General features: G+C 38.9%; 1 protein-coding gene across 2 annotated transcripts; it reads left to right on the forward strand.

The window, feature by feature from the left end:
* The first annotated feature begins 39354 nt into the window (after nt 1–39354).
* On the forward strand, nt 39355–99754 carry OLFM3 (olfactomedin 3). Of its 2 annotated transcripts, none has more exons than XM_030494787.1 (6): nt 39355–39852; nt 83984–84130; nt 86589–86744; nt 91950–92169; nt 96784–96890; nt 98413–99754. In XM_030494787.1, the coding sequence occupies exons 1-6, from the start codon at nt 39784–39786 to the stop codon at nt 99088–99090; spliced, it is 1377 nt and encodes a 458-aa protein (XP_030350647.1). In that variant the 5' UTR covers nt 39355–39783; the 3' UTR covers nt 99091–99754. The 2 variants fall into 2 exon arrangements, with proteins under 2 accessions (XP_030350647.1, XP_030350648.1); XM_030494788.2 differs by lacking the exon at nt 39355–39852 and adding an exon at nt 79182–83812.
* Nucleotides 99755–144179: the final 44425 nt, after the last annotated feature.

Consider the following 144179-nt stretch of genomic DNA (forward strand, 5'->3'; position numbering starts at 1 on the left):
GCCAGCCTTATGAAGTTTAACCAAGCCAAGTGTAAGGTCCTACACCTGGGTTGGGGCAATCCCAGGCACTGCTACAGGCTGGGCAGAGAAGAGATTCAGAGCAGCCCTGCAGAAAAGGACTTGGGGGTGTTGGTTGACGAAAAGCTTAACATGAGCCGGCAGTGTGCGCTTGCAGCCCAGAAAGCCAACCGTATTCTGGGCTGCATCAAAAGAAGCGTGACCAGCAGGTCGAAGGAGGTGATCCTGCCCTTCTACTCTGCTCTCATGAGACCTCACTTGGAGTACTGTGTACAGTTCTGGTGTCCTCAACATAAAAAGGACATGGAGCTGTTGGAGTGAGTCCAGAGGAGGGCCACGAGGATGATAAGAGGGCTGGAGCATCTCCCGTATGAAGACAGGCTGAGAGAGTTGGGGCTGTTCAGCCTGGAGAAGAGAAGGCTGCGTGGTGACCTCATAGCAGCCTTCCAGTATCTGAAGGGGGTCTACAAGGATGCTGGGGAGGGACTCTTCCTTAGGGACTGTAGTGGTAGGACAAGGGGTAATGGGTTCAAACTTAAACAGGGGAAGTTTAGACTAGATATAAGGAAGAAGTTCTTTACAGTGAGGGTGGTGAAGCACTGGAATGGGTTGCCCAGGGAGGTTGTGAATGCTCCATCCCTGGCGGTGTTCAAGGCCAGGTTGGACAGAGCCTTGAACCACGTGGTTTAGTGCGAGGTGTCCCTGCCCATGGCAGGGGGGTTGGAACTAGATGATCTTAAGGTCCTTTCCAACCCTTACGATTCTATGATTCTATGATTCTATTACTTATTATGCATATAATGCTTAAATAGGTACAAGGCCTTAAATATGTACTTAATTCATACCCTTTGATATGGAGAGCATGAAATTGAGATGGATAGAAAGACACCTGTTTGTACCAAATATAAAAACAGGAACATGATTTTATGTATGTGAACTATGCATCACCACACAACTAGATTTATTTGTCTTCCCTTGCCCTTTCACTATATAAAATTTTACACATCTTGCTGTCAATAGCATTGCTGGACCATTTTCTGTCATTCATTCCTGCTATCAGATTAAGATATGGTTAAGATTGTCTAAGTTCTTTGGCTAAATACCCATTAATTCTTAGATCAGCAGTTGCTGTGAAACTTCCCCAAATAGAAATGGCTGATCATTCCAAATAGAAGCACGCTTACTGCAAGACATGAAATTCTTTTCTTCACGAAAAAGGGATTTAATCAGTTGTGTAGCTATACTCACAGGCCTAAACATATTCTTAGTATTGAAATATAGCACAAATACACATTTTGCTTGAGAAACAGAAAAATTTTAAGTTTAAAGACAAAGTCATCATTTAATTTATTTCTGAAGTTTACTCCCAAAAATATCTTAGAGCTCAATGGGCCTCAATTTTTGAATGCAAACAGGGAATTGAAGGTGAAACTAAGAACCCAGAAGACAATGTTGGTAGGATTTTGAAAGATATACATCTGCCCTTGCAATATGCTCTAGTAGATCTTGTTAATTGTACCTACTATTTAGGAATGCTGCTGGATTTCATACTGCCATAATGTTTTGCATAGTTTCAATTAATTACTACTAAGTTATCCTTTCTAACACTCCTGTTGGTTTGGAGACAGTCCTATCCTGGTGACTGACAATCCTTGTTTACTCATACCTCTGACATTTTTCATCTGCATTACAGAAGTTCAACAAATCAAAATAAGGCACAAATAACCCTTAGGAAATTCTATCCAGGAAAACTGTCATCCTCCTCCTCTGTCAGACAGGCTTATTCTGAATCTTTTTATATACTCTACATGAAATTTTTATACATCATAGACTCACTAACTTCAAAGTCTAGTCATGTCTTCAGACTATTCAAAAGCCTGAACAAATACATCAATGAATCAGTTGCTTGTGGCTGAAGGCTGTGCTAGACCTCTCTAACCCTCAGCCACCATAAACAAAGAAGGAGATCCATCTTCCTCAGGAGACATGTTAAACCTGTGGTACCGTGGTACCCGCTGCTACAAAGCCATATATGATATGGATGATTAGAAAGCTGCCCCCCACCAATTCTCTTGTTTAACACACAACAGTATGCATACCTACAAAAAAAATCCCTTGCTCTGAAAAAAGAAGCCCAAAAAGCAAAATCCTTAAAGAAACCCCTTTGTATTACAGAGGCTTTTCTCCCCTGTAGAAAAGTAATGAAAGAATAAACTACCTGTGGCAGAACTTCATTGTGTTGTTTCATGAGTGATTTATGGAAGTGATCGCAAATACTGTAGAGATGAAGCATTCAGAATGTGGGAAAACGGAAAATATTGTGAGGAAACTCAGTCAGTGTTTTGTTTCAAGGCCTAGGAAATTACTAACAGGAAACACACATCTAATTAACCCATGTTTCCGTATATAAAATAATAAGGTCTGGGTACAAGAAGAAAAATAAATTCATGAAATCATAGAATCACAGACTGGTTAGGGTTGGAAGGGACCTTAAGATCATCTAGTTCCAATTCCCCTGCCATGGGGAGGGACACCTCACACCAGACCATGTCGCCCAAGGCTCTGTCCAACCAGAACACTGCCAGGGACGGAGCACTTACCACTTCTTTGGGCAACCTGTGCCAGCACCTCACCGCCCTCACAGTAAAGAACTTCTCCCTTAGATCTAACCTGAACTTCCCCTGTTTCAGTTTGAACCCATCACCCCTTGTCCTATCGCTACAGTCCCTGATAGAGTCCCTCTCCAGCATCCTTGTAGCCCCCTTCAGACACTGGAAGCTGCTCTGAGGTCTCCACACAGCTTCTCTTCCCCAGGCAAAATCAGAAATGCTTATGAAACTAAATGTGGTGTCTTCAGTTTCAAACACTATCTTTCTCAATTCCATTACCTATCCAGGGATGTGTAGATCCAGCTCTAAGTTTCTGCCAGAGGGTATTACATAGCTCTGGTTTGTTTCATTTTGCTATATGCTACTGAAAATAAAAGACTAAAATAGCCTGTACTTTCTCAAGCACCCAGGACAATTTTTCCTTGTTTCATAAAGTTAAATATAGTCTTTGGGAACTGACAGAGAAGGTAACAGTTCTCACCCCAACCATCAAGCATGAAGAAGAGCTAATAATGAGCCTCATTCACTGATACCTTTAAAGATGTATATGGAGTGAATTTTTAACATATATGTTATACGGGGTTAGAAAAGAGTTTAAATTTCACTGCTACCTGTCTGCAGGAAAAAGATCATTTATCATGGCTAAGTGATTTGATTAAGAAATTTATTTACAGTCATTTAAAGTATGATATCCATCAGAAGCTGCTATGGGATATCAGTATTTCAGAAGTATCTCTGTATGTCAAGTGAAGGCAAAACTGTAGTAGCTAACAGTGTTCTGGAAGTATTAGAAACTAATATATATTCAAGTTGCAAAATGATGGGAAAAATTGAAATAAAATACAAACATTTCCATTTTAAACTAACTTGACTAATGTATTTTAGCATTGCTCTGATACAGGGACAGCATTTAGGATACTACTGAACACACTGAGCGTGAGAATAGCCCTGATTGCCCAACACTCTCTTTTTTGTGCACTGGGCAGGAGCTTTGTATTTCATACATTATTCACAACTTGCTGCAGTCATTCAGCAAGGTCAGTACATGCTCCACCATCCAGTAATGGAAAAAGATGACATATGTTTGAGGAATAAGACAGTAAAAAACATGAGCTGTTCTCTGTATCAATTTCAAAGCCTCGAGTTGCTTTTGAAGCCTGGTTTTGTGTTTGGTTAAAATAGATGCTCAGTAACAACCCTCAAATGACAGGTGGATTTAGTGGGTTGATCTGACTGATGAGGGTTACCAGCTCCAGGCAGTTAATAACAAAAATGACCAAATATATTCCAGTTATAAATCAAGATTCACTTACATACCAGGCTGTAACTTCACAACATGGTATATGTTTGTTTATACTTTAATACACTTTTATCTGTTTTCCCTCTTCAATGTCTTTTTTTACTGCAGGGCTCATTCTAAACTAAAGCACTCTTTCCTTATTCTCCTAACAATTTAGATTTATGCATATTCTTCTCTGAGATCACCAAAGCATTTTCTAGGATCTTCCTAAGTTCAACAGAATTCCAATCTGCCTCTCCCAGTTTCTTCCAAGTCTCACTTTCTGCCACAGTAACACAAATACAATCTTCTTTTACCTGTCACCACAACTCAACTTTGACTTAGATGGAAAATCCTCGGGGGTGAAAGGATAACCTGATCTCACTGGCAGTTTCAGAGTGAGGATTCTGCTACCAAAGGAACCATCATTTTCTAATATAGTTTCACTGTGATGAGAAATAACAAGAGAAAGATAGCTGCTGCACAAATGACCAATGCATGGATGGAACAAGAAATGTTTGTATTTCCTCACTTCTAATATTAATAGATATTGTTAAAGAATCTTTTTAATGATTCTTTAAGAAACTACACAGCATAAAAGAGGACAGAGACTCTTATACGGTTTAACTAGCACGTTTAGCACAGATCGTGTGTCACTATTTAATAATAAACTATTTGAGCTTATCTGAGGTTTCAGCGGAAGGCTGAAATGAATCATAAGTACAATAAAAGCATTCTGCAGGCTATACCAGAAGGGATTTTTATTCCCAGGTTTATGGGATTATCACATAAGCCATCTCCTAACTGGTAAGCAAACTTTTAAAATAAATGAAAGAAGAAGTTTACTCAAGAGTTAGTGTTACAATAATGACGAGCAAGAAAAATAAACCGCATCCTCCACTTCTGCTGTCTCACATCTTTTCCTTCTGGGTGCACATCCGATGAATGTAATTTTACAGAACACTGTGCTAACTGAATTCCTCTAGGACTGATTCAGAGGTGGTATATTAATGTTTTGCAATTTGTAGGAAGAGTACAAAAGAACTGAGACATCTTAGACTGATTCAGAGAAGTAAGTTTTATGTGTGACCTAACATTGGCTATTACTCCGAACTAACTTTTTCACAGGAAATATACATACTAGTTGCATATTTTAAGTTTTAAAATGAAACAAAACTTTGATTGCAAGCGTACTACCACCACTAAGAAATCACTTTGGTGTGTACTGTTGTAATGTGCTTGCTCTGCCTAGCTGAATCGGGGGAGGCTGGGGGAGTTATATGTTAATTCTTTATCCCAAATACAGACCACCTCTCCAAAAGTTTGGTGGATTAGATAAATATGGTTTGGTGAACTAAAGTGATCATCTTCAAGCAGCAAGTCCATGATTTCTTTAGAAAAGAGAGGAGAAAGAGGAGATGTAAATGTAAATGACTGTAGGTTAAAAACACTGATGTCTGCAAAAGTAATGTCTACATTTAGTTCTTCCATCAGTGCTGCCAACATTTTATTACATTGGGGAAATATCTTCAGAAAATTTCCACAACTAACCAAATAAATGGTATATCATAGAATGGTTTGGGTTGGAAAGAACCTTAAGCTCATCCAGTTCTAACCCACTGCCATGGGCAGGGACACCTTCCACTAGACCAGGTTGCTCCAAGCCCTGTCCAACCTGGCCTTGAACACTGCCAGGGATGGGGCAGCCACAGCTTCTCTGGGCAACCTGTGCCAGAAGTAGCCTTTCCTGACAGTTACACATGGAATGAAGAGGTCCAAGACAAATTCCTAGCAATTGGCTCACTGGCTCTTTCATGCACCAGAATCACCAGGAGTTGGCAAAAAGACCTCACTTTTGCATTTCAACATCAATTTCAGATCATAATACCAGATACCATTATTATGCCACACAAACATCTGACTCCAAACAGTAAAACCCCATTCCCTGGAATTTCCCTTCAACTCTTTAGCAATTTTTTAGTTAGAATAATAAAATCAGCTTTGCTTTTCTGGGATTCCAACTTCAGTGCAACCAGAAGTCTAAATAAGCATTTCATTTATATAAAATGCTTCATAAAACATAACAAAATCCAGCACAGTTTACTATGGCTAGCCCTCTCTGATTCATATAATTTGAATATTTGCAATAAAAGGGGCTCATTTAGTAAAAATATATTTTAAATGCATCACTGACTCCAGTGTCACAATATTCCAGACTAAACAAACCCCAGCACACACATGTATTAACACATGGCCAGATATAACACAACACAATACAGTGGGAAATATACTTGTCAAAAATAGTTTATTGTAAGCTGATACATTTGGCTTTGGCACTTTGTTGGTTTTCACCCTAAATTACTTGACATTTCAAGGCATTTAGCAACTCATATTCCTTACCAACATCATCATTCCTCTAAAAGGAATAAAGCCATGATTGTAAAAGGTGCTTCGAGTGAGCAGGTCACTGACCCAAGTCACATGAGTGAGCCCTCAGGAAGCAGGAAAAATAAGGTGTGTATCTTTCCTATTTTGACATCTTTCCCTTTTTGATAAAGTATTCTTTAAGACCACATAGATTTGGGGAAGTTTATAATCAGACTAAAAGATGGAAATTCCCAATCAGAACACAATGACAATGCCTGATTGTGTTTGCAATAAAATGTTCGTTCCATACCCTGAGATATTAGTCCCAGGATATAAAGAACACTATCCACCCAGATTGTCAGATTTGCCTGCAATAAAGCTCACTGTCAAGTAAGTAATGCGCTCACATTTGTGATTTCAGGGTAGCTGTAGGATTGAAGAATTTGTGGGCTAGGTAAAGCAATGGTGAATTTGTTGCCTCCTTATGGCTTTGTCTTTTTTGGCTTTTGGTTGGTAGTATTGAGATATTTATTCCTTTTTTTTAGGCTAAAAATGAAACAAGACATTTGGGAAAGCTGCTGTTCAAAGGACAGTAATAAAAACCACAGTGTGAGGTAGCCTAGCTGAGAAACAGAGAAATGACCAATAATTATGGGGGGCAGGTAAGAAAACTGAACACTGGTATATAAAAATAATGCTCTAAGGATTAGTCATAGGAAGTGCTGAGGTGAAGAGCTAAAAATGTATTTGCTGTTCTTAGACTCAAAATCTGTGTCTGAAGGTGATATCGAAGCTGGTTTTGCTCTACATCTCATTTAGCAATCATCAAGGAATATAAAATTATCTCATTTTAAAATGTGACAGAGTCAGGACAGTCCATGGTTTAAAGCAGCTTTCAGTTGGATACAGATGAACAAGTCTAAGCAGGTAAAAAATATTCCTACTTCCTTGCAGAACAGCCCCTTCCCCATATATATACCACACCTTTCTATGTAAATATCTTTACAATGTGCTTTAGGAGATGTCTGTATTAGAAATATACAGAGGTCAATCACCTGGTTCTGAACTTTATCTCTGTATCCATAAATACGTCCTTGTTTCACGGGAAGCCCTTTTTGAATGGATCCAGGCAGTGCTTTTGCTAGCTATGAAACATATACAAGAATTGTTCCTAATATTATTCATCTAGGGTGTAAAGTAGCTATTTGCCTGTAAGGAAATAAGAGGCTGATTCACATGCCAACAGATATGGTGCCTCAGATCCTCAGAAAGTCATACACCAGCAAGTTAAAGCCCCAGTGTGGTCCAAAACTTCAGTAGTGTAAGGCACTAAGTAGTACAAGCCTATAGAAAGTAAAAATGAAACACTTAGAATCATACAATCCCAGACTGGTTTGGGTTGGAAAGGGCCTTAAGATCACCTAGTTCCAAAGCCCCTGCCATGGGCAGGGACACCTCACACTGGACCATGTTGCCCATGGCTCTGTCCAACCTGGCCTTGAACACTGCCAGGGATGGAGCACTGAGATCATGAAAGGTATGAAATATGAAGAAAGAGAAGACAAAATGTCATTCTTTTCTTGTGACCTAATGAACAAAAAGGTCCAGAATTCAAATTACAATGAGAAGTTAGCAGCACTCACGTGATTCTCAGGGCCTGAGTTTTCTCTTTTGCCCTCCCCAGTCAGCTCACCAGAACAGCCTCTTTTGACAGTGGTAGAAAGGACAGGAAATACTTTCTTCATCAGGAGTGAAGCTCTTTCTCTACTTGAATCCAGGGAATTCTTGTAGGCCTCCCATGAGGTGTACCTCTAACTACTACAGAGAATCCTCTGACAATCTCTGCTCCACCCAGACACTGCCATGAACTGAGCATGTACTACTTTTAAAGAACAAGTACCTACAAGTTTTACATTAAAAAAGCTTAATTGTGGGGAAACAATTTTGTTTTTAATGGACTATATTTGCTAGCTATGAAAATAAATGAAGGAAAAGAAGCTACAATGCTGTAGCAAGAGTAGAGGCCTGTTGCACCCATAAAGTAGAAATATAATAAGCAGGTTACAATTACTATTCACTTTTCTTCAATTCAGACATAAGTATTTTAAATTAACATACACATACACTGTCATAGTGTAGAAGCATTTTGAAACACAGCTAAGTGTAATACAAACAACAAAAGGGGCAACAAATATAGAAACACCAACAGTGTGAGGGGGTAAATAGGGAAGAATGGCTTTACCTGCAATAGTTCCATCTTCCCTTAGTGAAGAGCTCTACAGCCTGGTCATCTCAGCCTCAGTGACTAAGACTAAGGACGATCAGCACTAACTACACAGCTCTATGGTACACCATTTATTTAGGATAAGCTTGTTAATATGAATTGACTGCTTTGGAGTGGTGATAATGATTAATAATGTCTAAGAACTAACCACTGGCAATATTCATTGTTACTAAATGTCAGTCTAGTATAGTTCTGTTCTGAAGCTTCAAACTGGCCTGATTTATCAGATTCTAAATACTCTCCTTGCTTCAATCTCTCACTCTCATATTCTTTCACTTGCAACTGAGCAGATAAGAAAAACATTGCTGCAAAATAAACTGTGAAAATGTTGAAGTTGCAGGCTTGGAAATCAATTTTTACCTCACCAAAGTTTACAAGTCTGCATCTCAAGAATTCAGAAGGAAAATACTGGTGTTTTTTACCGCCAGTTCTGTCAAGTCTCAAGCTGCCATTAAGACAACTTTACTGAGTTCTGATCTTCTACCTGCAATATCAGCATCAACTGAACAGAGTGCAGCAGTGTCTCTTCTGCTCTGGGACTCCACACAACTGTAGCAGCCACAGCCCAGAGCCACATTACCGTGCATCCCACTGGAGTTGCCCAGAGGTGCTTTGTTGGAAGGCACACACCCTTCCCATCAAACAATCTTATCTCCTTCCTTCCTTCTTTCGGCATTTCTCTATCACACTCCAGGGCACCTCTATCTCCCTTCACACCTTCCCCCAAAATGCAGAGTCTAAAGCACTGGATTCACAATATTCAAGCATCTGTGCTGTTATTCCACACAGGTATTGCCTTATGGCAATAAGGAGAAATTTTACATAATAGTCCATTTTGTTTCAGGAAGTATCAATAACATTGTGGGAACAGTTTTGGGTTTGTTGGGGTATTTTTTGTACCAGGCAAATACAAGGAATTTAAAAAGAGGAAAAAGATTATTACTGATAAAAGTGTGCTAATTTAATCTCTAAAGGTCAGGTTAAACCTCCAGGATACAGGATATCTGCTGTCCTACATCAGCTTGCTTTGCTGCTGAAATTCAGAGCATTTACCATGAAGAAAAAGAGAATGTGTGTGCAACTGCAGCAACATAGAGAAGCTTCCTTGGAGAAGACTTGTTCTGTGCTGCACCACCAGTACACACTTACTGTAAAACTCTGGAAATAATTAGGAAATATTGCCCTAAGCAATACTTCAGCTCTCCATTTCTGTGACCCCCAGCTCTCCATTTCATGAGCATGTTCCTTCAACATACAGCAAGCATAATCCTTTCAACAGCAATTACTCCATTTGCTCCATTGGTAGCAAAAAAGAGCAGGGGCAAGCTCACTCATTGCTCCTATCTTGGGCTGCATGGTACAGCTTTGTGGCTCAGTCACACTGTTCTGACAAGCATGGCCTCTGGATACCTCCAGTATAGTGCCAGAGCAACATATGGAGTAGAAAAGAGTTCAAGGACATAAGGCTTTAAAATAGTTTGTGCTATTGCTTATGTAATTTCCTGATACTGTTTACCCTTGTGTGCAAATGATATTTTAATGATGGTGTTATGAATAGTAAGTCATTAGAAACAGAAAGAATAAATTAATCACAGAATCATAGAATGGTTTGGGTTGGAAAGGACCTTAAGATCATCTAGTTCCAACCCCCTGCCATGGGCAGGGACACCTTCCACTAGACCATGTCGCTCAAGGCTGCATCCAGCCTGGCCTTGAACACTGCCAGGGATGGGGCAGCCACAGCTTCTCTGGGCAACCTGTGCCAGCGCCTCACCACCCTCAAAGGGAAGAGCTTCTGCCTTATATCCAACCTGAACTTCCCCTCTTTCAGTTTGAACCCATCACCCCTTGTCCTGTTGCTACATTTCCTGATGAAGAGTCCCTCTCCAGCATCCTTGTAGCTCTCTTCAGACACTGGAAGCTGCTCTGAGGTGTCCACGCAGCTTCTCTTCTCCAGGCTGAACAGTCCCAATGTTCTCAGCCTGTCTTCATGTGGGAGGTGCTCCAGCCCCTGATCATCCTTGTGGCCAACTCTGGACTTGCTCCAACAGTTCCGTGTTCTTCTTATGTTGAAAAAGCAAAGGCAAGAAGATTTCAGTGGAGAAAAAGCAGAGTTTTGCTTATTGATGCTTTTCTCTTCTAGGTGCAGGATGTTGCCATCTCACTTGATCCATTTTTAAATGGCCCCCAAAACACTGAAGAAAAAAAACATAGAAAAGCCTTACACTGGAAGTGTAGTGGACTAGTTGAAGAGATTAGATTTATTTCTTGCACCTGCTCTTCTCTAAAATGTCTCTTGCATGTAATATACTCATCAATGCTGTTTCCAGAATGCTATTGTTTTAGTTTTGACAAATCTGCAAATAAATTCTGCTTAATCCTAATGTCAATACAGAGTTCAGCAGTTTCTGCATTCCATATTCCTTTAGAATTAGGCTTCCTATTTGAAGCAGAGGAAAAATTGTTAAAGAGAATGCCTGTTTCCTGCTTTTAGATGTCGTCCTCTCCATGCAAGCCAGCAGCAATAAAGCAACAAAACCCAAACTCAAACAGGCATAAGAAACTGTGGTTCCAATTAAAATTGTATCAGAGTGGCATTGAGAGTGAGATAACACTGAGAGTCCAAGGATAGAGGAGGTTAGCTTATACATAATTAATTTTATAATCTTCCATGGCATTTCACTGAAATGTGTTATTTTCTCACATACATACAGAAAGATGACAAGCTGCTTTTTCAAGTGGTTTTATGTGCATGTGCTCTGCATTCCCTGTTTCAATAAGAAATACAATGGAATGACAATATTTTCACCACTTTTTAAGATCTTTCCTAGCACTCTGAGCTTTGGTTACTTCGACACATGCTGTTTAAATGGCACATTTATGATCAATCAGAATGTTCAATCACAAGAATCTAAAAATACCAAATGGCATTTTTTTCCTTCACAAAGAAATCACAGGAAGCTGGCTCTTCGAAAGTCATTCAGTGTGATCCTTTCTGTTTGATGTCACAGAAGTTTTCAGTGTTTGGGTTTAATTCAAAGTCCCAGGGTGTGGCATATGAACGGCACAGACTCAAAGCATCTTCATGCAGCGAATCACTTTATTGCCTATTGCTCTAGCTTTTATACCATTCTAGCAAAAGATATTTTTAGCCTATTGCTCTACCTTTTATACCAAGCTAGTTTTAGCACATCATATGTAGTTCCCAGTTTACAGTTTTGTTTTTTCCAACATTCTTCGTCGTTTCACAAACAGTCCCAAAATAACCAGTTCCTTATCTTTCTGTTTTCCTGCTCCTGTCCAGCTGGGTTGCTCTGCTTAATCACACAGTGTACTTTGTTGCTTCTTTAACTCTTTCTTCTCCAGCCAAGCTGTTACTTCTCTTTGGTAATAATCAAATAGTTTCCATCCTCTCCCACACCGGGGTAAGAATGCAACCCTTTTGATTAATGTAACAGATCTGCATTTTTTATTTTACTAAATATAAACTCAAATTCGTTAAAGGTGTTCCTCAAAATGTAGAATTAGATAATTCCGTAGTACTGTGGAGTGTTAAAAATAGTGTGTGTGTTGAGAACCATAAGGGAATCAACACTTATAGTGAGACAGATTTTTATGAGGAGCACTTCAACAAATTCACGCACTCCTAGACTTTGTTGCCTTCTATTTCCTTTATACTCTCTGAGAAAATACTAATTATCAAGATGCTTTAAAACAAGAAAACTTTCCCTGAGGAGAAGCTATATCATGAAGTAGTTTTACTGAGGCTGCAAATGGCAAAATGCATATTTAACTGCAATAATACTCCAGTCAGAAGATTCTCTGCATATGGTTATCAAAAGCAAAATCTTGCTACAAATCCAAGGAGCAAAGCCCGTGCCTCACTGAATGCTGTGAACGATATCAATAGGAAAATCGTGCTGACCTTGACCACGTAAAAATATCCAGTGCTGTATGTCACTGCTGACTAGTAGGGTGATGTTGACCTACATCAACATTTGATTACCTTTGGCACTGTTTTTCAGCTAAGTCAAAGTAACAATCAGTCATTACTAATTTCTTTACTGTGCCTGTTTAAAATAGAGCCATCCAGGTGAAAATAAGACAAAGAAAGAAGAAACAAAATAAACAACAAAATGTACTTAAATTTAGACTGAAGAGATACATTAAATATTCATCACAGAGTATTTATTTATAATAGCACACTTTTCTATTCTCAGCTGCTGTGATCTTTTGTTATGCAAAATGTGAAGTTACATAAGGTTTTTATTAAAATCTTTACCAAGTAGCTATTTTCAATACTCCGTATAGCAAATACTAGAAGGTATAGGTAGTATAAATTATTTCAAAGACATATATATACATATATATATAGTTTCAGGCTCACTTAGTAAATTACCTCCTCCTAAGGCATAACATTTTGGATTCTGAAGCATCTTTAACTGGTTTAGTAAATTACCAAATGACTTCATACCTGGCACGACAATTGCATTACTGCCAGACTGCCAAGTAAGTGATGTGCTTCAGGAAGCCAGAAGTCAATGTCCTCAGAAGCATATAGGCATTTAAGCAAAAGGGGGAGTCTAATGGGCATGATCATACTCTGAGACTAATGGTTTCCTCAGCGTTCACTCCAGTGTCAACAGTGGAAAACTGTGGTCTGGAGACTTTTCCTTCTTCACTGAGCTTGCCATCAAATACTTATTCTAGACTCAAAGAAGAAGGCTCAAGGAGCAAACTAAATAACAGTGAGTATGGAAAATATTCACCAGACATACAATCCTAACCTAACCCCCCAAAATACGCAACACACACCTTCAACAGCCAATTACCAGCTCCCCTGTTCGTTTAGCATAGCTTTAGCCCCTTCGGTGTTGAAACTATTTTTGTCCTACTGCATTTAGGCCTGCTTATTTGAGAGATATATAGCTCCCGTGCAAAAGAGTGAACTTCATCTATAAACAACACTTTATAAGCTTTTTAAAGCCTATGTACAGAAGAAAAAGGAACAAATACTTACAGTGAAAAATGATATTTTGCAAATGGAAGAGACAATTTGAAATTAACATTATTACATCCATAAATAGTCAAGGAATTGCAATACTAAAGCTTTATAAAGCTTCCGTGATTGATGAAGAAAACCATTACAACACTACTATAAACACAGAAACATAATTGGAAGAGAATTTTTCTCTTTTTTCTTTTATTATCTAAAATTAATTTCATAAGCAAATAGAATGTATTCAGAATGGAAATAGAGGAAATTTAAAACTAACTTTGAGTACCAAAGATTTTCAGTCTTTGTTAATGAAAGAGGAAAGAAAGCAGGAGACAAGAAGAGGAGACAGGAAGAGGAAAAGAATGGGTTTATGTTACAATAAATAAGCTTTTAGGCACAATAATTTAAGATGATAGCTGTTGAATTTAAATATAGGCAGCAACATAGGCTTGGACCCCTGTGATCAGCTTCCAGATTATATGGTAGGGTGAAAGAGATATCAAAAACAATGGTCAAAGAGAGAAAAATCAATTCCCCTATAAGGACAGGGCCATGAGGATGACCAGAGGCTGAAGCACCTCCCACATGAAGACAGGCTGAGAACACTGGGGCTGTTCAGCCTGGAGAAGAGAAGCTGCGTGGACACCTCAGAGCAGCTTCCAGTGTCTGAAGGGGGCTACAAGGATGCTGGAGAAGGACTCTTCATCAGGAAATGCAGCGATAGGACAAGGGGTGATGGGTTCAAACTGAAAGAGGGGAAGTTCAGGTTGGGTATAAGGAAGAAGTTCTTCCCTTTGAGGGTGCTGAGGCGCTGGCACAGGTTGCCCAGAGAAGCTGTAGCTGCCCCATCCCTGGCAGTGTTCAAGGCCAGGTTGGATGGGGTTTGGAGCAACCTGGTCTAGTGGAAGGTGTCCCTGCCTATGGCAGGGGGTTGGAACTAGATGATCTTAAGGTCCTTTCCAACCCAAACCATTCTCTGATTCTATGATTCTATGACAGACCTATTACTTAGAAAACTTTCTTTAAAAGCCCTAGAAAGAACGAAACAATAATTCTTAAATTGATGGATAATAAAAATCAACATTTCAGTACATACAATATAGCACTTTACAAAATGTAACTGTCTTGAAACTCAGTCTTCGTTTTAGTCTAGTCTTGAAATTTGCTATTGAGTAGTTCCTTTTCTCCTTTCATGGCTACAAAAGCATTTTATTTGTGAGCCACAGTTTATGTTATTGTAAGAGTGCCAAGAAGCTTCTTCAGTTGGCTTTTCCTCTTATGATACCACATGAAAAGTAAATTTCAACAGTCCTCTAATTAGACTTGAAGTCGGCTGTGGAGGATCAAGCAACTCTAATAAAGCAGTTTTACCTCTTATCAGACTGAAGAGTATTTATTCCAAATAGATTTCAGAGAAAATTACCTTGTCTTTACCAGGTATTCCCTTCTCTCAAATTTACCACAGCTGCTGTGCTTGCTCAGCAATGTCACTGGAGTTGAACGAGAGATAAAAATGGTAGGCAACAGAAAGGGAAAATGATTGGCTACGCTAGGTAGCTCTCAACTGCTACTACAGGACACAAGCTGTAGGAGACTTTTCTCTTCTATGAACAATGAGAAGTCTCTGAAATAAATGAAATGTCTCTGATTCTTCTTGAGCACTCCAACTGATAACCAAAGAGCAGTAATATTAGCATCTGAAATAATTCATTTGGAAAAATATAAGAAAGTAAGAATGGCTAAATGTATCTATTTCAGCACAATTTTAAATGCTGTACTATTCACCCCAGGCTCATTCAACTCCTTTATTCTTCAAAAAAGTTGAAGGATAAGAGTGGAAGAAAGTACATCTTCAAAATACCATGGAGCCTTCAGATACTGAGTGGTTAAAATGACATCCTTATAATACACGCTGGGAAACTGGCAATATAGAACTTTCAAATCTGGGCAAAAAGATGTCAGGAAACCATAGTCAGAGCTGTCTAAATGAAGGGATGTGCCAAGTATCTGCTTATCCTGGGTCTGAACTGGAATACTGTGCCCTACTTGGAGCAGCACATTTTAAGATATGTATCTCAGATCCAAAATAAAATGCAAAAAACCCCATCATTGCTGAGGAAGTTGGATTATGACAAAATCATTAGCAAAACCATAAAGAACAAAGACACAGACTAATCAATATGAAATTATCTGCAGCACAAACAACAGATCCTACATCTGGAAATCACAGAATAAATGCCAGGTGATGAGAGGAACCACTTATTCTGGAAAGCAGTGATTTTGAAAAGAATCTGGGGTTCATGATGAATAATCAGCTGTATAAACCATCATGCCCTGTGCCAAATGGACTAACACAGTGCCAGTATCTGCAAAAAAAAGTCTCACGTAGGACTAGGCAAGACTTATTCCTCCACTTACAAGCAGCAGAGGCATGTATGTACATCAAGAGAAGTGTTTGTGAGAGAAAAGAGGTGTGGAGATGAGAATTTATCACATGGCTTCTGTCTCTAAAAAGGGCCAGTCCAAAAGTGCCCTTTACCATAATCTAATTTTCTTTTATTATAAATGGTAACAGGAGAGTACGTAGGAAGATCTGTATTCAGAGTTGTTTCTAGTCCAATTCACAATAAATCGATATTGTAAAGCAAAGTATAGTCTTGCTGTATGTAAAACTCTACAGTATATTCTTCAAAAAGGTGCATAAGGGAAGGAATAAAATTGCTCCGTCAAGCAGAAAGATTCAAAAGCTTAACAACTATCTAATGGCAATGATCCCTGGATTTTCAAATACAAGGTCAAATCCAAATTTAGCCTTTCATCCTCTTCCTAAACTTCACTTTCTATGAATTCCAACCCTTGTTCAGTAAAACACAAAACTTTGAAGCTCTGGATTAATGTCAGTACCACAATACTCCAACTTGCTAGAAAAGCAGGAAACGTAGTAATGATACCAAGGAGCCACAGAATGTTGATGACTCATTCTCTAGGGAGGCAAAAACAGTTCTTCTAGGGAGACAAACCTGGGTGCCCTGTTCCTGTTTCGTTAACATCCTTGAGAAGCTTCATTTGCATGATAGTTGCCAACTTCAGTCAAGGGTATTTGGGTTTCCTCTCCACATCAGATGAGCAGGTTTTCCTCATCATCCTACACAAACTGAAACACGAGTACACCTAGCAGCTTTTTAATTCATTAACTGTATTTTGAGATAGCTACAAGGCTCATTTAGTATCCACATTCTCTTGTGGCATACTACAGTTACAATCTCTAATCTTTACTACAGTACTGCAGTTGTTACAGGATGCTGGTTGAGAGCGTAAGTGTCCTTCGAGTCTTTCTAAACAGGTCCTGAAACCATACCTATGTCTACAATTTCAAGCACTGGAATTGACACTCCCTTCAAACATGCTCACTTCTAGTCGTATTCCTATCAAGCACAAAAACCCAACTGAATACAATAAAAACAGTGATGTATGATTTTATCCCATCCATCTTCTTTTGTTTGATCCATGGTACATCTATGATTTCATTTCTTCCTTTCAAAGTTCAAAAATTATTTTGATAATTGTAAACAGTGGTGGGATGAAAGTAGGAATGTAAAACAATTTGCACCCCAGAAAGTTTTCCCAGTTGAGATGATCAGTAGTCAATATTTAAATTACAGATATATTGCATATACAAAACTAATTAAATGAGCAACACAGAATTAAGTTCACAATGAAATAATGAGAAACAGAGGTAAAAAAATCAAACCAAGAGGAATAGAAGAACATTTAATAAAAAGAACATTCTTAGTTTGAAAAAGTACTGTAATTCATGATTTTGGTATATCAGAAGCCAAATGAGAAGGAAAACACTGAAGCTTGAAGAAACTTGAAATGCTTGGATAAAGCAATGAGGCAGGGAGATACAGAAGGGGCCTGGACTGAGAAATGCAGGGATGGTTGACAGACTTTATACACTATAGTATATATAGGGATTATCTAGGGTGACCTCAGGTTTTCCTGAGCTCCACAACGTTGTTCCAGGCAAAGAAGCAATAAGCTGCATGATAGTATGCATCCTGTGGAGGTCACTGTAAAGCATATAGTGCCCCAGTCTTGCATAAGCTGGAAATATCACTTCCCTAACACATGAGCTGCTCCAGAGCTAGCACAGAGAACACCCCTCAAGCAAACAGCCTGGCCTCAGGCCTGGCCTTGTATGTATACAAGCTGCAACTGTAAATGGCTCAACAAGGATCCCAGGAGATGGTGGGATGGGAAACTGGAGCAGATAGGGAACATGGAGCCAAAGAAAAACTAGAACTCTGGCAGTAGCAAGTGGAAGAAATGTGGTGAGCCAAGAAGACTGAGCCCAGGAACGGACACAACTTAGACAGCAGTCAAGGAGAGAGAATAAATCTAGGGAATAACTGCACGTCTGGAACAATGGATTACACCCGTCAGTAGAGCCTATATGTGAGAATGTGCAAGTCTCTTAAAACAGATTGTCATATGGCTAACAACTGCATGCTTTGTATATTCTGGGTATCTAAATGACCTGTCTTGAGAGCTGCAGAAGTGATGAATCCCCACAGTTGCACCTGAAATTAACGGAAGTTATGTTTTAAGCATACTAAGTGCTCATGTAACAAGAAGTCTGAAAAATAAGACGCTAGACATTCAAATTAGGCACTTCTGGTGAGTGCAACCTTTTTACTTTCAAATGTCTGTATTCTCTTTTTGCATTTCAACAACAATGAGGTTACAGTACTGCCTCACTCTGCAAGCACATTGTGGAAATGTATTTTTTACAGCACTCATTTTATTATGAACATCATTTAGAAGCTCTTAAACACAGCATTTTTTTAATTTATTTAAGTAGCGAGCATCTTTGGGGAAAAAACAGATCTCAGAATTGCTAGAGAAAATATTACATAGATGCTCAGTGAGTACTGTCCACCTTGCACCTTGAAAAGGGAATGCGCTCTGCAGCCAGGTAAAGGAGCATAATGGGCAGGTATATCATACACACAGTTCAGTTTATGCCACTTTTGTTAAAGTGGTGAGGTAACAATACTGACACTTCTCAGCTTCTGAATACTAAATAGTTGCAGTTTTAGTCTTCTTTTAGTGTAATTTCTGGGGTGTTTCTGCACAAATAATTCATATTACAGACTGCTTCTTCCTTATGATAAATGATACAGGTCACTCCAAGAAAGGCTCTCTTCACATGCATCTCTGATACATAGAGATACAGCCCTCTAAAGCGCTTCCAACCTCCATCATTTCCTGTGATACACTGCAATATTTAAAAATAATGTATTCAAGGAGGTACTGCCAACAGAAATGATGATTAAGAACACTGAATAACAAGAAACACCAAAATTTTCCTGTATCCTGGAAGAGAAAAATCAGACACACTACTATACTTCTGAAGAGACTGGGAAACCTTTTTTAATCTATTAAACTGTAGGAATAACAATCTTGTGAGTTATCGATTTCTGAATGGGTCATAACAAGCAATGAATCAAATGACTTGTTGCTTTTCATGTCTCTAATTGTTATGAATTAGTGGGGTTAGACACCCAGTTAGAAAGCCAGAGCCTGTTTTGCATCAATGAACTGTTTGCAGAGGAAAAAGTACACGAAGGACTATGTACTTCATTTTAGAACTTGCCCTAAACAAAACAAACTGGAAACAACCAACCCACCACACATCTATCACACGAAGATATTAAGGTAGTTTCCCACAAGACAAATTTTCTACCACCATCTACCCCTATACACAACTCTGTGCAAACATCCGTTATCAAGAAAGTGGTGTAACTGCACAAAAGCAAAATTGAGAAAGCAGAAAAATATATATATATTTCTAAGGCATTGGTTATTCCATGCAAACTTCAAAGAAGTCTCAGAGACTCTACCACACAGTGCATCAGAATGTGAAAGAATACTATTGACAGGAGTAAATGGAAGGAGAATAATTTTTGTAGCAGGTAGAATTTTGAAATGACTGCATGATCAGTAGTCAGTATCAGGAGTATTAGTATATAGTAGTATGAGTATTAGTCTATAGTAGTATCAGTATTAGTAGTATCAGTAGCACAGTATTAGTATATAGTAGCAGACGGTCTCAGTCAGATCAGTAGTACCATAGAATCATAGAATGTTTTGGGTTGGAAAGAACCTTACAATCACCTAGTTCCAACCCCCTCTCATGGGTATTTTCATCATGGGTGCATTTTAACTTGAACTACTGTGTGGCAACCAAGCTAAAGAACTGTATTGCACTCAGATTCTGCAACATAATATTTGTAAACAGTTTTCAGCACTTGCTCACATCTACTTAAATCAGCGTGCAGGCTTCTACTTGCTTCTTGGCACCCTTCAGTTGACCTCTTAGGCATAACTGCAATCACTCTAAGCAACAAATATAAAGAGCAATTTCAACACCTTAATATTCACTCACGGGCATTCTGTAGAGAGTTTAGCTAGCAAGCACACAGTATGCTCTTTTAGGAACCAAGCCTTAATGTTGAAACACAAAAATGATGAACCAGTTTACACAGCTTACTTCATTATTTGTATTCTTTCTCTAATTGCATTCAGTGTAGCAACCATATATTGGGAACTGAATTTCTTCTGCAAGATCAATTCAAGACAACTGAGTATTTGACTAGAGAAAAATCAAGGCCATAGTCAGGAATTATTTGCATTGTATAGCAGGTGCATTTTCATAAGAATTAAATAAAAGATCATTAGTCAGAAGTAAAAGCGTACTTAACACTACTAGAAAAAGTAGACATTAATTTATGTGAGATCTCAGCATTTAATGATATATTTGATCAATGGATAGTTGGGGAAGGGGGGACTGTTGCACTGCCTCATTTTAAGTACTTGAATTAGGAACACAGTTTAGCAGGCTAGCCTCCAAAGTTCATGTATGTATTTATCCAACACAAAAAACCTGCCACAGAGCACTATACCAAAAAAGACAGACTGGCACAGGTTGTTATTCCTTGTGCTGATTTCTACAAGCTTGCGTTTAATACAAGCCAACTTCTGATAACCCACTATATAGGCTTTAAATCAAATCTGCAGATGTCTGGATTCCTTAAAGTGACATTACACCATATTGTTCACTGAAGTCCTGTGCAGGTTCCTCTTTCCATCAGTAGGTTTTTTTTTCTATCAGCTGCTGTATAGCTGGTCTGCTTGAAGTCTGACTAGAAACTGATATTGTCTTCACTGCCTTGGGAATGGTTCATGAACATCAAGCAAAAAACAGTGCTATAAGGTCTACTTACATGAGCTACTGCTAGGTAGAAAATTAACACAATAATGATTGGCTCTCAGGGGCAGTCAACTATAGTGGCAGGTTGGGTATCTTTTATAGCTAGGTAGTTTAACGTGCTGCAGGATACTGATGTCTAAGTTTTAACCAAGGGAAGACACTTTGAATATATATGTTGGATGATGTGAATATGTTTTTCTCACCCTTGGCAAAAATAAGAATATTGTTATTGTGGGAGGACTCTTAAAAGGATTCATAAAATATAAAGTTTTCATTAGAGAGGACAATCAAACATTTCTTCTCTGTGGTTTCCTTCTGGCTGTCAGGAATTTCAAGCATTTGAGAGTCACTATGAGAACCAACACTATCCTGCAGGAAAGGCAGTTATAGTGTGCTAATCACACCACCTCCCTCCTTTAGTGCCTCTTGATCCTTTCAGAGATACCTTTCAATTACCTGGGTTTTTTTACTTTTTTTCCTAGGAAAGGCATTCTTGTGACTGTTGCTGGAATAATTCAGTTGAAGGAAGAGTACCTGAACTCAAAAGCCATTCTTTCAGTTGAAAAGAAAGCAGCTGGTACACAGTAACTAGGTAACCAAGAATTTATGAACATTCATTTCAATGATTCCATAATTTTGGGTAACATAAAACATACTGCTTCAAAGCAAGCTGTCACTGTAATCTCTTCCTTATTTCAACCTAAAAATGTTACTACCTGAATCACTTCTGTTTAGGCATTATTTTCACATTCTCACTCTATGCATACTTACGATATGCTTCAGGTATAACATTTCTTTGCAGACAAGCAGAAATGTGTATTTTTTTTTCCATAAAAGTATACTGAAGTCACTTTTAAGCTTCTCAAAAATTCATCTTAGACCTGCCTTATATCTGGACCTCTGATTAAAATTGGTCTTGCACTTTGGAGAATCATCTTAATTTTAAGCTGCTTTGATTTATCCAGTATGTTCCTTCTTTGCTTGGGAACAAGCACAAGAAGAGAGATGAGAATGAAGGGAGCAACACGATTATACTTAAATCATTGTTTGTGTAAAATCCTGTGAATGTTTACGGAAGCATGACAAAGGGGATTTTTTGAATAATGAAGTTAAATATAAGTTAATGTGCTGGATTAGCAGGCTCTTGGGAAAAGACTGAAACAGTTACCTGGCAATTGATCAAGGAGCCTTGTCTTATAGAACAATACTAGCATAAAAATAGCTCATAAATCTGAAAGGCTGATTATTAAAACTGTTGTGGGAGCTTTATTTTTTTAGAAGAATATTGAATTAATGAGAAACAATACAAACGGGGAGTTTAATTATTCTGAAGAAAGTAATTTTCCACCCTAGCTTCTCAGGATGGGTATGATTATGTAGGTCACATATGTAAAATGACTTTTATGCATATTTCATTAAAAACCACATCTTTTCATGAAGGATAGTAAGCCATATGCCCTCTTCAGATAGCACACTCTGCAGTGCCTTAAATGAAAGCTATTTCCTTTGTAGTTATGGAGCTGTTAAGATGAGCAGTCGATAAATACAAAACCAGGCATATCTTATTTTTAGGTTGCACAAAGTAATGAGTTGTTTTCTCTCCCACTCTCTCCAAAACCACACCATCATTTTGAGTGGATAGCAATGAAACACTGGCCAGGATTCCTAGTGTGCTTGTATCTCTGGAGAGTTACTATCAAACTGATGAGAATACTAGATAATTATTTCCATGTTCATCCAAACAATGAGATTTTGATTCTGAGTTAATTTGTTAAGATTTTCAATGAAATTTTACAAATGTAAATGAGACTAAAGAATGTCAGTAATGAAATTATTGATCAAACCTATTGAATTTTCTTAGCTGGCACCCTCTTTTGCTGTTTTCAGACAGGAAATCTTTTCATATTCCATTTTAGTGGGTTTCTGCTTTAATTTTTAACTGGATCACAGATATTCTTCTTTCACTGTAATAAAACATTCCTCGCCAGATTTATACATGGAAATGCTTTTAGTGAAATATGTGCACAGTCTTCTAACCATTGTTGTGACCTTTTCTTAGCTGCAAGACTGAGATTTAGTATATTCCACATACTTTAAAGAAATGGTGGAAATGTTTGGTCCATTAAGTATCAGAAAGACTAATTACAATTTTAACGATAATTTTCTGCTGCATCTTTAAAAGCTAATGTATACAGTGCAGGATCAGAGAGTTGATCAGGTACTGTCACACAGAACACTAAAACTTGGATCATTCAGCTTAATCATTGAACGTATTTAAAATCCTAGTTTATTCAACATATTCTACTGGTGAATTGAACTGTACTTCAGCACAATTTCAGAACTGAAGGTGTGTGTATTGACTTCCTACACTACCATGTCCACTTAAAGTGCTAAATAATTGCTTGTAATATTTAAGTTTATGCGAAATAAATTTCCAAGTATTCCTGTGCTTCTGCTTTCATATACACTCCAGCCTAGATAAAAATAATGATAAAGATCAAAATTTCTTCATGATAAATGATGAAGACATAATTTCTACCACATTTTGGTATAAGTCTTGGCTGTAGTATTTTTATGTCTCAAATGTCAATGGAGCTTCTGAAGTATTCTTTGAAACTTCAAATAACATCAAAATTAATTCCATGGCTATTTCCATAGCTGAGCTATTTTAAACTTCAACAAGTACTAGTTTAAAGAAACTAGTAGTTGGGGTTAAATTGTTAACCAGACACAAAGAAAGAAGGACAACATGCAAGGGATATGGTTTAGCTAAGCAGAAACACTATTAATTCATCGGGGAACTACTCAGCACTGCCTCATACAGCACAGATCATGGCATATTACTTGATTGTTTCCCTTGGTCAGAGAATTGTCATCAGTCCCTTTCCCACTGCTGAGACTACAGAGCTCTCCCATTGCAACGTTTTCTCCAATTCCTTCCTCAGTGTACCGACTCTTCCTATCATCTCCTCCAATGCCATTGTGCTCTGGTGGTTTATAAAGGCTCCAGACCCCTTCTGACCAAACTGTGTCAGCCATCTGTTACCTGATGAACTGTGGCATTCTGAACTATTTTCTCACCAGACAAGATAGTGCTTTGGTTGGTGTGAAGTTGCTGTCCTGCACTGAACTGGACATGAGGGAAAAGTTTCCCATTCCCCAGAAAAGTTAACACACCTGAAGCTGGCAAAAAGCCGAGACACATACTATATGAAAAAGAGAAAGGGTGGAAGCTACACTCTTAGTGTGAGATACATCTCAAGCTAGTGTACGGGTTTCATACACACTCTATCTTATCTTGTATGTAGAAACTTACCGCCTATATCAATGTTACTGTACTTCCCCACACTACCAAATTCTGCCAACTCAGAGAAAAAAGATGCAGAGAACATCACTTACCTATCCCTTACATCAGTGACCTTTATATTCTTCCTACAGGTGTATGCTAAAATCTTCACGTGGCTGAAAGTGTAAGAGCCCCTTGGGACTGGTTCCCAAGCAAGAGGTGATGTCTCCTAAAGGACACTGGCATCCTCCCCCAAGAATACACAGGGCAAGAATAGGCAGGGTCTACAGTTGGATCTAGTGCAACCAAATGACATTGGATTCACTCCTGACCCACTTTTTCCCATAGGAATTCATATTACTTAGCAGATCCCATGCTAGCATAGCTCTGCAGTGATTCATATACAACAAAGTTGGAACAGGTAAGAAATACAAACTGCTTCAGAGGCACAAGTGATGCATGAACTAAAGCTTGGCTCCCCTAGGGCCATTAAACACGTAAACATCTAATGAGAGTGAAAAATTACGTAGATTTTCACACATCTGCTAACTCAAAGGCCCCAATGCTGTATGCTGAAGCTTATGGACACCTTTTGTGCCTAACAAAATTTTGCTTGTGATGCTTCTTTTTGCTTAGTTTTCATGTGCTGTCTGTATTTAAGGTATTTGATCTGGCACAGAAATTGAATCTAGTCTGCACAAAACCATATCCTACACTTAGGGAGCAGAGCAAATACAAGTAAGGAGCTTTCATTTAATGTCTTATTTAATTCATGGTAACCTAGACCACTGTGATCTGAAGGAGTACCATACAAACCCCAATGTATAAAATCAGAACAAGATTGCAGAGAGCACACCTGCTACACCAACTAGATTGTGCCGGACCTCAGCCACATATAAACTGTGGCTGGACATGATACGGGCAGCTTATCACAGGGCTCCCAGGAAATTAACGTTTTTCCAGCAATTACCCCTCCTTAAAGAATAGAAGAAACAAAATGATACACAGGATCTGTGCACCCTGCTCTTTTTAACTGGCAAAAACTATCCCCAAGTTCTTATAAACAGTCTCAATGTTCCCAAAAATTAGCTTGATAACTGTTAGTCTGAGCCTAGGAGATAAACCAGGAGACAAAACTGCACTAGGTCTTTTATACACAATTAAAAATGGAGAGGTAAAATCATCAGCTTCACACCACAGGTAGAAAGTAAGAATTCAGTAAACTTTGCACTGCCCAAGTAGACATGAGAAATTCAAGCTAGTTGTATTTACTCTTTGCTACATCTAACTGATGCTCCATCCAGTTTGGCTCTTAGGCATTTTCTGACGCTACTTAATGATAGCAATACAGTGTGTGTGCTTTCCTGCAGAGCCACTTCTTCATCAAGACATCTCTGAAACAGCATTTGTACTCTAATGGACAGTCTTTGTTCATTTCTGACCATGACTCATATACTGAGTCACAACAGGGCCAACAAAAACTTCAACACAGGAATATTTTCACCTATAAGGGGCACTTGATCATCATCTGAGCAATTAAACTAAGTTTGAAGACCACCATAGATGAAGCGGGGTGCAGGGTGGAAGCAACAGTCATATCCTAAGGTGTATTTTCCTCTGCCTGAAAATGACATTAAACATTCGAGGCCAGGTTGGACAGAGCCTTGGGTGACATGGTCTAGTGTGAGGTGCCCCTGCCCATGGCAGGGGGTTGGAACTGGTTGATCTTAAGGTCCTTTCCAACCCAAACTATTCTATGATTCCTAAGGCTCTCTGTTACTTATTGAATAGATAGAGCTCTCTTAGCCATTTTTGCATGTTATATATGTCATTTACACTCAGTGACAGTGTCTTAAATGTCAGCAAAAGGTGTATGGATACAAGTAAACCAAGACTCTCGGGAACAGCAAACTACAAATTAATCACAGGTAACCACCAAAAGAGTCCTAAATTTCAAGTCAGCTCACCATGCATGATTATTAAATGCCTTATCTATAAAAAAGAATTATGTCCATGCAACATACCTCTGCTCACAGTTCCTCCATTTCTTTTACCTTTATTCCCCTTCTACTCTTATGTGTATAATTAATAAGAATTTGCAGTGTAAGCATTTTCAAAGCCACCGATCCAAACCTTCAAAATAATCTACAACTGACCAGGGCAGAAAATATTAGGACTGAAAGGAAAGATTTCCCTCTAAGTTACGTTCTCTTAATTAACCAGACAAACACCACTTTTCCTCACTGTCATGGTTTGAGCCCAGCTGGTAACTCGGAAATCAATGTATTCCAGGTGTTCTGGAGCTTGACCCTAATCCAGTGCAGTCTGGATCAATCCATGGCAGATGGTAGGGCTGTGTTTCCACCCCTGGGGCAGTCGGTTCCAAGTGTACTGGACGCCCCTCCAAGTGAAAGCAAACTGTGGCCTGCATTCTGCTGCCAAAGGGATTGAGAAAAATGCATTGGCAATGTCAATTGTGGCATACCACTTGGCTGCCTTTGACTCCAGTTCATATTGAAGTTCTAGCATGACCAGTACGGCAGCACTCAATGGTGGCGTGACTTCGTTCAGGCCACGATAGTCTACTGTTAGTCTCCACTCTCCATTAGACTTTTGCACTGGCCATATGGGGCTTTTAAAGTGTGAGTGGGTCCTGCTGATCACTCCTTAGCTCTCCAGTCTACGGATCAGCTTATGGATGGGAATCAGGGAGTCTCGGTGCGATATTGCTGCCGGTCCACTGTTGTGGTCGCAATTGGCACCTGTTGTTCTTCAACCTTCAGCAACCCCACAACAGAAGGATCCTCTGAGAGACCGGGCAAGGTGGACAGATGCTTAATTTCCTCTGCCTCCAAGGCAGCAATACCAAAAGCCCATCTATACCCTTTTGGGTCTTTGAAGTACCCTCTCCTGAGATAGTCTATGCCAAGGATGCATGGAGCCCCTGGACCAGTCACAATGGGGTGCTTTTGGCACCTTCTCCCAGTCAGGCTGATTTCAGCTTCCAGTACAGTCAACTCTAAGGATCCTCGTGTCACTCCAGAAATATAAATGGGTTCCACCCCTTGATACTTTGATGGCATCAGGGTACACTGTGCACCAGTATCTACTAGAGCCTTATACTTTTGTGGGAATGATGTGCCAGGCCATCTGATCCACACAGTCCAGGAAACCCGATTATCCCTCTCCTCCACCTGGCTGGAGGCAGGACCACGGCAATAGTGATCACAAGATTGTCCTCTCATGTCTTGTAGAAAGGGATTAGTATCCCTTATCACAGGAGCTGGAGTAATATCAGCTCTTCTACTCCATCTGGGAAACTGCTCACCAGAGGCTGGAGCAGCAACTTTCATGGGAGGATCATCCTTGACCATTGTTCTCCTCTTCAGTTCACACACCCGTTGCTCCCGAACTGAGGTGGGTTTTCTGTCCCACTTTCTCATGTCTTCTCCGTGATCCCGCAGGTAAAACCATAGGGTGGCCCGTGGCATGTACCTCCTATATCTTCTCTCGTGAGCAGTAGGGCATCCCCTGTTAATAGTTGAGATATGAGTTGGTACATGTGGGGAGCTGGATAGATCAGATAAATCATCTCTCAATTGTTTGAACTCCTGGGACAGTTTTTCCACAGCTGAAATGATGGAAGGGGTGAGATTGTCTTCGAACTCTCAGAGTTGGCGAATCACTTCATCCACTGTTGGTGGTACTGCATCATTCCAGGTCATTGATGCCAATGAGTGGGCATATGATGATGGTGCACCCCATGTAAGTTTCCGCCATATGGGTCGTGTACATTCGACTTCATCTGGATCTACGGATGTGTTCCTGGCATCCGGCCTACGATAGATCATCTCTAGAATGGCTGACTCCCTCAGGGACTGGATGCCTTTCTCTATCGTGGTCCAGTTGTCCGAGTGACGCGTAATATCGTCTTGTAGGGAAAGCTTTCCTTCACAACTGCCAGGAGCTGCCTCCAAAGGCTGAGGGCTCGCTTCTCTCTTGCAATCGCTTTGTCAATTCCTCCTTCTCTAGCAAGTGATCCCAGCTGCTTGGCTTCCCCACCTTCTAGTTTGTGACCGTCGGCCCCACTGTCCCAGCATCGGAGCAACCAGGTGACAATGTGCTCCCCGGAAGGCGGGTGAAATCTTTTCACGTATTCCACAGCTCGGTTGAGGTACGGGGTCAAGAAGTCACCTCTTCTTCTTCTTCCTCTTCCTCTGATCCATGTAGTAGTAACTCTTGTTCACATCCTGTTCCCTGTAGTAATTGCATTGGGACTTCATCTTTCTTCACTGCACGGGTTGCTCTTTGAGCCTCTCGTATGCTTTTGCTTACAGGGGCAACGGATATTGTCAGAAATTGGCCATTTGGTTTAGCTGCAGTGTTTATCACTGTGGTTGGAGTGGCTGCAGTGTCTGCCACTAGGATTGGAGTGCCTGCAGCGTCTGCCACTAGGATTGGAGTGCCTGCAGCGTCTGTTGCCGGGGTTGGTGCAGCTTTTGTGCTTGGGGGTTGAGTAACACTAACAGCTGTGTTGTCTATTGCTGTTGGGGTTTGAGTAGCTGCTGTGCTTGTCATGGGGGTTGGTGTAGCTGCTGTGCTTGGAGTTGGAGTAGCTGCATTGTCTGTTGCTTTGCCATCAGATCCAGAGACATTTTTTTCCCTTTGAAGGTGCTGGATAGTGCTGAGCAGGGCTCTGTAGGCATAGCCCAAGCCCCAGCACATTGCAGTGCATTGTCCCTCTCTGGTATAACCAGGGTGACAGCACACCTTGTTTAAGTGTTTTACTAGTTTTTCTGGATTTTGCACTTGTTCAGTGAAGTTCCTGAGGGGAAGGAAGTGGTGAAGCCCCCTCCAGTGGTGAAGCACTGGAAGGGCCCCCTGGCCTAGATACTTGCCCATACTATCCCACACACCCTGCCACTCATGACTGCCCAGCCTCAGGGAAAATCTCTTGGTGGTTCTCCTATATCGTTGTCTAACCCTAGACCAGACTTGAACCCGATACTGCTTACCTTTCGAGATCAGATGAAATAGGGTGTTCCCAGGGTAGGATGGCTGTGGGTAAAAAACACTCCGTATGTTTGCCAACATGCTGATCCCTAGCACAATCAGCAGGCAGGTCTCAAGGGTATTCAAATGCCATCCAAAACCTTCAGAACTCTCAAATGCTGTTGTAAATAGCCTGGTGGGGGAGCAGGGGGTGTAAAGGAATGCCTCCTTTGTAGGTTGACCCCCAAGGAGAAAAAAAAAAATATGTAATGCTAAAAAATTTCATTATATACCTCTCAAAGCATAGAGGTGATGGCCACGCCGGGAGTGCAAGCCAGACCAGTTTCATGATCAATGAGTCTATTGTATTACAAGTCATTACCAGGAAGTACTGTGGAACAATAACCTTAGCCCAGGCCCCCCAGCCGATAAACACTAAAACAGCAAATACTGGCTGTAAGTAAGGTACAACATGCTGAAACTCTGAGATCAAGCGCAGCGACTCTGAGAGTAAGTAAATCAACATTGCGACGAGTAGCAACAATGAATGCTAATCACAAATACGATTAGACACACTCTGATCAGATCTGTCGTTATCTCAACCCTTCGTGCCCCACTTTGGGCGCCACAAAGAACTGTCATGGTTTGAGCCCAGCTGGTAACTCGGAACCATGCAGCCGCTAGCTCACTCCCCCCCCTTCTTTCTCCCCCCGCTCCCGGAGGGATGGGGAGGAGAATCGGAAGAATGTAACTCCCACGGGCTGAGATAAGAACAGTCCAGTAACTAAGCATAAGGTATAATACAAAACTACTACTACTACCACTAAGAATAATAATCATGATAAGGGAAATAACAAGGGGAGAGGATACAATTGCTCACCACACGCTGACCAACACCGAGCCCGACCCGAGCAGTGATCTGGGCCTTCCTGGTAACTCAGCCCGGTTTATATACTGGGCATGACGTGCCATGGTATGGAATACCCCTTTGGCCAGTTTGGGTCAGGCGTCCTGTCTCTGCTTCCTCCCGGCTTCATCTCCTCCCTGGCAGAGCACGAGACTGAGAAAGTCCTTGGTCAGAGTAAACATTACTTGCCAACTAAAAACATCGGTGATATCAGTGTTGTTCCCAGGCTCAAAGTTAAAAACACAGCTCTGCACCAGCTGCTAAGAAGGAGAAAAATGACTGCTATAGCTGAACCCAGGACACTCACAAAGATTGAAAGGTGTTTACCAAAACTATGAAAACTGTTCCATTTAGTTTTCTCTGTGTGCTCTTAAGTCCTATACGTGGAAAACCAAACAATTTCATATGTAACTTTTCAACCAAACTAACTGTATATTATTCTGAAGACTACAGTTTGAAGCTCTGAAATACATATAGCAAACTTATACGTAAGTACTTCTAACATCTTCCTTTACTAGCCTGGATAGCTGTGCCATCTTTCCAAATCTTTATAAAGCTGCTAGAGAAAGCCCCTACTGCTTATATCTGATTTTTGTCTTATATGAGTGCCTTTGATCTTGCTTTGATGTTCTTGGTCCAGTCAGTCTCACAGAATGAGAGACTCAAGGCACATTAAAATCCTCAGCACATTTTTAGAAGCTATCATTTAATACTCTTGGAAAAGTGAGACTTCTTAAAAAAACCCAACTTGTAGCAAGATTTCTGTAGAGCTTTGAGTAACAGAGGTAGGTTTTCATTTTTAGACTAATGTCAATATGTTTCAAATAAATAATTTTCTATATCTATTTAGGCAAAACATTTTCTCAGTTTAGAAGACTGAATAATAAGAGCAAGAGCTTCTAGTTCAGTATTTTCAAACTGTCAAAATATGCAGAGTGCCTATTCATTTAATTTTGGTGAAGACAATTCACCATGAAATTACATTTTAGAACATATCTAACCACATTCCTATAGAATCTAACACAGTAAGGGAACAATGTCAATATGCTAGCCCAGTCAGGCTGCTCTTTCAAAGCTAATGTTACTCTTTTAGCTGACGCTTAACTCAGAAGTGTTTAAACACAAATGATAGCTACAGGTCTATAAGGTAATACAATTTAGTACTATATTCTAATATATTTTGTCACAGACCCATGTAGTATACATATAGGTAGGTATCTATTTGAACATTGATACATTCCAAATATTCTTTTTCCAAGCATTTGCATATAGAAACTGGATTATTTAACATCAAACTGATGTCACCAACTTCAACTGAAGATTTTCCTACCTGAAGACACCACAGTAAGAGATTAAGAACTCCTCTCTTCAAAGTATGCTCACCTTGTCCAAGGACTTATCAATATCAGATGTGTAAGGGATTCTTTTGGCCCATGGCTTGTTCAGAAGTAAAGATATGCTTATCACCTAGTGAGCAAGTCAAACAGAACATTTTCTCTGTGGGCAGTGCTAATGTAGCGTAGGTGTAGGTACAGTGTAGGTCTGTCCACTGTACCACCAATAATACCTTTTTCCCCAAATCCAGCATGAGATTAATTTCTTTGACACATCTATCCCTCTCTTAAATTTGGATGAAATTAGCCAACAACTAATTTCAAGAAAATAAGGGGAAAATAAAGATAACAGAAACTTGTTTTTATGTTTAAAGAAAATTAAGTGTTGTGAAACTGAAGTTTACATGGACTGGTTCTTTCATAAGGTTCCACAAACAACATAGAATTATGTGTGTCTATGAGTTAGGAGAGGTGGGCAGAAATAAATAAATTAAGATCCTATTTTTCCAAAGCTCTACAAACATATTTCATTTGATACATAATAAATGTCACCACTTCACACTGATGGAAATACAGACAGACAACATTCCTACAAACTTCAATGGATTTTACCCTTGTTTGTAAGTATGCAGATAATATGGCATCTACAGCATGCTTGATCTGCTATTATACAAAAAACTGACCAAATTCAAAGGATATGAGTATTGTTATTGAAAAAATCACACATGTTGCTTGGTCATGGCTCTTTTTTTTTCTCTTGCATGACTTTTCATGACTTAATCCCCAGTCCCTGATGCTGGTACCACTCAGATACGCATGTGTGGCAATGTTAAATCTGTGGTTTTATGTTTTAAACACCAGGGTCCTGAACTGCGCTATACTGCTTATATACATTTTCCTTCTTCCAACACTGCTCTGGATTCTAGGAAAAAAAAGTGATGTCATTCCACAATTCATTCTTACCTGCTGCGACAGTGCCCCTCAGGGTAAACATGATTTTCAACATTAACACACTGAAAGCTTCCTCTGTGATTGACCTTAAAGACACTGAAAAATTAATTACTTTCTAGTCAATATGGCATGGCAGCTTAAAGATTTGAGCAGAAACCCAGCCAGTTAACATGCATGCTGCCATCTGCTGAGTATGACAGCAAAGGATTTGTACTGCTCTCTCTGAAAGAAAAGCTGTGTAGAGCCTCCCAAGAATTATCTTACCAAACCCCTAATTCATAGCTTATTTCACAAGTCAAATAAAGACTGTTCAGGTTCTGCAAGAGAACTGGTAGTCTCTCATGTCTCTTCGATCCACAGGTTTAAAACGAAAAAAGAGACTATCTCAGAGAACCCACTGAAGCTTTGGTTTTGAGCCCACTTCTTAACAGCTGGAGCTAGGGTATATTCAAAAGATCATGAGATTTATATGAACACTCATGCAGTACAGATGTGAGCAAGAGAGTTCATAATTTATGTACCTCACTGTCAAGCCTCAGTGTTATCCTAATTTAAAGAGTTCTCCTCTGGCTTGAGATAAAAAAACTGGCAATAATGTATAAACTGAATATCCTGCAAAACAATGGTTAGGTGCAAGCACAGAGGAGTCACTTACAAAGACTACAGCTATCTTCTGAAAACAACACAAAACAAAAAAAAAAAAAAAAATGGAGGCGTACCAAAAAAACCCATACATTTTTAAATTTTATTTTCAATACACCCCCATCAAATTAAGAAACTGAGTAACTTTTACACTACTATTCCTCCAAATAAAAACATACATCAAACTGATATAAAGCTATAAATAAACACACATATGTATATACACACATGAAACTATATAATAGATACCATATTGGTCCAAAAATATATACTGATGGGAAATACAGCACCTATTATTTCTCAGATATGTTGAGGGATAAGATAGATGGCTCCAACCCCTGCACACAGCAGGAGAAGCCAGCCAGTTGTGCAGATCACCACTGCTCACACTGGTAGAGGACCAAAGGATAATTCAGGCTAGAAGAGACCTCAGGAGGTCTCCAGTCCAAACTGCTGCTCAAAGCCGAGTCACCTGTGAAGTCGGACTTGGTTACTCAGACTTCTATTCAATCTAGTCTGGAAAACCTTCAAGGATAGAGACTGTAGTACTTTGCTGGGCAATCTGTTCTGCTGCTTGACTGTCCTAATGGTGAAAAAGGATTTCCTTATGTCTTGGAACATGTGGTACATACAGCTTTTACACTTCCTGAATATCAGATATTGTAGGAATGATTCACTTTTCAGATACAGATAGTTGTAAATAGGGATAGCTATCCAAAAGACCAACAAAATCGCTGGAACATAAACCACTGGGAAAACAAGACCTTTTGCTCCAAAGCGTAGTTTTATTCTTCCATCCAGTTATTTTCTCTAGAATTTACAAATGGGCTGATATCCTATAGAAGTTTGAAGAAAATCTTTATACATTTTCTTCTCTAAAGAAGAGATATTGTGTTTTCTTTGACCAAGTATCGTAATGAAAGCTACGAATGAGTGGAATTGGAATGAATGGAATCATTTCATCTGTTCCTCTGTTGCTGCTGTGCAACAGGATAGAAGTAAAATCAAAAGTAGAGCCAACTCTCAAGTATTAGGCTAACAGTGGACAAATGAAATATGACAAAAAAGGGATAATATGTTCCACATGCAAGTTATAGTCTCCTAAATTTGATATCATAATTAGGAAGTAGAAAACAAATGACACTGCACATTGTAGAACGTGGAATCTGCTGAGCTGTTAAGCCTACCCAGCGCAACTCAGTGAGCATACTCATACTGCTTTGAGACTTGGATGGAGGGCTCTTCACTCATGATAATTACTGCATAACACAATCTCCTATCAGATTAAGAAAAGCTGATACCATTTGATAATTGCCAAGAGACATACCAACTTTCTTTTTAGAAACACGTTAGAACCTAACAAATGCTGAAGTAAACCAAAGCACCTTTTTCAAATCTTTCTCTTCCTAACACTTGCCTTTTAAAAAGCTATCCTTAAACTGATCTCAGAGAGCATATTAATACATACCATTCACAGCCACAACCCTATATCAGTATTCAAAATCTAAACCTACAGAAGCACCAGGGGAATGGCAGCAAGCACCAGCTTAGACAATTACTTATTTCAGATTAGTTAAATTCTAGCATCCACCCGGAATTAAAATATCAGACATGTGTCAACTAACAAAAATGTATCATAACAGTGCCCGAGTTTATGTCATCAGGTATAACAAGCATACTTCTTGACTATATGGGACAGAATCATGAATAGTATAAAAGCACCACAAACAGTACCATACCACTAGGTTCTTTTAAAAACTGAAACTGATTAAAAGTCAAAACAATGAACTACCATATTACAGAAAACACTCACTTCTTTAAGCCCATTTGTCTTTCTGACAAGTTCTTCCTCAAACTTTTTCTCCTTTCCAGCAGACATTTCTGCACAGAAGACAGACGAGATACTAAATACAGGGATTCTCCATTTGGGAAAAAATATCAGGTATGAAGATAACATTCACCACCTTAAAATAAACAGAACATAAAATCCATCAGAATGTTTGCACCATAATTTATAATCATGAGCTAATCTTTCTCCCAAGTACTTGTGCTCTTAAGTGATTATGAGGAAGACTGGTATTGCAATTGAACTTTTAGTAGTGACTCCTTGTTGTTATTTTTATTAGTTTGAGATCCAGTCCTGTGAGATGCTAAGCCCCAGGACCTCCCCAATTATCAATAGCTGACGATACTCTGGTCCTTTCAATTCCCACAAAAATCATGTTGTTACGCAGGAATATTGCAAGCAGCCTCTTTACTATGACACTTTGGTCAATAAATATCCATATATGTGCTATGAGACACAAACTAGACATCAACTGCTGGATTTATTTTCAATAATTATTTAGTCACCTTTCAATTTTGATAACATAAACAAAATATATTTTTCAGGTATTAGTAGGATTTCAAAAAATAGTCTTTTTAGTAATCATCACTAGGACAGTGACACCAATAAAACATGCTTCTAAAACCTCCTTTCAATATGTAACTAATACAGCAATGTAGATTAGGAAGTGAGGTTGTATTGACAGACTTCAAGAATTACTTTCCTTACATGACTAATAACTATAAAGTATATTATATCCGATTCCAAAATCTATCTAAATATAAGCAAACCTAGTAATTTACAGTAGTCTTGAATTTTGTCCCATATCTGCAATATCTCTGTATTTTATTTAACATCTACATACTCTTCTGTGGCTCAGTTAACTGAATTAGTATTTTACTGATTTTTCCATTCACTTGATTTAACAACACTTCATGGAACATCTCTCTCATGTTCCTTACAAACGTAATCAAATACAACATCTATCGTAAAAGTTTAGCTTCTGTATCATTGACAGTTTAATTTTGCTTTTATCTTTTTTCTCTCTTTAGTGTCACTGAAATATCAAAGTATCTTCTGTAATAAAAGACATATATGCTAAGTACATTTCAGCTCCATTGAAGTCAACACAGGTCAGTATTCAACACCTCTTCCCAATTCCCTAAATTTTTCATTCTTGTAATAAGTATGGAGAATGCCTACAATTCCAAATCCGGACCAGCTTCCTAACAGTAGAAAATTCAACCTCCATGCAAGGTTCAGTATAAGACTGATTTAATAATATTTTTTTTTTTTTTTGTCTAGGAAAAATAATATTTGATAGCACTGCAATTAAAAACAGGGGTTTGGATGTAACCTGCTATAAATAATTTAAAGATTGTCTTTCTATAGATGCACATGTATGTTGACTTTCATCATAACTCCTGTCAGTAGTTTCAAGCTGTCAAAGTCAGACTGCACAACTTCAAACTTATTTATATAGAAATCAGTACCCACATCCAATTTACCAACTTCAGTTTCCAGTGTACCCAAGTGAACAAGTATCTGTCTTATTCCAACTGCTAGCAATACGTCTTGCAATATGGTGTGAAAAGAAGTCGTTATAACTTTAGCCACACACTGAGAATATCCTTACTCTCTAGACAAGCTGTATGCAGCGTGTCTCCATTTTGCTAAAACCTGTCACTGATGCCTGCAGGAGAAAGAAAGCTTTTTGACATCTCTTTTTTTCCCCCCTCTCTCATGACCCAGTATTTTACCCTGACTGCAGCCATCTCCACACAAAGAATTCAAGAAGAAATGTAATTCATGTGGAATTTCTCAGGTTGAAGGATGATTAAAAGCTTTCTTAGAGAGAGATCTTCAGAATCAGCTATTCCCTTGCCACTTTGGGGCATACAACAGAAAGAAGAACTTCTCATATGGACTTGAATTTTGTTTAATTTTTTCAGATACATTTAACATACTTCATTATTTCTGGTACTAATTGCTAGTGATTCTCACCACTCTTCAGACAGCCTCTTCTGGAAAAAAAAAAAAAAAAAAAAAAAAAAAAAACCCAAAAAAAACCAAAAAAAACCTTCTTGGGTTGCTAGAGGGTGGGGGAGTAAGTCGATTGTATATTTTCTTCTTAACAGATAGTTAAAATCAAGCAGAATAGAACTGGGTCACTTTATGCCATCCTTTTGAAACTCTTTTTTGTACCTTTTCATATATCAAATTATTTAGTTTGTAACACACAGAAAGAAGTGTCTGAGTTCAGGAGATCTGAAGTCTCACTTTTTTCAGGGGCCTGGGAAATATTTGTTTTATTTCTAACTTTACTGTTCAAAATTTGACTTATTTCAAAGACAGTTACTCCAAGCAGCATCAGGGAGTGGACAAACACATCGCATCACTGAAGCTCTTCAACAAGTTTGCATTCTATGATTAATTCAACACTGTTCATATGTTATGCCAAATATATCTACGGTAGACTGAAAAAAAGGAAAGGTGAGAAAAGCATGGTGAAAATAAAGGTAAGGCAAAGAAGAGAACAAGCCACTAAGGTACTCTAGAAAAGATCTAACTACCTTCATCCTTGCCTTTGTGGCTTTAGAATCTATGTTCTTTTGTTTTTTTCTGTAAGAAATTGCTTCTTTTGAAAACACCATTCACTTTGGCCTTCAGAGAACCTCAGATTTTCAATGCTTTGGTACCATTAATTTATTTATCGTTGAATCCATATTAATATATGCAGCTATCTATTTTTATATTATTTTATTGTTATTTCATAGAAAAATAGACCTTTTATATCTTTTCTACAGGAGAGAAAAAAAAAAACCCTAAACTAGTCTCCTTTATATTTTTCTATTTTCCTTGTAGAAGGAAATTCAATAGAGTCAGTATGAGAGGGGATTCTCTTTCCACTGTAGACCCTGGAATGTCAATGGAAGCTCATTCATAAATTCTACAATTTTCTTTTCTTGCCATAAGGAACCACACTTTGCAGATCTACCTTCTACAGAAATGAAATACTGTATCTTCCTACAAGATACTGCTGACTGAAATGGGGCTTCTCTAAGTCAGCAAAGTATAAAAGATCAATTTGGGAAAAGAAAATCTGGTTATTTTAATGTTAGAAGAAACTCAGAACGCAAAAATATAATAAACCACTGCAGGAAAATTGACATTTTTTTAAGTGGGAACATTACTCCAAGGATATGCAATCTTTTCAGATAGCACGTGCGCAGAACATTTCTGCTCCCTTTGTATTAATTCTTGAAGACAAAACACACCAATCCTGTAGACTTGGAGAGAGTAAATTAGAAAACCATGCCCTGTCCATACATATCCTAATAGACTCTCAACTAACACACCCTCCTAAGCTTAGATTTTCGGTTGTTTGGGAGTTTTTTTGTTGTTGGGTGTTTTTGGTGGTGGTGTTTTTTTTACACTGAAGTTTTGCTTTCTCTTTGTTGATATTACATAGCACCACAACAGCACTGGCCTTTCTGTGCTAGCTGCTGAAAAACTACAGAGTGTAGACCCCCAGAGAATTTAATCAAGACCAGAAGATTGCCAACTGTAAAGCTAATACATTTTACTATGCAAAGCTGAAAAAACCCCTAATTTATAATAATCTTATTTATAAGATTATAACTGAGGTTACCCTGACCATAAATCACGCCTTTGAGTCTTGTAAGGAAAAATAATTGAAACTTTACTATACTTTGCCCATGCTAACAGGATGGCACTATTGTGTGATTTACACTTGGGCCATACTCAGCTGTGCTCAACGTGCAACCCTGAGGAAATCATATGGCATCCCTGCCTGTACTTCCCCTTTTGGAGTTGTGGAAAAGTGACCATGAGCTGCTGCATAGGCAGACAGGAGCCCACCCAAAGGCTTGGCTGGCAAACCAGCATTGACTACAAATGATGCCAGCTGGTGTAGAGAAAAGGAAATTCCTGATGGCATACAATCATGGATTCAGTGGCACTGGAAAAGATCTTTAAGCTCATCCAGCCCAACTGTTCCCCAGCACTGCCAAGGCCACCGCTAACCCACGCCACTGAGGGCCTCATCTACACGGTGTGTGAACACTTCCAGGGACGGTGACTCCAGCACTGCCCTGGGTAGCCTGTTCCAATGCCTGAGAACCCTCTGGGGAAGGAATTGATCCTAATCTCTAGTCTAAACCTCCCCCGGCGCAGCTTCAGGCTGTTTCCTCTTGCCCTATCCCTTATTTCTTGGGAGAACTAACAACACGTCCCTGGGAGGGCTTCCAAAGGACTCCTCAACCAGCAGCCTCCACTAACCTTCACTTATATAGAGCTTCCCACCACTGCTCACCTTCCAAAGCAAGGAGACGAGATAGTCCCTTGCTGGTCCACGGTCCAGCTGAACAGCAGTGGTGGCTTCCCGCTCATCAGGGCTCAAGCAAGTCTTTCCCGGTGGGGTGGCAAAGGGGCGAGATCCCTCAGACAAAACCCCTCTCCCCGCTGCGGCACCTGCAGCTCCCCACAGGAGCCCGCCCTCCTCCCTCTCCTAGTGCCATGGTGCCCGGTGGTCCTTTTGGAGAGCCCGGCTGCGCGCTCCTTTCACAGAGGGAAGAGCCTCCCTTAGCCACTGCCATGGGAAATGAAATGAGCCGAGCCGAGCCGAGCCGAGCCGAGCCGAGCCGAGCCGAGCCCAGCCCAGCCCAGCCCAGCCCAGCCCAGCCCAGCCCAGCCCAGCCCAGCCTAGCTGGCGGCCTGTTTCCCGGGCCCAAACTTTGTCGGTGGGCTGGCCGGGGGCGGGGCCGGACCGGGGCCGCGGAGCCGCTTCGGCAGCACGGGCAACGCCGTCCTCGCCCGCCCTCCCCGCGTCGAGGCCGCCCGCGGAATGAGCGTCCCCCGGGCGGCTGCCGCTGCAGCCTCCACTCGGGCTCCGGCGGGCGGGCGCAAAGCGCGGCTGCCGGCACGGTCGCTGCAGCGGGTGCGGAGCGAATGACAGAGAGGGGTGGCGTGGAGAGGCAGCCCTGGGATCAGGATGCGGACGCCCGCCAACATCCTTAACCTCCTGCTGTTGTCCTTGCTGGCCGGCCTCGATCCGTCCAAGGTAGGAGCCGCCCGGGCGCCGCCTCGGCGGAGCAAGGCAGGCGGTGCCGGCCCGCACACGGCGGCGAGCGACGCGGGGCAGCTGGATGGCTGCGGGGAGAGGCGGGTACGCGTCCTTGGTTGTCCGATCGGCCAGGCGGGAGAGTTCGTGGCGGAAATGGCGGTCTCGGGATTACTGAGTGCCCGGTGCGAGGCGGGGAAGCGCGGATGCGCGCGGTCGGAAGGGCTCCGTGGACGCGGTCTCGCTGTGTCCGGGCCCAGGGCACCGGCGCGCTGAGCAGCCGCGGCCTCGATCTCCCCACGACGACCCACCCGGGATCGCTCCACGCACAAGTTATATCAGCCGCCGGGAGAGGAGCGGGGCGGCGGGGCCCGGCTGAACGGAGCACCGCGTTCTCCGGTTCAAAAAGGCGTTTATAGCGCGCGATGACTGCACCACTTCGGAGGAAGCAGCCAGGCTCTGGAAACGGATCGCCAGCCGCTGGCTGGGAAGAAATGTGTTTAGAGTGGAACCAGAGGCACCAGGTGAAGAGCCCGGGTTTAACACTACTCTGGGCGCTGCAGAGGTCCAGTATCTTCCAGTGTGTGCAGGATATTAAAAAGATCACATCTGATATTGAAATGATATAAGTAAACGACATGTTTTAGCTATGCAACCTGGCTTGTGAAGGTAATTTTAGATTAAATCATTTTAAAAGATGCAGAATTGCACTGTACCACCTCAGAGCAATAATGACTGAAACCAGCCCCCAAGCCTGCAGATGTCTGTAGTGCTGCATCTTGTAGGAGCAGAACTTGTCTCATTTGTCTTTGTGTGACGGGCAATCCTGTAACTATGAACCTTAAAAGAAAGTAACGAGAGATGAAACATTCGTAGAGTATTGCAGACCATTACCAGCAGTAGTCCATGCTGTGTGGCCACAATTTAAATTGTACGTTGGTGAATGTCATTTTAATGATATCCTTTAGGTACCAGACAGCTGTATGAGGTGATGTTCAGCTCTTCTGGCAGTTATTTTTTCCTTTAAAATAAAGGCATTAATCACATAAATATACAAATATATACTGAATTTCCAAAAGTTCCTTTTTAAAAATGTAAAGATAGAACTTCAAAAGCAATTCAGTGGAAATCTGATTTATGGCTGCAGTATTCTGTTTGCTTTTTAATCAGTAAGATACAGTGACAAACAAGCAGGAGGTGATAGAGGATTTATAATGTTAGCTAAATGATTGTATCGGTGTTACTAAGTAGGAGCTATCTACAAGCATGAGCTATTTCTACATCTGTAAAGAGAATCATCAGGCAACGCATAGGAGTTCCACATCTGTGTGGACAGCAGCACATGCCCATGTTATAATCATAGGTTTTGACACACTCCTTTTTCTTTATTTTTCTATCTTCTGTTAAACTTTGCGAGATCTCTTAAGTTGAAGAGACTTAAGGAGACATGTAAAAGCAGAAAATGCAAAATCTGTGTCACTGTCTATCCACAGAAGAATAAAACCACTAACAAAGCAAAGCAGCTCCAGGTGGCAGGATTATTCTTTTAGTTCAGGTGGCAGAGCTATGCCCCAAAATAACAGTGGAAAGAAATGCTCCATTTTACATGTCTGTCACCATCCAGCACTGAAAAGCAGAACAAGCCACTGCAATGAAATGGCATGAATTAACTTCTGAAACTTTGCTTCTAGCCCTTTTTGCTGTGGCATACTGTGCAGAGGACACAAAAATGGCCTTTTATTCATCACTCTGTGTGATGTTTTCAGGGATATGAAAATGTTCGTTGCAGGCTCTTTTCACTTTGTCAAGGGGACATGAGCCAGAAAGCTCAGAAGTCCTTAAGATTATGTAAATGATTGTATCGGTGTTACTAAGAGCCCTTAACCTAAGCGTAGTGTTTATCAGAGCTAAACCACAAGATCAAATAGTTACTCAGATCCTTGGTTAAGATACTACAGCAGATTAAGCATAAAAAAGATGCCACATGGCAAATAATAATTTAGTTTTGTTGACTATGAACAGCAGCTTTCATATTTCTGTGATATATATCTAAAAATATTTACAGGGTTTTGTTTCGGTTGTTTGTTTTTTTTTTTTAGCAAAGAAGTACATGTTGTGACTGAAATTTCACAAATGGAAGTAGTGCTCAGTTATTTATCTTGCTTTATGCTAAACTGAAATGGAATGATAATTTTCTGCCCCGTAGGTTGGAAAGCAAATACATCATTTGGAATTAACTGTAGGAAACAAGGGGATGTTAAATTATTTCTTTTCCAAGCATAATTGTGCAATACACTCATGACTAGACAGACAACTTTTTTAAATGCCCTTGACACTCACAAACTATTCACCTTATGAAAATAAATCAAATCAGCCATTTCAAAGTATCCAAAATACATTTCCATTCATGTCCTATGGAGTTTGTATTCAAGGAATAATGGATTTTACTGATCAACTACTTGAAAATAATGCCTTGGGGTGGGGCAGGGAAAGCTGTGAATTAATACTAGGCCATCACTGACTCAAGACTATTGTTCACAGGCATTCTTATTATGGCAGGTCTTTTATGCTATACTCACTAGGTTATTTACTGATAGTAAAGTGTTTAAGTATCGCCATCTTATGGTAAAATATGTAACAAAAAATAGAAATAGTTTATTCTTAAATTCTATAATATTAATATTTGATTTCCAGCATAGCAATTTATTGCCAATTCTTTTGGGTTTGTTTGGAGGGTTTTTTTGTTTGTTTTTTGGGGTATTTTTTCTGCTAGACATGACAGAAAATATTGACCAGCTCTGGAAATTCCTCTTTAACAAAGGGAAGACATCTCACTGTTAATTAAACACTCAGTGCTAATTACAGACTATCCATTTTAAGAGACTTATTAAATGTCATATCTATTTGATTCTTATTTTTCTCTGTATTTACATAGAAAAATACAAGAAAACATTCATGCTAATCTGATTTATTTCCAGCAGTGTGGCTAGATATTCAGCAGGAAGCCAGCTACAGGGAAAGGACTTGGAATAGGAAGTCTTTCCTTAAGTGCAGTATCTTGAAAAAAGGAGCTATTAAATATGACGAAACTTCTAAGAGTTACTGCTAGATGGCATCTCTCTGCTGCTTTCCTACAAGCCTAGAGTTTTCTGTAATGACCTTCATAGTCTGTACACTGGACTTCTTTTATAAGGGTTGCTTTTGCTGGCCATCATTTGGTAATCACAGTAGTATAACCAAGTGAACATTTTATAGTGATGTAATGCTGCTCCACATAGAAATCAAGCTAAGCAGGTTTCCAAGTCTAGACAACAATTACAGAAAGCAACTGCTATCTGTATTCCCTGGGATATGAGGATGTTTTGGAATATTAACATTAAAAAAAATAAAAGCAAATTTGAAACAAGTCATCTATTTTTGAACGCTTAAACTTTGCATTTTGACCTTTGGAATGGCTGTGCTTCTAGATTTTAAAAATCTACAATTTCAACACATACTCAGACTACACAATTAGCCACTAAAATCGTTCCTTTTCCCAGATTTCAAGAACTTGTTAGTAGGAAGAGAGCACTGCTTTAATGCTGCTTTGCAATATAAATGAATTCATCCCTATTGTGAGATAACAAGAATACTACATACAAACAAGGGTTACTACAATACACTATTTTTGTTGTAAATATAACTCATAGTCCTACAATACATTGCAAAACTAAATGGAAATCTCATTACTTGGAAATTAGTTTATCCTGTTTCCTACAGTATTAGTAGTTAGTCAACATGAGAAATGTATCTAATTTTTAATCCTGCATGATTTAAGAATGCTTTAAATCATTAATTGCTGAATGTGGTCAACTCTTGCTTGGTGTCTGCTCTCCCAGTTCTGAGTGACATGATTCAATAGCCATTGAAGAACATCCTGTTGCTATCAATATATCCTGGGCCCTCTCTCAGGTGCCATTCCAGGCTGAGAACATTGGGGCTGTTCAGCTTGGAGAAGAGAAGCTGCGTGGACACCTCAGAGCAGCTTCCAGTGTCTGAAGGGGGCTACAAGGATGCTGGAGAGGGACTCTTCATCGGGAACTGTAGCGATAGGACAGGGGGTCATGGGTTCAAACTGAAACAGGGGAAGTTCAGGTTAGATATAAAGAAGAAATTCTTCCCTGTGAGGATGGTGAGGCACTGGCACAGGTTGCCCAGAGAAGCTGTGGCTGCCCCATCCCTGGCAGTGTTCAAGGCCAGGTTGGACGGGGCTTGGAGCAACCTGCTCTAGTGGAAGGTGTCCCCGCCCATAGTAGGGGGTTGGAACTAGATGATCTTAAGGTCCTTTCCAACTTAACCATTCTATGATTCTGTGTTATTCTTGCTCTAGTATCTTCAGTCAATGGGTAAAGACCAACCAGTGTTGTTAACACTACTCGTTCTTCCTGCAGTGGTCAATACAATGGCTTCTAACCTTTCAGACCCTGAAAAAAAAGATGCTTCATATATTTCCTATTTATCCTCACTCAATAATACACAACCACCATATGTTATATAAAATCACAGAAAGGTATTCACTACATGATTTTAAGTAACATATATGAAGATATTAGAAGAGACTATGTGAAAACACGCATCGGAATGACATGTCTGTGCCTGCTAACTCTTAGTGCTGTAAGACATCACGTGGTCATTTAAGGGCTTTTAGAAACTGTTGATGCTGTGTGAAGAGACCTTTTTTTAACTCTAGCTAATAGCAGATTCCTCTGTTGTTCTCTACTAATATGACTGTGTCATGGTTTAAGCCCAGCTGGTAACTCAGAACCATGCAGCTGCTTGCTCACCCTGTCCCTTTTTTTCCCCTCCCACTCCTGGAGGGATGGGGAGGAGAATCGAAAGAATGTAACTCCCATGGGTTGAGATAAGAATGGTCCAGTAACTAAGGTATAGTACAAAACCGCTACTGCTACTATCAATAATAATAAGGATAAGGGAAATAACAAGGGGAGAGGATACAATTGCTCACCACCCGCCAAGCGATACCCAGCCCAACCCGACCAGTGATCTGGGCCTTCCAGTTAACTTCCCCAGTTTATATACTGGGCATGACGTGCTGTGGGATGGAATACCCCTTTGGCCAGTTTGGGTCAGGTGTCCTGTCTCTGCTCCCTCCTCGCTTCCCGTGCCCCTCCTCACTGGCAGAGCATAAGACTGAAAAAGTCCTTGATGGGAGTAAACTTTATTTAGCAACAACAAAAAACATCAGCACTGTTCTCAGACTGAAATAAAAAACACAGCACTGCACCAGCTACTAAGAAGGAGAAAAATAACTGCTATAGTTGAACCCAGGACATTGTTGCTTTGAATGCACTCATACACTGATTACATACATTGTGTATAATCTCAGAAAAAGATATATGTATATATGTATAACCAGATATGTGTATACATATACTAAATAATTCTTTTCTCAAGGAAACAATTATTTTCTCATTAGATGCATGTTGCCTTCAAGTAACTGGGCTTCCACCTTTCTTCATTTGGTCAAGTCATAAGCCAATAAAGGAGGAACAATTGACAAAATATGGAAAGAAAAAAGAGCTGAAAATATGACTGTCAGAAACAGGAAATGCTGTTATGATTGTATAATAGTATAACAGCTATGAAAACAACATCCAGCTATAATTCTAAAAATTGTGTTTCTCATTAGCTACAGATTTAACACAGTTATAAATTTCAAGTTCAAATCCATGAAGTTCCTAAAAGGCCTATTAAGAAATGAACAGGGAGTCCTCAGAGAGGGTCTAGTCCATTCGGGGCACTGAAATCCCCTTTTTCAATAGTGTAGTACGACAAAAATGCTTCAGGCAATCACTGAGGCATTCTTACTGAATCTTCACTGAAAGCCAAGTAAAATTCAAAAGCCTTGTGTAAATCTTTGCAGTACTAGTCTAGAGGAGTCCTCTCAAAGAGCATCTTTCACAAGAACAGACATCTATCCTATGGCTTCATTCCATAGAGCAGTGGATTTCTTGTCTCAGATGAAACCTAGAGAAAATGAGGACTTTGTGTGCCTGTGTTTGAATACAAGAGTCTTTTCATGAGGGAGAATTCAGGAATAGTGGAAAAGTACTCTGAAAATTTAAGAAATTCCTGCAATTAAGCCTAAGTGAGATACAAACAGAAAGAAAATACCTCCTAATTCCAGACCAGACACATTAGCCACGTTTTTAAACCAAGACGTATGACACAAGCACATGCTATCTATGCATGTGAATCATTCCACCTAAGAACCTAGCCAGCAGAATTCTTAGTCCTCCAAGGCAGTTAAGACCAGAAATACAACAGCAGTACATATGACTCTTAAAAATACTTTGAATGGTCTATAGAAAAGCATTGAGGAGTTAAGCATACTTATGTTTATTTGGAAAGAAGATCAGAGCTTAAATCATACTCATTTGATGTAAAGATAAGTGTGCACTACTTCCTACATTGTCAGATAACTTTTTTTCTCCTAAGAGGAAATGATCTTAATGCATTCACAGGGAGATCTCTTAAGAACTCTCAAAGTACACAGCATCAATCTTAATGTACTTCATCCTGGCATTCATGATGTTTTTGTTGAGTTTGCTATAAAACAAAAATAGGCGATAAATATCTTAACCATTCCTTTATTCAGCCTTTATTTTCCTAACACTAGAAAGAAATTCATTTTCTAGAGGACACAATTCCTCTTTACTTCAGTACTAAGTTATCTTTACCACCAGTTCAGGAAGTTGATTCTTTTGTTTATCATACTGTATGGGACCACATTGAATGTTAACCAGAAAGGACAGCACATGTTATCCAAGAAGTAAGAATGTAAGTAAAACAGAAGTGTAAAGGTGGCTTGTTTGTAGTGAAAGCTGCATAGAATTCTAATTTAGGAATGGGCCAAAAGCTGCAACCTTAACAATTCTGATTATGGCATGTTATTATCTAACTCTCTGAAGGACACCCATCCACCACTGGTGGCCACTTGATACCTTTTGCTGTCTGAAATAAAGGAGTTACCCTGATTTCAAGATGCAGGAATCGAACACAAGTAGTTCGGTTGTGGGAGCATTTGTCTCTCTTCATGAATTTAAGATTCATGTTACAATGTTTCGATGATGAGGCCCAAGCAAAGACAATTCTGAGACTATGTCTTAATGTTGTGCACAGCACAGTGTCAAGAAATGTGTCCGAAAACAAACAGGTACTGATCTTGGACATAACCTCTAATGTTGCAGCATTACTTCCAAGAGTCAGTGACAATGTGGGCTGCAGCTTCAGATTTTTTCATTAGTGACTTCAATCTTAAAGGCAACTGAACTTCTATCAGCAGCATAACGTAGCAGAACATTTGAAACTATTTCAAAAACATTACCGGTTTTATTGTCACTGCTTTATTCCTGGCATTAAATGTTTTTAAACTCTAGACTTGGTTTTGTTTGCAATTGGAGAATTCATATTTCCCTATTGCAATTATTTTTTCCTATTCATTTTGTATAATCTGTTACATATTATCATCACAATTCTACCTTTTTATAGTAAGTTTCTGTGCTTTTGCAATATATGATACTGAGATTTTTTTCCAAGAAAATACATAGAAAATAGTGTACTTGTAACACTGAGCTGCTGTACTGAGTAAAAACTACACGGAATGGATGATTGTATGAAAAGTTCAGGTAAAGCTATAGATACATGCTCTCAGTTCTCAAAGCAAGTGCGTGACAGGTTTGAATGTATAATAAGATCTCAGATCAATATTATTTGCTGTCATCACAGGTATTTCTGGGCTCTTGCGTAAAAAGTACAGAGGTGCATGTCAGGCAGAGTAGCAAATGAGCATGTTAAAACAAATATGCATTTTCTGAAGTAACCTAATAGCTTATTACAAAAGCGCATAAGATAGCACAAAAGTCCACAACTATATTAAATATGAACAAACACAGATATGAAGTAATATTCACATTATTCCATTTCATCCACTGTAGAAATTAATGACAAAATATTGCTTAATGAAATTAGAATTGCTAACTTCTGGAGTTTTCTTGGAGAACTGTGACCTCCTAAATTATTTAGAATATCCCCTGCTCATATTTTACTCAGACTGACAATGAATTGAAACCTTTTTGGAAATACCTTATTCAGAAAAAAGGTTTCTGAAAAGCAGATTTAAGCCTGAAAGTTACTTCTGTCACCTGAACTTAGCCAAGGAATTCTTTTAAACTATACATTTTCCAGAATGTTCCCAATTGTGGTTGTTTGCTTCAAGGTAAAATTACATTTCCTATGGGAAAAGCATCATTCAACAGGTTATTTTCTTTTGAGTTTGCCCTTTAATACACTCAGTGATTTACTTTTTAAATCAGTAGCTATTTTTCAGATACACAAAAAGCCTTGTTCAAGATGTCAGTTACAATATTATATTCACTTATTCAGCCTGGACATAACTTCTATTCTAATAACTGATTTATCTTGAACAGCAGTAACTTAACATACTTTCAGGAATGAATTTACTAAGAGGAATAAAGAGCTGTACAGACTTTCCCCACTATTGGTCTCAGTACATTCCCAGGGCCTATTCTATGGCTCTGGCTCGCCAACCAGGATGTCTTCATGACAATAGAACAGTAAAATCAGCCAAAATCAGAAGCTTGAATAACTCTTCTGGAGGTTCCCCCTCCTGGTAATTATTTCAAGACATACATATATAGGAATTAAATGTAAAAAGGAAACAAATTAAGTGCAACTAAGAAAAAAAATCAGCGAAATGTAGTGTAATAACACTTGTTTTCTTGAGGACAAGCTTTCAGTCAGTCAATACCAGATTAAAGTAATACTTTGTAATTACTCATTCATGGCAAATGCATCCTTAAATATATGGCAAAAACCTTTTCACAAAACTCCTTAATAGTCTGAAGCTGCTTTATACAAAACAGGCCATCAGAGACCTTTGGTCTTCTAGTTCATATCTCCAGCATTTCAAAGCTCCTCTAAACAGCAATTTCCACTAATTTAGTGTCATTCTGCTCCATCGTGCCAAAGATAAACCTGTCAACAATGCCACTCACTACCAGCTGCAAGCTAGACTTCAAACCACTATCCTTTACCAGTCCAAACATTTTTCTGCCTGCCTTGTGCACCCTAGTTTAACTACAACAAGGATGGTGTGGGATATCATATCAAAAGGCTCAGTATGTGACAGCCTCTCTTATGGCTCAGGTATCGTATCACAGAATCAACTAGGTTGGAAAAGACCTTTAAGATTACCAAATCCAACCATTACTCCAGCATTGCCAAGGCCACCACTAGCGCGTGTCAAAATAATCTGAGATATCTAGTGGTTTCTTTGTTTCTGTTCCTATTTTTCAGTCAGGCTCTGTTGGGTATGGTTAAAGTCCATTCCTAGAGGAAAAACAGATTTATCCAGTGTATAGAAAGAGTAATTGTGAGCTCATACAATATTGGTTTGGAGTTTGCTTTCATCAGATCCTAAAAAGAAGTCAGTAAATACTGAATTTTATAAAACTCTATGGCAAAAAGAAACACTGGTATTTTTATACAGTGATGATTTGCATCTAAGTAATTTTCTATATATTTTCCTAGTGCAATGCTATCATGAATAATAGTTTTAAATTGGAAGATTATGATAGCATAATCTTATTATTTGTTTTCTTATCTCTTTTAATTGGAAGAGGAGATACTGATTCTTTCCACATCAGAGTTCTTATCCTAAAGCTATTCAAACTGAATTTATATTTCTCCATTTTTTCAGCAGCAAACTAAGGGCCACAAGCATAGAATTTGGTGAAGTTCTTGGACTGGTCAATTCAGAATGATTGGAAAATTTCACTATTTTGTTAGTGAGATACTGAGGTATCTCCTGGGATACCTCATTCCTATGGGAGATGTAGAAATGTTGTACAAGATACTGAGATCCATCTTCTTTACCACTTCATCCACAACAACTCTTAGTAAGTGACAGCCATGACTCTTAGTTAAAATGAATTCTACCTAATGACATTGGGTTTGTATCATTTGTTATATTTGAGAAGTAATTATTTACTGGTATAAGCTCTCCTTTTTTTAGACAGAAATATAACATCTTTGCACACTTGCACTAGAAGTAAATGCAGTAGAACAAATTTATTTTCTGTAAATAATTTATTACTGTTATACTTCTCAGTCTGTCCTCTTTCTAAATAAATACATTTTAGTACTACTACTCTGCTGATCCCTTAATACATTTTTCAGCAACTCTTTAGTCCTCACTGCTTATTCCGCTTACTTCTTCTTGAGGTATTCTGAGAGAAACTCATTACATATTTTGAGAGACATATATTACACCACATAGGGAGAATTAGTCATATCTTTGTCTTATGTGTATTCCTGTCCACATGGAGGACATCTGGTTCACGGATAGGCTTGTTCTTGGACTTGCAGCAAGAGTCAGTTCTGTTTGAATGTATCATAAAAACAGCTCAAGATACAAAGATTGCCACTGACTTGTTTTCCAGGTCTCTGAATAAATGCACAATTATCGAAACATTAAAAACACATGTGTTAACAATGTCACATGAGGATCAGCTTTAGCCACAAGCAAAGAATATGGTCTTCTGCATTTTTGTCTTTTGCAAGCCTCAAGTTCCCCTCTGAGTCTTTAACCTAAAGGCTAATCCTACTTCCACCTTTGCCTGCCACATAAGAGTCAGGAATTTACTGACTCCCAAACACCTTCTTGCTCCCAAGTGCTCTTGCTTTTATTTCTCTCTCTGATGAATATGTTGATATGGAAATGATATGGACATTACACAATATGCACAAGTTCAGCAAGTACATTAGTACAAACTAACTAACAAGTATGTTAGTAATACATGCGATTCAACTAGATATGCGAAAATGCAGCTGGAAGACATATGAGCAAACTGGAAGCTATATTCCAAAAATTAAAGTTTCCAGTCTAACAGAAGTACCTTGTGGACCAGAAAACTATACTGAAACCAGAAGGAAAGAATAAGGTAAGTTCCTCTAAGGTAAGAAGGCATATAAATAGTGAGGTTGGTTGTATCTTTACCCCTTTATTGAGTAGGCGCATAAAACTTCTGGAGTTCTGTATGCACCACATATTTCTACATTCTGTAATATGAACAGATTTACTTATGACATAAAAGAATCTGTCAGCTGTGGCTATCAGAAGGTTAAATAGCTGATTTGCATTCTAATCCTTTCTAATAAGTTTATAAACAATAATTTTTAATGACCTTCTGCTACACTAGTCCTGAGACACTGCTAAAATAAACACTTCCATATTAGTAGATGATTTAGCAATACATGTCTACCTTGTTTCCCTTTCATACTTCTTGCTGTGATCAGCAATCTCTGCTGCACAATTCAAGGAGTTCAAGTTTCTGTGCTGCTGTCATCATTTCTGTCACCTTTCTTTGCCCTCCAGACTTGCTTCCTCATAAAACCATGTACGTATCCTGTTCAAGTCAGCAAATGTGAATATCTTCACTGGAGTGGTAAGAGTAAAATCAGTGTATCCAAAGTTCCAGTTGCTGGCCTTACATTTACATATTCTATTCTCCTTATCTAGAGGGAATGTTGCGATTGCAATTCTCTGAGATCTTGAGGGTTTCTTTCAGTAACAACAGATTTTAGTTATTTCTCAGCACCACAGCTGGAACATTCATTTGGTTGCCTCTGACAAAATATTTTTCTATGTGAGTCATTTTGGTTAGTGCTGGTCCAATGGATTTGAATCAGGAGAAGTACTAGAAATTACAAAATACAAAGACCGCTACTACATCATTTTCACAATAAGCTCTTCAAAGTTTCAGAAAATGTACTTTAAAAGCAAATTTTAGCATCCAGAAAACAAACCCAAAACCTAGCTATACAGTAGTTTATGCTCCCCATGATTATTTTTTTAGATCTAACTTCTGCTAAAATGTTACAAATTTATGATTAATTGTGATGACCTGAGATAGAAAATTGTTGTTTTGGAGAGACAAGAGGGTTTTTAAAGAGAAAATATCATGAAAGAATAATATCACAAATTCTGTTTAGAAAAACTGACAGCTTCTGGATTGGGAGTCTTTCTCAGATTGTGATTTTACTATCAAAAAATGCAATAACAAAAATGTTGGCCCTTTCTCTGGAAAAGGCTAAATGTTTATTTACAGAAAAGAAGATCTCTGTCTCATTGTACATTATATACTCTATACCACTAATCAATCTTTTTCATAATCTCTTCTTTCCAAAAACAACTTATATTTATTATTTCTAATGTTTATTTCCTGCGTATTTTAGAAACACGTTTAATTCACTATCTTTATTTTATTGATTTAAAGATATACCTTCTATTTTAAATATTAATGTCATAAAATTATTTCTATTGGGGGTGTGAAGTATTATGGACTGCAGGCAGAGGAACTGGCTGGTTTATTTTGGTTTTATAACCTTTCTATAAATTAAACCTTGGGCATTTCTATCAGACCTTTCAGTCCACTATGGGAAGCATTTTTTTCAGAAGTGCAGCTTCCTCCATTATGTCCACTGCATTTGCGTTCGTGTGAAACACTGCTGGACAATAAATCACACTCACAATAGCAGCAATGTTCTGTTCTTTGTTTCAAGAAGCAAAATGCCTGAGGACATATATGCTTGTTCTCCTCCTCTTTCTCAATGAAAAAGAGGAGGCATTTGAAGAAAATTTTGAACAGAAATATTGCCTGAATCTGTTTTCAGAATGTCCCATTTATTTAGACTGTGGCAGTTATCTTTTTTGAATAGAATCATAGAATCACAGACTGGTTTGGGTTGGAAAGGACCTTAAGACTACCCAGTTCTAACCCCCTGCTATAGGCAGGGACACCTTCCACTAGACCAGGTTGCTCCAAGCCCCTGTGTCCAACCTGGCCTTGAACACTGCCAGGGATGGGGCAGCCACAGCTTCTCTGGGCAGCCTGTTCCAGTGCCTCACCACCCTCACAGGGAAGAACCTCTTTGTTATATCCAACCTGAACTTCCCCTCTTTCAGTTTGAACCCATCACCCCCTGTCCTATCGCTACAGTCTCTGATGAAAAGTCCAACTCCAGCATACTGTAGCCCCCTTCAGACACTGGAAGCTGCTCTGAGATCTCCATGCAGCTTCTCTTCTCCAGGCTGAACAGCTCCAGTGTTCTCAGCCTGTCAAATACTAAGCACTCCCTTCTCTAAGGTGGTCTTTCTCACCTTAAGGACTCAAGATCAAAAACTGTATTAGCTGAAACACACAATCATCATTAAAAGTATTTCATGAGGCAGTGACTTTGCTTTTGTGAGTGCTACAAGGACTAGATTGCGGAAGTTTGGAGTGGGCACAGAATTACAATTTCTCCTTGTAAAACACCTGTATTTATACTGCAGTCAGTGGTAGCTTTTTCCCTCCTCTTACTCCTCCCTCTCTGAGCTACCAGCTCCAGAGAGCAGTACATGAGGAAGAACACAAATGCTACCCATCTGCTCTTCCAACTCCTTCAACATCGTCTGTGTGTGAGGGATGTACAGGCAGATTTCTTCCGCTAATTGTTAGTCTAGACAACGAAGTTATCCCTGATGGATATGATACACAAGGAGAGGGAAGGTATGTGTTGGCTTAATTTGTGTTTCCTCTGGCCTGAATGAGAAGTGAAGAGACACTCTTCTTCCTTTGGAGATTTCAAAACAGTCTCTGAAACCAGAACGACATGGCTTCCCTGATGTCTCTGAGAAGTCCACTATACAAGAAGCCAGTAGGTGATACCGAGAGCCTTGAAATTTAGATTTTTAGAGAAAATTAAAGGGGGTTTAATGCAATACTAGGAGTAGCTGTAGTATTCAAATCTTCCCAGTTATAGATTTGTCAAGTGACAAAGCTACACTAATGACTAAGGTTCACCACTTGTTCATACAGAAGAAAAATTTACCCAGATGCTATTGGCATTCATATTACTTTCACTGTTATTTGACAGGAATAGAACAAATTGCTCTTGCTTATAGCTCTCTCCCATTTAGAAGTGCCACAGAAATTAAATAAGGTTGAGACTGGTTAGGTCACTGAGTCCATCTCTGTCCAAAGGACATGACCAGTTCATGTTTTCTCATGTGGCTCCACAGATCAGTTTCTAAACAGATGGTAATAGTGATGGTAGTTATTGAAATAAATCCTGATAAGCCCTAACTGCCTAGTACTTCTATAAATAGAAACTGATTGTCAATTTTTTCTTCTTTATCATGTCATCATTAGTTTCCCGAACATTTGTGGTTTTGAAGTGTTGCGGCTGAACCCAGGACATTAAGACACTAGTAAATGTGACATCTGTCTTTTCTGATAGCTTTGCTTCCCCTCTGGAAAATATGCTATTATCAGCTAATTTCATAGCAAAGTCCCTAGGCTTCTCCTTTCTTCTTCCTCCAGAACGCTAGTTTTTATTCTGTACCTCACCTTGTTTGCCATCTTGGAAAGCTTTCTGACTAGCCATGTTCCTTACATGTTCCTTACATGTTCCTTAACTGTTTGATTTGATCTTGCCATATTCAGTTGTCTTAAGAGGGTGGCTTCCTTTTCCAGGAACCTCTGGTATTTTTCAGTTTTGAGAGTTTAGCTAAGTTTTGACAGATCCCTCCAGTCCCCTCCATATCACTACATATGCTGAATTTTGTTATTTCTATTTTTACCATTTACTATATTAACTGTTAGTATTTTTAGTAATAATTGAAACCAATTCCTCTGAGCTACAAATAAGTGCATTTCAAGCCCAATGCACTCTTAACCTGAGGAAAACATCCCAAGATTACAAGAATTCACATGATTATGGTTCATGCACCATGTATGCTTGATTTTCCTTAGAAGACTGTAACAGAAAGATTTAGTAACTTGTTCACTGGACTGGAAAGAGTTTCAGCTATCCTTCCAAGGGCATATATCCAAGTTCTGGAACAGTTACTCCAATTAGTATCAGTTTAACTAAAATGCTTTGTGACAGGCACGGGGGGAATACCACTGCCTGAAGGTACCCTTTCTTATTTATTGGTTGTTTTGGTAAGGCCATTTTTTAACACAAGTCTGCTCAAACAACGCCTTGACTGCAGAGTCTCTGCTTTTTCTGCTCAACATTTCTTTGAATTCAGAGCATTTTAAAATTGGCAACATCCTCTTAGAGATATCTTCATGCCAGACAAAGCACATCATCCCCATTTCCAGTCAATCAGGCTTTGCACTTCTGTTTTCATTAAGGCCAGCATGCTCAGACCTACAATCATTGATGCTGGGGGAATTCTTGCCTGACAAAATGACAAAGCTGATTCCACAGTATAAGTGAGTGCCATGGTAACTATTCATTACAAGACTCTACTTGAAGATTAACTTCCTTGAAGAGTAATTGGCTGAAAGATGAAAGATGACACTGGAAGTAATGGGAACTTCAAAATAAACCCTTAAATGCCTACCTGTGGATACAGGCTATGCCACTGCTGACCTTTCCAGCAAACCATTGTAGAGTCATGTACCCAGCTGCAGCATGGACATTCCCATAAAGAAGGGAAGATAACAAGAAACCCAAATTACATCATGGGAGATTACAAGAAATAATTCTACTGGGAACACCATAGAGACACTGAAAATTTAAATATCTGGAAAAAAATGCAACATGATTATATCTTTAGGATTACTTTGTCTTTCATAAAGGTACAGACCTACTAATTATTCTTCTAGTAATAAAAGAGCATATTAAAAATAAGACTAACAGTACCAAAGTAGATTTAGACTGGGATATATTGCATTTAAAAATACACTGTTGTTTGCCTAAAGAAAGCCCTATACCTCCCTCTGCCTTCCCCTGAAGACAAAACCAAGAGATCACCAAAGGAGAAGTAATGACCACAGCAGCAAAGCTGGGTTCATTTCTCACTTGCAACATGTATCAGTTATGAGTTAGAATGTTACTATGACTGTAATTAGGTCAGCAGGCATATACCCATCAAAGATCATCTCTTGCTGGATATACACACTAGTGCAAAATGCCTATGGAAAAAATGAGGATGAAAAAGATCAAATGAGCCAATATTTTTCTTTCCTAACACACTGTCCTCAGTAGAGAGGAAAGAAAATAGAAATCAAATCTTCCACAAATAGTCATTCCCATTTTTAAACAAACGTAGGTTAAAAATTGTTTGTACTCCTTTTCTAGAAGCAAATGGATGGCAGAGCAGAATGTTAGGTGAAGATTGTAATAGAGTTTTGAATGTAAGTGCATAATTTGTACTTGCATTTGTACAGGATAACAAATTCTGCCTACTCATTTAAGAAATACCAATGTATTTTATGACTTCTCAAGACAAAGTGGCTCAAATTTTAGCATTCAGGTTTGTGAATTTTTCATAAATTAGCTACACACCACGAATTATTTATCGAAACATGGCTGAAAATAGTGCTCTGTCTGTAGAGTAACTCTAGTAAGAGGAAGCTAATTTTGTTCAGTTTTTCAGACCAAATTACCTGCTTAGTCCTATGGCTGAGTATAGAGTGCAGTCTGTTTTTAACTATACGATGGGGCTCTCAGCACTTCTCAGAAGACTATGATAACACATTACGTGGCTGCAATTTTTTCCTCAGTTCTGCATATTCAGCTTCAGTCCCTACTGTTGTTCATACCAAAAGCACCCAGCGTCAGGTAATGCTTTCAGAATCAAAGCAGTATCTGTTTTACTGATCACCAGGGAGGAGAAATACATGCTGTTGTACTTTTTAAAAAGCAATTCCATACAATTATGAAAAATTAGAGGAAATAGGCAAGGGATCTTTTATGCGTTGTATAGATCCAAGGATTAAAAGAGAAAGAAAGGGATCAGTCACTGAAGACTTACAGAAAAACATTAAGTACCATTCAATGGCAGGGAAGAGTAAAAGACTAAAAAATTATTGATTTCCCTTCAACATATGCTTGATGAATGTGACAGAAAGCAAACAAAGCAAGGAATAAGCTACTATATATTTGAAACATAATCCTACCCAATGTGATTTACAGCTCTTCCAGGTTTTATCGCTCTTTAGCTAGCCATCAGTCTCAAGTAGTTTGCAACAAAGAAAACAGCTCTTTCCTACTAGTTTTACAGTTTCTTGCAACATCATTTACCAGGTTTTGAAGTCATTTATTCATATGTTTAAGTAACAAACACAAGTACATAAACGCATTTTAAAGGATAAGGAGGAAAATTCCAGGCTTGGATTTTAAAATAATTTTTCATTTTTATTTGCTTATTTTTCCTACTATCACCAAATAGACCTTTGCAAGATGGGTCTTTATAAATAGCTAGATGGATGCGCATGAATAGACTTCTTATAGAAGAATAGACATCTTATTTATTGTCATATAAATTAAAATACCAATACTATTCTAGATGAGATTGCATTTTCTATGCTGCTACAAAGACAGGAAATAGCATTTCTAACTCTTAGTATTCTCTTACATTGTACTGAGACTTAAGTAAATATTATCTGGATATTCCACTGAGATTTTAAAAAAACCCTAATATCACTCACACTTATACTTTCATTTTGTTAATTTTCAAGTCAATGTTTGGTATTAGTTTTTCAATATTGTAGATATACATACAATTTTGAAGTTGTGAGCTCAAGTATTTTCTGAAGTTCATGTTCTTAAATTCAGACAAGTATTTACACTAGAAATACTTGTCCTGTCAGGATTTAAAATTAGCTCATATGATTGATCTGACCAGGCACTATTATCCACATAAATAGGCATGCCAGACGCTTTCAGAGACAGATTTGTAACAAAGCTTCAAGGCAAGGTTTCAGGTGGGTCAATCCCACGGTGTTTGCCAGACACTCGAGGATGTCAGTCTAGGATCAGTTACTTTGTGGTTAGACAAGGAGACCACATTTCTGCAAACAGTCCACCCAACTCCAACAGTTGTCTTTCCAACAGATTGCTCTGAGTTGACGAGGCATGTATAAAGATTCCTTCTCCCCTCCCCAGTAAACAGAATTATTATGCTTGGAAAAGGATAAATCACTGTCATTCTATTTCTCTGGTGAATCAGTGAGCAATTTCCAGAAAACAAAATTCTGACATCCCTTAAACTGGTGTAAACAACGTATTATTCTGAAGACAGTCACTTCAGGTTTACTCTTCGATATCCAAAGACACTATGGGGCTTGGTACTTTTTGAGAAGACAGCTAAACTTGCATAATACACTGACATTTTGTACTCAGAGTCACCACTAACAACAACCTTAAGGTAAGCTCAGAGTTGCATTTCATACACCAAAAGGGCTATGGAGCTTAACATTGTTTATACAATGAAATGGAAAAGAATTCAGTCAGACTTGTTCTGGTCTTAAATACTTCATGTCTTTCTTTGAATTGAAATTTGGACAAACAAAGAACCTGAGCTTGGATAACCTACAATTAGCCCATATAAAGTCGTTTTCTGCGGTCCCTGAAGAGCAGCTATGGCCCTTGGGAGATCGCTGATAGCTGTGCTGATGGGACAGCTTCCACCTCTGTGGAATTTCCACAGCACGCCTATCAGGAAAGCCTCACTGTAAAATTAGTCCACTCTTTACTGACTGAACCTGAAAAGATGAAAGTGTAGTAGAATTATTTGCCAAGTGACACAAATCAATCCTTCGTCCTTAATGAAAATTGTGTTCCAAGCCCTTCTAGCTTTTCTAGTGTGTTGAGCACAACTCATTTCTAGATGATCTAAGACCATTCTTCTTATCCTTGTAGATTAAGCCTTTGGAAACTATATAGGTTGACTACCTCCAAATTATGCCCTGGGGATACAATTCTTAATGAGCATTAGGTTGTTTTATTATTACATGAACAGCACAAAGAAAGAATTGTTTCCCCCTTTCCTCCCAAAGATGTTAATTATTGCTATTAATATAAGAAAGTATTTACTATTCTTGTCACACTGGCTCATTTGCAGGGGCAGATTATCTTGGGAAGAGAAGAGGCAAGCCTATATCCATTTTTGTATTCCTCTCTGCCCTGAAATTCTGTATAGCTCTCTGTGGGAAGAACAAATGAACAGGACTCATTCTTCCTTATTCTCCTCAGCAGTCTCAACAGCTGATTTCACAATTTAATTCTGAGTTCATAATGCTGCTGTTGTTTACCAAAATAAGCGAGAGAATGTTGTTTGTGTGTTTGATTTCAAATTATGATAGATTTGAGGAACGTATATTCCTGTATCAACTGGAGGAGGGAGGAACCCTTCCTTTGTTCATTCTGACACTTCCTTGGCATTTATTTTATCTCAGTTTGCCAAAATCACATTGCAGCTGTCTGGAAGTATTATTTAGTCCACCACGACCTCTGCATGAAGTATTTTTAGATTTGATTTTGTTGAGCCTCCTCTGTTTTAGTAAGTTATTTCTAATCCATAGGAGTTACGTGAACCTGAGCACTCCATTAACCTTCGTTATGCCATCTCTGCAGCTCATAGACTGAGCTCACATACAAACACAAAGAAAAGATAGACATAAAGCAGTGTCTTCAAAAAGATTTAAAATTTATCAAACAAACTACTGTTTTAAGAAGGTGGCACAGCTGGTTTATCTATACTTAGATACCACAGTTGTTCTGGGTTTAGTGGACCAGAGCCTACTCGATAGTTCCTGACTTTTGTGTCTTGGTTTCTTTGCCAGCTGTAGAGCTCGCTTTCTTTGTCAGCTGTAGAGCTCGTTTTCTGTGACTCTGCTGGCCTCTAAGAACATAGTTCGTTTTAATGGTGTTTGGGGGGACTTCAATCTCATGAAAAGAGGAAAAGTCTCTCAGGTACTTCTGAAACTTCTCCTTCCCAGTTCACTAACTCCACCGAGGAAGAAATCTTGCACTCCCACCTCCATCAGAACTATCACAGAATCATAGATAATAAACTAGACACAGAAGCTAAAAAAGAGATTTAATCTATTCCACCAAAAATGAACCATTTAACACAGTTGCATCATAAGCTCCTAGCCCTCTATCACCCTAAAAATACAGCTGAAATTACCCTTGAGCGCTTTATGCTGACAGAGTATGTCATAAGACCTTTTTCTTAAACAGGAATTCATCTCTAACAAAGACTTCAAGTCATGCAGCTCTTCCCTTTTGCTCTAAAGTCTTCAAAATCACTTACTGAATTTATCATCTAAGCACTACAGAGTCCTTACTCATAACTTGTACCTACGCAGTGGGCTCTCTGATGGAATGTGCAGGTGGGATTGAGCAGATCTAAAATACTGTGCTATGGAAAAGCACGGGGGAAAAAACGATCAAGTCAGTGCTGTGAAAAGTGTTTCAAATTATATGTGGCCTGCAGTTCAATGTTAATCTGAACAGTAACTGGCACGCCTTATGTTCCATTTAGGCTTAAAGTATTCCCAGTTCCTGAATTTCTATGTTAGTGTTGCCTCAATTACGAAAGATGATAGCTTATACTGTATTTTTAAAAGACCATAGTAGAAAGTAGTGATTTTCCCTCTGTTTCCCAGAAGAGGTTCTTAGAGTACATATATTTCAACTGATAGGACGTAAAAATACCTCAGCTGTTCTCACTGATGCATCCTCCCTCCTACCGCACTGTGCAAGGTCTTGGTCAGAAAGTGGGAGTGTTGCTGTCCTCTGGAAGTATTCTTCTCTCTTGCACAGGACAGGACACATTTGGCTGGGAAGGTTTATCTCAGTGATTCTATTTCAGAAACCCACTAAATCACAACTAAGTATCTTTGAAGTCAGTGGTATTCGATTAAGTAATGTTGCAAGTAACCAATGTACTAATGGATTGAAATGATGTCAGTTTTAGAAATTCATATTATGTTTTACAAAACTCTTTTAAAAGTTGCAGTACATTTCTTCAATTCTAAGTGCTCCTTTCAATTCCTGTGAGTAACCAGTAATTCATGTATTACTTCAAGAGCAGTGGCAGAACCCGTATTTGCATTCTTGAGCATATTCCTTTAATTACAGGATATCCATGAATCTGTATCATGACCAGGAAAAAATAGGTGCTGAAATAACAATCAGTGGTTCCATAAGGCAAAATAAATGGTTTTCTTTCATAAGCTCATTGATTAAATAGTCAACTTGTAGCAGGAAATTCTCTCCAATTGCTGATTGCAACAAAAGATGTTTCACTGGGTACTAGTCATAGGAATTTTAATTCATGTACATTCCTTTGTGTTTTAGTACAACTCAATCAGACTTGGGTAGTGTGATAAATTCATGCATGGAATAAAAACCCCCAAGAAGCACTACTGCATACAAGATTTTTTAGTGATATGTGCACACTCCTTTACTATTGATAAGGAACTTGGAAGAAACAGTAACACACCAGTCCTTTTCCTTTAAGACTATCTCAGTTCTAAAGCCTTGCATTTGTGCTGTAATTTCCCAAAGATTACAGGTTTGCTTTTCAGGAACCACTGACATGTATCCAGTAAAAGACCAGAGCAGAAGGGTCATATATCATTTGCAGTACTGCAGTCTTGGTGTTGCCAGGAGAACTGGCTTATCATAGCAGAAATTAGAGCTGTCTGAAGCCTATGATGCCAACAAGTGATTGATTGTCTCAGAGGTCCACAAAGACAGTGAGCAAGAGAGTCATATAACCCAGAGATCTCCCAATGCCGAGACATCCTTTCTCAGCCAGTACAGGACAGCTTGAGAGTCCCAAGCATCCCAACATAGAATCATAGAATCACAGAATAGTTAGGGTTGGAAAGGACCTTAAGATCATCTAGTTCTAACCCCCCTGCCATGGGCAGGGACACATCGCACTAAACCATGTCACCCAAGACTCCAGCCAACCTGGCCTTGAACACTGCCAGGGATGGAACGTTCACAGCTTCCTTGGGCAACCCATTCCAGTGCCTCACCACCCTCACAGTAAAGAACTTCTTCCTTATATCTAACCTAAACTTCCCCTGTTTAAGCTTGAACCCATTACCCCTTGTCCTACCACTATAGTCCCTAATGAAAAGTCTCTCCCCAGCATCCTTATAGGCTCTCTTCAGATACTGGAAGACTGCTATGAGGTCTCCATGCAGCCTTCTCTACTTCAGGCTGAACAGCCCCAACTTTCTCAGCCTGTCTTCATAGAGGAGATGCTCCAGCCCCCTGATCATCCTCGTGGCCCTCCTCTGGACTCGCTCCAACAGCTCCATGTCCTTTTTATGTTGAGGACACCAGAACTGTACGCGGTATTCCAAGTGAGGTCTCACAAGAGCGGAATAGAGGGGCAGGATCACCTCCTTTGACCTGTTGGTCACGCTTCTTTTGATGTAGCCCAGGATACAGTTGGCTTTCTGGGCTGTGAGCGCATGCTGCCAGCTTCTGTTCAGTTTCTCATCAACCAACACACCCAAGTCCTTCTCCACAGGGCTGGTCTGAATCTCTTCTCCACCCAACCTGTAGCTGTGCCTGAGATTGCTCCAACCCAGGTGTAGGACCTTGCACTTGGCTTGGTTGAACTTCATAAGGTTGGCATCGGCCCACCTCACAAGTGTGTCAAGGTCCCTCTGGATGGCATCCCTTCCCTCCAGCGTATCAACTGAACCACACAGCTTGGTGTCGTCGGCAAACTTGCTGAGTGCACGCTCAATCCCACTGTCCTGGGACAGTCGCTGACAAAGATGTTGAAGATCAGTCCCAACACTGATCTCTGAGGGACACCACTCATTACAGGTTTCCAACTGGACATTGAGCCGTTGACCACAACCTTTTGTGTGCAGCCATCCGGCCAATTCTTTATCCACCATGTGGTCCATCCATCAAATCGGTGTCTCTCCAGTTTAGAGACAAGGATGTCATGCGGGACAGTGTCGAATGCTTTGTGCAAGTCCAGGTAGATGATGTCAACTGCTCTGCCCCTGTCCACCAGTTCCGTAGCCCCATCATTGAAGGCCACCAAATTGGTCAGACAGGATTTCCCCTTAGTGAAGCCATGTTGGCTGTCACCAACCTCCTCGTTGTTTTTCATGTGCCTTAGCATGCTTTCCAGGAGAATCTGCTCCAAGATTTTGCCAGGCACAGAGGTGAGACTGACTGGTCTGTAGTTCCCTGGGTCAACAACAGAAACCAGAAAGCATCTGATTCTTGAATTGTGTCAGCCTTAGTTCTTATTCTTCTGTTTCATTCTCCCTGTGAAAGAGCTCAATTTTCAGCTACAGTAGTTTTCTTTTGGTAGATAGTTAGCATATTACCTAGTAGGAACACCATAGTAGGCTAAGAAAAATCTTATTAAAAGGTCACTATAGAATAAGGAATAAAGAATATTACCTCATTCAGCTTTCCATAATAATGTTCTAGACTGATTGTTGTAAGCCCAAATACCCACTGCCTCTCCTGGTTTGTTTTTTTTTTTTACTTTGAGAGACAGAATTATCCATTAAATCTCAAGTTATTCTGTCACTGAATACATTTCCTTCTCGTTTCATCTGTTATTTTTTATGTGTATGATTCTATTTAACTTCTTCTCTACTTATTTATTTAATCTTGTAAGTATTTCTGCTTTTTTCTGCTTTTACAATAGATTGCAGACAACTGTTTCCCAATCCAGAAGGCTTAAATCACAGTATGAAGATTGACTGTGAATTGCCTTAGATTCTTCATAATTACTAAAGACTGGCTTTGTGCAGTAACATCACTGTCTGTATGGAATGCTGGAAGGCTTACATTCACAATGCATAAACCAGTATCCTACGTTATAGCTACTTTGCACTTCATACGCCTTTGGCATAAGCAATGGCTTTAAGTCATACAGAATTTATCATCTGTCCTTCAACATCTGATAAACCACATTCTTCTTCAGGGAGGCTTTTGTTGGGATACCGATGTTCCCAACTGTCAGCTCTTTCAGTTTGTATTTCATCTTTAAGGGGTCCGTATGGTCATCTCAGCCATGCTATTTTCTCCAGATAATGGATAATATGTTTGATTATCTTCTCTCCAGGTATATCATATTTAAAAGTTTAAATTTTTCACATCTAGACAGTAGGGCCAGTTTTCTCTTTTTTTCTGTTTGGTAAGTTACAAGGAGAGTTGTTTTGCTTAATGAAGCAGAGCGTGCATTTTGTCCTCTGAAACAATGTTGTTTCCAATCCACTACATAAGGAGAAATGAGGCATCTTGTGAAGTAAGCATTAGAATATGAAATCAGAAAGTCTGCATTGCTAAGCCAGATTGGTCTTTGGGGAAAATGGATATTTGCACCCCACTAAAAAGCTATTATAATCACATTTGTTTGACTGCCAAGCAAGCTACACTAGAGTCCATTTGCTCCCTCCTTAATGCATCTGACTTCTAATACCTCAGTTTTCATAGAATCATAGAATTCTTTGGGTTAGAAGGGACCTTCAAAGCTCACCTAGTCCAAACCTTGGACATCTTCACTAGAGCAGGTTGCTCAGAACCACATCCAGCCTGGCCTGGAATGTTTCCAGGGATGATGCATCCACCACCTCTCTGGGCAACCTGTGCCAGTGTTTCACTACCCTCATTGTAAAGAATTTTTAGCTCATACCCAGCCTGAATCTCCCTCTGCCAGCTTAAACCCACGACCCCTCGTCCTGTCACAACAGGCCCTGCTGAAAAGTCTCTCCCCATCTTTCTCATAGGCCCCTTTTAACAGCTGAAAGGACACAATAAGGTGTCCCTGGAGCCTTCTCAAGAGATTTTACCATTCTTGTGGCAATCTCTTGCACCTCCTGATTATCAACCTTCATTCCCATTCCATTACATTCTAGCACCCTTGCCAAATCCAGGACAACATAAACTTACAGCAACACAGGGACAGTATCTTCTGAATTAAATGCTAATTCATCCAAGGCCCAAAGTACAAGAAAGAAGAACAAAAACAATAAATGATGTTTGAATCTAGATAGCACTTTTAACCCTTATATATTCAAACTTAGCTTTCCAGCTTGATCTCTAGAGTACTTCGCAACTGAGGTAAAAGCTAACATTTTTCATCTTCTATGTAAAGCAGTCTTTTCCTATCTCTTCCACTTTGCCTTTTTACTCTCATGTGTTCAGGGTGGAACTGTCTATGATCCCACATTTGAGGCTTGAGAGAAGTGCTCCAATCAAGGCTGCAAGAGTCAGACATACTTTCTTCTGTACTCATGACCAAGCTATATCGTTATTTTAAACCACTTGAAGTAGTTTGCCTGGGCCTTACCTTGACCTCCATTTAATTGTTTCAAGCTAACAATATGCATTGAGAAAGGATAGCATCGGATAAATGAGCTCATTTATATATGATATCTTGTTACATGTTGAAAGAAACACAAGTCCAGTATATTCTGTTTGTCTTTGGGACTGCTGATCAGCTCAACAGACTTGTAGCCATGACATTTCCCATACATCTGGGAATTCATAGCAGGGATGAAAGTCGTAAAGGAACATAGCTTGGGATCCTGCTTTGTGTTTTGCTATCTAAACATACTGCATTTATTTATAGGCAATTAATCATACCCTCGAGGAACTACTAGGAAAGTCCATACGAGGAAGGCTTGGACCTTAGCAAATCTAAGTCTACACTCTGATACCTAGATTTCTTAATAGGTACCCTCAAACTACAACTCCTAGAAAAATATTTGACCCTGCAAAGAAAGATGGAAAAACCTGGAGCCAGATTACAGAGTTCTTCTGAAAAGAGATCCAGATTTGGGAATCTGATTTTGAAACCAATATTCCCAAACCATGAAAGCAAACTGTAACACAGAAAACTAATATCTGTTAAGGGAGTGTTCTACATCCATGTATGTACATAAACCACATAAATTTTCTTGGAAGAGGTCATATAATTTATTAAACCAACTGATAAAGTTAGAGAAAACAGTTTGCTAAGGGAAAAATTTGGCAATTTATATTGCTTAAGACACCATAACCATGAGTTCCGAAGAATCAAAAATGCATAAGAACTGTAAACAGCTTCTTCTGTACAGCTCAGACATGTATCTGGAGAAATAACAAACAGGACAGACTGCCAGCAACAAAACATTTGGTTAGATCGTAGGATAAAACAAGATTGCTTGAATGTCCCCAGTCAAATGTAGGTTTCTAGACTGTTTTCCCATGCTCTAGATCATTCCCATAGGTGGTTTTGCTTTTAGAGCTGTTAAAAACCAATAAAGTATATTTCAAGTCTTTATCAATTTTTCCAAAGAATTAAAGTGTCTAAGCTGGTATTTCTTTGAAAGTCTTTGAAATGAGAATTTGTTGCTCGGCCCAAAATATCCATTTGTTTTACTAATAAATCATTAAATTTATGTAAAATTACTTGATTGACAAGTTTTCTGTGGATCAAAAAGTAATTTGCAACCTAGGGATTTCTCTCTTTCACGTATTAACAACTGATTAAAAGGGAGCATTCCAGAATGTTTCTTTTGGTCTCAAAGTCATTTAACAAAATCTCCAGTGATAAGTTTAATGTTTTAAATTCATCAGGATATTTTTAATTCATCCCACTTCAAATGAAAAAAATTTGTATGTCACTAACTTTATCTACTGAGTTTCCTTTTAACTCATGGAATAACTGTATCCTTAGTACGCTGACCAATGAATCAAAACCCTCGAAGTCCAGAGCAGACCTTAACAATGGCAGCAAAGGTAACCTATCCAAACCAAAATAATTATGACATATGTCTTGTGCAAATCATGCAAGTCAGGCTTTGCCTATAAACTGATTTTAATTATTTGCTCATAAGAAGCAAAAACCATTTGCAAAGTGACTGTCATTTAATTGACTCTTGAATTTAGCACTTGAATTTAAAACTCCATTTAAATTCTTCAGGAAAATGTGGTATAAATTCAAGACAGGTTTTGTTGAAGTGCCCTTCAGGAAATGGTGTGTATTATCTGTAAAATGTGCATGTGGGAGTTAAAAGGAAAATAGCTTTCAATGGACATAATTTAGAAAAGTATTCTTAACAGTGTTCAGCCTCAAGTGGTCATCACTTGCATCAGACTGAAGATCTGCAGGAGTCTGTTTCCTGAACGGTCTAAAATAGGCGAGAAGCTGCAACAAGCTAATGCTGGTGTACTGAGTTTTATTTCTATTGACAAAGCCAACATCTTAGAATCATAGAATCATAGAATCAAGTAGGTCGGAAAACACCTTCAAGATCATCAACTCTGACCATTACCCCAGCACTGCCAAGTCCAACACTAAATGCAACTTGCATTTGGGAGCCGTTGTTTAACAGTTTGCAGCATACATTTTAAACCCAACCATTACACATTCAAACTTGGTTAAACCTAGCAGGTAATGTGTTCAAAGCTGAAAGCAAGGAGCAAAGCTTGGGACCAATTTCTTTCAAAAAAGAGACTTAAATTCTTAAGAACATCCATTCCTGTCAACAGCTCGTGCTGCTCAGATAATGAAACTGCATTATGGTTGTTCATAAAATAACCCCCTGTAGAGAAGCTGTTTAAATCTGACACTGTCTTAGCCTACAGTATATCCACAGTTCTACCATACTTGACCTACAGAAAATATTAAATCCAAGAGCGTTAATTTTACTGACTTAAACACATCCATTTATTTTTATGGTAGATTAACATTCCTAAGCCTGGTACAGTTTGAGAATGCAAAGCTTGCTTAACTTGGCTGGAATAAGTATGTCACATCTTGGTCACCCCTTTCAAATAAAATCAGCTCAGATAATTTCAAAGTCACTGTTGCTGCTGATGAACAAGAACACTTACTTACCCATTTAGGCAAGACTACAAAGATTGCAGACTAGCACTATCAAGCAGAAAAAGTTGCATTATCATCAAACTAGGAATTCCTAGACAGGAATCTTGAAAATTATCTCTTCCTATATACCTGTACACCAAGTTTTCTTGTTATTACTGACTGTGCACTGCTAGAGTCATGCATCAATATTTCTACTTTCCTTTGCTCCTTTGACTCTTTCCTTCCCCTTTGTGTGCAAGAAAGCTATGAGAAATAAGAACACAGGCAGCAGGCATTTCCCTGAAAACCAAAACACAAAATCCTTGCAAATAGCCCTATGGCATTCCATCTGGCCCCCAAAAAGACAGATATTTTCCCTAAGCACTGAGTTGGGTTCCATCTGGAATCACTTTTCTCATTATTTGGGACAGATTGACTATGTGTTATATTCATAAGAAAACAAATCAATGATAATTTGTTATTCCATCAAAAGTGAAAACTCAATAAAAACATATATGTGAAATGCAGTTTCTTTGGCTTCCTACTTTTGACCTCTGCAGTGTTTTCTTCAGCATCTTTCTATTTCTGTCAAACCACCTCTTTTTATGTAGGTTTTAAATCATTTTATTCTAGTTATAAATTTAAAACTGATTTCCAAGGCTAACAGTGATGGATCTTAATGCTTTTTTATTGCTATTTAATTGCCTTAACATCACCAGCGCTTTAACGAATTTGCAAAGATGTACCCATTTCTTTTCCAGTTTCATGTTAATAGTTTTTACTGTTATGGTTTAACATCTTGGTGCTTTTTAAAAGCAGGAGATCTGAATCTTGGCTAGAAACACACTAATGCAAGACAAATAATACTTCAAATAATGAAAAAGAAGCTAGGTTAATTTGATGACATTTCAAATACTAAACATTTTAAGCCCACCAGCAATTGTCAACCTCCTTATATTTAGAAGTGCCCGGAAAGAGTATATATTTAAATTTGTTCTTGAAATATTAAATACTTCATAATTTTCTCCTCCCAAGTTGCATTTGAAAATGTAATCTCTACTTCTTTACAGCATTTCTTACCTCTCTCTTGCTATCAAGATACTTCAAAAGACAGTTTCACCCCTCTAAGCAATGCAGCACAGATACACCCATAGAGCACACATCGTGCCTGGGATGTTTGTCTTTACTGGGTTTCCAGGTGAAAATTAAAGTGTTTCTGCTCGCTGTTAAGACCAAAATGATGATGCTTTGTTTGCTTACAAAAGGCATTATTACAACTCATGATACTAAATGGTAGTTCATAGAAATCATCCAGCAAAATACTTCGCTATGATTAAAGACTTTCACCTTTAGCTCCAGCAATATTGATGACACAATTTCATTAGATTTTCTCTGTTGAAGATGGAAGTATCAATATTCTCAGTTACTTTCAGCGTATGAAGGAATGACACATGAATGGTTTGGGTGCAAGAAGACTATAGTTATATATCGGGATCTTGAATACTGTATTCTATATTCTGATATATGACTGATGGGGTTTTTTTTCCTTTTAAATTACAGAAAAGTTCATACCAGATAGTCTGGAACTTAAGCTTCAATGAAATCCAAATCAGCATCTCAGGTGAACTGTGTAATCGGCTGTAGTTTAGTCCTCTCACTTTTAAGATATGGTGCTATCACAACAATTAATTACAACTTTTCTGCTGCAGATGATTTAGGCTTCAGACCTGAAGAGTACAGAGATTTTTCTTAGTGAAAAAGCTGTGTATCATTTGAGAGTGGAGCAGGTCTTACCCTCGTGACTTTTACAGTAGTCTGGATTAAAATTTCCTTTTCTTATTTTGGGATTGTTGAGATGAGTTTGTGCATGGTTTTTAAATTCTCTTTTTGGATTGAAAACGCTTTTCAGGAGCTCCAGCACAAGTTGTAGGTCAAAAGTTATTCTTTGCCCTTGTACAAATAGTTCCTTCACTTTCTGCATCACTGTTGGCCAAACTGCAGAAACTCGTTACAAGATTTAGTAGAAATCTTCTACTAAATTTCTCTGTCATTTGATAATGAGTTCATTAGATGTCCCTGCAAAATTAGTATCAAACCTTGAAAGTTATGTAAATGCTTTCATTAACCAAAATCTTGGCCCTTTTTATCAATGAGATCTAAAAGCTTCTGTAAAAACTTCACAAGCTAAGCCTGTGAATTTTTTTCTTCACAGTCACATTGCTAAGCAGTCCTTGAAAAACTCACCGACTTTGTCATTCTGACTTGGTGAATTCCTCCTAATTCAAGCTAGAAAGAAAAAAGCCTGCATTGAACTCCTTGTGGGCAGAAACCTTTTTCTCTGGAAATGAAATCTTTGCTTATAAGCTAGTCATTGATGCCCGCTCTTCACACATTTCAGATTTTTCTCCTGTGCGAAATAAGAATAAGAATCCCTACAGTTTTTAATTTTGATATTATAAACACAGGGTTATGGCAGCACACACGGATTAAGTGGAGATGACAAAAAATAGCCCTAGAGTTACATTGCTGGAAAGAGATTTTGAAAATCACAGAATCCCAGACTGGTTTGTGTTGGAAAGGACCTTAAGATCATCTAGTTCCAAGCCCCTACCATGGGCAGGGACGCCTTCCACTAGACCAGGTTGCTCCAAGTCCCTTCCAACCTGGCCTTGAACGCTGCCAAGGATGGCGCAGCCACAGCTCCTCTGGGCCACCTATGCCAGTGCCTCACCACCCTCAAAGGGAAGAATTTCTTCCTTATATCTAACCTGAACTTCCCCTGTTTAAGTTTAAACCCATTCCCCCTTGTCCTGTTGCTACAGTCCCTATGGAGAGTGTCAGTAAACAGAAGGCTTCTGATGTGGTATCACTTCAGTCTTCCTCATTTGTATGCCTCTGTTGTCAGCTCCCTAAACCCGACAGAACTGCAAAATTTCGGCCATCTTGTAAATTCTGAATGACCTTGTTTCCTTTGGTCATAAATTGCAACTATAAAAGAATGAGTATAATGTGACTGGTGTGTACTGATATTTGTTTTTAGAATACTTTGGATCTGGAATCTGAAATGTAAGCCTTTTGTGAGGGATAAGGCATTGATCAGTTTGATGTCAGAAGTGCTTACTGTGCTGTAAAAGCTTTCTTCTCTCTCTCTCTGCCATAGACTGTAGTATCAGACATTCCACTGCATGACTGCAAAGCAACACAAAGGCCAGCCATTTTCCACCATCTCCTCAACTGCTGCAATCATGTTCTGTACTAACTGGAAAATCACTAGTCACATCATCATTAGTCTGAGACCACAGTTTTCTAACTCAGAGAACAGGATTCAATGCCTGTTTTAGAGACACATGAAATATGGGATAAAGGATAACACATTAAACAGTGAATAATCACAAGCATTGAAATGATTAACCTTTAAGTACCACCATGTAAGCCACGTAGTTATATTATGAACATAGTTGTTTAGACTACCTCTCCAGTTTTTATCTTCCACAAGTTTGAAGAAATATTCTACACTGCTCACAGTTTTCTGTGCCTAGTTTTATGAGAACTTTCAATGTACGTCACTCATTTCTGATCAAAAGAACATGACCTCTCCTAATAGTTGCTAACTATTGCAACTGTCTGGAGCTGTTGGAGCAAGTCCAGAGGAGGCCACGAGGATGATCAGGGGCTGGAGCACCTCCATATGAAGACAGGCTGAGAACAGTGGGACTGTTCAGCCTGGAGAAGAGAAGCTGCGTGGAGACCTCAGAGCTGCTTCCAGTGTCTGAAGGGGGCTACAAGGGTGCTGGAGAGGGACTCTTCACCAGGGACTGTAGCAGGGGCGATGGGTTCAAACTGAAACAGGGGAAGTTCAGGTTAGATCTAAGGAAGAAGTTCTTGCCTGTGAGGGTGGTGAGGCACTGGCACATGTTGCCCAAAGACGTAAATGCCCCATCCCTGGCAGTGTTCAAGGCCAGGTTGGATGACCCTTGGGCAACATGGTCTAGTGTGAGGCGTCACTACCCATGGGACCTTAAGGTCCTTTCCAACCCTAACCATTCTGTTATTCTATGATTCTATGAAAGTCAGAATACAAATTATTTCTTTCACAATGTAGAAAATCTTAAGTTGTATGAACTAGAGTAGCCTTATTTGTCCCAAAAAAGAAGCAGCTTCCAAAACTTAGAATATTAACCAGTTCAGGATTTTGTTAATTCTCAAGGAAGGATATCAACCCTCACACAGCAAGCAGTACACGCATGGGGACAGAATGATCATGCTGAGCATGGACACACTGTCCTATGCATAAATACTAAATTTATAAAAAGGTGTTTTGGATTGTCTGTCTTCTAGGTATCTTTCTTTTGTTACATTCAAGTGACAAGTCAGGAGCAAAGAGACGGCAGTCTCTAATATCTAACCACTAAGTATGTCTCAGTACTTTCAGCTCCATTTTTTTCCCTCTCTCTTCTTCCCTGCAGCTTTCTTTTCCTTCCCCCTTCTAGTATTACAAGTTATTGCAAGCTTTTAATGTTCAAACTAGTTTTTACAATCTTGGTTCTCACCCATATGCAAAAATCTTTATCATCCATATCAAAACTCACAAAATTGGCATCATGTTGCTCCAGGAAAATGGCAGCAAAGATGAAAACACACTTTATTTACCCCTACAGTTTTCAGAAGAACATCTTAAACGTAGTACTCTGCAATGCCCATGCAACATTGCGCCCTGCCATTCCGTGGATGTTCATAAGAAGAGGAAGGATCCCAAGGTCCTTCAAAAGCATCAAATTCCCACCTTCTGTTGAAGGGAAGAGAATTCTCTGCACAATCGTTAGTCACTCTCTACAAAACAAACACACCTCTCTATATTTAGAAAAGAAACTTTTTGAGTTAGCATGACTAACCTTGATTGAAAAGATGACAGAACAGAAAAGGGTGATTTCACTAAACTCTTTTTCTCCCATTAGATCCATCATCATATCACACATTTGAGCAATGCTAATAAGGTTTTACAAAGTATCTGATATAAATGCTATTGAAAATCAAAATGGTAGGAAATCAGCTGAAGAAGATTTCATTTCGGTTAGTCCTTCCCTGCCCATTTTTAGCCCAGCTGTTCCAATTAACATGGAATTTAGGAAAGTTCACTTCAGAAAGCACGTCACTTTAAACGCATTATTATAGAATCATGTAATGGTCAATAGAGTTTAAAAATCCCTTGCTCAATTCTTGTACTATCAGTGGAGATGCCTGACTGAAGAATGTCACTGTGTATGCACAGATGAGCTGGTGAAAGCAAATTCTCTATAAAAGGCACATACCTCTCAGTCTGCTCTTACAAAGAAAGAAATGGTATATTACTACTCACAAGTAGCAAAGGTTTTTCTTTTTTGGACGAAAGCATAGTTAGATGAAGAAGCTAATGTTTTCTCAGGGTTTCTAAATTCAGAGACTTGGAATTGGCAAAGGGCAAAGATGTACTCTCTCAGTCCACCTGCAGCTGGATGAATTTTAATTGCTATTCAGATTCTGAGAACTTTGCTTTATATGCGCATTAACCTTGTGTGAATAAATAATAATGCTCAGGAATATGACTAATGTACTGACATGCTTCATTAAATCAATGACTGCTGAGTTACCACTACAATATGTCACATGAAGAAAAGGAACTCTGTACACTATAGGATAACACAAAGCAAGGGAAGCTTTGACTTTAGAAAGTAGGCATGAGCTTACTTTCTAAACCTAACCCGTCAAAGTACAAACTTCCTGAGATTTAAGATTACTGACTTTGCTTTACTTCAAAGGAAGCTATTTAAGACAGCTGAGCCATGAGGATGGAATCACTTGGATCACTATCTATCTGCACAAAATGCAAGGTTTTAGGCAAACCCTTTTTAGCATTTACCCATGAACAGGACTTTGAATTGTAAGAAATATTTGGGAAGGAAGTAACTTTTTTTTTACACACACATTACATAAGCTGACATCAGGCTTAAGTGGCTGCTGCTGAACTGCACCACTTTTTGTCTTTCTCACTATCACTGTTTCTTTTCCTCCACCAGGAGGTACTTTTAGACATTTTTCATGCATTTCTATATGTGTGTGCTCACATATTGCTGACTGTCAGGACATTTGTTTTGCTGATATTCCTAATACTGACATTAATTACTTTTTATAAGACAGAGATTGTCATACCACAGTTTTACTAACATAACATTAGGCTGTATTCTCATTTACATTAGACTTTATTTAACCCATATCAAAATGTAACAGGGTCTCAAAGTAGAAGTAAACAGCAGAAACCAGAAAAGTCTGCAACTTCCTATACCATAAAAATGAAAAAAGGCATTCATATAATACCTTAAGAATACCTTTAATATCCCTAATAATCTATAATATACTGGAATTACAGATTCAAATACTTTTACATAAGATCAGAAGACGGCATCTGTAGTTATTCAGTACAAATACTTTAGCTTTTACTGACTTCCAGAGAAGTCAGCTATGAAAAGAGGAAGCTATCATACCAGTAGAAATTTCAGGGTGATAAAGAACAGTGTTCAGATTTTAGAACTGCTCCTTTCTAGCTCTTGTTCAGAAAAGTACTTCATGGCAGTTTATAGTTTGTAGACTAGAAATGTGAAATTACACCTTTTTTTTTTTTTCCTTTAAAAATAGAAGCAAAACAGAGCTGAACTGAAACACAGATAACAAAGTTTGGTTTCTACTTCCTAACAATAGGAGAATAACTCCAGTTTTTCTGTGGTTTCTGGCAGGAGCTTTGTGATTTCGGATGTATTTCTCTCCAAAATTTTCCACTATTTGCTTGCTATTTGTTAATTTAGCCAAATATTTAAGGCAAAATACTACTAAAATTAAAGTTTTAGTTCCTTAACAGAAAGATTTCTTGGACATTTTTACAGTTCTGATAAGAACACAAACAAAATATAGTTCCGGTATTTCCACTGTTCAGGAAAGTAACCTTTTCAGAGACTTCCTGTTCCCACATATGCCTTCTCTTGCAAAAAGACACTACGGAGGGACTCTTCATCAGGGACTGGAGCGATAGGACAAGGGGTGATGGGTTCAAACTGAAACAGGGGAAGTTCAGGTTAGATCTAAGGCAGAAGCTCTTCCCTGTGAGGGTGGTGAGGCGCTGGCACAGGCTGCCCAGAGAAGCTGTGGCTGCCCCATCCCTGGCAGCGTTCAAGGCCAGGCTGGACGGGACTTGGAGCAACCTGTTCTAGTGGAAGGTGTCCCTGCCCGTGGTAGGGGGTTGAAACTGGGTGATCTTAAGGTCCTTTCCAACCCAAACCAATCTGGGATTACTCTGAATCAACTATTAGACAAACAGGTGCATAAAGTGAGGAAGTTGGATATGTAGAATATTAACTATTACACTGAATAAGTAACATCCCTGTCTAGGGGAAAGGTGTAGCCTATGTAAACAACCCCAAGTTTAGCATGAAATTTGCAGCAGTATAGGACACAGCTGCCACATACTTATGATTTACAGAGTTCCAGTGCAAGCTACTCTACTGCTAGCTCCTGGGCTGGAGCTGTGTTAGAAAACTCATGCACCTCTACAAGCTGCCATCATCCCTGCACTGTAGTGCAAATGTGCTTTCAAAGCCCTTGTGCAGTAATAGGGAATCTAACTTCAGCACCATGCGGATACCAACCAGATACCAACTATATGATGATTTTAAGTTATATAGCCAGCAGAGAGTACTAGAGGATTATCTCTCACTACACTCTTTAAAGATGTATCTAGCAGCAATACTATGAATCACAGGGCAGCAGGTCTTCTCTTTAGCAGGTAAACTAGTTGGAAGAAAATAAAGTACTAAATTACATTAATGAATACTGTCACAAGAACCAAGCAGCGTGTCATCTGTTAGGAGTAATCATTAATAACCAGTGTTTTTTGCAGGAGTTGAAATACTCATAATAACCAAACAAATAGCATTCTTTGCAAAAGTTCAAACTAAACTGGATTAAGGATAATCAGCAGTAATTATTCATCTGAACTTCAGAAAAGCCTTTTATTGTCTTTTGAAAGTGCCTTGTCCAAGGTTAAAACTGTCAGGAGGGGACCAATTATGTTCCTTTGACGAACAGAAAACGTTTAAGAGAAGAAAACCGAAAATATTAACAGCTGCAGCACAATGCAGTAAAAAAACGCAAATCTATCATTACCTTAAGGAAATGTCTTGGGAATTTAACATACTTATTAAACTGCTGAAAGAAGACATAACAAAAAAAGTGATAAAACTTGTGAATGGCAATTGTTTTTTTTGTGTTAGGTCTAGAGAGGATGCTGAGGGACTTCAGAATAACCCAATAAAACTAGAAAATGATGCAACATTGCCAAATGTTACCTCGTCTGTATTGGAAGTAATTGATGCAATTATTAATGAAACTGAGCAATTGCCAATGAAAGGCAACAGTTCAGCAAAAAGCCTGAACTCTTGATGTTATTCTGGACAGATCAATATCCACATCTGATCAGTGGACAAATTTGAGCCTATCTCCACTGAAACACGAACTGTTTCAAATACTCAAACACCTCTGCTCGCTATGCCCTTCATCATGTTGAGGTAATGCCTGACTGACCTCTGTCTCAAGGCTCCCTATCAAGGGTGTCTTGCCACAGGGTCTTTGTCTTCAGAAAAGTGTATGTAATGGCCACCATTGCAAAAGCCAAGCTTTTCTGAAATGTATCTCTTGAAATACAGGAAATATGCTGAGTTAATCAGAACTGTGAAATGCAGGAGTGCTTCTGAGGCTCTGCATCCAACAGCACATCCCTGTACCACCACAAGCCATCCTGGCCTGAAACAGAGCACATACCAGCTGTCTTTGCACTCTGGTTTTCACAGTAAGGTAACCCAGATGCTTGGCTGGAGCCAGTGTATTGTAGCAGTTGCTTACTCCAGACAAGCAGGAGGCCAAGGTCCTAGAACACACCCCAGAGGGTGAGTACAAACACCACTACAAAAGTTGATTATGAAACCTAATGCTGCTCTTGGCTCCTTTGGAATCAACAGAACAATATAAAATAGAGCCACCACTGGCTTTCTAAGGGTATCAACAGTGTCATGAGATTTAACAAAACTGAGTTGTTTCATGGGCTTATCATATTTGCAGTATCCAAATGCATTTTTCTATTAAGTAGCTGGAAGCAATTCTGATTGTTGCAAGCAAATGAAGGTTATAATTTATTTATTTATTTATTTTCAATGGAAAATTGCAGATTTGGATGTTTCAAATTTGCAATCAAATCAGGACTTCTAATACGTATGTTTTTCACATAAGACACAATTAATCTGTGGATGTCCTTGCCAGTGGATGTTGTTCCTTCTAGAAGTACAGATGAGTTTAAAAGTTACTTGAGAAATTCATGGAAAAAAGCATCATGAAAAGCTGTAGAACACAAAGGTGTAACCTCTGGCACAGTAACTACCACAGCTTGCTGGAAGGTAACACCAAGAAAAGTATCACTATGTGTTTGTTCTCTTCTTATACTCCTCTTCTAAGCATCCACTTCTGGGAATTGCTAGAGAAAGGAACTAAATGGATCAAGGAGACTGACCCAGTGCAGCATTTTTTTAATGGGATGCTTTTTTTGGAACTGAGAAAAAAAATCGCGTTTTCGTATTCAGACATCAACATAGAATCATGGAATCAATCGGGTTGGAAAAGACCTTTAAGCTCATGAAGTCCAACCGTTCGCCAGCACTGACAAGGCCACCACTAACCCATGTCACTGAGGGCCTCATCTACACGGTGTGTGAACACTTCCAGAGACAGTGACTCCACCACTGCCCTGGGCAGCCTGTTCCAATGCCTGAAGAATGTTTCAAGCTATCAGTTAATATTTTGAAAGCAGTCCAAGTTCTCTGGAGACAATGGCCCTTGTGTGTTATTTTATCCCAGGAGATTTGGTATCAACTAAAGAAACTATGTGAAATAAGTCTAAACACGTGCAAAATAGTGTGTGCATTCAACATGCTACAGGTAAATAAAACTACTACATTTAGCATTGAATTATCATTTTCATATTTAGGTCTTTTACTGCAATGTTTACTAGAGAAGCTAGAAAAAGATGATTTTCCTGTGCAGAAGCTGTATAGAAGCAAACTCATGTGCTTTCACCGTTTTCAAATGCATCTCTTCAGTGAATTAGGTTTTTTGAGTATTTCACAGCTCACCTTACTGTGTGACTCCCACTAAACGTTTAATACTTGGATACACAAAATGTGTCTTTGTATTCTATTGCTGGAAGACTCCTTACAAGATTATAAAATAGCTCTGAATCTGTTTTTCAATTTCTTTTCACAAAATTAATGTGTCTTCGTTAAAATGCAGAGATTTATTGAAGTAATTCTGAATGAACACTGGAAGAGAAAATTCTAGCCTGAATTTGGTGTACAAGCTCTGAGAAGCTGAAAAACTAGTTGCAGGGTTTTAGTAACTGTAATAAATATATTTATTTGTGATCACGCACTGCTATAAGAACGCACTACTCCAGTTTCACTACAGGTTTCCTTCATACAGAGCGCTAAATTCCTTTAGAAAAATACAGGCTTTTGGAAGCAAATTCCCTAACTAAGAAACAAAGTCCCTGACTAACTCTGGAAAAAATACAGTCTTCTACCTCTCTTCAAACTTGAAAGCAAGTTCTCTCTAAAATAATTGCTGTTAGAAATCCCTGCTCAGCATTTTGTCCTTTAAAAATAATCCTAAAAATGAAAAACTACCCCACCAGCACAATAATTTCTACAATCTTTTTTTCTGGTGTAGGTTTGTTGGGGTTTTTTTCCCCCCTATACTTGCTCAATTTATGAAAAAGGTTAATTGCCACTGAACCTGGATATCCACAGCACTAGAGAACAGTAGATTTAACAGCAGATTAGAGCCAAAAGAAGCCTCAGAATGCTACATATGCAACCCACAATTTGTCCTCTGTTCACATCCAAATGACAATGAAAACATGTGGGGTCTGCCAGCCCTGGATGTAGCAATAACTTTTGGCATAAAACCTTCAAAATAGCAAGAACACTGAGAAATAAGAATCTTTACTGCTTCAATATTCTTTTATGAACAACAAATATCTTAATAACAAGCTGTGCAAATAATGAAGTCACTGATGTTTGTAATTTTATGTGAGATCAGCGAATCAAGGAAGGTCCAAAAAGGTTTCTGGTGTTTTCACGGGCAGGTTGACAGTTCTCCCCCTTCCCCATCCACTTGGACAAGTATAGTATCGTGTTTAGAAATAGACCTGAGCATACTTCTACCAAAGCAATGACGGGGAGTGAAGGGTTATTTGGTTTTGGATTTGTGATTGGGCTTTTGCATTTCAGACAGGAACACATACCACGCTGAGAGGATTGAACTACTTCAATGCTAATTGACTCTCTAGCACCTATAAAGAGGTAGTTCACCCTATGCCATCTCCCACTGGAAACTCCAATGATTATTAGCATAGAAACTAGTTAGTTGTCAACATGAGATAGAAGTATTAGTAAGAGCAGAAGGACAGAGGGCAAATAAGGATACGAGTGTTTTTAATGGATTATTCAAGCTGGGTAGCTTGATCTTTCATGCTGTGGATGTTGTGCTGCAGTCATGCCTCTCACTGCCAGCCTGCACTGGGATAATAATCAGTCACTATGAAAACTCATTAGCTCCACAGCAATGAGTCCTCCACTGCTGAAGCTTGGTGCTGTCCTTAGTACCATGGCAATGATCTCTAACTGGATGTCCCAAACTCTCCCATCTCTGGTAGGACTAAACACCACCAGAATTACCACTTCAGGTACTCTAGTAAGTAGCTCTGATGTGTTGCAAGCCATCTTAATGCTGAAATAGTATTTAAGTGCCAGCAAAAGCTTTAGTTTGTTGCCTCTTTGTAAATCTCTTTCTAAGCTACTAATCTTCCTGTCAGCACTTAATGCATGCTTCTCTTTGGGCATCATAAAACTGCACACTGGTGAGCATGTTGTGATCTTACTATGAAAAGAAAGCTTTTAAAATAGCATCCTTAAATATTTCAGAACAAATGCCTTCATCTTGAGTGTGAAATGCTAAAAATAGTACAGGAATTTCATTTGTCTTGACCTTTTTTCCTATGTTTGCTGTTCTAGAAAAATGTATTGCATTATTAAGGAAAAAAAAAATACCTGGCAGTAGGTTTCTTTTTGTCTGAATAATTTTATATATTAGCTATTCATTACAATATGGAAGAGGTCTGATTCTTTCCTATTTTTCTTCATCAGAGTACAGTTGAGCAAATAAACAGCTGTTAGAGACACAATAAAATTGGTACTGGGAGGCTGGGTGCCAGAATTTTAGAAAGACTGATATGGGAAGAATACAAATGACACAGCACTTTGTATCATTGATGCTCACATACAGCAGCCTCTGTTAATAAAGACCTACAGAAAAGCTGTGATTAACTACTCATGAGAAGCCTAAAAATTAAAGTAATACTTAAATTGGACAAGAGGGAACACTATACTGGTATCCATAAATTAAAGTCCAATACCATTTTCCTAAATGGTTAGTACAACACTCTGTATCTTTTTGTGTGACTGCAACTAGATGTTTACATAATAGTATGTTATGTAAAATGTAAATTTAACTATTTGTACAGTAGTGCACTATGCTCAGAACTTAGCTTTTTAGTTGTAACTAAAAAGGATGCATTTACTTATAGATGTTTAGTTAATTGAATATATGCATGTAGAAAATCACTGCATTTAGACTTTAAATATTACTACTTCAAAATTAATTGAATGGTGCTGTGAGAAAGAATTCTGTTGTGGTTTAGAGCAGCAAGAATTGGTGAGAAGACAAGAAAAAGTTCACTTTTATTTTCCTTAAATTTCACTTATGCTTATTGAATGACAGTATATATTCCTAGTTCTTGTGGCAATATGATAAGTAATAAAGTTCTCTATCACATTTAAATCCAAGTTTAAAGTTACAACTGACTACAAGATGCACACTAGTTATTATAACATACACAAACATGTAATTATACATACACACACACGTGTTTATACATGTTAACACATTCAGGTTCCAAGTAAACTGTCATGCTTCCCTTGGCTACAACAGAGCACTGCTGATGTAAATGCCTGCTAAGTATTATTTCAGTGATGCTCTTTGCACTCATTGAATTGAAGTTACATGCATATTTTGTGTTTCAAGAGGTATAGCCAGGAAATTAGCATAAAAACTGGATTATCTGAGCTTGGCAACATCTACCAAGTAAAACAAATACAAACTTCAGTCACGTGGGGTTCTTTCTGCATAAAACCAAGCACCACAAACCTGTGATCTTTCTCTGTCTCTAAACATTAGATGTTGGCTGAGAGACTTCATGCTCCAGGTGCTCAGTAATACTGAGGTCATCACTGAGTGGTTTTTAACTGCCATCAAGAGTTGTCCACTGGCAGCTTGTCCAATGAACAGTGCAGCACATGCACTTCTCCAGAATGTCTCTCCTAGCAGATACGCAGCTTATAAATGTGTATATAGTACCAGGAAAAAAAACCAACCAAAACTTCCCAATTTCCTCCCTTCTGGAAGAATTGTACAAGGAGGTGGGATCAGGGAAAGGGCCTCCTCTTTTGAGCTCTCTTTCAGTCCAGGATTGAAATTACAAGACAAACTGGTAATATACTGTTTATATTTAAGCAACCATATTGAAGTATACATACTGCCATTTGTCCTGTCATTAGTAAAAATGGAGGTAGGAGTTTTATCAGAATATATAAAAGGGCAAGTGAAAAACTAAATATTTTGGAGGTAAGTGAAGTGAGTCTGTGGCACAGCAGCCTGCCAAGGCAATGGTTAATACTGATCTTTATAGGGACTCCTCTGTTTTCCCAGATTTTCAAGAACTAGCATAATTATTGTTGCTATTCTCCACTTGTTCGTTCTTTCCCTGCTTGTTTACTAAGGCCTGTCAGCAGTAAGCCTGCATCTGAAGAGTAGATTCAGTAGCTTCTGTAAGGTTCTAATGTCTTCTAGCTCGTTCCCTGCATGGCACAGCAGTTTCTACTTGAGGTAGGGGTTAAATGTCAAACTGAAAAAATAACACAGAACCTACAGACACACTTGTTTTTCTCTGTGATCACTCAGCCTAATTAATGAAGAAACCCTAATAGCCCAAATACAGGGAACCACAGAATACCAAAAAGAACTGTAGCCTAAACTGTAGGAGTACTATGTGAGTGCTTATTTATGCAGAGGCAGCAAATAACCAGATTGGGCCTGACAGTCTGTCATTGTGAGAAATATTTTACCAAATATCAGTTACTTTTTCAAATCAAGCCATATGTTAGACACCATAAGAAAATATCTGCTAAGTCAATCAGTTAAGTTGCGGGTTTTCCCTTAGGTAAAGCCAAAAGAGATACCCATGACATAAGTACCTTTGATAACACAGCCTGGATTATAATGGCTTTACTATAGACTGTGCATGATCCTGGTATCTCATACATTTCTACTTTAGAAAACTTACTGGAATGCAGCAAAACCAGTTGCTACCAATCTAAACGTAGCAGGTATAAGGCTCAAATATCACAATTTTTCATAAACTCATGTGAAGTATTTCTGTCCTAAAGGAACTATAATCACAAACTCTATGCTCCTGAGTGGGTTGCTGAACTTCAGTGAGAATTACACTTCCTTGCTTTTGCATGACAACACTGTCTGGGCATAAGTTCTATAGAGTATCCTGGAAACTACTGGTATGAATAGAGTTTACACTTCACAAGGGTTACCAGCCTTGATAGGCTTCACTTGTTGAAGCTCACAATTTTAGTAGCTGCTCAAAATCAATTTAAATGGTCTCTGCAGATGTAATTTTGTCTAGTGTGTATTGTTCTCCATGTCTTAAACTAGATTCCCTTAGCCCTAAAAGTTAAGGTAAAGAGAGGCAGTATAATTTAGCACTGATCTCTGGATACACTTTTCTAGCAAACCTGAAGGCAAATTCAGCTGTCCTCTTTTTGCAGTTATCTACATTATGACCCTTCGGTTTTCCTTGCAAAACACGAGAACAATACCCTTTTATCCAAATACCATTTTGATTTCTCAATTAACTACAGTAGAAGGGGTCACTGCTATCTTCAATGACTTCTTCAGAAGAGTCATTGAAGATGAAAAGTCTGTGCTCTTTTCTAACCTCAGTCTACAGGGACATGCACCTCTTCTGAGGTGAGGAACTCTGCAACTAATTCTGCACTGAGCTGCCAGTAAAGCATCAATATCTAAGCTTGCAAGTTTAAATAATCATTCTCACTGCTGACACTGAGCACAGTTTTATAATGTAACTAGTAATTGATTCCAACTGTGTCCAGCCCAAAATTACTTCATGGCATCATTAGCACCTGTACTATGAAACTCAGTAGTCAGTACTGTATTATTAGGAATGAATAATGAGCAATATTAACTTTAAATTACAGTTTTAAAAGAAAGTTAAAAAAAAAAAGAAAAATCACTTCTGGTGTCCGTTAGTTTTCATTCCATCACCTGAATCTTTTCAATCATCTATTTCTATTGCTTTCTCTCACTCTTATGCTGTGCATTTCTATACATCCCATTAGACAGACAGATACCTAGTCTCACGAGGTATCACACAGACTTTAACTGCAGTGCATTGCTAGCCTGCTCTGTAAGCAAATGTGATTTTTTTTTGGTTTTCTTTCTCAGTCATGGTGGCTGTAAAAAAGAACAGGTTAGAAACTTCCAGCATTATTCTGTCCTAGTGAAGGATTTGCAATGTCTTAATTGCACTGTGCCATTCTTGCCATGACCACCATTCCCCTTAACTAACCACACACCCTGGAGCAAGCTGCTCTTCCCTTTGGTGTCTGTGCAGTAGAAGTCAACGAAGAATGGTTTTCTGCATGCTGCGTCTTTAAAAGCAAACCTGTTACCCCACACTCCAAACTGCTGCTGAGCCAATTCCCAGCGTGTGAGTCACATACACAGTGCTCCCTCTTTGGGCTTTTTGATTTGTTCATTCCTGTCTTTGTTGTTTCCATTAGTCTAAAGCAAAAGTCATTCAGGCTGAAAGGACATGTTTGTTCTCTGCTGCTGAAAAACTGTCACATCCCTTTGCAAAGAATTAAATCACCTAGTTTGTGCTGAATCGCAAGCCGAAAACTGTTCTCATCACCCTTGGAAACTGTGTGTGCTGGACACTTCTCAAGAACCATTACAGAGGTGAGAGATAGAACAAAACAGTGTGAAAACCCCGATCTCATCAGTTGTTGAGAGTTGACATCACTGCAAGCATATATTGCAAGTTTAAAAATACTCTGAGGTAGTGAGTTTTCAAACAACGACAACAAAATATCAGTTCAGGTCCCTTTACTTATTATTTTGTTGTTACAGACTCAGATTAGCCCCAAGGAAGGGTGGCAAGTTTATAGCTCAGCCCAGGATCCTGACGGCCGTTGTATTTGCACTGTTGTTGCACCTGAACAAAACCTGTGTTCAAGAGATGCCAAAAGCAGGCAACTCAGACAACTGCTAGAGAAGGTAAGTCTTCCCGCAAAAAACTCCTCCTTTTGATCACTACATTTCCCACCGAAATCCACTCCTTTCCCTCAAAGTTTAATACATGATGGAGTACTGAAGAATTATATAATACAAATACTTCTTCAGGATATATCCCCTACCTGTGTTCTTGCCACTGATCACCACTAGTCTATTTTCCTTCTATCACACCTTCCCCAATGCAAATTACTTATCTAGCAAACCGAAGCTGCATCTTATCTCTTGTTCACTCCTCCCAAAATTCTTCCTTACACACACAGACAGGACTGATTTTTCTGTGTAAAACCAGTTACAAATCCCATCTCAAAGGAGCTAGTTGCTGTGGGATTTAAACTACAGCTACTGCTTCAATCATTATACTGTGGTATAAATGACTCACAACTAAATCACAACCTAATCTTGAAGGTCATTCCTTGTCTCCTATCAACAAATGACAAGATACAGATATGACAGCACTGCAAAGCAGACTGTACAGAAGAGAAACAGTTCTAATATTTTTATTTGTTTTTTCTTCAAATAATACTATTTATTCATTATCTCGTGGTGCAAATTTTCCCCAAACACCCCAAATCTTATTTTGAATATTATCCACTACTGCATATGTAAGTAAAACCAGCGCAGTGTTATTTTGCATCAACAATAACTATTCCTCTGCATTCCCTTGTGTAAGTAACCAAGGTGACAGTTATTGTATCACAGCTAGTGGTAGGAAACCTGAGGCTGGAGAGAGCGGAAAGCGACATAAAATGTAGACTTAAAAATACATTTTTTAAGCATACAATTTTCAGCATTTTTCTAACTATAGAAAAATCACTCTAGAAAAATCTGCTAATACAGTGCCAGATCCCCTCAGTATTTTCCCTTCATAAAACTCAATGAACTTCGTCGGGGACTTAGTTTCAGGTTGTGACAGAGCCCATAGCATGAGATGCTGGGAGAGAACATTGGCAAACCAGCATACAGAGGAGGAGCTACCTCCCCTCATGCTATCTGTTTACTTATCGGAGGAAGGCTTCAGTCCCCCAGAGCCTTTACTCTAGCATGTTTCCCAAACACTCAAATATTAATGTAAAAACTTCTTGCTTTCTTTTGGGGTGGGAGGTAGAGGGATGTTGAGGCCTCAACATAAATTTCGAACTGCCCCAAAAAAGAACCTAAATCATAAGCCTCTAAAAGCTATTTTCTTATGATTAGAACTCTGGTATTTATGGGTATGTCATGTCATATTATTACTACACTACCTCCATGCACAGTCATTTAATCAGAGCTTCTATGTGAATGCATCTTCTGCCAAATGGAAACAGAAAGTTCTTCCAAGACCTGAAGGACTTCATTTGCCTGCTTTCAACAATTAGAAAGCAAAGAAAAAAAGAAATATTACCTTTTTTTTCATTAAAAATACATTCTGTGAACTGCTAATGGCAACTGTTCCATAACTAATACACTATTTGTAAGAGTATTTGAAGAGTATTTGCTGAACCCACACATTCCATAGGTCACAATGTATTCATTTCAGACATGAGTATCAGTCCAAACATTGCGTATTCTTGAAAACAACAGGAATATTGCCAGAACTGTCTTTTATTAGAAAGGTGCCTGATACATTTACAGCAGTCTACTTTGGTCACGTTTTGGGAAAGCAAACCACTTATTGAAATAGAATAATTGCACTTGCAAAATGTATTATTTTTATGACTGGCAAAAACATTGCTTTTATAACATAAGCTTTTTACTCTAGAATACAGTTATTCTTGGTAAAAGTGCTCACTACAGCTACAAAGTCACTTGCTCTACAGAAGTTACCTGAACGTTCACACTACTCATCTGTAAAATATGTGGGTTTCTACCAAGGAGACAGTTGCGTAAAATATTTAATTTTATACCTACTTACAAAATTATGAGCAAACACCTATTTGATGATGGGCACACTCCAGCTTATCTCTGGATAGTCTCGTGATTTCCTTATACTGAATTATTATTTATTAGCAATAAAAAACCATGCTCTTCATACTAACCAAAATCTCCAAATCTCAGTCCTGTCCCTCCCAAATTGCTTGAGAGGAAACACGTGCTATCTAGCACATCCTGAAAAACAGTCAGCATCTACTACAAATGTCAAAGTAGACTCCACTGTCTAAAAGCCTTTATTGAGCTCATTGATAATGGTGCTGAAAGGATATCTCTCTCTTTACTTCTTTAAGGTCTTGCTCCTGATAGTTCTGTCAGCCCTGTTCCCCAATTTCTGTACTGTCATGGAATTTATGGAACACTTATGGAATTTATGGAACAGTTATGGAATTTAAAACTACACTGTGGTATAAATGACTCACAACTAAAGCATGGACATAAGCACATATTATTGCCTAACATTTACCTACCTAGCCAGGAAAAAAAGGTATAGCAACAGAAAGTGCATTTAGAAAGTGTTCTTCTTTAACAGGTTCAGAATATGTCTCAATCTATTGAAGTTTTAAATCTACGGACTCAGAGGGATTTCCAGTATGTTTTAAAAATGGAAACACAAATGAAAGGGCTGAAGGCCAAGTTTCGGCAAATTGAAGATGATCGGAAGACATTAATGACAAAGCATTTTCAAGTAGGTTTTATTTTAACAATAACTTTGAAAGCCTGCTGGAAGCAATGTACTAAGCAGCAATGCATGGACTGCTAAGATCTCAGCTCAAAATGCTCATACAAGAGCAACATTAGAAAGAAAAGCGTAATAAATCTTCCTTTATGATGATAATCTTTTGTTCTGTTCAATTTAATTGTAATAAGGAGTAACTATTAATTATTAAGTCATTAGAGAAATGGCACTATAAACAGATTCCTATTTGTTCTGTATCAATATGCATGTCATATTGAGAAATTTATATTCATTCAAACTCCAGTGATAAACGGGGACATCCAATAGAGTTAATAGCAAACAGCTAGACAGTTCTGCACTTTTACTGTTGCCTGACATTTACTGCAGTTGAAGGTAAGAAAGCCTACAATAAATCAGGTTATTGTCATTTTTATCCAGTACAATTAAGATCTAATTTCATGTCTGAAGGTTTGCTATTTCAAATTTGGGATGGGGAGCAGGGCAATCAGACCTACTCACATTTGGGTGATTAAAAAGAGGCTTCCAAGGAATTTTAATGAGAACAAAAACCACAAGCCAATCTTTTTGTGAGGAAGGAGGGTTCCAGGGATTACGAAATAGCACTGTGTATTCTGAAAAAGCTATCTGAAGTAACTCTTTAGGAGAAAATGGTACAAGAGCATATTTAAGTTCTTCAAATATCAAGTCTGTCAAACTGATATTTCAAGGCTGCAAGACAGCAAAATAGGATCTAGAAAATACATTCTGAGCATCACATCATGTTAAGCAAATATATATGCAAATAACGTTAAGAACATTTTTGTTCATGGAAGTTCACATAAAATTGACTTAATTTTCTAATTGGTGCTAAAGTTCAATACCTAAACAATTACATAGCTAAGGGGTCTCATTTATTTCTATGAGACTGAATATCCAATGGGTCTTAATACTATCAGGAATTAAGTACGCTAATGATCTGACTACCAAACTTTATGTCATCCTTCTTAGTTAAGAGTTTGAGCACATACCTCCAGTTATTTTCACATAAGAAACTTCTCCACCTTTTTTCCCTTCATCACTCATTTCTGCAATAACAACAATTAGTGTAATGCCATTATACGTTCTATATTCTCATTACAGTTTTCCTGGGCAACAAAGTACTAACATTTGAAGGTCTGGTACACAATGTCAAAGGCAGCAGATTTCTGCAGTACTCTAACCTTTTAAATATTCAATATTTGTACTGGACATGCAGATAACTTCAGTTTGACGGTTTGCCAGGAGTATAAACCAGTTTTCTAGCCAATGAAGTTATAGAGTGATTTAAAAGGTCAACATAATACAATATATTGTTGGCTTTCTGAAATTTGATCTACTAAAATTCCAGTTCTTTCTCTTTCCTGAGACAAAGGAGATCATTCCGTATATAGCATATCCTCTCAGATCATCGGGCACAAAGTGCCAGAATATTTATACCACCTATCCATGTTGCAATACAAATTAGTTCTTCTAGCATTCATCATAGCAACAAGCTAGGAGTGTCACAGAAACCAATACGATTATTTTCTTTACCAGGAAAATACCAAACCCAGTTTTACATCAAAGAATCATAGAATCATAGAATAGTAAGGGTTGGAAGGGACCTTAAGATCATCTAGTTCCAACCCCCCTGCCATGGGCAGGGACACCTTGCACTAAACCATGTCGACCAAGGCTCTGTCCAACCTGGCCTTGAACACTGCCAGGGATGGAGCATCCACAACCTCCCTGGGCAACCCATTCCAGTGCTTCACCACCCTCACTGTAAAGAACTTCTTCCTTAAATCTAATCTAAACTTCCCCTGTTTAAGTTTGAACCCATTACCCCTTGTCCTACAATAACAGTCCCTAGGGAAGAGTCCCTCCCCAGCATCCTTGTAGACCCCCTTCAGATACTGGAAGGCTGCTATGAGGTCTCCACGCAGCTTTCTCTTCTCCAGGCTGAACAGCCCCAACTCTCTCAGCCTGTCTTCATATGTGAGGTGCTCCAGCCCTCTGATCATCCTCGTGGCCCTCCTCTGGACTTGCTCCAACAGCTCCATGTCCTTTTTATGTTGAGGACACCAGAACTGTACGCAGTACTCCAAGTGAGGTCTCACGAGAGCAGAGTAGAGGGGCAGGATCACCTCCTTTGACCTGCTGGTCAAGCTTCTTTTGATGCAGCCCAGGATACGGTTGACTTTCTGGGCTGCAAGTGTACACTGCTGGCTCATGTTAAGCTTCTCATCAACCAACACCCCCAAGTCCTTTTCTGCAGGGCTACTCTGAATCTCTTCTCCACTCAACCTGTAGCTGTGCCTGAGATTGCCCCAACCCAGGTGTAGGATCTTACACTTGGCTTGGTTAAAATTCATAAGGCTGGCATCGGCCCACCTCACAAGCATGTCAAGGTCTCACCGGATGGCATCCCTTCCCTCCAGCGTATCAACCGAACCACACAGCTTGGTGTCATCAGCAAACTTGCTGAGTACACACTCAATCCCACTGTCTATGTCATCAGCAAAGATGTTAAACAGGACCGGTCCCAACACTGATCCCTGAGGGACACCAGTCATTACAGGTTTCCAACTGGACATTAAGCCATTTACCACAACTCTTTGCATGTGGCCATCCAGCCAGTTCTTTATCCGCCGTGTGGTCCATCTATCAAATTGATGTCTCTCCAATTTAGAGACAAGGATGTCGTGCGGGACAGTGTCAAATGCTTTGCACAAGTCCAGGTAGATGACGTCAACTGCTCTGCCCCTGTCCATCAGTTCCGTGGCTCCATCATAGAAGGCCACCAAATTGGTCAGGCAGGATTTCCCCTTAGTGAAGCCATGTTGGCTGTCACCAACCACCTCGTTGTTTTTCATGTGCCTTAGCCTGCTTTCCAGGAGAAACTGCTCCAAGATCCTGCCAGGCTCAGAGGTGAGGCTGACATCATCTACTGAAGTGAGATCACTGTGGTTCTATCATGATGAGAGCCAAAGAATACAAATTCGATCCAGATCATACTTGAGCATATGGTCATACTGCACTTACGGCAGGCAGGAGATACCAATTGACACAAAAAAGTTACAGCAGTTTGTTCAAATGGTACCTCATCTGGCACAAATCCTTTCAGGAATAAGTTACCTTCACTAACTCTCTTAAATGTGTTTTATCTCCAGAGTTTTTACAAGCTTTGCACTTTTTTCCGTTATGGCTTAACCATGATTTTTGGCAGTTTGCTGCCCCAAGGAACCGAAGCCTAAGTGCATCAGTTCAAAATGAAGTAACAAAAACTTTGGCTTCTGGAGCTCTGCTTTCTATGTCACAAAGCCTACTCTCCATGTCACCAAGGAAAAAATAGTCATTTTAACAGGCATAAAGTAGGCTCAAGTTTTCAATAAAAACTGTGAAATAAAAATAGCCTTACCTGTAAGCAAAAAGATTCTTCTTTGTGTTAATTTCAGTAATTCTGCTACTATAATGTAATTGGAAGACCTCTTGAGAATAGAACGAATAGAACTCCTAATAATCTCAAATCTATTTATAATGATATGTCTGCTTATAATAGCTTTTTTAGCTATTAAGATGACCTATGTGCAAAATAAAATTCCTAACAACGAATGTAAGTCTCCATTTTGAGTAAATAATAATTCTGGTATGAAAGCAATTGTTAAACCAGTATGGATATACTATCTAGGTGATGAAGAGATACTGCAGAACTCACAAGCTGTCTTAGAACATGTTTGAGAGGCAAAAATTTAGAGGTAGATCCTCAAGCAGCAAAAATACTGACCCTGCCTATGAGCTTCTTCCACTTCTCCTTAGCAAAATATATTGGGCATCCTCATGGCATTTAGTTTGGAAATGTTCTACCCTGTTCATTGCATCCTTTAATACAAGTGATGCAACAAATGGTATGTGCATGTCTTCACACATGTCAGTGACTACACTAAACTCTGACCACATCTGCTTCTGCACCTCTTTCTTGTCTTGGGCTTCCACCTAGTTCTCTTCTGCTTTCCCTTTTAACCTGCTGACTACTGCAGCTACTGATTTTTTTAAGCCCTTCAATAGCCTCTCCCCATGTGTCCTCATCTGTTCCCAATCTCTATTACCACTTAATGCTAGTACCTAACACAACTTTATTTCCATCGTTTGGCTTGTTTTGTCCAGGCTTGCTTCTCCTCATGTCTGCCTGGCATTTGCTCATGGAAGTCCTGCTGTTTCCTCAAATTATAAAAAGATTCAAATCTCTATATATAGTTGATAGTGCAGGGACAACCCTGTCTGCTTTTCAATAAAGCAAAACCTTGTGGCTGCAAGGATTCTTGGGGGTTTTCTACAGAATAATAATCAACCAGAAAACAACCTCAGACAATTAGTTTAATTTTAATAAAGCCCCTATGATGAGCACATTAAAAAGGATGATGAAGAAACAGCAAATAAGCAGCCAGCAATGGTTACAAACTGAGACAAATTCTCAATGTATGAGACTCAGCAAAAGTCTGTGAAAGGGGGAATCAGCGATTCCAAAGTAGGACCTTATTTTATTTAATCCATGTTTAAGAATAGGATTGCCAGTGCAAAAACAACTGCACATGGCAAAAAAATGATTTGTGATAGTCCAGAAGAGAGATCAACTGAGGAAGTTCAAAGGCATCTAGTGCAGGATGACAGAAACGAAGCACAGTTAAGAACCCCAAATTTTTTCTTCAGAAGAAAGATCTCTGTGGCCAGAACAGAACTAAAGAGTCTTCAACAGCCATTGAGAAAAAAAATGAATTCAGTACTTCTAAGGAGTGAAATGGAATTGAACAGCTCACCAACTATGACAGCACTATAAAACAGGCACGATCTCCTTGAGCCTCACTGTGTATTCAGGCCTAATCCTCTTCTCTCAAAAAAGACACATGTAGTGGGGGATGCAAAGTCAGACCTTTAGCAGGTTTGGTTCAGATCACATGAAGGTAATTGTATACTTTCAGTAGAAAAACTATTGTCTCATGCATTTTATCTACTGCCTACTACCGTTAAGTCTGAGGTTTCCAAGTCTTTCACAATACACTAATAGTAGATCTGTAGTTAAAATCAATAATCATTTTCAAGTCGTTTTAATAATCTGGCATAAATGTTACATAACAAGAAATTAGAGGATTGAAGTCCTTTAAACAGCTCTAATGCACATCTGATTGCCTTTAACAGGAGTTGAAAGAAAAGATGGATGAGCTCCTGCCACTGATCCCAGTTCTGGAACAATACAAAACTGATGCCAAATTAATTACCCAGTTCAAGGAGGAAATTCGGAATCTGTCTACTGTTCTCACTGGGATTCAGGAAGAAATTGGTGCTTATGACTATGAGGAACTACACCAGCGTGTACTCAGTTTAGAAACCAGGCTTCGAGACTGCATGAAAAAGCTGAGTAAGTTAACAATTTCTTGGCATTTCTCTCTAAGAGAAATAAATGCTTTGTAAATTAACACTGAATATGAATAAATTAGGAATTCCAGGGTTCAGTCCTGTGACCAGTATCTCAGTTAACAGGATGTTTACTTTAAAATGCTACAAATGACATAAAATATGTTATTAACCTGATATGGAGTGCCTCTTTATTTTTGTGAGGCAATGGAATGAGAAAAATCTAGGTTAGGTTAGCCTCTTATGAGATTTCTTTTCAATTTCTTAATTTTACACTAGAAATAACACCGTGATGATGGGCTAAAATACATGAAAGACTTCTTCAAGCAGAAATTTCTTATGATCCTATTTTCCCCTCAGTACACATACATGATAGCACATTAAAGCATTGATAGGAGGCAGTCAGGAGAAAATGGCTGCACTGCAAGAAAATTCATAGACAGTCTTTTCTGAGAGTCAGTGTTCCAGAAGATCATCAACTTCTCTTTAAGGAGTATCTTGGTTTTCTTTGCTTTTTACAGCATATTCTTGTAAGATTGATTAGTGAAGTGACCACTATATGAGATAAATGTTATACATCAGAATGACTAGGTGTATTCACACGGGTTATTTCCCTACTTTTCATCCCCTTTATTTCCCCTCCTATCTATCCTGAATTCCTGTAACACACCCTATTAAAATTATGTATATTAACAATAGCGAGAAAAATTTTGCATGAAATAGATTATTAAGCACATCCATTATTAAAAAGGGGTTGGCATTCTCAAGCTCTAATACAGATTTATTCCTTATTGACATTATTCTATGGTCTTAAATGCTTAAACGAATTTTATGCTCACCTACTAATAGACCGGCTGTATTTCTAGCCTACCCTTGTGTGCCTTTTAAAGCAAAACCAGTTTCAGCTAGGCTTACTGTAACTCCTGAAAGCTGGTATTGTGTGTTCAGATCAGCAAGCTTAAAGGAGAAACCACTTTGCTGCCTACACCTTCTCCCCAGACACATTCATCACACTGGAGATGATCCAGCTGTGACTATCCATGCCAATCTGATGCCCAGAAGCCTACAGCAGCAAAGGACAGACTGGTCCCAATGTGCCACAGGATCTGGCTCCAATCTTCACAGATTTTGTTGCTTTCACAATATCATTATCTAACCAGCATGTGTAATAGCTGTTCTCCATTTTTCTCCCTAGCAGGTGTTTTTCAGCAATAGAATGCATTATTTATACTGCCCTCGCCACTTAAAAGGGACCTTCCATCTGCACTAGCAACATTTTCAATGCTCATTAACATACAGTAAGCAGCTGTCTTACTTTCACTGAGGTTTAATGATTACCACAACAGTTGTGACAACTGAAACTTGCTCCTTATCTTTGTAGTAAAACAAAAGTCAGGCTAAAGCTGCTGAGAAATTTGTCCACAAAACTTTAGAAGAGTGCATGCCACTAAATACGTAGCAATAGAGTGCATATGATTGTGCACACCACAAACTCACATATACTTAATGCACAGATGGGTCTTTTTCTGGCAGTCATTTGCAGCCCCATCTGATTATAATGCAGAATCGAAACAATATTTTACAGTAACATTTCTAGTTATAAATTCAAAAGTAGGATATTCTATATATTCAAAGAAATGCTGCTACACCAGTGGCAGAAGAGGTACTAGCGCAGGCATGAGATTACTTTATTGATTGCAGCGGTGCTTGTTCTTCCAAAGCATGCTTCCCTTTGGGATTTGAAAAACTTTATAAATATCACATAGTACAAAACTGTGTACTAGGTCCCCATTTTGTAGATGACGGAACAAGCAGCACAGGAGGATAAATGACTTTCCCAAAGATTATACGACAAGTCATTTCACACATGCAGAAGAATCCAGAGACTTACTCTCAGCAAGCTTTAATAACTAGACTATAGTGCTTCCTGGATTTGTATTATGCAGGACAACAGACATACACCCATTAAAGCAAGAACTAATTCTTCATTCCCTTACATTACAACGTTATGAAAAATTTGACCATAAGCAGAAAAGTGCAAGTAGTAAAAGACTTGGAAGTTATTTGCACAACCACTGAAAAAAAACCCCACTCCATTTTCCTCTATTACCTACAATAAATAGAATAATGATGCTTATGAACACCCCGAGACAATGTTTTGATTTTATTTCCTTTGCTAGCCCTTCTATAAATGCTACATTCACTTGGTATGTATAGCAGCTACCATTATTCTTTTGCATCACAGAGGCTGGGACTATCAATTACCTATTCCTAGCTACCTTCAAAACAGTTCCTGTCCATTTGGTATGTCAGAACCTTCCCCTCGTATTTGCTTGCATTGAAGCAGCTTTCCAGATGCGTCCTGCCCCAGAGACCCTCCCAGACTACAGGGGTAATACATCTACTTTCTTTTTTAATGGTCACTTCACTCTCAAATTCTTCCTTAACATAAATAAATACAGGAAATCACAAAAAGACTTACAGGAGTCCACAGGACAAAACTGTTACAGGAGATGAATCAAGCCACAAACACCCAGATAGTGCATGATATGATGTTTCTTGTACAGTTCAATTTAGGGTGGAAAACACTCAGAGGTTTGATTTTCCAAGTACTGCAATCATTATGGTTAGGATTTTCTAATGTAGGTAGCTGCTTCTTTCAAAGCCAAAGCAAAAAGTCTGAGTGCTTCTAAAAACCCCACTCTTTTTCTGTGTAACCCCAGGTGAACCTCTTAGTGGTAAAAGAAATGCCTAGAAATATCACTTTTTTCCTTAGTGCTCCTGAACTTCCTGACATTTGCTAGTATGGAGATATATTTGACCTGCCTTCTCACTAGCATCCAGTCCTCCTGTCAGGGAATTCAAGAGCAAAGGTTTGCTATAAACCAAAACTTTTCAACCAGTAAAAAAAACTTCCCTGCCCTTTAACTCATTCGCTCTGTTATAATTATCTTAAAAACTAAACAGTCCTGATTTCTGCCTACTCATTATTAGTTTTCTGATAATTTTATGCAAGATTCCAAATTAAATCCCTCTGCAGTTTGAGTTTATCTCATGCTTATTTCTGAGCTATTTCTGAGACAGAACTAATATACCATCTAAAAATAAAAGCTTTCACTTTGGTAGGATACACTCCGTTGCTTTCCAAGCTAATAGCAGATGACTGCTGCAGAAAAACAGCACTCAGCACACGATACTAGCAGCCTACCTACAAAGAATTCCAGAATAAAAACCTATGTACTGGGATAACCAACTGTAGAAGATCTGTAAGATTCTTTAACATGGGAAGTTCCAAAATATCTTCAAAAGGTTGTGAGATACATAGATTGAGATATACGAATAATAATGCCTTTCTATTGACCCAGAAAATAGACACAGCCTACCCTGCTCACTGACTTCTCAGTATGTTCTCAGTTATCTTCATTTCCATTACACCCCACTTCCTTGGCCATAAACAAAATCCCTGCAAGCAGTCCCTGAGTTGGCAGCACAGCATTTACTCCCTCTGTTCGACTGAAACAGACTTGCACAACACGTTCCTTGCCAGTTACATAAAGTAGAAAATCCAGGCTTGATGTGCCTTCTCTTTAGAACTGAGTAGATTCACTATGAACACCAGATACAGTTTGTTTTCCATGTTTCCTAGATGGATAGGGCTATACAATATAGAACAACTACGTATCATGGAGAAGTAGTTATTTTTATGTTACAAAATAAATGAAACATGTCACTTCTTTTTCCATTCTTATAGAACATTTACGTACATTTACATTCTTATAGAACATCTTTTCTTTAAAACCATGCTATTTCACCTAATCACTAACACACCACTGTGTGATACTAAGCCTCTAAGTAAACATACAAACTCCACCAGGGGCTTGTTGCTAATACGCAAGTTATTAATGTCTCCTGAAATATAGATTTGGGACTGTTAGGAACGTCAGCATCCAAGATCATATTGACTCTCATTATTTCCTAGCAGACAGTCATATTATGAGACAACCTAATGGATTAGAAGCCAATTAATATAGCCAAGGTTGCTGCATAATTCTCATATTGGCTTTCTTAACTTCAGACAGGCTCCTCATACTGGAACAGTGTGTGTGTAACCACAGGGAAGTCACACACAGGCATTGCTGCACAGTGATACATTTTGATTACAAGCTCATTATTTCTTGTCCGCCCTTAACCCCTCCTTGGTTACCCTAGTCAATGATAAACTGAAACATCCATCAATCCTAGCCTTGCATTGAGCTTTTGGAAGGCAAAAGTGAAGGGGATGTATGTCTTCTTTTCATTTCTTAATAAAAGTTCAGTGCAGAAAGATATTTTAGTAGGTTGTATTTTACTTTATGCCCAGAAAAATGTTAACTGTGCTTTAAAATATATAAGCCTAAAAATACACATAAGTGATTTTTTTATTTGAATATTTTTACATATTTATATTACTGTTCAATTGGGAAAAGTTCATACAGTGAAGATGACAATCCATCTTCAACATAAGCCTAAATCCCCTGGAGCCACTATCTAGTTTAGAGCAATTGGTCTTCTGCTCTGACCGATGTCAAGGAGAGGTGTGTAATTATTTGCATTAATGTATTTGTTCTTCTAATTTCAGCATGTGGCAAATTGATGAAAATTACAGGCCCCATTACAGTCAAGATATCCGGAACCCGATTTGGAGCCTGGATGACAGATCCATTAGCATCAGAGAAAAATAACCGAGTATGTTAAGGCACTGAGTATCTTTGTGTCCTTCTGGAGTTTCACTTACTTTATTTTAATCTTTAAAAGTATATTTTCCCCCTAGGAGCTTCCACTCACAAGCATGCTGTTCTATGATTCTATGATTTCATGTTTCTGCTACTTCCATCATTTTCACTGTTAAATAACTTCAGAGAAAAGGCAACAGTGTTCATGCAAAAATATCCAAAGAAGACAACAGTTAGCTAAGCACTTCTGGGCCACTTTCTTCAACTGTTTCAGGGATGACATACACCTATCTGAACCAACTACATACATTTTTTCATCCTACCGTGTTTAATTGAGCTTGGTCTTTAAGAACCCAAGTAATATAACAACAAATATCAACACTTTCACCCAAGAGCATAACCCATAATGCAGCACAGTCAAAATCTGCAGGATTAGGCCCCAGATATATATAAGCTATATTCAAGACCATTTTGCCACCTCAGATCCAAGTTGTATTATTGTTTGGATCTGCAATAGGATCCCGAGGTGGCCACAGCTTTGAGGAGGTGCTCTCTTCACAAATGCACTTTTGAAGTCAAAACACTAGGTTTCATTTGTATGAGACCCACAAGGTTAATTTTTTGAATACAGGAAAAAACAAAGGCAATAGAAAAGGCAATATAGAAATGGTAATAACTGAAGAATGTGTACAGCATTCCTCTGCCCGCTGTGTCCATCAAGGTTTATTACTGACACCAAGGAACCTCAATTGCCTGAAGAAGTTTCTTCTGCCCCCTCAGAGTGCCAGTGCCCATGGGCCCTCACCTCCACCAGCACCTTCTCCCTGCTGTGGCCCCCTCCCCAGACAGCCTTCACATTCCCCCACTGCCGAAATGATTCTGGTCTTTTATTAGTTAGAATTCAATTTGTCCTCTGACAAACTAACAGGAGAAAAGGCAAAGAAGATAAAAATGGGGGAATGGAAGCTGGCATACAGAACATTAAAAACAAATAAAGTATTGATTTTGTTTTCTTTTGTTTTAAGGGAAAAAAAGGTTCCTAAACTTTACTGGCTTTCATTACTACTATATTTGGTCCTAAGAAGACACTATTTCACACTGATTAGAGGTTCAGCTGAAAAAAATCAACCAAATTTATTCTTAAGCATAAACCCAAGCTTAGCTCACATGCCATTTCCCATCTCCCTCTTCGATTATTAGTCTCGGGGAATATCTTTAAGCAAGCCCCATATAGTAGATGCCCAAGCACTAAATAATCCAAAATTACATTTTTCTGAAAATGCAGACACTGTAGTTTAGTTAGTAACAGTCTTCTTGAGAGGTCACCTGTATAGGTAAGTTTTGATTCAGAAACTTAACAGTTCCTCATGCTTTTGTAGCAGTAATTGGACAATATTGTACTTTGATAGCCTGCTGCACACCTAAAATCTTTTTGTTTCCTTCTTTTTCTGCAATGTATCCATCATGCCATATCATGATCACGTACCACAGATTGTGTTCCAGGTGTTTACTCGCAATCTTTGTTTTCTTTCCAGGTCTGGTACATGGATAGTTACACTAACAATAAAATTGTCCGTGAATATAAATCAATTGCAGACTTTGTCAGTGGGGCTGAATCAAGGACATACAACCTTCCATTCAAATGGGCAGGAACCAACCATGTTGTCTACAATGGCTCCCTCTATTTCAACAAGTATCAGAGCAATATCATCATCAAATACAGCTTTGACACTGGGCGGGTGCTTGCACAGCGTAGCCTTGAGTATGCTGGCTTTCACAATGTCTACCCTTACACCTGGGGTGGCTTTTCCGATATTGACCTGATGGCAGATGAAATTGGGCTATGGGCTGTGTATGCCACCAACCAAAATGCAGGCAACATTGTCATCAGCCAGCTAAACCAGGATACACTGGAGGTGCTGAAGAGCTGGAGCACAGGCTACCCAAAGAGAAGTGCTGGAGAATCCTTCATGATCTGTGGCACCTTATATGTTACTAACTCTCACTTAACAGGAGCCAAGGTCTACTATTCTTATTCCACAAAAACCTCTACTTACGAGTATACAGACATTCCTTTCCATAATCAGTATTTTCATATATCCATGCTTGACTACAATGCAAGAGATAGAGCTCTCTATGCCTGGAATAATGGACATCAAGTCCTGTTTAACGTCACCCTTTTCCACATCATTAAAACTGAAGATGACACATAATTTCCTTTCCCTTCCTTTTCCCTCACCTTCCTCCCTCAAAGCAGTGTCATTTGTGATAAATTCTAAAAACATCCACCTCTCTCAGTTCCTTTTAATTTACATTTCTTTTTTCATTAAGGAAAAGCAACATTTTCAACCATATAATGCATTTCAAATAGGGCTGAACCTGTCAAAAATGACCTATTGGAAATAAAAGCATCTTAACTCATGATTCTACAAGGTCGCTCAAGACCTTGTCTTGAAAAGCACTAAAGAGGATTTAAGTAGCTAAAGACAGTTTTTAAAAGATTATGACCTGCCTTATTTTAGAGTCAGAGACAACAGTGGCTTACATGCATGAATGTCTTTTTTTTACCTCATTTTTGTTTTGAATCTATTGCTCAACTTCAGGTAGCACCAGACACACACTGCACATTGTATTTTTTTTATTTATTCCAAAAGAAAGATTTAGGAATTTCATTGACTTGGACATGGAGTCTGATTCATTTTGCCATCACCCAATTTCAGATGTGGTGCTGTACGGTATGTTTTTAAATCTCTTGCAAACATTTTATCAACAGTGTATTTCTACCATTGTAACCACCATTGTGCAATTGTATCTCTTCACATATGTGAAAGTAAACTAAGTACTATTTTTTATAAAATATATTGAAGTTTAATTGCAGTTCTGGCTATGGGTCAATTGAAAGTGGTAAAACTCTGAGAAAAGGTTGTTATTTCTGAGAAAGACTGATAGCTTCTCAGGTGCATGATCCTTGTTCTCAGCTTCACTTGGTAGACTCCTTCTTCTTACTGACAAATCTGCAGCTTTGAAGCCTTATACTAATCCCAGTTTTACATTTGTTTGCCCTTCCAAGCTGTTGGCTTCTCTCTCTCAATCTCTTTCTCTCCTACTCTCTTTCCTTCCACCATTTAATTTCCCTTGTTTATGCTTACTCCCTGATCTGGGCTTTACAACATGTAAAGTGAGTCTGTGAGTGCATCCCATAATCACACTGTTCTGGGGCAGGGAGGAGCCATGTTTGAAGTCAAGTTGCTTTCCTTAATCTTCCTGTCTTCTTACTCATAATAGAAGAACATGTATCTGTTGACAGAGCTCTTCTCTGGGATGACAGTTATTGGGGAGAAAATACAAACAAAAAGGTTCAAAGATCAAATGATCAGCGTGGCACCTGGTAGCCACCATATTGCTTGCCCTTGATAGAAAGCAGCCACAACACTGAGGCCAACCACTTACAAAGAGTCTTGGGTTGTGCTACCAGTAGTACTGTTACTTATGGTCAAAAACTATGCTTTTAAGAAACATTTCTGAAAGATATATGGCTTGCTACACTATGTCATTAGAAATTCGGAGGAAGAGCATATTTTATTGAGAAAAAGGAATGACTTGCTATTTATCTGTTTGGGCATAAATTGAAAGAAACTAATATAACTAATATAAGAACTAGTATAAGATTTTTTATTAAGCTGGGCTATCACATAATGCAAAAAGACAGGTATCTGAAAAACTGTAAAAGCTGCATTCCTCACAAACTCTGAGATTCTCCTCTTTATACTCTTTGAAATCGGGCTCACAGAAAAGCAAGAAGATTTATTGAAGAACACCAAAAAAATTAAATGCACCGACTTTTTGCCAGTGTATTTTGAAGACATTTGCTTTGCTGATTCTTCCAACATACCAGCTGAGACCACCTGAAGGCTCATGAATGTTTTCATTATTAGACATACACGTGTCTATATACAAGCCTGCTTTACAGTATAAGCCCACATGAAGGTGAACAACAAGTTGCCTTATTTTCATACTGGTTCCAAAACAAAAAACTATTGATTAGGTTTCAAGAACTGACAAGGGGGGGAAAACCCAACAAAACAAATTACATTACAACATGACCAGAGAAAAGTTACTCTCCTGCTTCCATTTCTCCCCTTCTGCCTAGCTGAAATGATAGCTGTTATCCCTTGCAATCACTTAGACAGGATTTAGAGCGATAAGACAAGGGGTGACAGGTTGAAACTGAAACAGGGGAAAGTCAGCTCAGATATAAGGAAGAAGTTCTTCCCTGTGAGGGTCATGAGGCGCTGGCACAGGTTGCCCAGAGAAATGGTAAATGCTCCATCCCTGGCAGTGTTCAAGGCCAGGTTGGACAGAGCCTTGGGCAACATGGTCTAGTGGAAGGTGTCCCTGCCCATGGCAGGGTGTTGGACCTGGATGATCTTAAGGCCCTTTCCAACCCAAACCATTCTGTGATTTTATGATTCTATGATTCCTGCATTGACAATGAAACCTCCTTTATGACATGTGAAAGTGTACACAACTACTCATTAAAAAAAAAGGTATTATATGTCATATAGGAATGTTTCATGAGAACAAGGTATGATCAGGTTTTTATCAAAAGCCTTAAAACAAACCCTAGCCCTTCCCCTACACAAAGTAACTTCAACAAGTAGAACTTTTTCACAAATACAGCATTCTTAAAAACATTAGTCATTAGACTGAGAAATTAAACTTCTTTCTACTGTATCATCATGAACTAGACTAATAGTCATGACATGAGGATCACTTCATCTGAAAAAATGGTTACTACCATTTTTTCTTTATAAGGATTTCATACTGTATGCAGACTAGTATATGCATACTACAATTAGCATGCATATGCTAGTGTTAGCTGATAACAGTTCTGACAGTAAGATGAATTTCACTCAATTTCAATGCCTTTTAGTTAGCCATTTAAAGGGTAACAGACTCCTAATAGTCAAAGAAGAGAAAGAACGAAACTGACACTCCTAGATGCTGCTAGAGAGGGGTGGATAAGAGGGGTAGGAAAGGCATCTTTGAAGGGTGTCCTGGGTTCAGCTGTAACAGTTATTTTTCTCCTTATTAGCTGCTGCAGTGCAGTCCTGTGCTAAAGTGTGTAAGTCATATCTAGAGAATCCTGCCTCTCTAGATTAGTAACAATGGGTTGGATTCCAGTACCTTTAAACATCACAGCATCAATACACCAAAACCTGGTGAGATGTTATCAAGTCAGTAGCACTGCTTCCTGCTAACAAGCATTCATTTTTCTCCTAATCAGTGTTGATCCCGTGTCTTTTCCAAACTGAAAATTCCCAAGTCATATTCCCAAATGCTGAAAATGCCATGTCTCAATACGAGCAAACCTGCGTTACAAGCTTTGCCTTCATAATTGAGCAGCACAAGCAGAAAATCTTCCTAATATAGCAGCAAACTACATACATATCAGCAATAAAGCTTTACCGTTATAGTTGAAGCATCAGCTGTTTGTTCTGAGGAGGTACTGACACTATAGTGGAAAAAAGATCTCTCCTTAAACATGAGAAAATTAATTGTAGACCCTACTTTAATTTCTTAGTGACCTCCAGTTTCAAGGGACAAAGATGTAAAAGGACCATGTTATCCATGAGTGACACGATGTTTTAATCACAGATTTCTTGTATCTAAAAATATTCATTTGCAAACATGCTCAGTGGCACAAGTTGTCAGTCAGCTCTGCAGGCTGGATCCACAGCAAAGGAAGAAAGGATCTATATTTCAAACCATAATCTGTTACCTGCTAATTTGTCTAATAAATGAGTGCTTAGAAAACACTAGAGCAGAGATGAACAAACCAGTCGCAATAAATTATTCAACTGGTAAATTGTATCCTTTTCCAGCTCAAGAACTGCCAGGGAATAGTCTTGATTCATACTGATTTTTACACTAGTCAAAATGGTTTTGGAAATCATTTGGATGGGCATGAATCTTCTTTTATATATGTGTATGTGTATGATACATATATATATATATCTCATCCAAGCATTCCCTGCTGCAAATCCCTGGCGTTCAGAAAGCAATGATGGGCATTTGGGCATCTTCTCACAAGAAGCTAAGGGCTGCAGCTGCAGAGCTTTGGGACAGAGCTGCATCTCAGCCTGTTGTGCTGACAAGATCCCCACTCCACTAATTCTGAGGAGACAACTCCTGCTTCAGGACATCCTCAAACAACTGCACCCCGAGAAGCTCACACTCCAAAGGACTCAAGCAAGCAGGGACTAACTTCCACAGGTCATAGAGCCAAGTCCTGAAACCACGTGACCATATATACATGCACATCAGTATTCAAACTGATCCTAGAATAATCAGGTTATTTCTCACACAGAAAACAGACCATTCAGGTTATGCAAGTATTATTACTAGGGTTTCTACATTCAGTTACTGGGGAGCAGAGTTACCCAGCATCAAGTTGTGGAGACTATACAAATATGACTGGTTTGTGCAGCATGGCTTTTGCTGGGCTCTAGAAACAGATGTACTGTATCGATGCAATAGCTATCAGATACACTACACTGAGATGTGCAGGGGGTTTGTCCAAACTGCAATTAGGTCATCCACCTGATTATTCTGGTATTACTTGCCACTCTTACAAATCGTGAGCTCCTCTTGTCGCTGAGTTCACAAACTGTGAACTTCCAGTTGCTGTCCATCAGTGTGGTTAGTAAGCATTTCAAGACAACCTCTAGCCTTCCAGATCACTGCTTTTCCTCGGAGGCCTCCCATGTAAGCACCACACGTATCAGACAAGCTGCAAGGGTGATGAACACAAGTGACACTAGATGATCTTAAGGTCCTTTCCAAACCTAACTATTCTATGATTCTATGGCACATTCTTTCTGCAGCTCCCATTCAAGTCAGCAGGGATTCTTCATAAATGTAGCGATTGGACCCAGATCACAAAACTCTGTTTTCCTCTGAAACAACCATGTGGAGGAAATATTCACTCTTAAAATATAAAATCATGTTTATTAATTTTACATCAACAGGAGTTGCACAAGCTTCTCATAGAATCATAGAATAGTTAGGGTTGGAAAGGACCTTAAGATCATCTAGTTCCAACGCACCTGCATGAAAGCATTCAGCCTTTTGAAGACGAAGGGTATTTTTTTCGTCTCTGAAATGGAGGCAGGGAAGAAAATGCACATTTTCTTTGGAATCAGCAATTTCTCCTAGACTCCTGGACCTGTATGCAGCTTGCCAGCTGAGTAGTAGAGCCTGAGGAGTTGTCCTGTATCTACTGCTTCAGGACACTCAATTAAAATAATTCCATCACAGAAACATGTCAGCAGTCCAAGTGACACAAAGCTTCTTCAGGATCTGGTTTCAAAAATGGCAGAGTTTTAAACACAGCCCACTCTAGAGGCACATAATATTTAGATCAGCCACATTCTGCCCTCACCTTTGAGTCTGCTGTACAGAAGTCCCATTTTCCCTCAAAACTGTGCAACTGACACCACGGCAGCACAGAAGAGTAGATGCAGACACTTAAAAATGACAGCTAACAGGTCAGATTGGGCATCTCAAAACACAATCCATTTTACTGTGCTTTTTATAGACAAGCTTGAATTCCTATTTACACAGTTCTTGCGGTCATGAACAGTAAGAATCTACTGGGTCAGAAATGTTTATTTTATTTTATTTCTATTAATTTATTTTATTTACAGCATTTAAGATCCTTAAGCTGTAAAATCTTAAGAACACTGAACGAATTAACTAAGTCACATGCCCATGGCAGGGGGTTGGACTAAATGATCTTTGGGGTCCCTTCCAACCCAAACCATTCTATGATTCTGTGATTTTATTATTTCAGCCTATGGTGACATAATACAGTTCCGATATTGCCTTATGCTGTGGGCTCTGAACTCTCAGTGGATATACCCAACATTTGCCCCTGGCAGAAAACACAGGGGATATCTCAGACAACCTGCATGGAAGCCAGCAGCAACCCTCCACAGCCAGTTGTCTTTTTCTGGAGCTAATGAAATCTTTCTCACCAACAGTTTTTCCGATCTTTACTCAGTATTTTAAGCCCTGTCCACCCCACAGCAGAAATTACATTCCTAACATGGTGTCCCTAAAGCTAAGCCAAAGACCCTTCTGCCTCTGGGAATCAGAACATACTGGGGTACGCACACTTACAACTCTCCATTGAAAGAGTCCGAATGGGCTCAGGAGGGCCACCATATTGCTGCAACTGCTTATTTATAGATGGGTCAAGTGTCTTCAAGCACTGTTAGAGTCAAAGGTTGTACTGACAGGTACAGTTATCTATAGCTTTATATTATAGAATCAGCGGGGTTGGAAAAGACCTTTAAGATCATCAGGTCCAACTGTTCCCCAGCACTGACAAGGCCACCACTAACCCATGGCACTGAGGGCCTCGGCTACACAGTGTGTGAACACTTGCAGGGACGGTGACTCCAGCACTGCCCTGGGCAGCCTGTTCCAATGCCTGAGCACCCTCTGGGGAAGGAATTGTTCCTCATCTCCATCTAAACCTGCTCTGGCACAGCTTGAGGCCGTTTCCTCTTGTCCCATCCCTTGTTCCTTGACAGTAGAGACCGACCCCACCTCACTACAACCTCCTGTCAGGTTGTTCTAGAGAGCGATAAGGTCCCCCCTGAGCCTTCTCTTCTCCAGAATAAACCCCGCCAGGTCCCTCAGCTGTTCCTCATCACACTTGTGCTCCAGGCCCTGCACCAGCTCCGGTGCCCTTCTCTGGCCCCGCTCCAGCACCTCAATGTCTCTCTTGCAGTGAGGGGCCCAGAACTGAACGCTGGATTCGAGGTGCAGCCTCACCAGTGCCCAGTAAAGGGGGACAATCACTGCCCCGGCCCTGCTGCCACACTATTGCTGGTACAGGCCAGGATGCTGGTGGCTTCTTGGCTGCCTGGGCACAAGCTGCTCATGTTCAGCTCTGTCAATCAGCACCTCCAGGTCCTTCTCCATGAGCAGCTTTCCAGCTATTCTTCCCCACAATACTAAAAGTGCACTTGCAGCAGCATTTATAAATTTATTCAAGTGACTGTTGTATATTTCACTTTACAGTAAGTCTGATACCATGTCCTTTTTCTTTTTTTTTTTTTTTTACATAAATGATTTGGAGCCCTCGAAGGTGAAAACATTTGCTGTTAATATAAGACACTGAAGCATCAAAGCAGCCACTAATTTCAGACTCCTGTAAAGAGTATTTGCCAGTGTTCTCCACTTCTGTCTGGTCCACATGGAGAGAACAGCTTATTTCAGGTTTCTAGTGAGTGCTACTCTTCCAGCCTGTGCATCAAGAGCTGGAAGAGAGAAAAACAAGGATCCAGAACAGGCTACTGGGCGACTGCCTACAGCCAAAACAAGTGGAGTACTTGCCTGAGTCCAAACTGGGCTGCTAAGTAGGCGCCGTCAATCTGCAGTCACTCATTCCCAATCTAAGGCAACATGATCTGGTATAGATAAACAAGAACTCTTCTACTCCAAAGACGTGGATTTTTGTGCAAATAGGTGTCAACTACTACACATGCTTTATACCTTAAGTTGGCTTGGAAGGTCACCACATTAAAAATATTTGGAGAGAATAATACCTACTCAGCAAAGCTGTTGTTTGAAAGTAATCCAAAAAAAATGTGCCATGTTGTATTATTGAACTGTGCTAATCCTTTGATTTTCTTAGGCTTCCTGAAATCATTCCCTAAGTTTCCCTCACACAGTATCAGCTACATGTGCAAACCACTCCAGATTATTTTTCTTTGCATTTTGTCTTCTTTCGCTTGTTCTAATCTTCTTGATCTTCACCTAAACCTGCCCCAACCCCTCTCACCTTGAAGTGTGAATATTAATGAAGGAGTGTTCGGACAGAACTCAACTGCACAGATTTATAGCACAAGCAGCTTCATCTGGAGAAGGCCTACATTTATTTTCCCAGTTACATAAAATTTAGCTCTAATGTCCCCATAAAACTGCCTACAAGCATCACTGATTGTATATCATGGGTTGCTCTGCAGAAATAATTTTTAAAAGATTCAAGATAAAAATAACTAAAGAAAATGGAAGGAAGTTAAGAAAACATTTTGTTTCATATCTGCAATGGTGAGAAATTAAATTAGAATCCTATTTGTCCATCCATATCTCCCTTCTGCATCACACCCTCAAGGTGGTCAGCCACACTTCCATCTCCAAGAAATCAAGCGTCACGGTAATTGAGGGTGCATTCTGTCAAAGGTGCTTATGCCTCCTCAGTTAAGCTCCAAGTCTGTGCCACATCATGCAGACAAGCCATTTATTTAAGCTTCCCTCATCTGGGTAAATTGGACTTACTGTCATCTTGAAGGACATCACAGATTAATGGTTACTCAGGACTGTCACTGTCAGTGTTAGCACTTGGAGAGACAAGTGCCTTTTGGAGTGAAGTACACACAAGAGCTCCTTTAACTCATTACTACAGCTCCAGCAATAGCTCATTCCTGCAGAAAGAGCACACACCACCTGACATTTCTGTGTCAGGACTGCAAGGCATTTCACAGACACAGTTTCATGCCCCATCAGTTAAAAAAGGTAACTTGTACAAGTCTCATTATTCAGGCTGAGCAGTTTGGACAGAGAACAGCCCAGTTTAAGCCTAACAGGGTTTCTTTAGCTCACCAGCAGCTGACGTTACATTTCCAATATCCCAAGCCAGTGTATCACTCATTAGCACTCCTGCAGAAACAAATACTTGTGGCCAAAAGTTCAGCACCCACACTGTCATACTGATTTTTAAGCGGCTTTTCCTGTTTTGTTTCCAGCTAGAAAGTGGGGCTTTGTTAATTGTCAAGGTGTTAATTTTAACTCAAGAGTTTCAGTCTCCATGGCAATGTACTGAAGATATGGCTGGTTAACTCACGATCATGGCATGCCTGTCACAGATAACTGCCTTCAATGATTTCTAAGGGAAAAATGTCACTTCTGTAAGGAGTTACTTTCTTTCCCTTCATGAAGAAGGAATCCAAAGGGTGCTGTATGGGACTACTTTTATGCTGCCCATATTTTGCATACCTGCAAAGGTCTCTCTTTCCTACAGACTGACTTACAGTAACTCCAGTACTGCTAGACTTCACTAGCTTCCCTTGGTCATTGTCGTGGTTTAAGCCGAGCCAGTAACTCAGAACCACGCAGCTGCTTACTCACTTCCCCCCAGTTCTTCCTCCCCTCACTCCCAGAGGGATGGGGAGGAGAATTGAAAGCATGTAACTCCCATGGGTTGAGATAAGAACAGTCCAGTAACTAAGGTATAATACAAAATCACTACTGCTACCACCAGTAATAATAATGATAAGGGAAATAACAAGGGAAGAGAATACAATTGCTCACCACCTGCCGACTGATACCCAGCCTGACCCGAACAGCGATATGGGCCTTCCGGGTAACTCCCCCCAGTTTCTATACTGGGCATGGCATGCTGTGGGATGGAATAGCCCTTTGGCTAGTTTGGGTCAGGTGTCCTGTCTCTGCTTCCTCCCGGCTTCCTGTGCCCTTCCTCACTGGCAGAGCACGAGACTGAAAAGTCCTTAATCAGGGTAAACATTACTTTGCAACAACTAAAAACATCGGTGTGCTATCAGCATTGTTCTCAGGCTAAAGTCGAAAACACAGAACTGTACCAGCTACTAGGAAAGAGAAAAATGACTGCTACAGCTGAACCCGGGACACTAGCCACCCCTTATTCCATACCATTCACATCATGCTCAGATCCCACATTTTTCAATATGCCATTTGCTTTTGTCTCATAAATATATATACACACACAAAGAGAGAGATATCATTCCTTAGTCCATAGACCATCACTATAAAGTTTGCTGAATTCATTCAGTCCATGATGTCAGGCTCCAACCCTTGTAACAGTCTTTCAGGGCACGAGAAACAGTGTGTATGTAGGGTTGGATTGTTGCCTGCTGACACCACCGCTGGACTCGTCTGGTCACTGCTGAGCTCGTCTGATTTCACCGAAGTTCCTTCTTTGTCAGGGTGATGACTGGAGGGAAGTCAGGGTCAGTCGATGGTTCTGCTGCTGCTGCCAGCTTTCCCACGACTTTATTCTCCACTGATGATCATGACAGCACATACCTTCTTTTCAAAGCCCGAAGTGGCAGAGTTGGGCATATGATGATGGCGCACTCTGTGTAAGTTTCTGCCACATGAGTCGTGTACATTCGACTTCATCTAGATCTGTGGGTGCATTCCCGGCATCCAGCCTACAACAGATCATCTCTAGAATGGCTGATTCCCTCAGGGACTGGATGCCTCTCTCTATCGTGGTCCACTTGCCTGAGCAACTCATAATATTGTCCTTGTAAGGGAAACCTTTCCTTCACAGCTGCCAAGAGCCACCTCCAAAGGCTGAAGGCTTGTTTCTCTTTTGCAATCACTTTGTCAATATCCCCTTCCTTAGCAAGTGATCCCAGCTGCTTGGCTTCCCTATCTTCTAGTTCATGACTGTCAGCCCCATTGTCCCAGCATTGGAGCAACCAGGTGATGATGTGCTCCCCTGGAAGATGGGTGAAATCTTTTCACATATTCTGCAGCTCAGTCGAGGTCTGGGATCAAGAAGTTACCTCTTGCTCTGATTCCTGTAGTAATAACTCTTATTCAAATGGCATCCCCTCTAGCGCACGTATTGGGTCTTCAACTTTCTTCACGGGTTGTTCTTTGTGCCTCTCGTTTGCTTTTCCCCTTGCTTACAGGGGCAACCAATATTAGCACGGATTGGTCATTTGGTTTATCTGCAGTGTCTGTCACCGGGCTTGGAGTGGCTGCAGTGTCTGTCACTCGGGTTGGAGTGGCCGCAGTGCCTGTTGCTGGGGTTGATGTAGCTGTTGTGCTTGGAGGTTGAGTAGCTGCGTTGTCTGTTGCTGTCGGGGTTTGAGTAGCTGCTGTGCTTGTTGCTGGAGTTGGTGTAGCTGCTGTGCTTGGGGTTTGAGTAGCTGCATTGTCTGTTGCTTTGCCATCAGATCCAGAGACATCTTTTTCCAAAGACGCTCTGTAGGAATAGGCTAAGCCCCAGCACATTGCCATGATTTGTCCCTCTCTGGTATTGCCGGAATGACAGCACTCCTCATTTAAGTGTTTTATTAGTTTTTCCAGAGTTTGCATTTGTTCAGGGGTGAAGTTCCAAAGCGCTGGAGGGGCCCACTGGCTTAAGTGCTTGCCCATACAATCCCACACACCCTGCTACTCATGACTGTCCAGCCTTGGGGAAGATCTCTTGATAGTATACTCAAATAGTTGTTTAACCTTAGACAACCCCGACCCTGCTTAGCTTCCAAGATCAGGCATTCTCAGGATGGTCACGCCATAGGCAAAACACAGAGACTATATGCAGCAACAAGCTGGTTCCCAGCAAAAGGAGCAGGGTGCTTTCAAGGGCATTGAAAGGATATTCGAGACCTTTAACTTTTCCAGAATCTACTCCTACCGCGAATAGACTGGTGGGGGAGCAGAGGGTGTGAGGGAATATCTCCTCCATAGCTTGACCTCTTGAAGGAAGGAAAAAGAAAGATGTGAAATTGTTAAAAATTCCCATTACATGCCTCCCATAGTATAGAGGTGATGACCACACTGAGAACGTGTACTAGCCCAGTTCCATGATCAATGAGTCTATTGTATTACAAGTCATTACTATGAAGTACAGTGAAACAAAAACATTAGCCCAGGCCCCAAAGCTGATAACTTTCAACAGCAAACACTGGCTGCAAGTAAGGTATGACATGCTGATACTCTGAGATCAAGCGCAACAACTCTGAGAGCAAATAAATCAGCATAGTGATGAGTGACTATTAATCTGAAACAATGAATGCGTATTACAAATACGATTAGACACACTCTGGCCAGATCTGTCGCATCTCAACCCTTTGTGCCCCACGTTGGGCACCGCAAAGAACTGTCATGATTTAAGCCCAGCCAGTAACTCAGAACCACGCAGCTGCTCACTCACTTCCCCCCAGTTCTTCCTCCCCCCACTCCCAGAGGGATGGGGAGGAGAATTGAAAGAATGTAACTCCCACGGGTTGAGATAAGAACAGTCCAGTAACTAAGGTAAAATACAAAACCACTACTGCTACCACCAATAATAATAATAATGATAATGACAAGGGAAATAACAAGGGAAGAGAATACAATTGCTCACCACCTGCCGACCGATACCCAGCCTGACCCGAACAGCGATATGGGCCTTCCGGGTAACTCCCCCCAGTTTCTACACTGGGCACGGCATGCTGTGGTATGGAATAGCCCTTTGGCTAGTTTGGGTCAGGTGTCCTGTTTCTGCTTCCTCCCGGCTTCCTGTGCCCTTCCTCACTGGCAGAGCACGAGACTGAAAAGTCCTTGATCAGGGTAAACATTACTTAGCAACAACTAAAAACTTCGGTGTGCTATCAGCGTTGTTCTCAGGCAAAAGTCAAAAACACCGCACTGCACCAGCTACTAGGAAGGAGAAAAATGACTGCTACAGCTGAACCCAGGACAGTCATGAAGAAGATCAGCCACAGAGCAGAGCATTTTATCCAACCCAAGATGTTCACACAGCAGGGAAGTGTAGGGCATGGGGCATAACCTCATGCACAGCCCTTAGGAGAGCTCTGCACTGACCCACAGTGTTGCACATATGGACTCTGAAAGAACAGTGGGTGCCTACTTAACATATTTTAGGCTCTTACATCTCTGGACTTGCTCTCTTCACTTCAGAGGACAGACCTCATCAAAGTATATACCGAAGCAGTTTGGTTCACCATGCCAAATGAGGAAGGAAAACATGACAATTTTTACATGCTTTTACACTGATTTGAGAACCAAATTAGGACTTGGGAGATTCACAGGTGTCATCCTACGCCCAGGAATGAATTTCACTCTGAAAGACTAAACTTCGCTCTTAGAGTAAATGTTAATATGCTGTTATTCTAATAGTATGGCAAAAACATGACACAGAAAAATGACACCATATATAGTAGAGCCCCTAAGCTGAAAGACAATAAACACCATAAAACATAACATATTAAAATAAATAAAATTATCCCAACGGACTCTTTAACAATACATGCTCTAGCTTAACAGCACTCAGTTATAGTGATTCAATGGAATATACTAAACAAATACCAAGTCATTCATTTTATTAGTATTTACTGAACATAAATATGCATGATGTGCTTAGATAATTATGGAATTGAATATTTATGTACCATATGAAAATTGATATTTATATTATTCAACTGGCTCACAAAAAATCCAGAAAATCCTATAATTACTATTGTGGAACACTGCTTATTTGCCATATGAAAACAGACTCAGAAAACGTATGGAAATAGACATATTTTACACCCCAGTGTAAGATATAAATTAGAAATCAGTACATACGGTATATCAAACACATCTGGATGAAAGAGCTACATAAATTTCGGGTTTATGTTGGATGATCAGGAGCTGGAGTACCTCCTGTACAAAGACAGGCTGAGAACATTGGGGCTGTTCAGCCTGGAGAAGAGAAGTTGTGTGGAGACCTCAGAGCAGCTTCCAGTGTCTGAAGGGGGCTACAAGGATGCTGGAGAGGGACTTTTCATCAGGGACTGTAGCGATAGGACAAGGTGTGATGGGTTCAAACTGAAACAGGGAAGTTCAGGTTAGATCTAAGGAAGAAGCTCTTCCCTGTGAGGGTGCTGAGGCGCTGGCACAGGGTGCCCAGAGAAGCTGTGGCTGCCCCATCCCTGGCAGTGTTCAAGGCCAGGTTGGACACAGGGGCTTGGAGCAACCTGCTCTAGTGTGAGGTGTCCCTGCCTGTGGCAGGGGGTTGGAACTGGATGACCTTTAAGGTCCCTTCCAACCCAAACCAGTCTGTGATTCCATGATTCCTTTCCAAGTTGCACTCAGAGAAAGCATAGAACTGACTTTACAGATAATATAGATCCAGATGTAAATACAGTTACATGACTATACCTGAAGTCTACATGGTATTTACAACCATGCCCAGAGAGAACTTAGCATCTGTGGGCAATAGCTTACACACTGACTGAAGCACATAAGAAACATAAGAAAACTACCCTTTCTCAGTCAGACTCCTTGAAATGGAGACATTTCTTCTACTTGAAACAAAGTTTGCCGTGCCAAGCAGGGGTGCAGCCTGCCAGAGATAGTGGAACAGCCATGGACCCTAGTGCCCAGGCAGCTACCACTGTGCAGTGTGAACAGCAATATATTCATCCTATAGAAACTGTAAAGCTCTCACCAGATGGTCCTGAAAAATCATAAGATTTATTCACCTGAATAATCAAGGGGACATTTCTAATAAAGTCAAACAATCTATACAGCCTAACAACCTTTGTAAGAAAACAATCTTAGTGCAAACAGCTTCTCTCTGACAGGGTAAGCTATTTACCAAAGTTTTATTCCACTAGCTAGCTAGTCCATTTGGTGGCACAGACTCATGAAAAGGGCATTTTTTTCCATGTTTGTCACCTGGTCTCCCAGGAATGAGGTGGGGGAGATGTGAGAGATTTATTGCAAAACTTCTGATAAATGAGCTGAATTGCCATTCTCTGGCACTTCCAGGCCCACTCCTGTAAAGTTTCTGATCTTTTTTACAAGGTATTTTGCTAAGTTATAGACAAGGGTCTTTAGCATATCAAGTAATTAGATACCAGTGGATATCATTAGATACCAGTTTAGTAAATGGTCTGTTTTCCATGTCCATTCTTATATAAGCAATACTGTCCATTAATTTTACACAGTGCATTAAGGAACAACTTCTAAAGAAAAAACATTTTAATATCAGTAAGCATTGTAAAAGAACTAAGATTTCTGTACTCAGTGATGCTGGCTATGTGTGAACTGTCACAGGTTATACCTCAGCTTTGCTTCCGTCAACCCCAACCTGTCAGACTCAATAAGGAGCCCATACTAGAGTCAATTTTGGAGAAGCATAATGGTCTATGAAATAGGAGAGGTCAGATTAAGTGATGTATTATTCATTATAGCCTTAAAATCTCACTGAATGAATCTCTGACATAGTTGGATCTAAAGCATTTATCAGCGCTTTCGGGTGTTTTCTTCAATTCAGATTTATAAAGGCTGAATAAACACATAGCAATGCTTCAAGAAACATAAAAATGTTGACATTAAAATACTGTCCCATTGATTTGCAATTTCCTGCCCTTATTGTATTACTGATCTCAAAAGTCAGATGTATTTATGAAAGTTGTTAAGAACAACCTTTCGTGACTTTGTCCTTTTCAAAAGCAGAGAATATTAAACAGTGATTACTTTGGGCTGTCTTTTGGTAATGCAGATAAGATATCAGCATTTCATTGATTTTTAACATTTTGTCCTTAATATGAAAATCATTAACTTTAGGGTTTTTTTGGATAAGTAATTTACTTGGAAAAACTGTAAAGTGATTTCTGTTTTGTCAATGACTGTTACAGATTTGGCATGAATCGAGACCACAATCACAAGTTTCTACAGAGACTATAGTTTTACATTTAATTTTCAGTAGCAGTAAATCCAGTTAAAGAGCTTCCCATGTTTCTCCCCGTCTCTGGTTTCACCTCCCTGCTGTAACTCAAAGCCTGTTCAAGCTGATCAATAGTTTCTGGGGTATGCTGTAAAATCGGTAAATGCAATCATCTAGAATTACACATACTCATTGATTTGAACTAGAAATTAAGTTAAACACACCCACATACACAAAAAAATACTTAGTATCCACTATAATTTTGGGACATGATTACTACATTGGGTATTGAACTGTAGCGAAATACAGACCCTTCCAGACCTCTACCTTGACTACAGCAAAGTTAAAATTGCACGTGGAATACAAATGTTAAGGCAAGAAATACAAAAGCACCAACTACAAACAGCAGGGTGCAGCAAAGTGACCTCCCTATTTTTGGAGAAATTAAAGATGTACTTTAAAAATTGTCTTGGTTAAAACAAAAGCATGTTACAATAGCTACACAGAAGATCAAGGATCTGGCTGAGTAAACCTCTTTGGTTAAGGAGAGAAGCGTTGCAGGGATTGTCTGAATTCCACCAGTCCCCCACGCTGGTGGTTCTCCTGGCTGGCTCTGCCCTGCCGAGATGCCTATCAACAGGAAAAACAGACCTCAGGCATACCGAGTTGATTGGAAAAATCCAACCCAGACAATCTTGACACATATTAGCCACCAGATAATCTGACCTTTACTTCTACTTATTTATGAGTCAAGAACTGGCTGTTTATTCACTTCAGTGAATACTGTGGTGTATGTCTAGATTATGCTTGTAAATAACAGCCATCTTTCCTGACACCTTCTATTTTACAAATATACAAAAGTGAGTTAAAGGCTTCCATATTTCCATTTAATTTTGTGCTTTTCATGCTTGAAGATGCAATAGTAGTCCTATGAGAATATTTTCTTTGTCTACTCAGCTTCCAAGTCAGTATATTAAAATGCCATGCATGGCAATATTTCTAAGAGAATATATGAAGACACCAACCTCACTAGGTTTTTCTGAATGCTTCTGAGGTATCTGAGTTCTTCCCTTCCTAAAATAGCTATCAGTCCTTCAGGAAGTACTTTCTTGGTTAATTGGTCCAGGCCCATCTATCTAATTTCAGCACAAAAACATTTTGTTTTTGAAATAAATACCTTTCAAACTCTTTTACCCAATTACACAGAATGTTACTTAGCAGATAACCATGAATTTACACAAAACATCAATACAAGAAGTCACTTTATTACACAGTTTTCTGGCTCACTAAACCATCTTCAAGCATCTTCAAACTTAAGTAACCCATTGTTGCTGTTTCACTGACTCAGCTGACAGACATAGCTAGTTTTCTTAGATTAATAACTCATTACAGAACCTGAAGTTTCTAGGCTGTATCAGTTGTCTTGTTACACAACCATCAAGGCTTTTTGGGGTGAAAAGATGGTGCACCAGCTTCACAGCTACCCCACGGTAGTATAAACCTACATAACTAGTCAGGTTTACGTCTAAGTTTTTACCTGTGTTGTCAAACCAGGGTGCAGCAACTGTATTAAATGTGTCACTCATGGGAAGTGGAAGGCATTCTCAGGATCACTGCTGGTAACAAATAAGCATCATTTTGAGGAGGCTCAAACTGTAAGAGGACGAGTGCCCAGCAGCTGATGGTTACTTCACTGTTCTTTATAGAATCACAGAATGGTTTGGGTTGGAAGGGACCTTCAAAGGTCATCTAGTCCAAACCCCTGCAATGAGCAGGGACGTCTTCACGTAGAGCAGGTTGCTCAGAACCACATCCAGCCTGGCCTTGAATGTCTCCAGGGATGGTGCATCCACCACCTCTCTGGGCAACCTGTGCCAGCGTTTTACCACCCCCATTACAAAGAATTTCTTCCTCACATCTGGCCTGAATCTCCCTCTGTCAGTTTAAACCCATCACCCCTTGTCCTATCGCAACAGGCCCTGCTGAAAAGCCTCTCTCCATCTTTCCTATAGGCCCCTTTTAAGAACTGAAAGGCTGCAACAAGGTGTCCCTGAAGCCTTCTCTTCTGCAGGCTGAACAACCCCAGCTCTCTCAGCCTTTCCTCATAGCAGAGGTGCTCCATCCCTCTGATAATTTTTATGGCCCTAAATCATTGACCATTTCTGGATACTTTCATTCTATTTCACTGGGATTATGTCAAGCAGAAATTCAAAGACTGTATTAAATGCACTCAATAAAGAGCGAGAACAGACACTTCAAAACCTTGAAAGAAATACGCCCACATTTAATCTTCATGAGTTTAGTATGCAGCTTCTATAAAGGTCTATGTTTAAATACAATAATACTTTGATGGGACTGCTTTCTCTGCTTGAGAGCTGGAATGCTGTTTTGGACATTTTAAGTATCTAAATGCTAATAAAAATATCTTTGGGAAAGAAAATTCCCACTAGAATTTGCATATTAAGTTAAGCCTTTCTATCGAGATTATTATTAAATCCCACTACATCCTATTTCCATTCAGTCAGCAGCAGCTCTGTGCACACATAGGTAGAAAGAATGCTGTAAGGGATTATGTTTGTGAAAGAACTATGAGCTATCATTCTTGGCTCATTCTTTAGTAACAAAATAATGATGATTCTTTAAAAATCACTTTTCATCTCCCTAAATCAAGAGGTTACTGACAATAATATTTCAAATCACGTAAGTACCTTTAAGATCCTTAGCAAGATCAGAACATTAGAAAAACTCCTGGAGATGAGTACTTTCATTACTGTAACTTGTTATGTTAACAGCATAATGGTCAGGAATACAAAATGAGGGATTACATCAAATTTGCCCCAAAATACTCTTAACATTGGTGGAAAATTAACAATGTCAATAAACATTTAGAAAGATGTATGAGAAGAACTTGTGGGGTTTGGTTTTATTTTGTTAGATAGTATGAACCCAATAGGCAGAGAGATTTCTTCTGAAACTTTTTTTTTTTTTTTGAGAGGAGAAGAAAGCAGATATAAGATGTAAAATATTTCAATAGCTTTAAAACAAACCCAAGTCAAACATAAAAAGATAGTTTCACCCCATACATTCTTGCACACAGAGATTTAACTTGTAAATGATATAATACTTCTGAATAATATCTTGCTTCTGCCATTATGAAGGAAAGGGAGTTAAGAAGAATGTCATTAATCCAACAATCGCATTGGTTGGCAGAAATTAGATGCAACACAAACAACATATTGGGAATTCCGCAGGAACTGGTAGACACATGCTGATAAACAGCAGGGAAGCTACCTTTCCAACTGCAAAAGTCACTGACTTAAGTATCCACAGGGATTCTTCCATCAAGGTAAGTGGAAGAGTCTTAAAATTATCTTCCCATAGGTCCTGCTTCTGAGCCTACACATCCTACTTTAATACTTTAACTCTAATTACTATTTCCATAGCTTCCCTCAAAGGCCAAAGGGAAGAGTGTGCCAGGATTGTGTCTCTTTGCCCTTCTCTGTCTAGCCAGTCAACCCTGTGCTTGCTCAGAATAGTTCCTGAACCAGCAAAATACTCCCTGTTGGCTAAAGAAGAAAGAGAACAGATGATTGAGATTCACTCATCACCTCTCAGAATGACAGGGAGCAGACTCAATATTTAGATGTCATTAAATTTATATGTATTTTAAAATATTGCATTTGCTTCACTAAAGTATGAGAGCCTTAAGATACTTTAATGACAACTGCCCATCAGAAAATTCTCAGAGGAAGTTAATTTGCTTCACCTAGAGCAATTTTTTTCTGATTTAGCCATTTTCCAATCTGATACAGGCTTCAGAACTTGTGCTGCTAACTGCATGCTACACATTGATGACTTCAGGGCTTTTCAGGCAAAGAAAATATCAGGGTTTGTGCTATTCTTCCTTCTCCCTAAGGATATTTGCTCACCTCAGTGGCCTATAGAAAATATTCAATTCAGTACAAATACTAAAAGAGTATTTTGTTTCCAATAATGCAGTGATGGTGGCTGCACAAGCAGTCTGTCTTTGCTGCATGAATAAAGACAAACATTTAGAGCCAAGTAAGCTTCTTGTTCACAGAGACTTGCAGGTTAAAAAAACCTCTGTTGATGTACATGTAACAACCTAGCGCAAGTTCTTTCTGAGGAATTTCCTTATGGCATTTTATATGTTGACTTTTCCATAGTTAAAAGCTTTATATTTTGTATTTGTTTTAAGCTACCTTTGCCGTTTCATTTTGATAGCTGACTTAGCCTTTTCCTACATACTACAGCAATGACAAATGCTCTGTCTTTATATACAGCTATATTTAGGTTCAAACTTTCCTAGTTTCTTCACATTTGCTACCAACAAGTATTTTCAATTCATGTTTGGGGAATTTTTAGTTTGTTTTTAAGACAGTATTGATAAGACAGAAATGGTGGGGTTTTGTGCTTTTATGGAACTCAGATTACACATGACTGAAAATTACTGTGAAAGGTGGCACATCATACCACACAGGAACACCACGTACAGTAATAAATCAGATTATTTAAGCAGCACGAAAGCATCATAGTTGAATTTAAACCTACACTGTTTATTTAGCGTAGAAAACGTAATTCAATAATATGTGCTGTTGGAGCTAAAACCCTGAAGTAAATGGAGGCTTAATCTCTACAATATGAAGTGAGAAATGAAACAGAGATATGCCAGTGTATGTATTTCAAGAGCAACTTTCTCCTTCCTGAGTTTGCCTTACACTGTTCTAGATAGACCTGCTTTTAGACCATTTCCTTCAACAGTTTCCAAATCCATAAAACTACTAAAAAAAAAGTGCAGCAGCTGATAAGATGTTCAGGTGTTAAGATACAGAAAATGGCGCAGTTCACTATTTCAAAGCAAATTCATGAACATTAGCATGCAGGGAAGAACAGCATTTGCCTCTGTGAAGTCCAATGTAAGCTGTACTTCCTAACCCCACGCCAGTACGTAGTTCATAACAAGCCAAAAAGTTATGTTGCCCTCAACAGGAAAACTGCAGGGAATTAATACCTTCCAATTACCGGGCATCATATGTGTTGCAAAATGGCACCAAAAACACCTTCGATTTAGACCTGAAGGGAGCCCATGTTGGCTGTGGATAAGTTATTTTCTTGCTATACCAAACAGTCAGAAGTAACACAACATAGAACTCAATCATGTGGGGAATCTGAACATCCACAGAGCAACTGTTTCTATCCTTCTACCTATTCTAGTTCTTGCCAGGAAGTAATGTGGAATCTTACAATTATCAGATAAATGTTGGATATGTAGGATATACATATTCTTTTTCAAGTATTAAAGAAGCAGAGAAGTATGTCTGATAGCAACAGGAAGCATCATAGTATAGACAGAGATACGAGAACCTGAAGTTCCATACCTTGGACAACATTGATCATCGGAACAAATAAGACAAATAGATTAAATGTGCACTGTAATGCCAATTATATTCATAAAATGAGAAATCCAGTGAAGGTTAACTACTATGAAGTCCATTCATTCACTTCAGTGCTATCATTACTTTATGCATTCCATTAATATAGGTAATTTGCTCTACAAGATGTCTGGTTAAATTCAATTACTTTATCAAAAGATACAGTTAAACTCTAATTGACAGTATCTTCAACTGTGACAAGAGTAAATCTAGATTTCACCAGTATTTAGGCTCAGATAAATGTTTATAATCCTCCCCTCAAAGCTGTGACACTTTTCTATACTGACCTTTATACAGCATTATGATGGATAGACATTGCATTGACAGTGCAACCATATATAAACTGTCACAGCATGAAGAAAAAATGATGTATTAAGGGCACTCAGAAAAAACTGCTCCTTACTGTGTCTATACTTTTCCCTTCTTGCTTTCTTTTTCCCTTCTTTGAACTACAAGAGTCAGTAGCTGTATGCACTTAAAATAGCTGGCTTTCTTTAGAAGATTATAAGCAAATGATTTTGAAAAGCCAAAGTATCACAATAATGTTTCCTCTATGGAAAAACAAAGGAAAAATATACAACTCTGTATGAGTAGATAAAGACACAAGCTGTATTCTACACTTTTCGCTCCATGAAATACGAAAACTGATAGAAATGTGTTATTTTTTGCTATGTAATATCTGGTGATAGACAATAAAATTATTGTATCGATCAAACTGCAACAAGAAATACTTAGCAGTGTTTCCTTTGATTCCTTTTAATCTAGCTAGTAGTGTTGTGTGTCAAGCAAAAAAACAGAATAAATCCAGTCTCAATCAATGTTTTTCTCTAACAAAATCCATTTCTAATTAACCAAACTTCCCTGCACTCTAGACTGCCAGCACTAATTGGGATTTCTGCACCTACATAGTGTCTTTCCTGCATTTCTGTGCTTTGATATAGGCTGCAGAACAGAGACCTAGGCAGTGTAAAGTTCACTTCTGCAAAGTAACAAAAAGGAGGATGAGCATCTGCCTTAGCAATGGAATAAGGGGTGCTTTGTGATCATGTCTTCATGCAGAAAACTGAAGACATCAAGCGGGTTACCCTCTGTTCTCTCTTCCTTCATGAGCTCCAGTTTACTCTGAGTCCTGTTGTTTTTCCCTGAGCCACAGTTAGCCTTTCCAGGGCAGGTGCCCTTACATACAGTAAGTAGCAGTACACAGGCCTGCTAAATATTGCAACCTGAAATTCCCGTGTCATTGTGGAGAATTAAGGAATAAGAGGATGGAAGAGAAAAAAATAAATGCTTCCTTCACTTTAATTCTTGTTTATATGTAGAACCCGAGTGTTACAAAAGGCAAAACAGATCAGATAAAGTAATGAAAGCCCTACTTCCTCCCAGAGACACTGGCTCCTGCTCCTCCTGTTCCATGAAGACAGTTGACAATACACAGCTCTGTATCTGTATCTCTTCACTCATATTTTAGTGGATCAACAGAGACTCTAAAAGACTCTTTGTTCCCTACTTCCCTACAGCTAAACATTGACTTACAGTCACTAGAGTAAGTCTGCCAGTCTCTCCGCACATCTCTGCTTCTACATGATAAAGGCACTATTTGGAGATGGTGAAAGATTTTGTTATGACTCATCTAATGGTGTGGAAATGTTGGAAGTCTCTGAAACATAGCCTGTTGTTAAGCATGGACTACAAATAAATATGTGGCAAACTTCAAAAACGCCCTCCTGTTTTCTGGGAATCGAAACTGTATTTACATTTCATAGCTGTGGCTGTACAGCATGTGTACACTTGCTAACTTTTGGGACATACTACACAGATTATCTTTTGTGTACAGAAACAGACCTGTGGAAATAGTTATAGGTTATTGGAATTATATACTCTTACAGATGTTTCCTTGCTGCAGATGGGAATTTAAAGTTATATCCCATCATAATTCAATGGAAATACTTCCCCTGAGTGAACTGTGGGAAGAACATTCCACTGTTAGTTTTCTAATACAAGAAATAATGACACTGATGTTCTGATTGAGAAAGGAGAATAAACTTCATTCTTGCTGGCAATTTAAGTGTTACATTCACTTTTTCAATTCACAAAATTCATTTACTAAATTACAACATCCAAAATGTAAACTGAAAATGTTCATACATGTACTTATTAAGATATAGACTGAAAATAAAACCCAGGTTTTCCAAATAAACAAAGTAATTAACTGAGCATTACAGAAGCTCAATACTCATCATGTTTGAAAGAAAACAGAAAAGCAGTCCACGCAAAAATGAACAAGTTTCTATTCTGCTCCCTTGCCATCATTTAGAAGGAAAGGGAGAGATTGAAATATTGTTTGGATAGGTAATCTTGACTGATGCCTATTGTCTATTTCCACAGGCATATGAAGTGTGTTAAAAATACAAAGCCATTAAGAATAACACTTCTAAGTCTGTTGATGCACTCAAAAGCCAGATATTCTATAAAAGATCCTTCTGCATATGGCTGCATCACAGCAAGTCCTTGAGGACTTTTGCTTTTTCCTTAGCACACTACATACATGTTGCAATATCTGCATATAAGTTAAAGCATAATTTCAAGAGAAGCATGTCTTTCATTATGCAACTGCAACAGACCATGGGTTTTTCCTATTACACTACAAAGTTTATGTTCAGATGTACGCTTAAGCTACAGCATTACAGGAGTGGCTCACAGATACACTCATCAAAAGCTACAGCACACAGAAGAGCAGAGACGTCTAAAGGGAATTATTCCATGTGAAATCTCTTCAATCCCTCACTCTGTCCATATAGGAATACAGAGGGGTATTTTCAGCTGGCAAACCTTATTTCTGGAAGTCAAATACTGTATATTGGATTTTTTTTTCCCCACAAAGTCACAGTTACATATTATTTCATAATATAATTTTCATAATATTATCATACTATAATATTATCATAATATGTCATAATATTATCATAATAAATGATACATACAGAATCAATATAGAACTGACGCCTTAAGCTGGCATTGTTTTCCTGCAAAGGAATCAGATCCATAATAAACAGCTATATAAAAAGCACTGCTTTGGGACCTCTGGAAAAGCTCCTCTGTTACTGCACATCTCTGTGCATACTTGTGCTATTTTTCTAACTGTTCAAATCTAGGAGCACGCATCATTAATATTCTTCCAAGAGATGTATGAATTTTCTTAAAGTACCATATGTAAATACTCACTTTTGAATGACAATGAGAAACATTACAACCATTTTGGAACTAGTTTGAATGTGTTCTGGCTGTCCTCCCATGGCTGAACACAGGAATGGGAGCAGAGATGTGATAAATTCTGGATTTTACTATTCACTTAATTACTGAATCTAGCATTTATCCTAATGCCTGCCTAGGCAGTATTGAATCCTTTACTGGTGAAAAAGAAATTGCACCTCAGCAGCAGCTAAACCTCAGCACATCAAACTGTGTTTCTGTTATTGAAATTTTCAAATCTCACTTCTGGAAATTGCATCTAGTATTAAATCTAATTTTCGGTGATGGGCCTTAACTCCATGGAACACATTATGTCAAATGCTTGTCCTGGTTGAACCCCAGTCAACAACTAAGTACCACACAGCCACTCACTCACTGCCCCCACCCCCTGGGAAAAGGTAAAACCCATGGGTTGAGATAAGAATAGTTCAATAATTTAAAAAAAGTATAATATTATTACTATATTTATTATTATTATTGTAATGAAAAGGGAGATAACAAAAAGAGAGAGAGGAATAAAACCCAAGAAAAACACAAGTGTTGCCCAATGCAATTGCTCACCATCCACTGACCAATACCCAGCCCGACCTGAGCAGCAATCGGTCCCTTCCAGGTAACTCCCCCCAGTTTCTGTACTGGGCATGATGTGCTGTGGTATGGAATACCCCTTTGGCTAGTTTGGATGAGGTGTCCTGTCTCTGCTCCCTCTCAGCTTCCCGTGTCCCTCCTCACTGGCAGAGCACAAGAGACTGGAAAGTCTTTGATCAGGGTAAGTGCTGCTGAGCAATAACTAAACCATCGGTGTGTTACCAGCATTGTTCTCAGACTAATGCCCAAACACAGCACTGCACCAGCTACTAAGAAGAGGATTAGCTCTATTGCAACAAAAAAAATGGACAATGCTTAATTGGTGGGAATTAGCACTTGTCTATAGCTGTCGAAGGAGCAAAGGAGCACTTCACCTCCCCCAAGTTCCTAAGCCTTTAATTCACAGTGTATAATCATAAAAAGAAAAATTGCTAAATATCTGCTTCCAAAATGCAAATACTAATTTAAAAATACTACCCACTGAATGCACTATGACTTTGTAAAGTTTATGAGTGCAAAAATTGGTCTGCTAATCATTTTTCATTAGAATATTTTCAACTTAAGACAGAAACATTCACATTTATATGGAAAACCCTTCAGTTTCATCCCTCAGCATATGAAGAGTATTCAGCTGGTTCACCAACTACACAACAGTTCAGTGTGTGCAGAATAATTATTAAGGATTCCAGTTCTCTTAGTTTAACCATGCCAAAGTAGTTTACAAGCTTTCAAGAATATCTAACAAATAATTCAACAGGGTGCATACAAGACTCCAAGGAAAGAGCTAAGGTATAAGAATAACATACCTATGTGAAGAAATGAAACATCCTAATGGTTTTATTAAAGTTATTAAAAAAAAATCATTTAGCATTAAGAGTATAAAGAATATTTTTAAGGGTGAGAGAGACATTTGCAACCACACTGTTAGCAAACAGTTGAAACCTCTAGTTATGGCTTTCTCAACATTTCCCATTTGTGCCTCAAATATGCATGTATGCCAACAGTAATTATTTCAGCAACATACAGTGTCTCCTGTGTGCCTGATGTAACACAAAATACCCATCTCAGTCAATATTTATTCATTTCCTCCCAGTTTGCACAGTTGAATGAAATATTAGTTCCAAGCATAACAAGAATTGTTCCACACCTCTGGACAAATGTTTATTTAAGTAAAAAGTAAAGGAGAATCTTTAACAAGATATTTCAGAGACAGTTCATCCCCAGTGTGCTGTCCATGAAACTACTCTGCTTCTTAATCTGCTCATTTACCACATACGCAGGCATTATACATTTCATTGTTCATGTTCTTTTTTCATCACACAGGCTTTAAGAGGCCAAACTGGTTCTGAGCTTTTAAGGGCAGTCCCACTGATTAGACCACAAGCGTACAAGCATAGGCTGCTTCAGGATGCAGGAGTGTAGAGAAGCACATTACTGCTGAAAATTCTTCCTACATATGTAAGGCACCTATGACTGACTTTCTGACTTTAAGTCAAGCATAATGGGTAATGTAAAAATAACCCTCACCCTAGACTCCATGCATATATATTAATTCAAAGAGGTAAAACCACTAAACATTGCCAAACCCGAATGCAGCCTGATAGTACCTCATTGAAGTGATTTCAGCCAGTTCTGCCTAGACTCATTCCACCTCTTTAAGCACCCAATCAAAAAGGTTAACCCAGAAATGTGATCTTAAACTGTGTATACATATCAACTCATTTAACCCCTCAGGATAACAACTTCCAGGAGTTCTAACCTTGACTTTTGTGCCACAGTGACCTGCCTAGGGATAAGTGGACTTCACTCATCTCCCATCTGCAACAGTACGAGATTCAGGGCATGCATGTATATTCAGGCAAGGTGTCTGCTGGTGACCATGTTACGCGACTACCCCCCTTGGAAGGAATTGTGGAATTACCACCAATAACAGTGATAGTGAGAACTGTTCACGTTCAACTTGGGACACTGGATATTTTGCTACTCATTAAAACAATAATATTATCAAAGAATAAAGGGAAAATTTACCCATAACTTTTGGCTCAGGAGAAGACATAAATATATATTACGTCATTATGCAATCTGTCTTATTGCTACATAAAAATGCATACACAGGAACTATTCAACAGTTGCCTGACATTATCAATTACTAAGAGCCACTAAACTTTGCTCCACTGCTTTCCAAGCACCCAGTCTTAGAACCAGATTGGGCACACAGCACCCACACCTATCATGCCTGAGGAACAAAACATTTCTAACGAAGAGATGGCCATTTAGATGCTTCAGCCCCTATCTTCATTATGAAATGCTGCTTCTATTCTGCTTTCATTTCTGTTTTGGTAGGCACCAGGAATTTATACTGCACCTCTAGAAGGATCCATTAATTTACTTAATTCCCTATTTGCAGCCCCTTTAGATGCCAAACAGTCCTTGAACTGGCAAACATAGCAGCTGTGTATCTGTGTTGCATAGCAGTATTATTTCTTCTTCTATCATCTCAGGTACTGAATGCACAGTGCCATGGGGAATCGGTAGCTTCTCTCAATAAGCTAATGTAGTCATCAGCTAATTTAACCGTTCCTTGACGGTCTCCTAGCAGGTGCTGTACAGTTTCCTACCACTGGCCTTATTATTTAGCCAGGATGAACTTGAAAATTAAATGAAGTTTTCTTCCATGCTCCATTTTGAGTGTTTCCATTTGTTTGGCAGATTTTCTGTGCAGCTCAAAAGAAAAATTCAGCTAGAATCAATGCTACCTTCTCAATGTCAAGTCAACTTTTATTTTGCCTAGAGCCACAAACTAAAGACTCGCTAGATTTTGTACTATTGTTGATAGTACAAAATCCACTAGCACTCCAGATCCAATAAAAAGTTGGTGTACTGGTGGAAATCTCTTCTGATGAAGCTTTTTCTGATTGAATAGTATGAAAAGTCTTGGAAAAAAAAAAAACCAACCCAAATAAATACATGCAATAGTGCAACAAGTGAGAGTGAAAAGTGCTGTTTTCAGACTACTATAAAAATACACAATGATTAATGATGACAGTTGTTCTAGAGGGGAAAAGAAAAAAAAAAAAAAAGGGTTATTCTTGACCTCCAGCTGAAAGCAGGTGATTATAAAAGATTGCTGTGAAGAAAACAGAAAAAACTGTGCTCCATGGTCATTCAACAAGCTAAATTGCAGAAAGAGGTTTAAGTTATGCAAAATATTCTCACTAAATAGATAAGCTGTTCAAACTGCTATCTCAACCCTAATCTATTTTTCTGTTAGTTGAAATATATTTAATATGGGGTCAACCCTTACGTATTGTGAAGTCAATGAGTTTATAAAAACAAGAAAAGAAAAAATACCAGACATGAAAAAGGTGCCTAGATCACTAAAGACAGCAGCAAAAAATCCCACTGACTTTCGCAGGTTCAGGATTTTGTCCCATAAGAAGATGAAATGCTATTATGGCTTTATTTGCATTTGCTTTCCTAGTTGGGTACGTGTAAAAGAGATAGATAGAAATATTTTACTGAGTGCATAATCTCTGCAGCAGAAATTACTGTCACTAGCACTAGCTGCAGAACTGATTTATTTGCATAGCTAGTGGTACCTCAAGACAGATTCTGTAGCACTTGGAACAACAAAAGTAATTAGAACCACAGCTGTATTTTGAAATACGTAAAAGACAATGACTATGCTGTTTAATAGCTTTCATGTGGATTGCACTACTCTTTTCAGACACCTTTGTTTCCTGATACCAAAAAAGATAGTATTAGAACATTCAAGAAACACCAAGTGTTAAATTGACAATTTATGATTTTTAAGGCCAATAAATATGTGCTGGTGGTTGTGGGGTTTTTCTTCCTTTATGGTTCACTTTGCATAAAATCCAATCTTACTAAGTTTTCTTAAGTGTCCAAAAAGCAATATCCTTGGAAGAACATTGTTGAAACCAGTAATTGAGTGAATCAGCTAGGAATCCTAGCTCTGTGCTCGTCTAGCAAATATATGGCTTTACAGAATAATTGTCTTCGCAGTTACACCAAGAGCAGTATTTTACAGATAAAGGCAAAAATACAGGGTGAGAAACCACCTTTATTTTTCAGCATTACTTGGACAAGAGCTCAAACCATGCTCTGCAAGCTTTTAACAACTTCACCCCCAATTTTGTACATTTACTATCAGGCAATTTCAAATTAAATCAGGCTGAAAGTTTGTACCTGGGCTATCAGTTCAAAACTGATGTGATTTTTGTTACTAAAGGGTTTCAATTACTTGTCTTTCTGAATTTATAAGGAGAAAAAATGCCTCTACTTTTGGAGCACAATAAGATGCCCATCACCGACTATTGTTTATTTTGAAAGTACAAAGAATTTTTAGATAACAGATTGACTGACTTCAGGGTGGGAGGCTTTAAAAAAAAAAAACAAACAAAACAATAACAAAGGATATTTAAATATGACCACGAGCAATTTAGTGGAGAATATTTCACAGCTAAATATTTCATCAAGACCCCAAAAAATTAGCAACATGCTGAAACTTAGTGACAGCAGAACGAACCTTGACCAGTGAAGCAAAGGCTTCCCTTCACACCTACTCTATTGTTACCTGATGGGTTTCAGCCAACATGGCTTCACTAAGGACAAACCAAGCCTGACAAGTTTGGTGGCCTTCTACAACAAGGAGGCCGCACTGGCAGATAAGGGAAAAAAGCAGCTGACATCATCTACCTGGACTTGTGCAAAATATTTGACACTGTCCCACGCAACTTATTATAAGAGCAAGTAATGATAAGACAAGGGGTAATGGCTTTAAACTAGAAGAGGGTACATTTAGATTAGATACCAGGAAGAAATTCTTTACTATCAGGGTGGTAAAATACTGGAACAGATTTCCCAGGGAAGCTGTGGCCCCATCCCTGGCAGTGTTCAAGGTCAGGCTGGACAGGGCTTGGAGCAACCTGCTCTAGTGGGAGGTGTCCCTGCCCATGGCAGGGGGCTGGAACTGGATGAACTTTAAGGTCCCTTCCCACCTAAACCATTCTGCCATGTTGGTTTGAATTAAAATAGGTTGAATGGATTGTATTTCTGTATTTAATCTGCTGTAGCTATTCACAAAGCAGACATCCCAGAAAAAACCAAGACAGAATTAGATTTCACTCATCCATTCCTCCAGAATATTCCTAAGACAATGATGGTGTGGTGGCTGTTGAGACAGCCTGTTCTGAAGCTGGGCCTGCATGGAGGTGATATCCAAGGGTGCCTGCAGGTCTACTGCCCTGCAGCAGCTGGCAACAAGTAATTCTTTACGTTTTCTAACTAGTCAGGTTATCTGACTCTTCTCACTCTCACAACATGTGCTCATCTATATCAATCGCTGTGAGAAGAGACACTGTGCTGGAGATTTGGCATTGTATTGAGGCTACCTAGCCATAACTCTACACAGACCTTATACACACTGAACTTACTCTGAAAGTACAACTTTTAGAGTGATGAGCAGATTCTACAGTTCAAACAAAGCTAAAGATTAGAAGCTGCTGTAAGAATGTCTGAACTGCAGAAGTAACATGGATAAATTCCAAGATGTTAAAGCTGTATTTGTTCTCTTTTCTATTTTTCCTATTGTTCTAGGAAAATATTTAGTAAGTTAGTATTACACTGGCACTATGTTCTGCTTATTTACCTCCAAGGACTAAGAGTTCTCTGTAATAGAGAAAGATTGTCTATTTCTAAGATAACAATGCTTTTCCTTTGCGATGATGTGACCTGACAGCAGAGAAAAAGGTCTGTACCAGACCTGTGTACAGACCAGCTAGTAGGAGGCAATTGGCAGAAGCTGGATACAGGATGAGATACCTTGGAGCCATCAGCTGTGCTACTACTTACATACTCCGTTGCAGGCAGGATAAGAATGGGAGGATAACTAGTGAGAGGGCACAATGCTATAAGTCTACCTCTTTATTTTAATTCTGTTCAAGCTGAAAGGAAGAAAATATGAAGGAAACTCAAAACTTCCACTGCAGTCTACAGGGTATATTTAAGTTCACCCTCACTACACAAACACTGAAAGTAAAGGAGAGAGTTGCTACATGATTTTTACAAAGGTACATCTCAGCCAAAAAAATGAGAATAAGAATAATGATGAGAAACTCCTAATTCTGCACTGAAGCGGAAAATACCGTATCTACACATGTGCTAAAAGAAATTACAGATTTTTAAGCATTGGCAGGTCCTCTTTGGCCTTTTGGATTCCTCCCAGCATAACAGCTAGAGATATAAGCAGGTTTAAAGAATCAGATTCTGTATGTGCTCGAGATACTACCTTGCAACTACCTTTAACCAGCAAAATCTGACTGTTTTCAATACTTCTCAATGGAATGTAGCAATATAGCAGTAAATGTGATTTAAAATCCTCTACAGTTTGCCCCCAGATTTCTTTATTTAGGGTCCTTTATACAATTCATATAGCTAACCAAATAATGAGTTCTACTTATTAAATGATATAAAAGATGATACATTATGGTTTGCTATAGTATATGTAAAAGAAATATGGATTCAGTTCTTAGGCATAATATTCTGTGAATTCAATCATCTCCACTGTTTCCACTATACCTGTATACAATGCTTCCTTGGAGACTCTGGTGATTCCCATGTCTCATTCCAGGCAAGAGACGATGAGAGCATATATCTTCTCTTAAACACTCCACATTTTGCAAGGTCTGCACAAGTGGAGGGAATGAAGTTAAACAGAAACAGCAACTTCTCTAGTCATAGTTTTAGCCTCTATGCTGTTGCACGATACATGTCTTTTTTGGAGCCTTACAAGTAGAGGAAGGGACAAACCAAGAGTGAGCAAAGAGACCACATTCTGGCCCTTAGTATTTGAAAGATAAGTCTGAAATACTGGCGTCATTAGATTCAACAGCCCAGTTTTCAGTGGAGACCAGGAATACACCTGAGAGTAATTGCTTGCTGGATAGTTAATTGTCCATGAATATTGCAGGCATGGAAATGGATGGAAAGGCAGGTGGAACTTGACATGAATAACAGCAGTCTAATGTTGATGAAGGTACTTGTTTACAAACAAATTAAAGAAGTTGACAAAACACTTCTACGCAATGTCAGCAGAAACATGCAAATAACTGGCTTCTAAGGTGACATTCAGCACCCTTCAGAATGGTACAGAGATCAGAAAATGCTTAAACGTGCTAAAGAAAATGCGGTGCTGGGAAAAACAGAAAACACTTGGTATGAAATCTCTGCAAGATTTTTGTAGCAACAATATTTTAAAACCATTAAAATAGGGATTGCAGATATCAGATATCAGATATCCTATTTGCTGTTTTTTTCTCCTTTCACCCCTTCTGCTGCTGGAACAGAGAATCATCCAGCCATCCATGTGCTGTATGACAGAGCCCTTCCAAAATTAATAGGACTGGACTATAATCATTACTTGGCCAGCACTCTGTTACTGAATCTTCTCTTACTCAAGTGTACTTGGAAATTTCACCTTCTTAAGTCACAGGCACAGCTAAAGTCTGAGTTTAATATAAATATATCTAAGGAATATAAAATGTCAGTCCATGATTAGGTTATAGAAAGTGATTAGTGATTTCACCCACCCCACTTGGGGATGTCCAAAGTGGAAGACCTTAAAAGAAACAGATAGGCAAGAGTTCATTCAAAGAACTTTTGAAAACCCCTAGTGTATCAATAATCAAAGCAGCCTTGGTTTGAGGATATAAAAAAACCAAAACCATAAATGAACTGTCATTTGCTCAGCAAAGGAAAACAATTCAGGGGGCAGTTTCATCCCCTCTCTGATGCTTGTAAGTACGCACACAATCTGAACAATTCAGGCCAGAGTTTCATTCTCTCTCTGATGCTTATAAAGACACGCACACAGAATCTGAACTGTAAAACCGAAAACTGGGTTGGTCCCAGCTGTATCTTACAGTAAGAATGACTATGGGATGATACCCTTTTCTCAACACTTCAACATATGCCATTCACACAGAGACCTTGCAGTATTTTTTGAAAAATTGAAGTGAAAGAATAATGTCTGAGGGTAATTTCGTATTTTATTTTTATAAGGTTTTTTACAGTTTCTGAGACAGATTCATTACGACCACACCCAAAGGATTCGAATAATCATGTTTTTAAAAAGGTTTTGCCCAGAGGTCAGAAAAAGTGGATTATTTTCACCCACTAACAAAAAGCCTTTACGGGAACCACTGAACATACTTACTCTCTGTTGTAAATTAGAATTGCTTCAAAGCTACTCTAAATTCCACTTTGTCTGCAATAGCCAGGCAAATTATGCCTGCTAGAGGCTGCCGTAATACGGTATACTCTGAGGATGAAGAGTGGACAGCTAACCTGCTGCCTTTTTTCTGCATAGGGATTTATCTTCCCAGTAGGCAACCTTAGCTGCCTAGCTAGACTAGAATTGGAACAATTTCTGGACTCTCATTTTTAATGCACTGAATATATGCAAAATAGTGGTCCTGTACACGCAAATTTCATTTTGAACAGCAGCATGATAAAAGGTTATGTGGTGAGTGTTTTCTTACAGTGCTCTATAGAAGACAGGTTATTTAAAAGATGCCAGATCAGGGTGAAAAAGAATCACTTCCCCCCAGTCTCAAAGGATGAAAATCCTGCCCAGCATTTGTGGCTATGTGCAATGGTCCATAGATCATTTCAGACTCCTGAAGAGACACTATAATAAGCCAGAAGAAATGTTTCAAAAAGATTCCTGGATGCAAAAGCACCTGTACAGAGATTGACGCAAACATTTGGTTATACATGTTTGGACCACTTCTACAGTGATTCATAGCAACACCAAAAATTAGATTTATCTTGATAATCCTTTGTCAAGGATTAGATAATCTTTTGTAGAGACTGCAGTCTACGTTCCAGGTTATCCCAGCTCCACAAATACAATAGTGACTGAGCAATTAATAGAGTATGACTTTTAGGGATTCTGCCTGGCTGAATTCCCACAGTTAGGATTAGCTATCAAAGTTGTGAAGAAGGACCTAGGAGTTTCATCTTTCTCAGTTTCTGATAGGACCCAATATAGCCCCAAGGAAGCTGGCAGGGGTAAGCCTCGAGAAGGGATTAATTGCAAGCAGGATCAGACCTATCATTCAGGATTGTTCTTTCTTAATTCATGTGGGAAAGAAACCTTTTTCACAAACAGCTCACTTCACCATGTCTATCAGAAAACTCAGATCTGAAGCAGTTTTAATCACAGTCTATGGCGAAAAAGTTTGAGTTCATAAAACCGTGCCAAGCTTGAGTATTTCTACAGAAGAATGCTGATCTTTTCAAAATGCAGTCTTTTAAGTGTCCAAACAGCACTTGCTGCAAAATATGCATGAGTGTTGCTTGCCACATCTTAGATGCATAATCCTAAATGAAAATACAAAATTCCAAGCACAAAGTTGCAGGCTGAATCCTGAGACTATTCTATCCAGCACCAGAAAATTCAAGTTACAAGCTTGTGAACGTTCATTTTGGACCAGATTCTGATTAGTTTACTCAAGTTAAGCAGTATCTTATTCCTCAAATTCTGTTGAAATGGAAGCATTCGTACAGTTCAACCCAACTCTGCTGTATTTTAACACATAGGATAAAACCCCATGTACTGATTACTGCATCTGTGCCATATATTGCTGCTTGGAACAGATAAAAATATTTTTGGCCAGGCTTTTTTGCCATTAAAATAAATACGATTTATGGTATTATTAGGTTTTGATGTCATATCTTGACAAGAAGCCTAAGAGTTGAGGAAAGGCTATGTTGCAGCTGCTACTCCTGGATATGACTGTCCATATGTATTTCTTAATAATACTAATAATATAATAATATAAACTATAAAATAATATTTTAGCCCACTGAAATATTCTGGGGGTCAGAGCTTTACAGATATGTAGAGGTATGAAGCTCCCACTGAAAAAAGGACGTGTCAGAAATTTGAATGTCTTTGATGAACTGGGTTTATTGACTGAGCATGGTCAGTGGTGCTCATATACTTTCAAGAGGCTGTATCAGAAGGATGCCTGGTACAACAAAATGGATTTCTTTTGTCTTACTATTCAGATACTTTTGTGGAAAAAAACCAAGTATTTTGGACAATAGCAACCTAGGAGAACTTTGTTACATCTAGAAATTGAAAACTTTGGCTAAGAGGAATTGAAGGTCATTCCTAGAGTATATAGAACAAATAATCTTCATTTTCTTGTCAGAAAGGCAGAGACTGTTCATCTCCAAATCCATGAAAGATATTGATAATGCAAAGCTACGCTAGGAACCACATGTGCAATGACTCACCTTAAAATATAACAAATGCTAAACAAGGCACGATAATGATATAGCATAAAGAGCAGGTTATTAGGTGACCGCTAACCTTTACCCAAACGCTAAACATAAGAATTAAATTTAAGCTGACCTATATACTTCAGATGCCATATCTGTAAATGAAAAACAGTTATACTGATCCTACTAGGGAACCATGTATGTGAGCTCACCAGCGTTTAAAGCTCTCAGGGAGGCTGGCAGACTCCATGGTCCAGCATTACTCTCACATGTACTGCAATGCAGTTTAAACAAACTTGCCTTTCTGTATTAGGCACTCAGATAACATCCTCAGGGTAGTAGCTTTTACCCTGCAGAGGTGTTTTCCAAACCTCGGCTAACCTTTATTGTGATAAAACACGCTCAAAGCAAAGCAGGTAGGATACAGTTTTAGGTGGGTTTTGTATTTGTTTGGGGCGTTGGTGGAGTTTTGTATCTTGTTCGGTTTTTGTTCGGCTTTTGGGGGTTTGGGGGTTTTTTAGCAGTATGAAAAATGTATTTGAAGTCTAATCAGTTCTCTTTCGCTTTAAGAAAAAGAGTGAAAAAATATCAGGCTATCACTAAACCATATGAAATAGTCTGCTGTCTTGTACTTTCTCAGATATTTGCTGATCACAGAAATATCCACTCTCCCTTTCTCAGTTCCTCTTTTCGCACATATGACAAATGCTGGCACGCAGGCTGCCCAAAGGGAATAGTATATCATCTCTGGAAAGTTGTTAACATAAGACTGAGCATGTACCATGCCATTATTATGACAGCTTGCTCTAAAACAGAGGAGACAAGCAGAACGGGGGGAAAGCACACAGCTCTTGTTTCTACCACATGTCTGCTGTTTATTGCTGAATATTAAGCTTACTATGATCTAGAATGTAGAAAACTGACAAAGCACACAGCACTTCAGCAATTAAGTTTGCTCTACCTGGTTTTGCCCATTTTTATCACTGACAATTAGCAACCATCTTCTGCACAGGCTTCTGAATTATTAAATTCAATCAAAATACATGTCACAAAAATGTCTTGTGTAACACTCTCAGTTCTTCCCCTCCTCTGAACTGTGGGATCATTTGGACATGACTTACAGAGATTTCCTGTATTGCAACAAACAGTAAGCTATGGCAAGAACCCATTCACTTTATGTTGTTTGAAGTAGTAAATCTAGATGAAACACAATTAGCAAACTTTGACATGTCATTTAGTTACGTTATTTCTATTTCTCCTTAACTCTCCTGCTTCTTTATATTCCCACCTCATAGAATTAGCGTGGAAACATTTGAAACCACATGACTGTCACAGATATTTTAGATAAAATACTAATGATTTATTGTTTCCATTAGCTTCTTGATTATCTTCCCACTAAGGCCTTGAAATACTCAAGAACTCTTTTTGCTCTCAGGTTGCCCATTCCTATCACAGCTATTCTCTGCTCCTTTCTCAGCACTACAGCAATCTCATTAGTCTCTGGTACTCCTTGCCCTCGTTCTTTAATAGCCCCCTAAGAGATGTTAATTTGTAATTTTCTTTCTACCTCTTGCATAATTAAACTGGAGAACCCATGTCTTCCATTCTGATCACACAAAAACAAGAATGGTAAAAGCACAGTGTTCTCCCCTATCAATACTCACGTTTATCTTCTACCTTTCGGTATTGATAGCATTTTTAAAATTGGGTTGATACATATGTTTGACCTGGTTAGGGCAATCAGCCATTTCTCTACCATTTGTCAATTTGCCAATAAACAACATCTGTTTGTACATTTTATAAATAACTTCAATGAAAGGATTTCTCTGGGTTAGGGTAGAGTGCCTAGTCAGAAAAGCAGAGCTAGTCTCAAAAGACAGGGCAGCCAGAAAGCCCCTTGTGCTCTTATTAGGACACCCGGCTCAGGTGTGAGAGAAGGCCAGGTCCTTTCCCAACAGGAATCCAGGCAGGTCATGGAGATGGCTGTCCCTGTGAGGTCCCTACCTAGCTCAGGTCCCTAATAAATGCTAGCATTTATTTTGTGATCACTATCTTCCTCTCTTTCGTGTCTTTGGCACAAATGTTTCTGTTTCGTTCAGAAAGAAAATCAGGACAATAGCTAGATATGAATATATTTTACTTAATGAGAGTCTTCCAGTTAGCTGTGGAAGACACATAAATCAAACCAGTTCCAAAAATGGCATTTCAGACATTGAAAAAAAAGGTTGACTTTAAAACATTATACTACATCATTGGCTTTTTGGTTTTGTTTGTTAATCTACTAGTAATATAAAGACAGCAATCAAATGGCAGAAAAAGAGTACAGCCAGATGCCAAAAGGGATCTCTGCAAAAAGAATATATCAGACTGGTAATATCATGTGCATTCTTCTTTTTTCCCCCTTTTTATCTTATAGATTGCCCATAGACTGTAATATTCATAAGTTCTACAGAAGGAGGAGGAAGAGCATTCAAAATGCTGAAGTATTCATGCTATGTTCTTATAATACTAATCAATTCTTACTAATACAGCTTTTTTAATGTATGCTCGCTCATCGTCATGAAACACTAACTTCTTTCCTTCAAAAAAAAACGTGATATGAGTACACAGTAGTGTTTTTATTGTATTAGTATTTTTGATTAGTATTCTTCACTAAGAGGGTGGTGAGGCGCTGGCACAGGGTGCCCAGAGAAGCCATGGCTGCCCCATCCCTGGCAGTGTTGAAGGCCAGATTGGACACAGGGGCTTGGAGCAACCTGCTCTAGTGGAAGGTGTCCCTGCCCATGGCAGGGGGTTGGAACTGGATGAGTTTTAAGGTCCCTTCAACCCAAACCATTCTGTGATTCAATTAAGAAAATTCACTAAACTAACTGATTATTTCTAAGGTATTCTTACCACTGTAAATATTTTATTGAAACAAGAAAATAACTATATCATCAAAATTTTTGTGCTACATAACCAGAACAGGACAGAGGTAGTATGTCCGAACTGGAGAATGACCTGTTGCCATCCTTCCCTCAATCCTACAGGCATTACACAGTCATAAAATTCATATGGAGACCCTTTTTACTCCAGTAGATTTCTCATCTGTTATGCACCCTGGTTATTAAATGCTCATTTTCATGCTGCCTGCACATACAAAAAAAGTGGGATTCCAGCATCATGGCTTATCTTGTTACTTCCTGCTACTTCACAGAATCTTTCACATGAAAATTGATATGAAATGAAAGGGGGTACAGTGCAAAATCATATGTAATTCAGCAGTGAAGCTTATTCAGGTGAGGGTTGTTTTGGTTTTTTGGTTGGGCTTTTTTTGGGGGGAGTGTCCTTTTTTATAGAACCTTTAAAAATTTCGTTTGTCAGGTAAAGTCACTGCTCTGACAAATTATTAGCCTGTAGCTATTTTTTTATCTGAGATTCTGGAACCTACTTAAAGAATTTGATTCCTTGACATCCATTACTTACTAATTATCTACCCCTGACCTGACATGTAAAGAAAATGAGCTGAAAAGCTTGTGACAGATCAGTGGTTTGTAGCAGAAATGTGCCTAAGAATGCCCACAATATAAATCCCTATAAGGAAGGGTGTTGGTACAGATGTGCTGATGGACTTGTGCCCTCTAGTATGAAAGAAAGAAACCAAACACTTGATTAGTACATGTTTCAACAGAGTCTGTTCACTATTTAACTTGGTTTGAGCCATTTCTAAATGAAATACTGCATGCAAGTAAAACCATGTACTTCTTGCCCTTGTTTTGACCTTTTAATTACCTTGCACTGCTCAGAAGACAATTTGCACTGAAACAGAAGCTGATTTGAAACACTGGTGAAGGACTCTGCCTTCCTGCCTACAAAAAGAGTAATATTGTAACCTGGACATACAGCTTATTGGGGGGGGAAAAAAAAAAAACAACCAAAAAACCAAAATTTAAAAAAAACAGGTTTGCACTCAAAACTAAGTGCTATGTTTTGTGGAAACAATATTAAAAAATTAGAGAAATTATGCAGAGATTTGTTTGTTCTTCCCTTGGAGATTATAAATGCCCTGAGGCATCTCATTTTTACTGTTTGTTGCCAAGAAGCAACGAAGCACAAATGGAAGCCAACAGACCTTAGCAACTTATTTACCCAGGAAGATAACAGCTGGAGAAAAACTGAGTATTTGAATAATTACCCAGTCACATTACATAAGGAACAAACTGGTGTATGATCTAACATTATAATAAGGTGACTTAATTGGGGGATTGTAGAGAATTAGTAATTATCTTCGTTGAGGATCAAGGAATTCATTTCACCTTATCTAAGGATGCTGGAAACTGAACTTTCCAAAATATGAGGTCCTGACTGGGTTTTTTTCCCCAAACCCTCAGCCAATATAAACTTTACATTTTTTTACTTCAGTATTCAGAAACCATTCTGGTATAGCCACTAGTCCCTATCTTCTGCAAAAACAAAGCTTTGTAAAACAGAAATGGTTTAATTATTAGATATTATATATCTGGAGAAATTCAAATTCATGTTCTCAAGCATGTATCACTTTGATACCTTTTTCTAAATTAGCTCTTGGGAATTTTTAAGTTTGAATAAAACATAAAAAAGTAATTTACCCACATAAAAATAGCAATGAATTCTAATATGTTGTGCACCTCAATTATCTGCTACCCACTGGTACATACAAGGGACAGGAAAGAGAAATTATTTTTTCATTATAATGTCTGCATACAAAATGCTTAATCCAAAACCTGCTGCAGCAAGTAGAAAGGTTCTGGATGCCACCACTGGCTTTCAAACAAGACTCTGCCTTGCAGAACGACTCTTATGGACAGCTCAGTAGCTTTTCAATGTTCAGTGAACTCAACTGAAATCAGTTCTACAAGATGTTATTTTTAGACCTTTGGCTAAAGTGACAATTTTTCTTGATATGCAATTAGAAAATACCAGAACTAGAGGCATAAAAACCTGAAAATCATTCAGAGGAGACTGTACAAATTACTACAGGACAAACATTCTGAAGGAAATAATTGTTTCCCAACCCATATAACAATATGTTTTCAATTGATTTACCTGAGTAACAGTGACTCATTATGATTGGATAAATTAGAGGCTGAGGAGCAGCCTTAGTTGGAGACTACTCTTTAGTCCTCAAATTTAAGGACTAAATTTGAGACACAATCTCTTTTTGTATGTAATAGAGTGAAGCTTGCCATTGAATTCTGTTGAAATACACACTTAAAATTTCTATTAAAATCACTTTTTTTAGTATCTCTAACAGTGACTCTTTTAGCCATCCTAAACACTCAGTTTTGTGACACCTTCTTGGCCACTTGGGCACAAAGGACACTAAACTGAGCTCAGTTTCCTATTTCTGTTCAGTTTGCTATTTTGCATGCTTATACAAGAGAGAAAGACCTAATAATACACTGCAGTGCATTAGACGAAAGTTACTGCTATGAAAACTTGGATGTTTTCTCAGCTGTTCCATCTCCCCATCAGCCCAAATGTTCTCCTATTCCAAATACCCCACAAAATTCAGCTGAAAAATCACAGGGGTGTGGGGGGAAGAGCAGCAAAAATTGCTATTTCCAAGCTTGGAAAAGCTCCCAGGAAGCAAGTCTCACATCTGTGTTGAACTAAGAAATGCTAGTCCATTCTGCTGTCTTCCAATATATAATTACAGCATTCCTTGTTATTACTGTTGTTGCATCTTCTGAACTGATTACCAGAACTTTGGGTGTTGTATGAAGATGCAGTCTTATGTGCCTGACAAATGCTACATAAATGTTAGGTATCTCGGAGCAGCCAATACCACAGCTGTCCGTTTGGAAGGAATAACTTAAGCGATGTTGTGTTTACAGAAAAGAATCATAGAATCATACGAGTTAGAAAAGATCTTTAAGATCAGAGTTCAACTGTTAACCCAGCACTGCCAAGTCCACCACTAAACCATGTCCCTAAATGCCACATCTGCATGTCTTTTAAATAACCAACTCAACCACTTCCCTGAGCAGTTTGCTCCAAGGCTTGACAACTCTTTCAGTGAAGAAGTTTTCTCCTAATCTTCAGTCTAAATCTCCCCCATGGCAGGAGGTTGGTAAATAAATGATAGGATGTGAAATGTATGAAATATGAAGCAAACTAAACTTTCCAATGATAGTTCTACTCCAACTGAATTATTCATTGTGAATCATATTCTTGTGACTTTAGTCCCCTCTCTTATCACAATTTCTTCAGGAATTGACCATAATTTTATTTAAACATTTATTACCTGCTAGTATTTGCTGAATATTTTGTCAACAAATTTCAGTCCTTGGGATGCTCGTAAAATCTTCACCTCAATACCAAACTACTTGGTTATTTCTGGAATGTTTGTCCAACTTAGGTGTCCAATACTTATAGTTTCTAGTGCTCTGACTGGATGACTAAAATTGTTTAAACAAGAGAATAACAAACGAGGAACGCTGAATAGCAAATAATGAAGCACCAGAGCAGATTTGGGGGCAAAAGAAATCAAGTAAATTGTTAAAGCATAGGCATAAGAATGGAACACTGATATGTCAGATTTAATCACTGTGTCATTTGACAGTCATTTGGTATTTTTATGTCTGTACACTTTATCTCTGACTTGTTAAGGATCTTGAAGCTGTATTATTTTCAAAGGTGCTCACATATCTTAAGATAAAAACAAGGACAAGAAAGCATATACATATGCATATAAATCCCCTGATTTAAAGATGTTTTTGAAAAGCCCATTTGGTGCTTTTTTATATCACCAGACATCTAAGCAAGTTTAAAGAAACGGGCGTTTTTGTGTCCCCTGCACCTCATCGCCTTAATTCTTCACACTTAATGATTAATAAAAGCTATATTGAGCTTATTTGGAGAATTTAGTTAACTTATGCATAGACAGGAGGAACACTGGGTCTTGATCCACTATAGATTGGACACAGTGCTAAAAAAAAGAGAATTAAATTCCACCCAAACTATAGGCAGACTACAGCAGCTCAGTTCACTGTCATCAGTCAGACCAGGATTTGACTAGGTGTCAGAGAGAGATGGCACATTTCTCTTGCTATTTTAAAATCAAATGCTAAGGAGAAATTTAAAGGATAAACTGGAAGAATGTCACTACACAGAACTTCTTTTAAATATTCAGTAATCTATGCCTGTGATGGCAAAAACTGATCTTTAATCTGCTTGATAAAAATAACAACTGCAGTAGGCATCCATTTAAAAGATTATGATGATGCTCTTTGTTTTCCCCACAGTATTCTTAAATGTAAGACTAATTCTAGATGGAAATAGCATTTATCTCCTTAAATACAGGTCATCTTCTAACAATATATAACTCCATTTGAAAACTTTGGTCACAAGCTCACTAAAACCAGGCACAATGACAAAGTAGTAGAAATAAACAGGCGAATCAGAAATACAGTCCTGGCCTTACGCTGCAACATTCAATAAAAAGAAACTCATAAGCAGACATTTATACTTGCCAGAAAATACTCACATGCTTTAATTTCATTTTGCTTTGAATTAGAATTGGAATTGAAATTTTAAAACCCCCAAATTTGAATACAAATTAGTTTTATCTAATGCTGTAGAATACCTCAGTAACACTGAAAAACTACTGAACTTCACATACAGGCTATACCTGTGATATCAAACATGTGCAAGATGAAATTACTAGTATATTAATAACAAACACTTTGCAATAAAAACCTAAGCAAAAGGAGTTCAGATGGAAAAATATTGAAATATTTCAAAAATATCAAAATGAAACGAGTTTGCAGCATCTATTTTCACTTTCTATGCAATCCTGTGACTGGTTTCAGTTTAATAAAACTGCATTTTCTGAAGATTCTGCTTAAGCTAGCCAGTGTAGAAAGCAAGCTATAGAATTAAACATGTTTGAAAACTTCCTGCTACCTTCTGTTAGACACTGTGCCTAAGGAAATGCAGTCCCAATATCCATGCTGTTGCCACAGTAGCAATTGGGGAACATCAATGTTTTATAAAAAGGATGGAAAAGGAACATCTGGAACTGAATTCCAGGAATATCTGACATACAAGGAAATTGTTGCATTTAAACATCATATTAATGAGGCACTTTACAAATAGCTCAGAGAAGCAGGACATAAGAGACGTCCACAAAGTCAGAGGTGATTAAAGTGTTGCTTGAAAGTAACCACTAGCACTGGTTTAAGAGACTTAATGTTGACACTGACTTTCCAAACAAAATCAGTGTCATATATTAAATTACTATTGAGAGAATCCAAGTAATTTTGAATAATTATTTATTGGAAACCAGTAAGACATCAACACAGAGGCACTTATGAACATTAAAAGAATTCCTGTATAACAGAGCCAAAAAAGAAAGGATATACTAGGGCAATGTGAGACAGCTGCAATGCTGTGAAAGCCATCAGTGGGATTTAACAGAAGATAGAAGAAAATCTTATTTCTTCTACGATCTTTTGAAGCTGAGGTAAGATATTTGCATAATTTTAAAAAAATTTGTCATGTGAGTGAAAGAATGAAAATTAAAATAGCCATTAAATAAGACTGCGAAATGAAGAACACGGGCAAGATGGGACAAGGGTGCAGAAGAAAAATGTGAACATTGTAGAAACTCAGAGAGCGACAAAGCCTCAAAACAGCCACTGGGGAGAAAAAAGAAAGCTCTTCAGTGTGATGGAAAATCATAGAAAAGACTAAATTTTACACATCACATACTGAGAGCGCTAACTGGAGTAAGTAATGTAAATCCAATAGGTGTGTAAGAAATTACAATGAATCAGACATCCCTGCTATTTCCAGAAAAGTCTGAATGTGCCATTTCATTGCTGTTAAATGCTGTACTCCTTGCAACAAAAGGGCTGGTTATTCTTCTGTTTACAATCAGGTACCACTGCAGTTCCCAGAGTTACACAATTCGCATAAAGGTATGATTGATAGATGGATGCATATGGATTGACACAAGCTGACAGCATGATTCATATTCTGCATGCATAATATTGCATTGTTTCCCTGAATAGAGTTTAATCACAGGATCTTTTAAATACGGAGTAAAAAAAATCTAAAGAAAAAAAATTCATTGTGTAGTTTTTAGTAATGTACTTATTTATTTCCTCACTGCCATTTATCACAGGACTCTCTAAATATAGAGATAAAGGAACTAATAAAACAATGATCATACAAAATTGAAATAAGGACATTATTAAATACAACACAATGGATTTTCTTTACTATTCTTTTTTCCTTCATGTTTACAGGGTCCTGTAATAAATGGCAATAAAGAAAGAAGGGCCTTTAAATACACACTAATAGAAGTGATATTGGAAAGAATAGCTAAGCTTGCTGTATAAGCTTAAATATTAACCACTGTAGCTTCCCATCTACTATAACAGCCACTGTCAACCACCTCATCCTGAGTGTGAATCATAGAATCACAGACTAGTTAGGGTTGGAAAGGATGTTAAAATCATCTAGTTCCCACCCTCTGCCATGGGCAGGGATGCCTCACTCTAGAGCAGGTTGCTCCAAGCCCCATCCAACCTGGCCTTGAACACTGCCAGGGATGGAGCATTCATCACTTCCTTGGGCAGCCTGTGCCAGTGCCTCACCACCCTCACAGTAAAGAACTTCTTCCTTATATCTAACTTGAACTTCCCCCATTTCAGTCTGAACCCATCACCCCTTGTCCTATCGCTACAGTCCCTGATGAAGAGTCCCTCTCCAGCATCCTTGTAGCCCCCTTCAGACACTGGAAGCTGCTCTGAGGTCTCCACGCAGCTTCTCTTCTCCAGGCTGAACAGCCCCAGTGTTCTCAGCCTGTCTTCATACAGGAGGTGCTCCAACCCCTGATCGTCCTCATGGCCTCCTATGGACTTCCTGCAGCAGTTCCATGTCCTTCAATGTACATAACCTTCCTATTCCTAATATTGTGTTACGTCATTTTCATCTAACAATTATTTCTTATAGGCTACTAGACAGATTCCATCTCTAATGCTCGTGGCATTCATAGCCAATTGACTTCACTTGTCAGAAAAACATGCTTTCCTACTTCTGCTTTGCAACAGTATATGGCCTAATATATCACACATTTCAAATTACTGTTCTTACTGTAATCTACTATAGTCAACCATAGAATCATAGAATCAACCAGGTTGGAAAAGACCTTGAAGCTCATCAA

The sequence above is a fragment of the Strigops habroptila genome, chromosome 8, assembly GCF_004027225.2.
Source record: "Strigops habroptila isolate Jane chromosome 8, bStrHab1.2.pri, whole genome shotgun sequence".
In the NCBI taxonomy this organism is placed as follows: Eukaryota; Metazoa; Chordata; class Aves; order Psittaciformes; family Psittacidae; genus Strigops; species Strigops habroptila.

Coding starts and splice junctions, on each gene's coding strand:
- OLFM3 (XM_030494787.1), top strand. CDS start 39,784: ATGCGGACGCCCGCCAACATCCTTAACCTCCTGCTGTTGTCCTTGCTG. Junction 39,853..83,983: donor CCGGCCTCGATCCGTCCAAG/GTAGGAGCCGCC, acceptor TTGTTGTTACAG/ACTCAGATTAGCCCCAAGGA. Junction 84,131..86,588: donor TCAGACAACTGCTAGAGAAG/GTAAGTCTTCCC, acceptor CTTCTTTAACAG/GTTCAGAATATGTCTCAATC.